The following is a 144,179-nucleotide window of genomic DNA, read 5'->3' as shown; positions in this document are numbered from 1 at the left end:
GAATCGTGTAACCATCTCTCAGAACAACAAATGTTCAGATTTAAATACATGCAAATACATAGTTGGTGTCAAGATCAAGGTACAGAAATAGGAAGTTCAAACGAACTGAAGGACAGTCTTCTGAATGAGGCTGCACTTTAAAAGGAGGTTGCAACAATATATTGGCTGATGGTGGAACTGGCAGATGGGGCATTCACATTGCCAACGGAACTGTGGGAAAGATGCTTGCCAGAGTCTTCGCTGGAAAACAAGTGGCAAGTATCAATGGCTTTGTTATTTAAAATTGTAAAACCAGCACACCTAAGAAGAAACCACCTTTGCTCCATCCATAGAGCCTACTGGACACCCCAGAGGTTGTCAAACTTTGTGAGCAGAGAAGATGTGGTCTGTCCTAGGTGCGGTAGTCAAAGTGAGGATGACATACACATGTTTGTGAAGCGTCCGGAGATCCAGCCTTTCTGGAATGATGTGAGTAGGGTTCTGTCTACTGTGCTATGGACATTAAGGTAAGCGTCTTGTTGGTTATGTTCGGATGCGTAGACTCCCCTGCAAGTATAACAGATAACAAAGCAAGGCTGCTTTTTTATTCTATTCTAATGGCACGCAGAGAAATGTATCAACAGTGGATAGCTGCATCCCCTCCTAAGCTCACTGATTGGCTAATCTCTATTAAATATGTTGCTATCCTGGATATGAAGGCCTTTAAAAAGCATGATTTTTGGTCTCCCTGCATAGAGTGGTGTGAGCAATAAATGAATAACGAAGTCCGATAATTACACCTTCCCTGCCTCGTCTAGCCATTTGGTCCCCCCTTGCTTCCATTCTACGTTTCGGCGCATGAGGGAGAGCAGGGGAGAGACAACAAGGGAATATAGGATGGTAGACGGTGCTACAAATAAATGAGGGCGCAAAGGGTTGAAGCCAGTATCCTCCCTTTTCTATTTCGGTCTCCCTGTTTCCAGCACAAATGGGCACGATACTCTCTTCACAGTGCAAATGGAATGAAGTTGCTGTTAGAGAGGCAAATGAGGACAAAAAAAAGAAGGTGTCACTTCCTGCACAAAAACAAACCTGCCTACAAATCGGGCAATGTGCTAGTGCAGGCAGAGAGCAATGATGCACCATATATTAGTAAAGATGGTGCATTTCTGCCTGTCCCTTTCACACAGGTCAGCAAGTTGTCTTGCGTCTTGCTTCATTGCGTGAAACATTAATAGATCTGGCCCTTAGTGTTTAATAATATATTAGACATTACTAAGATTTTCATTATTTCCAATTGTTCTCTGTTCAAGTTGCTAAACTGAGCAAACAACTTTACTGCGCCTATTAATGTCATTTTTTTTTACTTAGGAAGGAGACAGCAATAACAGTTTCTCTCCCCAGATCAATCCAAAATTAATTCATTTATTTAAACCAGAGCATTTTCAAAAACCCGTTAAGACTCATGCAATTGTCCAAATAGAAAACCTTAGCAGTAGAGTGGTAATTTTGATACGATCTTCTAAATACCTTAAACATAACTTCGTCTAGCAAGTAAAGCCAAAACTTGAATGGGGATTGATAAATGTTCCTGCAAAAGCTCAACAACGTATAAGGTATTTAAGCAGTACCAAAACAATAATGAAGTCCCTAAATTGATAATGCTGCCAAAAATGACTGTCAAATATTTTAAGCACTTGTATCAATAGACAACATGTAACATTTTACGATGTGCACAGTGCACGTAAAAGGCATTCTTGTTGATCTACTTCTAAATTAAATATGTTATAAAACCACATGTTTCCAGTTAAATTTCGAAAAATAAAGGAGGCAGACATTTTCTTTTTATGGCATACCCATAGAAGGATACTTATATGTCAGCTTTTTTGGATTCATTTTGATCTGCAAAAGTATATTTTTGTTTCGTGTTTAAAAGAAGCAGTGACATTTAATTTATGGTAAATGTGTTACGAATAAGGAACTGAAACAAGGGACTGTAAAAATGTCATTTTCGAAATTTGCCTAATTTTTCTTTATTTTTACAGTTTTAGCTTTATTTAATATCACTCATTATTTCTCACCAAACCCCAGCCTAATATTAACTGCAGTAAAATATGTGGTGCCCCAAAGATCTGCTAACAATGTACACATTAGACTAAAATGTTTCCATTAAGGTTTCTCCAGCCACTATTTTACTGTTGGTAGAACTCTCGGTAACATACTTACTTTTAAATACCTTACCCACGGTTACAAATCAAGATGCACGTGTTAGGCATAATTTGGGTACAATCCTAGTTTTTATTGGTGCAGGGGAACAAGTTCAGCAATTCGGAACCCTTACAATGGTCATCGATAACTCCAGTATGCGGGATTACTGTAGTATTACAATTAATCTCTAGATAAACAGAAGATTCAGTGAAAATCTATGTACTCTCACCCAATGCATTTTATCAAGTCTGGTTCGTCTCCATCCTCTCATTTCACAATATGTTCGATGGTTTCTGTGGGGACGCATTGGGAATGCTCTTTTATTAAGAAACAGGTTATCTGCGTTTGGCTGGTAACTCCGTGTCAGTGCTTCTTGGAAGGCAACGCACCTTCTCTCAGTTGTGATCATGAAGCTTGCGAATGTTAACAGGACCGGATTAAGGGCAGTGTGACTGGTGCGGCCGCACTGGGTGCTGACCTGGGGGGGGGGCTCTGTGTTGAGCAGTAAATTATGATTTAAAGACACCTACCATAATGTAATGCAGAGGGCTAATATGCCTGCTGGAAGGAACTCTTACCATGCAGCTCACTGGTATGTATTTTATGTGGATAGCTGAGTGGATCACTGTTTTTGCCACAGATATCCTTTTGTCACCGCTATTCATACAATACAACCGTAATATGGAACAGTGATACTTACGAACTGTAATCAAAGAGCTGCATGCATAAAATAGATTAGGACGTTAAGCTTTTTCCCCCCAGCCTTTTATTATCTATTTGTAATGTTGCTGAAACATGCTTGTTTGGGTAGATATATATTCTTATTAGCAAAGTCAGCCTTTATCAGTACTTTCAAACAAATTAAATGTATGGGAGAGAGTGTCCATGGAGACCTAATGGTAAGCCAAAAATGATTGTAGCACCAGACACCAACAGTGCTAAAGCTGACCCTAAATGTTAAAATCCATGTGCTAGCATTCCTAATGGTCCTGGTGTATGTATAATGTTTTGCTTTCAAGCCAAAGTGGGATATAACAGTACCAGCAGAAATGTGAAAATTTGAAGTTTAGCTTCTTAACCCCTTCTACGCTGATGACGAGCTCAGCTCGTCATGAGGTACACCTCTCGTACGCTCATGACGAGCTGAGCTCGTCATGAACCGCGGTATTTACAAAACTTCAGCGCACAGCTGGAAAAGCCGCCGCGCGCATGAGGCTAACTCTATTTTTCACTGCTATGCAGTGTAGAAAGCTTCTAGCTGACCTGGTACATTTTGTTTTCTTTCCATTTCTCTACATCAAATAGATAGGTCGCCTTGCATGAAGGGAATTCGGGCCACATGCCTCATGCATTTTATTGGTCGCACACAGTCCGATTCGCAGAATCAGGCCATTTACGACAGATGAATGCATTTTGGTATGTAATTATTCCAATTTGCTATTTGGTATCATGTTACTGAATCACAATTTGGAATTACAAATACATACCAATTTCATATTAGAAAGGGGCATGTTCAGGGTGTCCCTTCCTAATAACAAATCCCCATGGACCACTGCCTGCTCTTAAGAAATGAAAGAAATATTTTTCATTTTTCTTTTTTTAAATACAAACCATTTCCTTTAAGGACCTCAGCAGGCATCCACCCCTATTATTTTAGTGATTCCAAATGGGTCACAAATTACGACCTACCTCTTTAATATTCATGCAGTAGATAGATTTGTGACCCTCTTGAAGTTGCTAAATGAATCTCATGGAGTTTCATACATTAGGAATAACAATTACCTATTTGGGATTAGCAGAAATTTGCAAGCAGGTAATTGCTATTTTCAACATTTATACCAGTGTAATATGGATTGAAATTCGACATAATAGTCAGTCAATCCAAAATGTTTATTTTTGTTGTTTCGTTCCCAAAAACATGCAGTTTATAATAAAATATAGTACTATAATGAGAAAAAAAACTTAAAGATTACATTAAAATACAGTACATATTCATTTGATGTAAACGGTAAGTCATAAGAGTCTGGAATGTTACAGTTTTGGATTTAAATGCACATGGTCAATGTATGTTTGGATTCTTTACTGTGTACCCCTTCAATACATGTATATCATAGAAATAGTTTCTCATGATTTGATCATTGTGTACAAATGTTTTATTTACACTTAAAAATATGATAATTTGATGTATTTTTGTTCAATTGGTTTAATTCTCTTTGTCACTATTCGGACAAGCTGTTAATTACCAATGTAAAAACAATGATTTTTTAAAATGACTCCTTTGTTGGCCATTTCTCCTTACTTAGGCAGTCTTCCCAAGCATGTTTGTCTCTGTTTCAAATGTAGATATAGTCACTCATTTCGAGGACTACGAGCCTTGCACAGCATTCTTATATGCTATCAACTTCCCTTCACAAAGTGGAAGGAGGTGGCTTTAGCACAGTTAGTGCACTAAACATTCATGAAATACACCTTTTATTGATCATCATGTGGCTGTCATAGGTGCTGTTAGTAGAAGTTCAATAGGCATGCTTTGGTATTTCCCAGAATGTTGAAGGAGGTGGTTACTTCACAGGTAGGAAAAACGTATTAAACTTTATTTTCATTTGTGAAGGTGTGGTGACAGCTTCAAGAAACAGGCGCAGCCGTCACTTATAAGAACAGAAGTATTTATTCAGTTCAAGAATCACACCTGCGACCTCAGCCACAGCCTTTCCGTAGTGCTCTCTCAGTCAGAGTCCCCGGCGCTCGCCTTGGAACGCTGGTCGCGGTGACATTCCAAATGATGTCACCGCGAGCAGCACCATCGCACGCGGAGCAGCCGGGGGGGCAAAAGAGGGAGATACCACACATCCCCCTCCCCTGCGGAAATAAAAAAAAAAGATAAAACAAAGTGTAGAAACCAGAGGGAGATTAAGACCTAAACATTAGGTAGAATGGCAACAGTTACATCATCACATATTGATCAAAGCGCTTGGGAGGTTTGGTCACTCTCCTGTCGGGCCTGTGGCCTGGATGAGAAACATCTGACGGTCTCCTGACAGTGAAACCGCTAACCTTCCTAGGGCCACACTCCCCCCCCCTTGCACCTTCTGGGACCTCTGCAGGAGGGTGGTACTTTACAACTCTCCCTAGGTTCCATATTTTCCCTTCTTGGGTTTTGACTGCATTCTTGAAGAGCTTAGTGATTTTCGTGGGGCTGCTGTACTCTGACCAGCTTGCCTTCCCTGTGGGAGCTTTGATCTTGATATTGTCACCTACTTTGAACTCAACCTCCCGTGTGGACTTGCGTTGGTCGTAACCTTCCTTCCTCGCCTTCATGGCTTGTTCATGTTTCTTCAAGCTTTCCTTTTCTTTGGTTTGATCCGACCACCCCTTATGCCATTCCATCCACCCCGGGGCAAGCTTAGTGTTGGGTGTCCTTGCGCGGAGCAATTCGAACGGGGTGACGCCGGTCGTCTGATGCGGTGTGAATCTGTATGCTTCCAGACGCCTCCACAACTCTTCTTTCCAACTTATTCCACTTGCTTTGGCCAGCTGGATGCTCTCCTTGATGGTTTTGTTAAAGCGTTCGACCATGCCGTTGGTTTCTGGGTGGTATAACGCGCATCGCTTGTGCCTGATGCCTCTTTCTTCCAGGAAGTCTTCCATCTCTTTTGAGCATAGCTGCACACCGTTGTCGGTGAGGATGTTGCTTGGGAGCCCCTCTCGGATGAATACCTCCTGTAGGAATCCGATGACAGTTTTGGTCGTGACTTCACTGACGAGTTTTATCTCTGGCCACCGGGAATACAGATCTACGAGCACAAGAATGTAAGGCGTTCGCAGCTCCCCGGTCATGGGGCCCACGATGTCCAAAGCCAGCTCGTCCCAAGGTCCTGACGGGGGCGGCCTACATACCATGGGTGGTGACTGTTGCTTCAAAACCTTGTCACTGTTACAGCACGGTATGCACTCTCTGATTCTCCTTTCGGTGACCAGGTCCATGTTCGGCCACCAATAGCTTTCCCTGAGCCTTTGCTTGGTTTTAGTGATACCTAAGTGCCCTTCGTGAGCTATCTCGACCAGGTTGTCTCTCACCGTTGCTGGTGGTACGAGTCTTGTTCCCCTGAACAGGCATCCGTCAACAATGGTTAACTCGTCCTTAACAGCCTGGAAAGGCCGCAGGTCTTCATCACGTTTGTCCCCGTGCTTCCATCCATCTCTCACTCTTCTGCAAACTTCTTCCATGGTCTTGTCCTCTTCTTGTGCCTTTCTCCACGTTTCTTCACCCAACGCCTTCTGGATGGTGCAGACATTCTCACCCATGAATCCTTCTTCATCTTCATCTGTCCTGTCTCGCATTTCACTTGCTTCTACTTCGCTGACAAGCCTGGACAGGCAGTCAGCTGCAAGGTTTTGTGTTCCCGGGACATACTCGACATTGAATGTGTACTCCTGGAGACTGACCACCCAACGCCTTATCCTGCTGGAGATGGCATCTAAACCCTTCTTGCTGAACACTTCTACCAGCGGTTTGTGGTCGGTTCGGAGGGTGAACTGCGTACCCCACAGGAAGTCTCTGAATTTGCCTACTGCCCAGGACACCGCCAATGCCTCCTTTTCAATGACTGAGTAGTTGTTCTCAGATTTTTGGAGTGACCTTGAGGCGAAGGCCACGGTTTCTTCTCCTTCCACACCTTTCTGGGTAAGGACCGCTCCCAACCCCTTTGCACTAGCATCAGTGGTGAGGACGGTTGCCCGGCCGGGCATGTAAGACTTCAAACTAGGGGCTTCCGAAAGAGCTCTCCTTACATCCTCGAACTCGCTCTGGCATTCATGGCTCCATCTGAATTCGCTTTCTTTCTTCAGCAACAGCCTGATGGCATACGTCCTGCCTGCCAAGTTTCTGATGAACTTTCCATAAAACTCCAGCATCCCCATGAATGATTTGATCTCGTCTTTGTTCTTGGGGGGTGGCAGATTCACAATGGTGTCCTGGAGCTCGACCTTGGGACGTATGCCTTCTGCTGTAATCTTGTGTCCCAGGAAATCCAACTCGGCACAGCTAAAGACACATTTGTTCTTCTTCACGGTGAGACCCTGGGACAAAAACCTCCTCAGTACACATCTCAGTCTCTGATCATGCTCAACTTGGTTCTTTGCAAACACCAGCACGTCATCCTGGTAACACAAGACGCCAGGGATGCCTTTCAGGAGGTTGCCCATGATTCTTTGGAAAACGGCTGCCGCCGAGACTAGGCCGAAAGGCATCCTTTTGAACTTGTAAGCACCCATGGGTGTCACAAAAGCGGTGAGTTCTTGAGACTCCTCGTGAAGTTTTATCTGGAAATAGGCCGAGGTGAGATCGAGGGTGGAAAACACCTTGGCACCCTCTAACATGCTCATCATTTGGGTGATGTTCGGCAAGGGGTATCGGTCAACGACGACCTCTTTGTTGAGTGCCCTCAAATCAATGCAGAGCCGGACTGACCCGTCCTTTTTCTTCGCTGCCACAATGGGCGCCAACCATTCGGTCGCCTCCACTGGTTCGATGACTCCAGCCTCGCACAGTTTCTCCAGTTCCGTTCTGACCTCCTCCTGAATGGCTATGGGTAGTCTTCTGACTTTCGCCACAACGGGCTTGGCATCCTTCTTCAATTTGATTTTGTGACAGTAGTTTTTCAAACATCCAAGCCCTTCCCTAAACACTTCCTCAAATTCTCTTGTGATGTCAGCTTCACCATCCTGTATCTCTTGTATCAAAATCTGTGGATTGCTGTTGGGATTGAGGTACACTCCTAACCCCTTTTGAGCACGCCACCCCAAAATGTTGTCCCCCACAGTGGATACATATACTTTGGAGACAGTAGACCTGTTTCTGTACTCAATTTTACTCAGGAAGTACCCTTTCATGGAGATGGGGCGCCCCGCATACCCTCCTGGTCTCAGGTCTAACCTCCTCAAGATTATCTTGCCTTTGGATACACGTGAGAACTCTTTGGCATTAATGATGGTTATTCGAGAACAAGAGTCAAACAATGCATCTAGATCAACATTCCCAACTTTTATGGTGTCTTTAGGACTATCAACTTGTTCCTCATCAACCTGTGCTGTAACTTCCTTACCCAAAAGGTTTCTGGGACCTGGTGCCTTCAACTCCTTAACTTGCACAACAAATTCGTCACTCACCACATTCGTTCTGTCTCTACTCTGTCTACTGGCCCCCTGCCCACTCTTGCAAAATTGCCTGAAGTGGCCCCTCTTGCCACACTTATTACATGTGAACCTGAGGGCGGGACACTCCTTGTCGTTGGCTAGGTGCCCTTGTTTCCCACACCTGTAGCAGGCACCTTTGTATGACCCACCCGGTCTGCTTTCCTTCTGCTCCTTGCTCACCGCCTTCTGACCCTTAACTACAGACACCGTCTCACTCTCGGTTATCACCTCACTGACATTAGTCTTGTCATCGTTCTTCTTTTCCCCTGCGTCCTGCTTAATCTCCTTGACGCACTGTAACATGTGCTCTACCTGCTTGGCTATGATGAGAACCTCCCTCAATGGCGGGTCATCTTTAAGCCAAAGCTCCTCACGCACTCGCTCCATCCTGCAGGTCAACACAAATTGGTCCCTAATTCTCTCCTCGCTCGCTCCCCCAAACTTGCACGTTGCAGCTAACTTCCTCAACTCAGACACAAAATCTTCTATGGATTCCCCATCTTTTTGAGCCCTCTTACCAAAATGGTACCTCTCCATAATTGTGCTAGTCTTCGGTAGGTAGTGCAAATCCAATTTCTTTAGACTAATTTCAAACTCATTCAGCCCTCTTGCCTCCTGTGCCCCTAAATCCGGGAGATGGTCTAGAACTTCCTCTCCTTCTGCGCCCAAGTAATAGGCCAGCAGTGCAACTTTTCTTTCAAGCCCCAGGTTAGGCCCACACACAGTAGCATAATTTAAAAAGACTTTTTTCCATTTTTTCCATAGGATGGTGGGGTCACCTGGGTTGGTTAGGAAGAAGGGTGGAGGGGTTACACTTTGCATGTTAAAACCACAATGGTCTAAGAGAGAGCTTAGGACCAGGCAGCCCGCACCAACCCTCTTGTAAGGCTAACGGGGAGCAAGGTGACCACAACGAGCCTGTGCTAAAGAGGTGTGTAAAGGGATACCACTAAAGGCCACTAACTAGCTAAGGCAAAGTATCCCTCAGGGTCGAGGATACAGAACTTACAATTGGTGAATAATCAAGTTGCAGCAGTATTCAAGAGTCTACATCCACGTGAGTAGTTGGAAAGGACATAGAATGTGTACTGATAACTTATTCAACCAGTAATATAATGGCACAATTGTTTAAACTTTCTTGCACGGCCCGTGCACCAAGGAGCTGAGACCAACTGTAGGCAGAGGCAACGAGAGTCACCACCAGTTCAAACGCGAAGATTTCTCCTACTGCCAGCACAGTTCCAAAAGAGGTGGCAAAAACTCCTTCATTCACAACCACTGCCTAGTGCTGTAACCACCAACCAGTTCTTGATGAAACCTTAAGAAGACTCAGTCCAGTCGCATGTATTGCAACAATAACGTGTGGTGGAAATTCGTCTCGCCTGCCGTGCTGGTTCTAACACTCATTAAGAGGTGATCGAGGAGCTGCCACACATCCCCTCGCCTGCTACGTGGGCTCCCTCTGCAGAAGAGACTTCCCTGAAGGAGAGGTGGGGCACACGGGTCTCTTGCCAGCAAACGTTTCTTGAGCCTCAAAGCTTGCCGATGAATGACCATAAACTAGGCAGCTAATTATGCGCCATATCCCTTCGCGCGTTGCTTGCGCTGAGCGTGCCCTCTCCAGGTGAAATGCCTACTCCTCGGCTAACTTTCACACATTTCCTGAGGTGGTGAAGTGAGTCACTTGCTTTGATTTCGCCTTCCTTCGCTACAATGCGGCGCTTCCACAGAAGGTTCTTGTAGAACCAACCTGTTTGGCAATATATGTGTAGAGGATTCCTTGTTGTGAGTTTGTATGCATGTTGGTTGATAACTGGGTGAGAGTTGAAGGCAATCGGTCCTTGAATGGTGATGGTATTTTGATGCAAGTGAACTCAAGTGTTGATTTGGGCCTGTGACTGGTGGAATGACCATGTTGTGTGTGGTGCATGGATGATGTGTGAATGGCCTATAAGGTTTTTGGTGCCTTGCTGTGGTTTTATAGCTCTCCTTCAGTGAGTTTGGTTTTAATGTTCCAATACTGTAATTAATCAACCAACGCTCCTATCAGGAGTGGAATCTGGTGCGTCCACGCCACGGGCATCGAGAATAAGTCCATCTACAGCAGCATGGCCAGAGCAGGCCAATCCGAGGCTGCAGGGTGTGGAGCGAGATGACTCGCCACGCCCAGCACTTGGTGTAGATGAATTCAGGGCCAGGGAGAGAGTGTGATGCAGCGGTAAGTAGGTGGATGAAGCCAGGCAACTACGCTACCAAGGTGCTACACTGGGAAGCTTTCAAGGAAAGCAAATGTAAACCCCAGCAAAGGAAAAAAGGTCTACTGAGGGAGGCAGGCACCTCCCAGAAATAAGTGCTTACAAGGAGATATAGAGTAATACAGTAGTCCAGTCTAGACATGATAAGAGACATGTTGTTCTGGTTACTTCTAACAGATAAGGAAGAATTTTTTTCAGGGATGTTAAGGTACCGATGCACTGTCCTGCCAAGCTTGTAATTTTGCTTTCAAATTACATTTTAGAATTTAACCCTATGCCTAGATTCTTCACTTTAGGCTTAGGCGTAGGAAAAAGTTGTTTACCTGGGACCAGTACCTTGGTTTTACCTTTATTTAATCTGAGGCAGCTGAGACTCATCCAATCTCCTACCTCAGTAAAACATGGCCAGAATTGTACTGCCGGTTTGACAGAGTTTTGGGACAATTCTATTGTTTCACAGCTGTTCTAATAGGAGGCAGTGGGTATCAGTATCAAATGCTGTGCTGAGGTCCAGTAGAAGCAATGCAATTGTCCCCAGCTTGACATGTAGATTCAGAAGCAAGCAGAAGAGCTCATTCTGTTCTGTACAGAGGACAAAATCCTGATTGAGTCCCATGCAGGATATCGTTTGGGTCTAAGCCTGACAGTGGTGTTCAGTCAATCAATCAATCAGTGGGTTAAGAGAGCGCGCTACTTACCCGCAAGGGTCTCAAGGCGCTGGGAGGGGAAGCGGCTCTGGGTCAGTTGAAGAGCCAGGTCTTGAGGTCCTTCCTGAATGTGTGGAGGGTTTGGGAGCGTCTAATGTTGACCGGGAGCTCGTTCCAGGATTTGGCTGCTAAGTAGGAGAAAGCTCTCCTCCTGGTTCTGTTTCTGTGGATGCGGGGGACCTCTGCCAGATAGGTCAGCAGAGCCGAGGTTCCGCTTGGGTGCGTGGAAACAAACTCAGTTTTTGAGGTATTTGGGTCTGATATTGTTGAAGGAATTGTAGGCGTGAGTGAGGAGCTTGAAAGTGATTCTTTTCTCAACGGTGAGCCAGTAGAGGTTTCGGAGGTGTTGGGTTATATGTTCGTGGCATAGAGTTACCTAGAATGAGCCTGGCTGAAGCCTTCGGGATGGTTTGGAGTTTGTGTATGAGAGTTTTGTTGATTCCGTCATTGAGGGCGTTGCCGTAGTCTAGTCTGCTGGTTATGAGGGTGTAGCTGATGGTTTTTCTGCAGTATGGTGGGACCTATCTATTGGAAGGTCTTGCAGAGGATCCGGAGGCAGTTGAAACTGATGGACGCGACGGTGTTGATCTGGCAGTTCATAGAGAGGGAGGAGTCGAGGACTATGCCGAGGTTCAGAGCGTGGTCTGTAGGGGTGGATGTGCTCCTGAGGGTGGAAGGCCACCAGGTATAGTCCCAGGCGGAGGTGCAGGGTCCCAGGATGAGAGCCTCTGTCTTCTCAGAGTTCAGCTTTAGGCAGCTGTCCTTCATCCAGGCGGCTACATGTCTCATTCCTTCCTGGAAGCTGAGTCTTGTGATTTCTGGGTTCTTGGTGAGGGAGAGAATGAGCTGTGTGTCATAAAGAGCGTCGGGCTTAGTGAAGATCCCTGAGGTACTGTGCAGATGATGTCTGTGGGGTCGGAGAGGAAGGGGGGAGTCTGATCCTCAGTGTTCTGCTGGAGAGGAAGGATTGCATCCAGTCGAGGGCGGATCCCTATATTCCTACGTTGTGGAGCCTGGGGGCTAGTGTGCGATGTGAAATGGTGTCAAAGTCTGCTGAGAGTTCTAAGAGGATGAGGGCAGTGGTTTGCCTCTGGTCAAGCAGCATGCAGATGTCGTCGGTGGTGGCAAGGATGGCGGTCTCGGTGCTGTGGTTGCTGCAGAAGCCAGACTAGGAGGCATCTAGGATGGAGTTTTCTTCGATGAGGGCAGTCAGTTGGGTGTTCACGAGTCTTTCAGTTACTTTGGCTGTGAAGAGGAGGAGAGCGATGGGCTGGTAGTTCTTCAGGCCAGTTAAGTTGGCCGTTTTTTACTTGAGGAGGGGTTTGACCTCTGCGCGCTTCCAGTTGTCTGGGCAGATGCCGGATAAGAGGGAAGAATTGATTGCTTGTCCTAGTTCTGGTACGATGACTGTGATATCCCTGTGGAAGATGTGAGGGGGCTGGGTTCCGTTGGGGCTCCTGAGTGCGTCTTCATTATGGTACAGGAGATGAGTTCAATGTACGCAGGCGCCCAGGAGGAGAGGATTGGATTCTCTGCAGTGGTGGGTGGTGTGGTGTTGTTTTCTGCTGGTTCGCTGAAGTTGTCATAAAGGGCTTTGATCTTCAGGTGGAAGTAGGAGCTGATTTTGTCGCAGAGTTCCCGGGAGGGTGTGACGTCATGTGGCATTTGCGAAATGCTGAATGACGCTTATCAGTTCCTTGACGTTGGATGAGTTGGTCATGACTTTGTCTCTGATGAAGGTCGTTTTAGTGTCCCTTTTTCGCTGGTGTTAGTCTTTCAAGGTGTTTTTGTAGCTGTTCCATGCTTCCGTGGTATTCTGGCTCCTCCAGGTTTTCTCCAGGCGTATGCAGGTGTGTCTGGCTTCTTGGGTCCAGTGGTGAACCAGGCGGCCCTCCAAGGGTGTTGATTGGTTTTGCAGTGGGGAGGTGCCAGCTTGTCGGTGCATCCAACGATCCAGTGGTGGAATTCCCTGGCTGCGGAGTTGGTGTTGGTGGATGCCTGGGGGGGGGGGGTCTTGGAGGAGGGCGGCATTCAGGTTCTCCTCAGTGACCTTACTCCAGTTCCATCACGGGGGACGTGGGGCCGGCTTGGGTGTGGTGGTGGTGTTGAAAGTGAAATTCACGTAGTGGTGGTCCGTTCAGAGGGGCTGGGTAGTGTGGCTGAAGCTGATGTTTGATCCTCCCACGAAGATGGGGTCGAGGGTGTGGCCTGCTGTGTGGGTGGGAGTACTGACAAGCTCTTTTAGTCCAAGGATGGCGAGGTTCTCGAGAAGTGTGGTGGAGTCAGGGTCCTGGCTGTTTTCGAGCTGGAAGTTCAGGTCCCCGAGTAGGATGTAGTCTGTAGAGGTGATAGCGTGGGGTGCAGAAAGCCCGGCCATGGTGGTTGTGGGCTAAGCACGGGGCACTGGTGGTCTGTAGATGAGGGTGCCGCATAGCATGGTGCTGGGGCTGGATCTGGAAGTGGAGGTGTCCCATGTTGGAGTTGGGATCACTCATGCTGGATGTGGAAAGTCAGAGGGGGGTCTTGTGCGCGATGGCGATTCCTCCTCCCGGGTGGTAGAGTTCCCTGGGTGTCCACTTCTCATAATTGGCTACAAGTAGGAACAGTCTCAGCTCTTAGGTCTCCATAGAGGTCGCAGAAAGCAGGTCCTGTCCTCTTCTGTTCTGCTACTGGCCCCTAACTTGTGATGATGTCTTCAGTAATAGATAGTAGATTAACTTGACTTCTTGAACACTCCCTCAGCAATTGGTAAAAAGGTTTCCAAGGGCTAACCTTCTTACTTTTGAAGCATATCATTTTTGACTTTCTTCAAAGTATCCCACTGTGCACCATTCTGAGTAAAATTCAACAAGACAGAATTATTCTGTCCCTGGAGGGAGCTGTTCAAGTCCCCCCTGAGGATGTGTCTAAGGTAATATGCATTTACCTCCAGCTTAGAGACCCCAAACTTATCCAGAAGTGAGCTCCATCCCCCACTGAGACAGACATCAGGACTGCTAAAGTGTTGTCTTGGATCAAAACACATTTCTCCTCCAGGCTTCCCTTATTGGTAAACTGCAAATGGTAAGGAAGTCCACAATACCTGTGCACTTTTGGGGTCGCAGTCGCTCCAGGAAGATGCCAACTTTAAAAAATATATATTTTTATTAGATTTTAAACAAAAAAAGACAAGACGACTTAACACATATAACAACAGCCCCCCCCCCCCCCCCCGGTCGGACAGGTTGTATATGGAACAAAAGGAAACCATAACACATATATGTAATAAAAGTAAAATGTAAACTAAAGTATTATCAGATAATCATTCAAAAACGGATGAACTTCAGGTTACAAAGGTACACGTGACAGTTAAATCATTACAACCAGGTTGTTACTATATATGTAATTGAGATTGAGACCATTCTGTTAAAGGTGACTAGATTCTTAACCGTTTGGTCCTACGCTTTCTACCTTTTGTTTTATATATTACCATTTCTAGATTAAAGATGGCTAACATTCTTGAAAACCACTGTTGATACGAGGGGGCCAAGGGATCTAGCCAGGCTGATGCTATGCAAATTCTTAGTACTGCCATCGAGATAAAAATCAATTCCTGGCCAAAATTCTGGTTGGTACGATTTGTTACGCCCAGAACAACTGTTTGATCAGATAGGGTAACCACTATTTTGAGAATTGATGAGAGGAAATGTTAAATTTTTGACTTAAGAGGAGTTAAACCGGGACAGGATGAGAAGATGTGTACACAGTCCGCATTTGGTAAATTACATCAAAAACAACATGTACCTCTCCCACTGCCCCATTTAGCAATTTTGTCCGGAGTATAATACATAAAGAAACATATTTTATAAAATTGTGTTTGTAGTTTCGTTGACATAAGAACAGTTTGCGAAAGGCATATGCATAATGAAATTCTTCTGTGGAAATAGTGATTTTAGTTTGCCATTTCTGAGTGATTTTCTGCATATCATCCGTAACATGCATCAATAACAGCTGATATAACCCCCCAATCCTGAGTTTTTTCTGAGATTTGCTTAGAATGTCGGCTATAGCGTTTTTAATCAGTGTGCCCTCTCCCTCTATACGTCGTGACAGAAAATCTCTTATTTGGAGATATTTGAAGAAGTCTCTCCATTCCAAATGATACTTATCTTTCAAAAATTCAAAAGAATGTAGCCCCTCTGAGGAAAAAAAACACCCTATATGAGTAATTCTGGCTGTATTCCACCTATTGATGTAGGTATCTTTAAATATTTCTGGTAAGGAGGGGTCCCAAACCTATCATTTTCCTCACAGATTTCCAAACCTTGAAGGTTCCTATGAGTGTTTTTAATCTCACTTTTTTATGGTAGCTATCGAAGAGATATCTCCACAGATAGCCAGTGCTTCTATCGCCCAGTATTATTTGGTGGATAGAAGGGGCATCATTATTGGCTTCTGTCCCTGTCCCATCAAGATGAAAGAGTTCATGACTATATAACAAAACTGTTTCCCAGTAATATAACTTAAGATTTGGAAGGGCTAATCCTCCTCTTTCTTTGGGAAGTGTCAGCAGTTTATAGGCGCGGCGAGCTGTGTGTACGACCAGACAAAGTTCGTGATTTTTTTAAACCACTGGTCTGAAATTTCTAGATTAATGGCTCTAAATATGTACAAGATTTTGGGAAAGTAGACCATTTTTAATGCATTCACCCGTCCTATCAAAGAGAGATGTAAATTATTAATACGGCGGAGATCTTTTTGTATTTTATTTAGTGAGTGTTTAAGGTTCAGGTCGACTAACTTCCCTAATTCAGATGTAATAGTGACCCCTAGATAAGTTGCTGATACTGTTATGCGTGGATCTGCCATATCACATTTGTTATTGATAATTATTTGGGTTTTCCCTTGATTCAGGGCATATCCTGAAACTTTCCCGAATCTTAAAGCCTCCAGCTCAATAGTAGGCATAGCCAAGTTTGGATTAGCAGTGACACTGGCGATATCATCGGCATATGCAAGAGTCTTTGTTGAATATCCATGTGTCGAGATAGCAGTTATATTCCTATTATCTTCCTATTATATTCCAATCTCCAATCTCCTAATAAATGGATCAATGTAAATATCGAACAGCAACGAGGAACACGGGCATCCCTGCCTAGTTCCTCTCGAGATTTTTAGTTCTTTAGAGATACAGCCATTGACCATCGCCATAGCCCGAGGACTAATGTAGAGTTTTTGAATTGCCTGTATGAAAACATGCTTGAATCCGACCCGGGACATAGCCTGCCTGAGGAATGACCAGGAGACCCTGTCAAAAGCCTTCTCGGCGTCGAGTAGTATTAACGCCATTGGGTCTCCTGTCACCTGGGTATTGTCAAATAAGCTGATTACCCTCCGTGTGTGATTGGTAGTGTCTCTCGCGGAGATAAAGCCATGCTGAAATTTAGATATAATCTTATGTATAATTAATGAGATACGATTAGCGAGCAGTTTAGAGTAGATTTTGGAGTCTACGTTTATTAACGTAATGGGACGATAAGAGCCCAACTGGTCCGGGGGTTTGTTTTTCTTAGGGAATATAACAATTTTTGCCCTTGACCAGGAGTAAGGGGGTTGCCCTCCTCTAAATAAATGTAGGCATAAGTTTAACAATATTTCTTGAAGCTGATCCATGAATACTATATAAAATTCCAATGGAATAGCATCTAATCCAGTTGCCTTCCCACGAGAGAGATCTTTTACTGTTTTTACTACTTCCTCTATGTCCGGGGCCTTTTCCAAGCTTTCCTGGTCTTCTGTGTTAAGTTTGCTGCAAGTATCTGTATCTAAATATTCAGTATTTTTCTCTTGATCTATTTCTCCCTATCCGGTATATAAAGCACTATAAAAGCGCCAAAAAGCTTCCCTTATCTTCGGATACTCTGCCATCTATAGGGTCCTGGATTTCCTGTATAATATTATGTGAGGTCTGCTGTCTCATCCTGATGGCTAATTGCTGACCAACTGATTTGCTAACCTCATATATTTTTTCACGGTGAACAGTAGCGTTTTTAACTGCTTTGATGGTATATACATTTGTGATTGCTGCTTTAGCTATAGCAACCTGAATTTGAGGATTAGTTATCTCTTCTGTGGTAAAAGAGCCTCTTGTTACCCTTATAAGATCTTCTTCCACCCCCTTTAAAGGTTCTTGTAACAATCTTAATGATTCTCTTGCACATTTGTTAGTCCTGAGTGAGTATTGTATTTTTTCTCCCCTAATTATTGCTTTTAGGGCATCCCAAACGAAATCTACCGTTGTGCTCCCGCTAAGAAGTTAGGTATCCAGCTGAGAAGGACGATGCCAAACCTAATGTTGTAAATGTTCCACTTTTAAATAAGAATCCTACCTCATGAGCATTTTACTTTTCATGCCTTTCATGTATTTCCTGTATTAAATACAATACACTAAGAAACTGGGCTGTTGGTGGAGGGGGATAGAAGCCCAACTCAGGCAACAAACACAAACCTTCTCAAGGGGAACCACAAAAGTCATACAATTAACCTGTGATTAACCTTTTGGTAGCTTGACACAAAACAGTTAAGCTTAACTAAGAGGCAAAACAAACATACAGAAACAAGAGAAATACCAAACCAATTTAAGGAAATAGAGTACATTGTATTGAATAAAATGATACCAGAACAACACAACTTCAAACAGTAGAACTGGAGGCATTACATTTTAAAGTTTTAAGTGGATATAATGCCTAAAAGAACTTAGCATCACATGAGTGAATCTGGACCTGCTAGACCTGGGGTAAAGTCCCAAAATCATGCTTAATGCGATGGCGCCTGGGCAGGATGCATAGATTAGATTAGTTCCACATAATAGGTTACTTTTTCAAAGTCTGCTGCAAAGAGTTCCATTCATGGTGGGGGAGTCTAAGGAGTAAAGAGAGAGTTGTAGATGACCATCACTGTAGTGCAAAGAGCAAACTGTGCAAATGGTCCTTGCTGGAGCTTTTCATTAGCAGTCACAGCTGGCTGCCTTGGTTGTAGTGTGAAGTGTAGATCTCGCATTGCTGGTGATCACTGGTGGTCGCTGTAGTGCAAAGAGCAGTGTTGGCAGTCATCTTGGGCAGCAGAGTAATAGCAAGGATGGCCGGTTCTCTGTCACAAAGACTCCAAAACTTCAATATTTCATATTTCACCAGCTGAAACCAACCAAGGGTCCAAGACCTGTGGAGACTCCTCATGAGGATCAGAAACACACTCTAGCAGATGACAGCAAGACTCAAGCAGGACCAGTTTCTGATCCAGGCATGTCCAGCGAAGTAGATCAGCTACATAGTTGCAGGGAGGTCTCTGGAGCTTGTTGTTCTGTATAGCTTGGGCATAGGTCAGCTGACTGACCGTTGGTGTCAATCACAATAGCCTAGTATGATGGGTCAGGTCTAGTCTTTCTTCTCAAAGCGCACACCATCCTCATGCACCAGGGTAGCTTCTGGGGGACAGGGCAGTCCTCAAGCAGCAGAACAGTCCTCTGGTAGAAGCAGGGGAATCCTCTGGTGAGCAAGACAGGCCTCAAGCAGCAGGGCAGTCTGTTGGGGACAAGGCAGTACTTTTTTCTGTAATGTCAAAAGGACCAGGAGAGAACTGAATAGTGGCTCTGGAAGTCCAACATTTAAACCTGGTGTCAGCCTTTGAAGTGGGGGATTCCCTATTATACCCTCACAAGGGGAGCCTGGAACGTTCTTCCCTTCCTCTGTCAAAGCTCCAAAACGTCTGGGGAGGCAAAATAGCCTATAGGGCCTCCTCTAGGGGAGACTGATAAGTATTTAAAAGGGAGATGTAGTAGGGAGAGGTCTTGCTTGTCTATTGCTTGTGCTTTCGTGTATTCATGAGTTCTTATGTTATTGAGTTTACAATAGCACCACATTCCTTCCAGTCGAAAACAATAATTAACGCTGTATATTTATTTTGAACCAATCATTCTAATAATACATAACAAAATATTCCTTGAAAAAAAACCCTAAGCAGACATTTTGTGAACCAACCCAGATGTGTCGACCTGGGCCAATATGGAGGCAATTATTTCATAGGGTGCTTATTTGAGAATTCTGTAATTCAGCAAAGCAGACGCCGTATTGTCCCATTGAATGTCTGTAACATTTTCGTACCACACTATGATTTACAGACTTATACTACAATAAAAAGAGGGGATACACGTTAATATTTAATGTTTTATATTCCTACATATGTTGTTGTTAAATGGGCTATACAAATCAAACAAATAATAAGAGAAAATTCATTTTATAAATGCATTTACAGCAATACGTTTAAATTGAACCTCACACTATTTTGATTCCATCAACCAGGAAACCTATAAAAAGTAATTATTTCCTCCTCTCATTTTATACTGACTGCCTTACAATGCCTCAGGAAATTCATCCAGGGGACATATACACATATTTCTTGCATTGCTACAATTTGTAAACGAAAAGGTTTCAGCACATAAATTAACACTAATTTAAAATTATTCGGTTTTAAAGTATTTCCAACGTTTGAATATTGAGATGCCCAGGGCTCAGTTAAATTCCAGAAAGAAGTTCTGAACATTTTTAAGTGCACCTAAATCCTTCCTCCCACATGTGTATTGATGTTATATTTTCATTTTTTTTAGCAATTAAACAAACAAGCCTAAGTATAAACAATTATTATTTTAATGGTTGAATTATTCCAACATTGCCTAATAATATTCAAAGAATATTTTTACTGAACAAGAATTGATTGTGGTTTGCTAATTACCCAAAAATATTTGATGAAAATAAATGTGTTAATGTGAAGTGAAATGGTTCTGAGCACTAAAACCTCAGATAGCCTTCGGGGCTTCACGAACAGGCTAATAGATTTTCAACCTAAATTTAATTAGAAGGTAATCCTTCTTGTGCAAATTAACTTGGTGCTTTCAATGGCAGAGTTGCCACCGGATCTGCCATCAGCGACACTTTTTCAACGGGCCCATACCAGTAACAATAGTGCTTCAGCAGCTGCTCAATTTAACACCGGATCTCTGATTACATTTTCAGTGTTGTTCTTTTGTATGATACCATCATGTGATGCATTGGGGAAAAACTCCCATCCTATGTCTCACATTAGTACTATTATTCATGACGATCAACCTTTGTGAATGTATTGTCAGTTACAATGGAGGTACAACAGGTCCTTTAGGCACCACCACAAGACTGTTCCGCTGGCACAACTTCACCACAAATGTGAATGAGCTGTTTTGGGAGAAATGTGTGTTCTTGCCAAAGTTGCTTGGTGGCAAACCTATGGATGAGAACTAATGGGCATATTACCAAGCAATAGCGATAATTATCGCTATTGCTTGGTTAGAGACAAAAATTTACCGCTGAGCTGCGGCGATTTGTAATTGGTATTACCAAGGTTTATCGCAAATGTGATAAAAATCGCCGCAATGCATGAATATCGCTGAAAAGTCAGCGATCTTCATGCATTACCGAGCTAATGCTCTTTGCCATGTTATCCACCTACCATTGGATAACATGGCTAAGAACTGCTCAGGGCAGGTGTTAGCTTTTGGAGATATTCGCGCTTAGCGCGAATATCTCCAAAAGTTGGTAATAGGAGATAGCGATGTTAACGACTGTTTTCAGTCGCTAACATCTTGGCACGCCCACTTTGCATATCATTAGTGATAAATATCACTGACATGCAAAGTGGGGCCCAAGATGGTCGCTATCTCCTACTAGCTGTCGCTAACTGGTGTTAGCGACAGCTAGGTAATAGGGAGATAATTTTATCTCCGCTTTCTTGGCTTTTAAAGACAAAAAAGCGGAGATAAACCCCCTTGATAATATGCCCCTAAATGCTTAACACTTTTAGATGGATTTGAGGGTGCAGAAATTGTACTTCCCAAAATATTACTTCACAGACACCCAGAGGTGGATGAATCAGGGACAGTGTTAAACCTTAAATTCACGAAGCAGCATGACTCCGAGATAAGGCATCTCTCAGCACATTGAAATTACAATCAGGTATTCAATTAAGGAGGGCCAGACTGATTCTAAATCTACCTCCAATGTCCCCCTCATGCCCCAGTTTAAGGCTCCTCCACTGGCTTCCAGTCAGGAAAAGAGGTAATTTTAAAATCCTGTGCCTAACACATAGAAGTATCTATGGCACTGGACCTGGCTACCTAGTAAAACACTCAAAAGATATGAGCTTATAAGAACATTGAGGTCCAGTTCTAAGTTCCTTCTTACCCCACTACGAGTCTGGACCATACGAAATAGGGTTGATCTTTTTCTATTCTTGCCCCTCATCTCTGGCACAAGCTGCCATTCCATCTTTCGTCTGTTTCAGATAACCAGCGCTTCAGTAAAGAATTGAAAACATGGCTGTTCTAAACGGAACTAGATATGACCCCAGTCGGTGGAGTCTTCCGCAAGCACCATGAGACCTACCGGTGATATGTACGCTATATAAGATTCTTTGACTTGAGTATAGTTGAGTTCTATAGCAGGAATAGACATTTCAAAAGATTTATTCTAAAAAATGTAAAAGGTGCATTACAGAAATTGTAAATGCAAATTCATTAATTATTAGGAAGGAAGACTCTCAGTAAATAGGGCAATATAGATTAATGTGCAAAGTCAGACAGATTATAGGTCCCAAATGTGTAGCAACATCAATATTAAATCAGGCAGAATCCCTGGTAGCACCCAAGGGAATCAGAAAAGTCTTCTATCTTAGACCCAGAATCTTGGGTTCATATTCAGGTTTTTTTTTGCATATAAAAGCATTAATTTCTGCAAAATCATTGTGGTGTGATCAAAAGACATACAGTTCTAGCACATAATAGCATGATTCTATTTCATTGCCTTACCATCTAAGCTATCTAAGCTCTATCACACAATGTGAATGTTTATTCTGCCCATTCTTTAATAGTATCACCCAGAGATGGCAGGACAAACTAGTTGTAAGAACAGCATACACACTATTGTGAATGAATGCAGTACAGTGATGTTAGACCAGCCAGCCTTAAGGTGGTCTTCCCCCAACCTTTTGCCTTCTGCCTCCAATTTTCTGACCTTAGCACCCTTAAAAAGTACTGCCAAAGGTTTGGGGACAGTTAGACGCTCCTCAACCCGTCCTGGGTGAATTTTGTAAACTACTCCAGCAAGGCACTGAATGGTTGTGTATGAGGCAGCAAAGTTAATGATTACCCTGCGTTGTACCAATTTATTTCGGATGCACATTTTCAGCATCTGTTTTCCAGACGTGTGCTAACACCTAGTTGACAGTAAGCTGACTAACCTAAAAAAGCTTACAGAAGAGGCAGACCTCTGCAGCTGCACCAGCACCAGCATGTGGTTTCACAAGAGGACCCCCACAAGGGTGGTCAGGGATCCCACCAGAAGAAAGTGGTGGGAGAAAAAGATAAAAATAAAGAGTTCTCAAGGGAACAGTGGTAACCAGTCCCAGTCTGAGCTTAAAATGAAAGGGTGCTTTGAAAGCAGACAGGGGTGTTTGCACCCCAATGCACCTAGTACTATACATGTGGGCACTCCAAGGGTGACTCCAAATGCTCCAGCCCCCACTGCTGGGCAGACACTTGGTTTGTTGAGTTTAGCGCTTGGGAAGGAAATTGTACCAGTTAGCTTTGGAGAGCGGACAGCCGTGTCCTATGCAGATGACACCAATATCATTTTGTAACTCTCCAATGACATCTACAATACCTTTGAGACTTTTCGGACCTGTATGGTCGCAGTCAGCAATTGTATAAATGACAACTGTCTTACATTAAATTCAACCAAAATGGTAGTCATACTTTTCTGAAACAATGTTTCCTTTTAGTCCTCCTCTTGGTGGCTTCAAGATGTAGGAACACTCACCATGCCAAACAAAAAAATAAAAAAATCTAGGTATTCTCATAGATGATAAGCTCACCTATAAAAAACAAGTCAATGCCATCATCGCCACTCTAGAACCCTGGGCACTTTACTACTGCTAGCCAGTGCTAATGTGCATGTGCTCTCCACTCTAAACAAGATAAAATGTGTTCATAATTTTAGGGGTGGGCGGAAAATCCGTTCCGCTCGCGGATTTTGCGGATTTTCGGGAAATCCGCAATCCGCGAGATTTGCGAATTTCCTGCAAAATCCGCAAATCCGCGAGCAGCGGATTTTGCTCGCACTGCTCGCACTGTTCGCGTGAGTTCGCGCCCCGCGAATAAGTGCGAAATTGCAGAAATACGATCTAAGCAAAACTGAAAGTAACTACTTACCAGGTTCAAAAGTTCAGGCACATCATTAGTAGCCATTTCCTGTAGTGCTTCCTGAGGGGCCCCTCCAGAGTTCAGTTGCCAGTTGAAACTATTATGTGACCCTGCTCTGAACCTCAGAATAGTTACACCTATGCCACAAAGGTCATGAATTACAGCTAAGGGAGACAAGCAGGAGCCAGGCTGGAAGTTAAAATCCATTAATCAGCCCCTAATTCATTATTGTCAGTTGGGGCAGGGCAGGTGTTGTAACTAATTTTGCAACAATGAAAGCACTTAGCAAGTGCAAAAGATCACTAATCAGGGCGCACTAAGGAAGCAGGTGCCAGCTAAAAAAATATTCTGTGACACATTAATCAGCCCCAAATTAATTCAGGTCACTTGAGGCAGGGAAGGTGTGCTTTGCTTTACCGAAAATAATGTACACTGGACAACCAGAGGGTGTGGTGATGAAACAGAGGGTGGCATGGGTGGGCCAGAGGGTGGCATGAGTAGTCAGAGAGTGGCAGTGGTGACAGAGAGTGGCAGTGATGAAGAAGAGTGTCCCAAACAGGTTGGACACGTAGAAACAACAAGTTCGCAAAACTTGCGACCCGACAGGTAAGTTCGCAAATTGCGAAATTGTAAAAACCCTCGCGAACTGGCAGAAACACGGGCGAACACAAAAAAAAAAAAATCCGCAAATTCGCGGGAATTCGCGGATTTTGCGGATTGCGAGTTCGCAAATCCGCAAATTCGCGGATTGCCAATCCGCAAAATCCGCTCATGCCTTGGCATATTTAATGTACTGAGTAAATTGGAACTCAGGGCCTGCAAATAGGTGTGCAGGGCCTGTAAATTAAATGGTTTTAGTGGGCATGCAGCACTAATTGCAGCACGCAATAGCCCTTTACACATATCTCAGGCCTGCTATTGTAGAGCTTGCATGTGCAGTTTAAACTGCCATTTCGACCTGACCAAATAAACGTATTGCCAGGCCGAAACCTTCCTTTTTAATACCTATAAACCGAGAGCTAGGTGCATGGATTTAAAAAGTTGGAAATGTATGTATGCTTTACAGGTCCTGGTAGTGAAAAACTCTTAAATCTGTTTTCACTATTTAACGCCCATCTCTCCCATAGGATAACATTGGCATTACCTTATTATATTTCAAAAGCGTAACTTCCAAATGGTAAGAGATAACTGGTTCCCATTTAGTGTCTCCGGAATCTTAATTTAAAATCCTAACCAATGGTGAAATTGGAATTTAAATTAAAGATCTGAAAATGTTCCTTTCAGAGAATTGCCTGGGTCTTGCCATAGCTATTTTGCTTCTAGTTACAAGACTGAGTGTGTTTGACAGTTGAACTTTTGTGTATTCCTCCTACACAGCCACACACGATGGACGCTTAGGTGTGACTGGGTGTGCCATCACTAGCAGGATGGGATGCATGGCAAAGGTCCGAATTGCCATCACTGCACGGAGCATCTACAGCCCAGGTCATGGCATTTCTGGTCGACAGCAGCCAACACGTTGCTCGCTGTGCACAGCATTCCAGATGCCAGACTTCACATCAAAAAGCCCTGTGGATGGGATTGTCGACTAAAATGCAACAGGACCCCGCACTGCAGCTGCAACGTATCTTGGAGCAGACGCATTGCTTTGGCTGCAAGGTGTATCTTCAATGCCAATCCATGCAATGCTCTGCAACTAGGATTTAAGGTATTCTGCTCAGCAAGCTTACTGGGCCCCTGTACCTGGCCTGTGCTCCATCAGGGTGACCTGAACCTGAGACTTTCGCCCAGTCCGGCGCAACCAAATACACCCATTTGGAGATGTGTTTTTTGCCACTATTTTTCAATTTTATTAATGATCATTTAATTTTTCTAGATCAGCTGTGGTCTCTTTTTGAGGAGGGTTTTTTTCACAGTTTTACTGTTTGAGGTGTTGCAGAAATGCTTTGCACATTGCCTATGCGTTATGCCTGACTGCTCTGTCCGAAGCTACCAAGTGGGTGAGCAGAGGTTAATTTGGGGTTGCTTTTGCTTCACGCTGACAAGGACTGTTGTTGCTGCTTCAACAGGGGTTACATCCCAGTCAACCAACAACCCAGTTTCTTCCAAATGACTTAGCAGAAGGTCTCATGGGAAATTGTAACATTACTGCAGCCATGCTGTAATTTTTTCTTTTTGAGAACAGCTTCAGTGGAAATAATCAAAGTTCAACTTTGCTTACAATGCACTGCATAAATGATGAATAGTGAAAATGCAGGACACATGCATTTTTAAAAAGATGGCAAGCGATGCCTCACTGAGACCCAGTAAGAAATGCCAGAAAAAATAAGTCACAGCAAATGTGTTCCAAAAGCCGTTGCACCATATTGAAGTATTTCGGGGTTCCCAAGGCCTACACGCTCCGGAGATAACCCACTCACACTCAAGAACTGTTGGCACGGAAACTGTAAAAGGCAAAGAACAAGTTTATTAAGACCCCATGGGGTGGTGGTACACTCAAACAGCACCCTTCGGCAATGCAAGAGGTATCACACCGAACACCGGTGTGACCCCGTTTATATACAATTTTTGGGGCAATAAAAGATAGGCCGCACAAGTTAAGACACAGTTTTAGGGACATATATGGTCATGTTTTGGAATACTGCCAGCTCATTGGAGGGTTTCAAACCCACTGGTCAGTTAGCGGCACATTCCTGAAGGTTTACGGGTCAGTGGGAACTGCGCATGTGTGGCTTGACCAGTACTAAAAATAGCCTGTTGCTGGGCAGACAAGAGTGGTCAGAGGAACGGACAAAGGACTAAAGGGCACGTCGGCCACGAGGCCGCTCATGGTCTAAGATGGCCGCTGCAACATTCAAAATGGCGTTATCGTATATAGCCAAGTTAAGGAGGACAACGTGTAGGTTCAGCTAATCGCTAAGGCGGCCGGGCCAATTACGACAGACGACCCTTTTAGCGTTTAGCTGAATCTACCTCATAATAAACATAGTCAGGATGTTCGTCCTCGATGTCTATTAACATAATTTGTGTCACCTCTTTGTGTAGCATCATTTTGTCGTAGGCAAGAGCTCGTCGTGATGGTAGGCAAGCTGATAGACACATTGAACATAAGGCTGGGCCACATTGAATACATAAGCATATAAAGAACATTGCTCCCACAAGTATACAGAGAATTGTCAACAGTTTCCAGCCCCAAGTTGCAATCATGGACCAGAACCATCCTGAAAGTGTCCAAGTTCCATTGTCCGGGTGTATTTCAGCAGCTATTTTATGCAGCTTGGAAATAGCATCATACACAGATGGAGAGTTGTCTGGGACGTATACGCAACAGCTGCTTCCGATAATTCTACATGCCCCCCCACGATCAGCCAAAACAACGTCCAAAACCATTCGGTTTTGGAGGGTGACAATTCTGGAAATCTGTAGTTCCTCGGTAATATTCCCCAGGGCAACGGCAGTGTCATTCGCAACAGCCTCGACAACGCGTGTCAATTGTCTTATTTTCCGGCTGTTCAATGCCGCCCCCACAAAGGAGAATAGTCCCAGATTGAAATCCACATACTGTTGCAATGCAGTGTCCGTTTGATCAATATCCTCTAGGGCAACAGTTCGTTTAACTCTGTTCAAAACGAAATCGTGGTACAATGTGTAATCATTGTGGTACATTGGAGGGGCAATGAATACAGGAGGTAGCACAAACGATACGTAGCACGTGCCCAACCACCCCACTGGAAGCTGATGGTACCCCTTCGTTCCACAGATAAAATATGTATTTCGAGATGCAACAAATGAAATGCCATTCGGGCTATCAAACGTGAGAGTAATGTTACATTCACTTTTCCCCACTGTGATCGTGCCCTTGTTTCTAATACATAGATCGGCTTTTGTAGCAATGACATTTATGACATGAGCACTAGATACATTCACATTTCGCTGATTGCTATATACACGTGGGGCAGATACATTGTCAGGCCTGTACTCTTCCCATTCGAAACGTGTGCCCTCAGCCCGGGGAAACCCATCCTTGTCATGGGAACATACTTTATTCAAACGGAAAAGCACCCCCCCTTTAGTTGGCCATCTCAGAGTAAAGAGGAGGGTGTACCAGGCGTTGCATGACCCATTGTGTGAAAACGGGAGTGGAATAAGTGGGGTGCCCCCTCTCTTCTGGTGCCCAGGCAACATTCCACACACCCAGCAGTTAGAGGTATTGGTCATATTATGCGTGTGGTGAAGAATCTGAATGAAGCTGTTATTTAAATACGTTTGGCGGTGGCGCTCTTCATGGAAAGGCAATGTAAAATGAAAATGTTCAGACGGTGCCGGGGTAGTCGGCAGCAAATGTTCACGTACAGGCACCACAAGTTCGACTACCCAGGCCATAACAGCTATCACCACAATGGTTAAAACAAAGAGAAAGGCGCCCAATATTTTCTTATCACGAGATGCCGTTGATGCCATAGTTCAAGAAAGTTTGTGCAAAGTCTCAAGTGGCGCAAATTGTTCACAAATTGTCCCAGATACACGTGCGTGTATACCTAAAAAAAAAAGAAAAATGCGGTGCTGAACTCCGAGGTAGCCGTTGTTTTCTTCTCCGGGCCAAGACGGGTGTCGCTACTCTGGCAGAACTGATGCCCCCCCCTTGGAATTCCCGGTTTCCGTTTCACAAACCTGGAGCGGTAACCAACCAGTCATTAAAAGGAACAAAAAAAATCTTCTTATCGTGGACGTAGATCGTAGCGCTCTCTTCCGGTAGCAGATTGGTCCGGGAAGGCTCCCTCCACTTCGGCCGACGTCACAGCTGGGCTCTTTTCTTTCTCCAAGATCTCCTTATAATCAGTCAACACAGCAGGAGTCACCAGATCCGGAGAGACACGGCGACAATGTGTCGAATGCACCCACCGCTTCCTGTTTGTCACTCGTACTGCGGTGCGGGTCGCCAGGAGGACCTGCTCGGGGCCCTTCCACCTGGGCTCCAGACTGCTTGCTCTCTCAAACGAGAGGACTGTTACATGGTCACCAGGACGAAGATCGTGGCCCTCTCCAGTAGAGTTATCAGGGAGCGCTTCTCGAACCTGTTGATGAATAGAGAGCAAATCATTTGTTAATCGTGCCAAATAATCATTCATCATAACACAAGGCACATCATGTATCAATCGCGGCTTGGGCACCCCCCAGATATTCATAGGGCGGCCAAACACCACCTCATAGGGCGTAAGGCCAGTTCGTGAGTGGGGTACTGATCTAAGAGATAGTAGTGCTAGCGGCAACGCATCTGGCCACTTCAACGATGTAGACGCCACAATTTTGGCCAGCTTAAGCTTCAACGTGGCATTGTACCGCTCGACCAAACCTGCTGACTGAGGGTGGAATACAGCGTGGAACTTTTGCTGAATCCCTAACCCCTTCAGTACATATTCCACAATCTTTCCAACAAAATGGGGCCCATTATCGCTCCACAAAAATTTGCAAACTCCAAAGCGAGGAAAGAATTCCTTAAGCAACACCTTAGCTGTTGTCAAAGCCGTATTGTCTTTCGTGGGGTAGGCCTCAACCCATTTGCTAAAAGCACACACCACCACTAGGACGTACTTCAGGTTATTGCAGCGCTCGAGTTGGATGTAATCCATTTGAAGCACTTCAAACGGTGCAGAAGGTGGAACAAACCCTCCTTTCGGAGTATGGGTCCCCTTTCCAGGATTGTGTTGCAAGCATACCAGGCAGGTCTGCACTACTCTCTTTGCAGTATTCGCAATCTCGGGATGTTCCCAAACTCGTGTTAAAAGCCGAGTGATTGCAAGAGCTCCGACATGGGCCAGTCCATGTGTCATCTGGACCATCGCCTGTAAGTAAGCCGCAGGCAATTTCCACTTCTCCATGTCTTTGCTTCTCCAACAACCCTCGTCATCTAGTACCCCATCTGCTGCCCAAGCCGCAAGTTCAGATTCTGTGGCTGATTTTTGAATATCCCATATCTCTGCTCTAGCATCACTCCATCTCTCAGCCTGTGATTGTACCACGTACATAGGGGAGCTAGTTCGGGACATAGCCGTCTGCCTTGCTATGCTGTCTGCAAAGGCATTTCCTTGACCCACTTTATCCGTAATCTTCTTATGGGCACTGCACTTCACTATCGCTACTTTTTTAGGGCTAAGCAACGCATTTAGGAGATCACGCACTAGCTCTCCGTGCATAATGTGCTCCCCGTGTGATGTCAGAAACCCGCGTTCCCTCCAAAGAAGCCCGAAGTCATGGGCCACTCCAAAGGCATACCGGCAGTCCGTGTATATGTTCACACATAATCCGGCACTCAATTCGCAGGCTCTTGTTAAGGCTATCAGCTCTGCTGCCTGAGCCGATTTTTGTGGTATTCTAGCTGTTTCTACCACCGTCTTAAGAGTCGTGATCGCATATGCTGCGGAAGTCGTACCATCTGGCAGCCTTAAACACGATCCATCAACCCACAGTTCCCCATCCACATCAGGAAGTGGCACATCCTGTAAGTCAACACGACCCTTTGTCTGTTCCTCAGTCAGGAAAACACAGTTGTGATGTTTTTCTTCCTGACCCTCCTCGGCCGGATAGGGCAATAAAGTGGCAGGGTTCAAAGTAGCGCATCTTTTCAATGTTATGTGTGGCGCTAAGAGTGTCAGCTCGTATCCTGTAAGTCGTGCACTTGTGAGGTATTGGGTCTTTGTTTGATTTAACAGGGCATCTACTGCGTGAGGGACTAACACCAACAATTTGTGTGATAACACTATGCCCTCACTCTGTCGTATGGCTACTGCTGTTGCCGCTACCGCTCGAAAACACCCAGGCAACCCTCGTGCTACAGGATCCAAAATGGCAGAGAAGTATGCACATGGTCTCTGCTTATCCCCGTGTAACTGCAATAACACTGACAACGCGCACCCATCATTCTCGTGCACGTACAATGTGAAAAGTTTCGTGTAGTCTGGTGTTCCTAACACGGGTGCAGAACAAAGGGCCTGTCTCAACTGTTCAAAAGCTTTCTGACATTCTTCTGTCCACTCAAGAGGCATCGGTGTAGCTTTGGACAGTAATGCTAGCAAAGGTTTTATGATATGTGAAAAACCCATGATCCATTGCCTACAAAAGGACGTCAACCCTATGAAGGCACGCACATCTCTCTGCGTGCGGGGGACTGGTGTATCTAAAATTGCTTGAATTCGATCAGATGTTAATGCCCGCCCCTCCTTAGACAACAGATGATCGAGGTAGGTCACCTGGGGTCTACAGTATTGAAGCTTTTTCTTGGAAACCTTGTGATTGTGTTGTGCCAAAAAGGAAAGTAATGCAAGTGTACTCTGTTCACATTGTGCATAGGAGTCGGCGGCAAGCAGAAGGTCATCCACATACTGAATGAGCGCAACTCCAGACTGCAATTTAAAAGAATCTAGTTGTCGTTTCAAAGCCTGGCTGTAGATGCTAGGGCTTTCAGTATATCCTTGGGGAACACGACAAAATCTATACGATTTATTATTGAGCGTAAAACCAAACAGATATCTGCTATCTGGGTGCACAGGGATGGAAAAGAACGCATTCTTTAAGTCAATAACGCTAAAGGTGGTGGCCGTCGGTGGAACCAAAGTAAGCAAAGTCGTGATATCAGACACCACCGGGTATTGGGGAATGACAATTTTGTTTATCTCACGCAAATCAATAATAAATCGGTAGATTTTGCCATCTGAGTCTCTCTTAAGAATCGGTAGAATAGGGCTGTTGCAAACATTATAAGGGACCTCCTCCACCACCCCTGCGGAAATCAAGTCCTGAACAATATGTGTCAGTGCAATTTCACCCTCTTTCGAAATCTTATACTGTGGCACTCGGGGTAGAGGGGCCCCCTCCTTAACAGTAATGCGTATTGGTGGAATGCGCATCTCTCCCACGTCCGTATCTGATGTCGCCCACAACGTGTGCGGCAGGGAAGCCAAAGCAGGGATGTCTAAAATGGCATAAAATCTGTCAGGATCAGGGCAATTATCAGGGTCAGGGTAATTGTCGTTCAGAATAACCCGCACTCCCTCTGGAGCGCAGCGTATTGTTGCTCGGAAATATTTAAGTAAATCAATGCCCAGGATATTGTCTGGGGTATGGGGTGATAACAAAAATTGGCCAAAACTAAAGTATTTGTCAATGCATAGTGCAAGGGGCTTGGACAATGGGCTGGGGGAGGGTGTGCCATCAAACCCTACACACGTAATCATTTCGCCAGACAGGGGAGCCCTCGGAACCAAGTTTTTTGACAGAGCGCTACGAGTAGCTCCTGTGTCGACTAGAAATTGATCAGAAGAACCCAAAATACCCGCTGTTACATATGGACCTTGCTGATCTACCGGCACTTCAACTGATTCCTTACCCCATCCTACGCAATCCTATGCATGCACATAATCCTGATGTTCCACATTCTCTCCTTCCGAAATCTGATATTGATTCCGTCTATCAAACGTATTTCGTTCGTCCTGGCCACGGCCCCTCTCCTCAACCTGTCTACGATCATCTCCGCCACCTCTCATTCCAGTATAACCTCCTCTTGACCTTCCACCTCCTCGACCACGCTGACTACGCTGTTCACGAAGTACCGGACAATCTTCGGCCCAATGCCCAAACTCCTTACAATAAGCACACTGATCCTCCACAATGTCCGTACGACCATACGATGCGTTTCCTCCACCTCGTCTACCTCTATCATTCCCTCTACCCTGTGTTCCCTGAACCTGCGCCAACATCACCTTCGTTTTCACTTCCTTCGCCTTTTTCTCTACACCTTCTTTAGCCTCCACTTCCTGCCGCTCATAATACTGAGCCATAGTTAACAAGGACGCAGGGGTCGCCGTGGCCCAGGAACTCTCACTCGACTTCAATCGCTTTGCAATCTCCGGTAGGAGATTAGCTACATACTTATCTACAAACAAATGCCGACCCGTATCGTCTGTTAAAGATTGACCACTGTAATCATGGAAGGCCTCCTCGAAGCGCGTAAAGAAATCTGAAACCGTTTCATCGGGTTTCTGTTTGCACGACGTTAACATGGTCCAATCAATCTTTTTGGAGGGAACAAGCGTTTTTAATTCATGCAGGATAGCTGCCGGGAGATCTAGTATTAGCTGACAAGGCTTACATGCTGGTTCCCTATCTAAATCTGCAGCATTTATTTCTTTCCATGTCCCCCCCAATATCGTTTCATCATTATTTTTACGAATCTGCCGCCACATATCAGGTGGTAATATCAACCCAAAAAACAAATCTATGTCCACGAGAGTCATCACACAAGATGATATAGCCCCCTCCACCCCTTCATAAAATGCCGCTGGATTCTTACGAAGATCAGGTAAAGAATTTTTCAATGCCATGACATCTGCTCTATTCCATGGAGTGTAAACCCAGTTATACACAAAATACCCTTTCGCATCCTTTGACAATTTATCCTCATCCGTACCTTCCCCCCTCGGTGGAACATACAAAGGCGCAGCTTCACGCATAGGCATAACATGCAACGCAGAACTCTTATCTGAACCACGGAGAGAACACTCCTTAGCCTGCCCGCTATTGTCCGGCTCGGACTCCTTCTGCCTCCGTTTTCGTTCCTGTCGTAATTGGGTTGTCTCATCCCGCAGCTTGATCAATTGCTTGAACAGGTCGTCAACATCTGAAAGATCAAAATCACCTTTAGCTAAATTCTCACGATACACCGACAACACTTTGGGCTCTAACATATCAGAAAGATCACGATATGCGCCTACAACCTCATCTGCCAAGGAAGACAGAAAATACATCAATTCAAGATCCGTCCACCCTGTTTTTTCTGATATCAATTGATCCTGGGTAACACTACGCTTATTCACTTTGCGAGCCCAACTACGTAGATGAGAGGACCTCTCCGCAGTAAACCTGAGAGCGGATACACCCTTCTTGCCCGACTTATCCTGTCCGTCATCATCAGAATCCACAGCTGGAGCCGTCGGCGTAACGTACGGAGGCGGTGACCGATCTAACAAAGAAAAATCATCAATTTCATTATTAAGGACAGGATAAAGTGGTCGGCGAATAGGAAACTGACCAGTCGTTTGCAAATTACGTTCCCGTTCCTCCCTTTCTTTCTTCTCCTGAGCCTCCTTTTCCTCAAGCTGTAAAGCCTTATCCCGAGCAGCCTTGCGCTGCTCTTTGTCCGCCAAGGCAACCTCACGCTTCATTTGCTCACGCGCCGCTTTCTCCCACATTCGCACACAATCAAACATGTTCTGTCTAGACCTGCGTTGGAACATACATTGCTCTACAAATTGTATTTTACTCAAATCATACGACCCGTGTAGAGGCCATTGCAATTCAGGATCGGCCTTGGTGTATTTATGCCATAATTTACTGTACATAATAGGGGGTAGGCCAAATTTTATGTACATGTCCCTATTTGGAGTTCCCTCTGGGGGAGCCGGCTGTGATTCCGCTAACCTAACTGAGGTACCTTCTCCAAAACAACACATTCCTCGGAGTGTGCTGAAAACAGGCATGTTCGAAAAGTATCACGAAAGCGTGACACCAGACCAAATGGCACTTACAGTTCTCCACACGATTGTGCCGCTCAAAGGAAAAAAACAAAGTTAGAGAAACATCTCTACATGCCTGCCTATGTGAAGTGCACTACACATATAAGTTCAAAAATCACAAATTCACAATGTTAGCTAACTCAAATCAAAGTTCATAGAACTCGGCAAGCGTCCGAAGACTACCTCACCGATCACAAAGCACAGATTTTCAGTAAGCGTCCGAAGACTACCTTACCGAACACAAATCGCAGACCTTCAGTAAGCGTCCGAAGACTACCTTACCGAACACAAATCTTACCAAATTCCCAAATGTCCAGATTCCAACTGCCAAGGTCTTGTAAGCCAAATCAGCCAAACGGCACTTTCTCAACGATGCAGACACTTTGAAGACTCAGTCGGAGACCGGCGCCACCTGGAAGGTCAGATCGGAAGGAAAGGAAAAACACCGTGGCAGCCAAGACTCGGGTCACTCGTGGCAGCGCGCGCCCATGGCGGGTTTCCAAGCCTTCGTCACGACCTCTCCTTCGGGCATCCGAGTCGCCGATGAGTCCCACCAGAGTCGCCAATTGAAGTATTTCGGGGTTCCCAAGGCCTACACGCTCCGGAGATAACCCACTCACACTCAAGAACTGTTGGCACGGAAACTGTAAAAGGCAAAGAACAAGTTTATTAAGACCCCATGGGGTGGTGGTACACTCAAACAGCACCCTTCGGCAATGCAAGAGGTATCACACCGAACACCGGTGTGACCCCGTTTATATACAATTTTTGGGGCAATAAAAGATAGGCCGCACAAGTTAAGACACAGTTTTAGGGACATATATGGTCATGTTTTGGAATACTGCCAGCTCATTGGAGGGTTTCAAACCCACTGGTCAGTTAGCGGCACATTCCTGAAGGTTTACGGGTCAGTGGGAACTGCGCATGTGTGGCTTGACCAGTACTAAAAATAGCCTGTTGCTGGGCAGACAAGAGTGGTCAGAGGAACGGACAAAGGACTAAAGGGCACGTCGGCCACGAGGCCGCTCATGGTCTAAGATGGCCGCTGCAACATTCAAAATGGCGTTATCGTATATAGCCAAGTTAAGGAGGACAACGTGTAGGTTCAGCTAATCGCTAAGGCGGCCGGGCCAATTACGACAATGTGAGTGTAAATTCAAGAGTAAATCTGCATTCTCCACATTGTCAATAATGTGCTGGTATATGAACTGCACAAACATTCTAACAAAATACCCCTCTGATTATTTTATAATCAGTAAAACCCACAGAAATATAATATGTATAACATATTCTGCATCACATTTTGATTCTTGCTATTTGATTCTTAACCCCTTGCATGCTGATGACGGCCCCCAGCCATTATGCATTACAGTGCTCGTGTGATGATGACGGCTGGGGTCCGTCATGAGCCCGCCCACTCAATAAAAGTGCTGCACAGGCGCAGAATCGCGGCAGCATGCAAGGGGTTAAAACAGCTTAAGTTAAATATATGTACACTTCTGAGATTAGGTGTAGACAAGGTTTACAGGCGCTCATCTGGAAATAACATAATTTATAGTGATCTTGGTGTGAGGCTGCGGTACATTCAATAATGGAGAGATACACCCTACTCCCCTGGTACCAATCAAACGATAGGTGAATTTACTTTATAGGTTCGAAGCACACTCATTCAAGGTAATTACAATGTCGTGCAAATACATTCAGAGTATATAAAACGCAGATGATTTAGATATCTTGTTTCAGGCATATTTTATTTTCTTCTTCTTTTAGCCTTAACCAACACATGTTTTTCGTATTTTATGGGATGTAACGCCACAACTTCAACAGGGCTGTTGTTTTAGGGCGGTCCTGTGATTAAACCTTCTATCTTGATACTGTATAAGAGGTCAGAATTATAATGCTTCTAGGAGCGTAGCTGACGAAAATAAGGCACGTCATAGAATAAATGGTTGCACAGTCCGGGATAGTATTCTCTCTCGAATTATGCTGTTCAGTATATATCCCTGCTCATATGTTAGACACAAATGCACATTATATGCTGCCGAATATGGTAGGGCTCAATATAAAAGAACACTGTTTCCTGGAGTAGTCCAACCCGATTGCAGGTCATTATATACTTCATCTCTAGCATCCTCTATTTCAGTCCCACTTCCTCTTAGATGATCTTCTTTTCTCTTTACATCTACAATTCAGAAGTTTAAAGAAGTGAAACGACTAGCGCCCAAACCAACACTATAATATCAGGGGTTATTATTGTCTAAAAATGCCACCTCACAGGCTATAAATCCATTCACCAACCTACTAAATCAATTTCCTATCCAACTAACGCAGGAAACTACAGTTTTCCACAAGTCAGGCTCTTCCAAAGCTTGAATTTCACAAGAAACATTAGTAACATTACAGATATAAGCATCAATAACCCTACTCTTATCAGAAATGAAGGTACAAAACTAATATGCAAGGCTCCTGATTTCTCTAAGGAGTTCATAATGCAGACGGATGCTTCAGAAAATTGCATGGGGTGGCATTAGCCTTTAAAACCTTCAATGTTGTGCAAACATTGCCTTCTGTCGCAAGAAGGATATCTAGCACTAGCTGATTATGCTTTATTATTGCTTGCATTACAATTAATTATGTATTAATCTGCGCTATCCCTTCTGCAGTATTAGAAGCAAGCTGATCAACAAGCATGGATAATCTTGTCATTTTGACATCATTCATAGTCACTCCTATAGATGGAATCATAACTCCTAATACATCTTATACTATTAACCCTACTGCACATACTTCACTCCCTTCAAACAGACAGCATCATTAAATCCATCCACATGATAGACTCTAGGAAATACTCTAACCAAAATGCAAGAACTCACCCAATTATGAGGCAGGTTGACATAATCCACCACTAACAACGTAATCCTCCCAATCTCTAAAATTCTTCCTTCTTCTCTCATATTCTTTAACAAATTCTTGCTCTACTGTACTCAAACTACACACATACCCCATTTTTGTCTATTTAGTGTTATGGTTAGTTTGTGCAGCTGTATTCAAATATTGAAACATGAAATTCGACTGATATGGTGATAAATACCACCTAATAAATATACTTACAAACAACATATTTGACAAACCACATGAAATAGTTGTGCTTTCACCCGCAGAAGGAAGAAAAGTACACCAACATTTATCCATAAACCCACTAAATAAATGTTACATATGAATCAGTTCATTAGACCTGACTTTGGTATGTAATATAGTTAGTGCAACATCTGTAAAGACATATCCTACCATACAAATATGGCAATACAACAGACCAACTAACATTATGATATCATTATCAATGACCATGCTTAGAATTTTGCATCATGTACAGCCTACCACTTCTATTGAGATCAAAAATTGAAAGAATGTGGAACTTCAAGAATCAGTGAGCAAGAAAACTTTCTTTTTTTCAAACCAATATTACATCTGTTTTTAAAAAAAACAATAATTAAACATCAAAATCCAACTTTAAATTTAAACATTAATCTCAAAATTTTATTTCTACATCTTTTTGTTCATTTGAAAGGTTCAAAACTGTTCATCACTGTTAGCATTTGCAAAAGTTCAAAGTAGTTTCTTCTTCCAACTTGTTTTCAAAGATGAATTGGTATAGTGTATTGGTCTGCAGATCTCTATTTATGGCAAATCTTATTATTAAACAGACACAGATGCAAGATATGCCCATTCAGTTGAAGTGTACTTTTTGTTTGGAACTCTCTTTCTCATTGATATTTGAGCAACAGGCGTTTTACTCTCACTGTTCTCTGAATCAATTTCAACTACATTTCGGTCTTCCTTTATTGATTCTAATCTTTAATTCTTCCACTGTTTTCTCTTGAAACTTATTTGAACTCTCATGGGCGTTGTGACTCTTGGGGCTTCATTTGTGACTACTGCTGAGTCTTCTACACTCAATGGCAAATGTGTGCATCAGCAACTCTACACACTGTGAACCACTTTCTTCCTCTGGGTTTTTTCTAGACTCGAATTTTTAACTGGAACTGTTTATTAGTCAAATGAGAGACTTTGGGCCTGATTTAAATCTAGGCAAACAAGTAACTCCATCACAACGGTGATGGATATCTTGTCCGACAAACATAAATCCCATTATATCCCATCGGATTTATATTTCAGCAGAAAGCATGTCCATCACTGCTGTCACGGAGTAACCAGTTTACCAAGATCTAAACCAGTCCATATGCCTTCTTGCTGCTGCTTGTGACTTTGCAGTAGCTCTTCACTCTGATCCTTATTTTCAAACTGGATACTAGTAACCTCACCTGTATATTCACCTTCATCTGTAATTTCACCAGTTAAAAAAATGTCTTCACTCCCCTTTGGATTCACACTGCAAACCTGAGCTGGATTCACAGGTTTTTGTCGCCACTTCTTCATCTGCCGGCTTCCCTTTCCTTGTGTGAGCGGCATGGATCCACTGCAAAACTCTGGAAAACATCACAACAGTGTTAGTCATAAGCATAATTTGATATGGGTTCTTCTAATGCTTTTCATGGCAGCTCTTGGGGACATACATTTTCATTAGCATCCAATTACCCAGTTGCAGGGGATGACAATGAAATTCTTTTTGCAGTGTTGATGCCATGTTCACCTGATGAGAGGCAGGTTTTACCACGTGAGTCAGACCTTTGCAGGTTTTTAATACAATGTCATCATTTTTTGGGGGCAAGTGAAGTGCAGTTCCTTTTTGTGTCCTTAAATATGTTTCAGTTTCCTGACTTTGGTCTTCAAAAAGATATTGATTCAGGCTATTGCATATCATCAGTAGACATGCATCAAAGTTTTCTTGACTTACCTTGCAAAAACTAACAGCACACATTAGGATAATTGATTTACTTCAACTCTTGTTATGTGTTACCATCTTTGTCCAGATGAAGACCCAAAAAATTGTATTGCAGAAACTAAAACACAGATAGATTTACTTGAGGGCTGACTTTCTTCGTAATATTGAGCACATTGTACTCTAAATCTGAATCATGTTGAAAAAAGTATATCATTAACTTGTCTATAGTGTTGATTATTTTTCCTTTGTACCTCCTCACCACTATTCACTTCTGTCACTACTCACTTCAATTACACCATTTGTTGGAGCACCTATAAAATAGCTGTCCTTCTATTTAAGGACTATACAGTTAATACTGTAACAGTATATCTATATGTCTGGATGTTGGTGAAATGTTGTAAGCCAAGGGAGTTTAGGCTCAACTTATCCTGAGAGATCGATTGTTGTTTCATATTATTAGTTCCCCAGGTCCCATGAATACAGGTTTACCTCCTAATATATTGCTACAGAGAGGACATAGGGCATCTGCCTGGATCATATTTGGAGGTATACAATTGTTGCAACATTTAGAAGAATTATGGTTCTCCTATTACTTTCTTAGTTGAGTGAGTGAGTAGAAATATGTATGAAAATATAATATCTGGAATAATAAGCACTGTTGGAGAGAATTGCTGATGTTATTGGAGAGGGAAGCAGTGTATCAATCCATTTCTTGTTGCTGATGATTTTGTGAAAGAAGTATTCTGAAAATGTATTACATGTTCACTCTCTTAGCTGGATTTGCAAATGTTTAGTTCACTGCCATCTTAGAATTTTGAAAAGCTGTTTGATATGATTCTGGCAATGTCAAGTACTTTTCAAAAAGAGACTTTACCTTTTTAAAGACATGAATTATACATTTTGCTTTCTGCCATGATGAAAGCGAGTATTTAGAGAAGCCTTTCATCCAGTTTCTCTCAGGAGCCATTATGTAGAATCTTTCTAACTGTCCACTGTTAAAAAGGAGCAGTTTTCTTGTTAGATTTGCGTCAGTTTTAAGCGTTACAATATCTTTGTCCTGGCGTTCTGAAGAGACAACCGTAGTAGCCAATGTCTCTTCCACCGTAACAACCCTCTGTTGAATTTCGACTATCTCCTCTGTGACATTATGTAGTTTACCGGTAACTTCCTGCAGACAGCTCTGCATTTTACAATTGTCTTCCCTTAGCTGAGAGAAGTTTTGCAGAACCTCTTGACGGTGCTCCAGAAGAGTCTGCAGAATCAAATCCAATGAAGTACCCGTGGCAGCTGCTGCAGATTCTGGGTGTAATTTTTGGGGGAGAGTGAGTATCGCAGAGGGGCTAGGTGTCATAATGATAGCTTGGGTTGAATCATCACATATTGAGGTTTGAGGAGAAGGTGACTCCACTGTCTCACTTTCTGTTATATCTAGGATAGAATCCTCATCTTCTATCACTCTAGGCACTGCTGCTGAAGAGACAAGGGGGGTCTTAGTATTGCTCGTGTCCCCAGTGAGGTTATTCCCAGAAAGACGCTTAGCCAAGGTTTTAACACCCCCCTTGGCTTGTATCCACTTGCGTAGTGGGCTCTGATCTTTCAAGAGTTTCTCCCTGGCGCTTGTAGATGCTAGTGTCGATGAAATGGTGTTAAAGTTCAAACTTCTGCTTTTTTTGGTCTTAGCTTTTGCTTTCCCTCCTCTTTTAAGTAGGCTATTTATCTTGCCACTCATGATTGTAACAGAGTCATCCTCGTTTTCATCACCCTCCGCCCCTTCCTCAGTGACCAGATCCTCATATTCATCCTCATTAGACTCCACACCAAAAGCTCCAGGGACGTCAATTTTCACAGAGTCCTCCGTTTTCTTAGATAAGGATCCAAGTAGGACATTTCCTGCGGTTACAATAGTCACATTCATTGTATCTGTATTTATAGAGCCTAAGTTTCGGTTACTTGACTGATCTTTTAAATTAGAGACAGCGTCTTCATTAATATCCATGTCCTGAGTTGGTGCTGCCTTAATTGACCCCTCACTAGCTCGATGTATCTCTACAGGTTTTGGAGTTAGACCCCCATTATCATCTCCTTGTTGGGTTGAATTAGCTTCGGCTGTAGCAGCTGTAGTAGTAGTAGTCTTAACTATAGGAACAGTGGGGGGTACTATAATGTCATTATCAGTATGAGAACTGGTTAAATTTATATTCTTGTGCCCCCCTGAGCTGGAGAGGGCCAGAGAGTTAATCAACACTTTGTTGTTTACGCTTTCATTTTTCCCTGTCGCTGTCAATGTCCCGTTTTTGACTACATTTACTACTGGTTCATCCACTCTAGAACCCTCAGCTACTGGTAGACAAATGGTCACTTGCTTACCGCTTTGCTTGCCTTGCACGTTGAAGGGAGATCCAGTGATGGGTTTAGCGGCTGCTGTTGGAGTTTTCGCTGTTGCTGCTTGCGTTGCTGCTGCTGCTATTTCTTTTGTAAGTATAGCCGGCTCTGTAGTCTCTTTTCCTTCAGTGTTCTCCTTGTGTAGTTTGTTCTGTCGAGGAGGATTCTTAGGTATATTTTTAGGAGCCATTGTAGCAGTGCCTTCCAGTTTTGTTTTACTCCTTGTTCTCGCCACTTTCGTAAATTCTGCTGGCGTATTTCACGTCTGCTAAAGTCTCTGCCTCTTTCTCAAATAATTACTGCTTGGCTGCACAAATTCACCAGTGTTCAAGCCTTTCACCTATCCACTTTCATAAATCCTGCAACAGCTAGGCACCCCCCTGCAAGCAGTCAGTATGTTTTCTTTTAGTTATATGTTTTCTTTGGTTGTCTTTCACCCCTTTATTCCAGTTAATTGGCTTTACTCAGCCTCCACCTCCAGCAATTTTGCCTCCGTTTGCTGATTAGGGTGGTGTTGGCTCCAATACTTTTCACTGGCTCCGTGGCTATAGAAGTTTTCTTGAGATCAGCTTCGCTCCGCTCTGCTCCCCAAGTATTGCTCTGAAATGGCAAACTTTGTCTCTTTTTTTTTTTTTTATCAGCTCCGCTGAATTCTGTCAGGTCTGTCAGGTGAAAACGCCTTCATCGGTGTCCGCCGCCCGCCTAAGCGAACAGAATTGCTCCGGCAGCCAGCTCCGCCCTCCGCCCCCTGCTCGGCGAGTCCTGACCTGCCAGTCAGTCGATTCTGCAGTTTTGCGTGATTCAACCGTTTCAGCAAAGAAGCAAGCTAGCGAGCAAGGCAAGGGAAGGTATAGAATCACTGCCTCTCTTCTCCCGCTATGTTTAACAGCGCTTTGCTCTGCTCCGTTCGGTATACCACTCCTACTGAGCTATTCTCACGGAGGTAAGGGAGGTCCCATGGAAGCGTCCTCACTGCAGCGGCTTCAATCCGCCATCTAATTCAAATAAAGTTGAAGATTTGGAAAATCGTCAACGGCGCCAAAATCTGCGCATTTTTGGAATTCCCGAGGGATCTGAAGGGGCCGACGCTCGGGCGTATATGGTCAAACTACTGCATAAAGCTTTCCCAGATCTCTCTGACTGGGATTGGGACTCCCAAGTACAGAGAGCTCACAGATTGCCCATGTTCACTAAAAACAAGGATAGTAGATATCCAAGGCCCATCTTGATCTACCTGGGGAATTTTTTACTGAGACAAGCAATATCCATCAAGGCCAGACCGAATACTCCAGTGACAGTAGATAATACCACGTTTTTCACGAAGTCTGACTTGAGCAAGGCCACAATGGACAAACGATGGGAGCTGAGAAAACTGATAGATCCTTTGAAATCGAAGGGGGTGGTGGTCTATCTACAAGAACCTGCTAGGCTCAAAATCATAAAATCAGGCCACACCCGCATTTTTAATGATTTCAAAGAGGCCGAACAATTTCTTGCATCATTAACAAACGATTGCTAATAATTCTAGAAGTACTGTACTTTATTATTTAGGAGACTTGATTAGTTTCTCTGCTTCCTTTTTTCCTCTATCTATGTTAATTTGATACTACTAAATGAAATAATTTCTTTTCTTTTTTTGCTCTCTACTCCGATAATACGATATTTAAGTTTGTATGAATGAATGCGGAGGGGGAGGATCCTGGGAGGGTCCACACTGTCTCGCTGCCCTATCAGCGGCAGCAGAAGATAGGGTTAGGCTTCCGGGTAGGTACAGGGTGGGGGGTGGGAAACAGGCTTAGACCTAGGGGTGGTGGCGGGAGGGGAGGGGGGTCAATTAAAAAAATTATCACAGGCAGGTACGATTCATGCTACAAATGTATAATTTTAGAGGGGGTATATATGTTACTAGAAGCGGTTATTTTGAATATTTTTGATTTAAGAAATGTGTCAAGTTAATTGCCTTGCATGGAACGTATCAGGGTTAAATAATAGGAGTAAAAGACAGCTTGTATTTGAAGAGTTAAGGATGTACAACCCTCACTTGGCACTGCTAAATGAAACACATATAAGATACCGAGATAGGAAAATGCTGGTTCAAGGGGGGTATGAGTTGATAGCTAGTACATCTTTAAATACCTCGATACGTGGGGTAGCTATACTAAAGAAAAAAACATTTAAGGTTGAGGTTAATAGGGTGGCATCTGATAAAGCGGGTAGATGGGTCATCGTTCAAATCACGTTATCAGCTGTTAAATACACCATATGTGCAGTATATGGGTCCAATCATGATGACGCTGCAGTCTTTGACCATTTAAATATAGAACTACTAGGGTGGGAGGGAGAGATACTAATCATGGGGGATTTCAACTGTGTTATAAACTATGCAATAGACACAACTAAGAGTACCCCCTCGCAGCGAATGTGCAAGACTAGAGCATCCATCTTAGAACTGGCCCGTATACATAAATTAAAAGATATTTGGAGACAGCTACACCCTACACTGCCGGGATACACTTACCATTCTATACCTCATAAAATGTATTCCCGTATAGACATGGCCTGGGCAACGAGTCAAATTATTACTGGCAGTAAAATGGAGATCTGCCCAAAGGTAACGTCGGACCATAACCCTATAATGGTAATTTTTGAGGTACTCTCTCCCAAGAAAATACCCAGGCTTTTTTCTTTACCCAGACATCTCTTATCTGATAACAAGTTCATTTCCTTATTGAAAGTTCATATTGAGGAATTTTTAGAGTTTAACATTGATTCAACTAAGATAACTACAGTTTGGGATTGTTGTAAGGCTAGTATCAGAGGATTTGCACAGCAATATATTATCCAGCAGAATTCTAATCAGAAAGCAGATATTCTGTGCTTAATCTCAGGAATTAGAGGGTTAGAAGAACACCTGGCCGAGATTACTAGAAAGGAAAGCGCAGGAGCCCCTAACAATTTAAATAAAGACAGACTTGAACTTAAAATAAATACGCTGCGCTGCGAGACTAAAAAATTCTTAAGAGATAAAGTTACCGCTAAGTTACACAAATATAAAATTACACAGTATGAAAGTGGCGACAGAATAGGAAAAATACTTGCCTATAAAATAGCCGACGAACGAGCTACTTCTCTAATTAAGAGTATAAAAGGGACAGACGGTACTATTTATACTCAACCCGATAAGATACTGCAACAATTTGCTGATTATTATACTAAGTTGTATACCCCCGAGAATGTGCCTTCAACTGACTTGGTGGAGAACTATATAAGAAATAACTGGCAATCGGAGAATGACCCGAACTGTATGGAAGAGTTAGAAAAAGATTTTACTGAAGAAGAATTAAAATTAGCTATTTTTTCCCCTCCATCTGGAAAGGCCGCCGGAGATGACACTCTTCCGATTGAAATTTATAAATTATGCTGGGAAGAGCTTGTGCCTATACTTTGTTTAGTTATTAATCAGATTGCTACAGAAGAAGGGGCCCCGTCATCCTGGAACACCGCTAAAATTATATTTTTTTTAAAAAAGAATAAAAATCCCATGGAATGTGGATCTTATCGCCCAATCTCTTTGATCAATGCGGATGCCAAGCTCTTTGCCAAATTATTAGCTTTGAGACTGTCCCCCGTTATGCCGAGAATGGTTAGCAAACATCAGCATGGTTTCGTATCAGGTAGAGATACGACGCAGCATGCAAATACGGCCATCACAGTGCTTGACATGGCCGCAGTTGACTCCACCCCACTCGGTATTATACTACTTGATGCTGAAAAAGCATTTGACCGAGTGGGGTGGGACTACCTGTGGTCAGTTTTGAAAGCAATGGGGTTTAAAAGTAAGTTTATTACCAAGATAAAAGCACTTTATTATTTACCTAGTGCATTAATTGGATACGACTGCCTACTTTCTACTAAATTCCCCATTAGAAGAGGAACTCGGCAGGGTTGCCCTTTATCACCCCTTTTATTTGCCCTCTCTATGGAACCTTTTATCAATGCCATACAGCTTCAAATGATGATAAAACCATTTAAATTCGGGGCAAATTCTCTTAAAATAACAGCATACGCCGATGATTTGGCAATTTATACAAGCGACGTGACCGAATCCATGTTAGGTATAGTAAAAGAGGCAGATGCCTTCGGAAAAGTTTCAGGTTATAAGCTAAACCTAGATAAGACACAAATAATAGCTAATTATAAACCGATAATACCTGTGGTAGGAGTAAGTTATTCTGCTACTTACCTGGGCATCAAGCTAACATCCAATATAAGGGAAATTAATATACTGAACTACGATGCTTTATTAAAAGAAACTGAGGCCCTCCTTAAAAAATGGCATAAGGTACCTTTAAATCTTATTGGGAGAATCAACCTTATTAAAATGAATATCTTGCCCAAATTCCTATACTTATTCAGATGTATACCCTTGAAAATAAACACAGTCTTTTTCAGAAAACTAGATGGTATACTGGGCAGCTTCATTTGGGGCTATAAAAAGAACCGAAGAGCACTTTCCTCTCTGAAACTTCCGTTTATAAAAGGAGGGCTTAATTTCCCAGATTTCCGATCGTATTATATCGCATCATTTTTGGGGCGGATACAGAGCTTATTTAATTCCAATAACCCATACTTTTTTCATCAATTCATGCTGGGGCCAGAATGCTTGCAGTTTTTGGCTAGAAGTAATGATCCAAATTACTTCAAAAGAGTGAGGTTTAAGACTGCAAAGGACATAATTAACATCTGGAGGATACTTATGAATCAGAATAAGCTATCATTTTACCACCCACTCTTAAGTCTTTGGAACAACCCAGGCTTACCTAGTATTTTTTCTGATTCCGGGTGTAAAATATGGGAGAGTCAAGGTATATCGAAACTTGGGGATCTTTATGGTTCCTCAGGCTTTTTGGAGTTTGAAACATTAAGGTTATTGTACAAATTACCAGAACATACTTACTTTAAATACACACAAATTCATGATTTTTTGGTAAGAAAATTAAAAATGAAAGAGATTCTGGATTCGGATTTTTGGCAATGTTTGTACAAGGGAGAAGAAAACCAAACAGTAACCATTAGTGAGGGATACAAATACCTTACCGAAACTAAACCAGACGAGTGTCCAAAAATAGCAGAGAAATGGGCCCTTTGCTTTCCAACAGGTATCACTTCAAAAGAAATATCTTACTCCTTAAAGAAAATTGATACGCTGGTTCATTCTTCGAGCTTAAAACTGCAAGCATATAAAACAATCTGCCAACTTTACTACACTCCTCTGCAAATAAGCAAATGGTCCTTGAATAATGGCTCTAACGATCGAACCAAATGCCCCAAATGCCATTTACAAGCGGCTGATCTAGAACACATGTTGGCTCTATGCCCAGCGCTAGCTTCATTTTGGAATAGTATAGGGAAGATATTGAGATTGAAATTGCTAATTGATGCACCTTTAACTTCTGAAATGATACTGCTAGGTATACAGACTAACCCTACACCTTTTCAAGATCTAATTTTTATTGTGTTGGCATGCGCAAGGCTGGTTTTGGCTAGAGCTTGGATAGCTGAACAAGCACCTAATGTGAATGAATGGTGGTGCTTGGTTAAAGAGATACATCATATGGAGCTATCGTTAGCCAGGAAAAGAGGAGTGAAAGCAATGACTAAAGTAAAGAGAATATGGGGAGACATGTTTTATATACCCGACATTAACTAACCTGATTCGAAGTTGTGTTTAACTCAAAATCAGACAAGATTGTATTTACTTGTGTAAACCCCCTTTATATTTCTTTTGTCTGCCTGAGGATTGATTATCATCTACTAGCAATGGTAAACCGCTTTTTGTAATAATCTTTAAAAATTATTGGAAATTATGTACAACAAAATTATGATTGTTCTGTTTAATCCTGCCTGTGATATCCATTAATAAAAAGGATTTAAAAAAAAAAAAAGATTTGCGTCAGTTTTTAAAGGGGGTGGGGTGGGTGGGTGACTTAATACGGGTAATACTTTATTGTTATAATCATGCAGGAGAGATGAAGTTCTGCAAATCTTGTATTTTTACTAATTATAGGAGACAATTAGGTTTAGAGAAACATCCTCCATGAGGTTCTCAGGATTTTTGGTGGTTCATACAGTCTCTTTGATGGGTGATGTAGAGCTGGGAGGAATCATGCTGATATGGAAGGGGTGTAAGTGATGATTACACCAGTCTATCAAGAGTGGGCTTTGGATTTAAGCAATATGTTTTCTCGCAGTGTATGATGGCAGCAGACATTACCCAAAAGCTCTGCCGTTAGTGCAATTCCTTAGCCCCTACCCTAGAAGCACATGCAGTGGAGTCACAGACGCTGAGTTTATTGGAGGAGACTGGAGGAGTCTCCTCCAATATACTAAAGGAGCCCTTTCCTTCTGCAAGATGCAACGTGACATGTCTTCTGGATCTCAAAGGTGAGGGCTAGCCACCACGAAGACTCAGGGCACCTCGTTGCTCACCACCCGGGAGGGACTACTGCTCAAGGACATAACAGGGGCTTTCAGTCAAATACAGTCCACTGGAATTTAGCCTGAAAAGGGTCTCCAATTTGAAAAGATAACTTAGGGGTACCAGAGATTTCGCCACTGGAGGTCTGAGTAAGCTGCTGCTCATCTCTTTGCTGCCGCCAGATGAAGTTTTTTTTATTTATAATTTAGTCCTTCACATTAAACAGATTGAATATCTTTAGGACAGGCATTCTCATATTAGGATCTTGTGAAAAGGGAACAACTTGCAGTAGCATGCAAACACTCCAAAGTTAGAGAGATCCTGGAGGCAGAGAAGATTGAGGCCCTAGCAGTCAAGCTGAAAGTGAAAAAGGGTCAGAAATTGAGAGCGGGGGGAGATTTCAGATCTCCAATTGATGGACTCTCCTTCAGGTCTGGAGGGTGCAGATAATAATATTCTTAAACAACCTTTACATCGCAGTCATTACACCACAATGCCCTTACAATGTGGTTGTTACAACAACCGCTTTGCTACCATGCAATGCCATTACTACGCAAGTAGATGGCTACTTACATAAGGAATAGTATAGTTTACTATTCCAACACCTTCCCTACTGTTGCGTAGGCTGGATTTAGAATAGTAAATTATACATTTTTAATGTTAGCGGACCAACTTCTGCAAGTCAATGTAATGCCATGCGTAGTAATCGCATTGCATGGTAATAACGCGGTTGTTGTAACGACCACGTTGGGAAGGCATGTGATGTAATGACTTGCATAGTAACAAGTCATATTCATCATATTGTACTGGGGAATAGTACCACTGCAAGCATAATGGAAGCTGCTTCAAGCCCAATAGGTCCTAAGCAATACCCTTTGTTCTCAGGACATGTGAAAGCCATTGTGCAGGGGGAGACTCTGGCAGCTGTCCTGAGTACCTTAAAATAATGGACAACATGTTCTTTCCCCACAACAGGCATCCTCTGGGCAAGTTACATACCAGACTACTAATGTTAATGATGGAATAATGCTGGTGGTTTCAGAGCATCAAGTTATCACAAGGAATCAGAAATTACAGCAAGAGCATGGAAAGACCAGGATCGGTCGGAACAATCAATCAAAAGTAGTTTGAAATTATTTTATCCAAGACCGGAGAGCTGAAAATAGCACAAGGACAGGAAATGATGGCTCTCCATGAGTGATTGGCAATGACTGAGGAGGGTATGACTAAAGTACTGAAAAGATGGAAGGAGGACGAATCTATAAAACTCAGATCTGCAGGATATGGTCCTGTCTATGCAGCAGGAAGTCAGTCAGCTGGAAACTAATGAAGGCCTTTTTGAAAATGAATTGCAAGATTTAGAGAACTATAATAACTAGTCAAATCTCCAAACAGTAGGAATACCAAAGGTGAGCACAGGCCCACAAGTGCTTGAATGGGTGGATGCTCTGATGAAGAAGGCAATGTCTGAGTTAGTAGACAGTTTGACTATCACTAGGGCACACAGGGTGCCAGCTCAACATTCTGCTAATAGCAAGCATGTCTGTACAGTACTGGTATGCTTTGTAGAGTATCGAGTCAAGGATCGCATCCTATTTAAATTATGCAATTGAACAGGGACCCCCTGAATAGAATACATTTCCTGGGTCAGGGCAAAGCAGTTTATGGCAAAGGTAAATACCCAGGCAAAAACAATATAAATATCTGGCAAGAAAGTGTAACATCATACAATAAAGCATACACAAGAAGAAATTAGAGCAACCACATACTATGATAACATAGAAAATTTAATTATAATGATAAAAATTGATATGGACATGTTCAATCATACAAAGAATTATGTTTAAAATGAGATAAAAGTAAAACAGTTATTCGATCATGACAATATATGATGTCCGGGGAGAAAAAAGTTTTATCAAAACATTGATGATTCCCAGAACTTATTGAGGGAGCTGTTGTCTGCCGACGCGTTTCGACACAAACACTGTGTCTTCATCAGGACAATTTCAGCATGATTCTAAAATTCAAGAATATATTCTATAAGGTTACTCATTCTTATGTTATGATGATACTTGTGTTTTAATCATAAACATTTGTAGTAGTTTGTAATCAATCTACATAGCTTCTTACCAGATAAATAATACAACAGTTTGATATACCGCAGAATAAGGACATCTAACAAAGATAAACAAACCACGACAATACTGGCAATCATTTTTGCAAACGGAAACATATGAGGTACAGTGGAAATTTATATCAAGGATAATATAAATCAGATAAGAGATATGAAATAAGGAGACCCATACCTAACTAGAACATTTTGTCAAGAACAAAGATAGGAGACAGGTAAATCCTGGTGCCAATACTCTAATACATTTTAGATGTAAAAAGGAGGGAGGGGATTTTTGTTTTTCTAGGGAGGGGAGACATGAGTAATTTATGTGTCTCTACAACCATTAATAGAGATTCAACATGAGGATTTTTTAGTTTGCATGTTATACTGAGATCATAGTTAACCTAAACCTTTTAGTAAAGAAGACCTATTTATATACTAAACCTTTTCATAAAGAACACCTATTTATATACTAAGATTCAACTTCGATTGCATCTATTGCACTCAGCAAACATTTACTCATTTTTCTAGAATTATGCTAAACATCGGGGAAGTCTTCGGGGAAGTCTTAGATTTAAAAGCTTCTATTAACTATAGAGCTCCTTAATTGAAACAAAACCCTATAGGATCTTTAACGTGGGTGTATATTAGCTCTCACCTTTAGAGTGCTTCATATATCATTCGTTTTTCAGACTGTAAAAAGGTCAAACACGGTCTACCATCCCCGGGTGAAAGTAGGAAATGTTTCTGTGCATCATTATTGGGAAATCCTCGCCCCATATGTTATGCAAGCAGAACGATTTTTTCTCGATGGGGATTTTAAGCATCACCTAGACACTGTCTCCAACACTGACACGGCAGACTTGTTAGTAGCGATGGAAGCGCTAGATCTCCGTCCAAGAATTTGTAGTCTGACAAATACAGCGGGACATACACTTGACAACATCTTCACGAATATGCATAATCTTATAACAGAATCACCTCAAGCAAGTTAGTCTGACCACCTAGCCTTGGGTTTTTCTTTCACCACCCGAAACACACCACCCCAGCCTCAAGGTCATACGAGTGCCTGCAGACTATGGAGGAAAGTAACACCAAAAGTATTTGGTGCGGTATTTTCTCCTCCGTCACACAGTGACTGCAATGACAGCAATACAGCCCTGAATGTGTTGGAGAGAGCGATAAGAGCAGCCTTTGACATCATCTTCCCGATCAACGTAGCTACCGTCCACAACAGGATCGCCCCAGCTCCATGGTACTCAGAAAGTCTGAAGACGGAGAAAGCCTCTTGTAAAGTCAGAGAAAGTAAATAGAGGAAATCAAAATCAGATGTAGACAGGCGGGCCTATAACGTTGCACATAGGACGTACCTAAAGAATTTAAACAAGGCCAGGAGAACATATTTAGGCACTCGAATAGATGAGGCAAAGTGCTCCTTCAAAGAGCTGTTTAGGATCCTTAAAGACTTTATTGATCCCAGAGCTAACAACTCTTCCTGTCCTCCCATGCAGGGGCTATGTGATGAGCTAGCCACACAATTTAAACAGAAGATCAGCATAATCTACGACTCCTCTGACCAGGAAATGGAGATTAGGGAAGTAACTGCAGTACTGGACAATCCTTTCTCACCTAGACTAGAAACCTTTTCAGCTATTACTGCTGAGCAAGTCCTACCACTGCTGGTACACACTAAGTCAGGATCCCCGTTATATGTGATTCCCCCCCACATTGTCTCAATCTGGAATCGGAGTTGGTAAATCCAATCAGGGAAATCTTGAATTTGTCACTAGAGACCTCCTCCTTTCCATCGAAATGGAAGTAGGCCTATATTAAGCCACTGCCGAAGAAAGCATCAGCGGACCCCACTGATTTACAAAACAATAGACCCATCTCTCTTCTCCCTGAAACCTTGCTCAACCGACAACCTTCAGACTACTTGGACCATCATAGTCTACTCAATCCCTTGCAGTCAGCCTTCTGCCCTGGTTATAGCACAGAGTCTGCATTGCCGGAGGTAACAGATTCAAATAGGTTACTGTTAGATGAGGAAACGCCTACAATGTTAGTCCTCTTAGATCTGCCGGCAGCCTTTAACACAATCTCTCATAGAATCCTTTCGGATAAGCTGTGAGAGATTGGCGTCAGAGGGATGGCACTGGAGAGGATGCACAATTTACTGTAAGACATGCCTCAATGTATACAATTGGTTACCTTTGTGTCCCAGACTTCAATTGTGGACAAGGGGGTACGGCAGGGCTCCATCCTAAGCCCCACTCTGTTCAATATCTATGTGTCTGCCCTGGCCACCATTATTAGATATTGTGTGTTCCAAACCATTTCTTATGCGGACAATACTCAGGTGATAGTTCCCATAGAGAAGGACCCCGGGGTGACCAGAGAAAGATTTAAGATCTGCATGCTAAAAATAGCCACATGTATGAGCAATAACTTTCTACAGTTTAACTCCAACAAAACGAGAACTTACTATTTTGGGAAAGCTGAGTATTTATGGTCTGGGGAGTGGTGCCCAGAGGAAATAGGAGAAGCACCTACCCTAAAAAAACTTGGGCATAGCAATTGATAACAACCTCTCTATGGAGGAGCATGTTAATGCCTTATCAGGCAAGTGCTTTGGATTGATGTGCATGCTAAGAAAGATCTTCCCTTAGATCCCTTTTTCTACCAGAAGGGTCCTGATACAGGCGCTTCTAGTCAGTAGACTAGATTACGGAAATGCTCTTCTGGTTGGGATTAGGGAAGATCTGCTTCCCAGGCTACAATTGGTCCAAAACACAGCTGCAGGTTTGGCACTGAATAAGCCAGCACAAACTCCATCTCTATCTCTGCTGAGAGAGTTGCATTGGCTCCCCATCAGGAAAATAGCAGTTTTCAAACTCCTATGCCTGGTGTTTAAATCTCTCAATAGGCTAGGGCCAATATACCTGACTAAGAAACTAGAATGGTATATCCCGCCTCGTCAGTTAAGATTTAGTGGCCATAAGCTCCTCCTCACTCGGAGAATCAATAAAGTTAAAATGGGAGGCCATGCCTTTTCTTACCTAGCCCCCAAGTACTGAAACAGTCTACCAGAGGATCTGCAGGCATGTCCCAATCTGTTTTTCTTCAAGAAACATCTTAAAACCTGGCTATTTTAATGAGCATTTCCCAAACTAGGTTGCCCACTACCCTGGCGCTGAGAGATCCCCTAGGGGATGATTTGTGCGCCCTACAAATAATAATAAAATGAAAAAGCCCTAGATTATTTTCTATACAAATTAGTCCATGTGCAGGTTCTTTTATTAGAAGCAGAAAAAGAGTTTGACCTAGTATGCTGGGAAAGTCTCCTTGTTATTCTTAGGGAGTTCAGATTCCCTACTAGATTTATTCAGATTATATACCAACTAGATAAAGGGGCTACAGCTCAAATAATTATCAACTCTCATTATGTTGGTGTTTGTTAGGTGAACAGGGAAACGAGGCAATGCTATGCCCTGTCCCCTATAATTGTTTCCCTTTTTATAGAGCCTTTAGCTATAGCTGTGCAGACTAATACAAGCAAAGTGCTTCCAAAAAGTGGGATGACTAATATCAACTTATATGCCAATGATACAGCTTTTTTTATTGACAATCTAAAGAGGGTTTTTAAAATTTTTAAAGAGTACCAAACACTGGGTGGGTATAAGATCAATAAGCAGAAAACTGATATTTTATTATGCAACTGCACTCTCAACAATCTCATCCCCTAGTCAATCAGAGCCCTAAGCAATATTTAGGAGTATATGTTACAGAAAATATCAAGGATTTCTATGAATTGAATTACTCCCTGATTATTAAAATCAAGGCGCTTTTTGCAAAATGGACTAAACTCCATCAATAATAGGTTAAGTTGCTTACTTCTGAATGCCTATCTTACCTTTTTACAATTTTGTGGTTGCAGCTATTTCTACAAATTCTGTGGTATATAGTACTTAGTGACGGAGTGCAGCATTAGCCTTCCTGGCTTAACATTGTACTCTGCCACTTCAGAAACACAAGGCTGCACCATATTTACAACAATATGTTGCAGCCCTGCATTTCCCGGGTGAAGGCATTAAACTTGGCAGCCTTGTGCCAATGCAGGCACCCTTGCTCCATAGTGCAAGGGTGTCTGCGTTGAGGGAAAGGGTTACATATTCTGCTTATAGGAGATTGCATATTATTCAAGCTTGGTGCGCTCTCTGATTCAAAATGGGAGGGGTGTCCTCCTGATGCTATGTAATACACCAAGTCATTTTTACTACACTGTAAAGTGTCAGCAATGTATGGAAAAAACCTCAAAACTTTAGATTTTGTCAGGTTAGGTACTATACCACTTTCAGTATGCTTTTTGTACAGTTGTTTATCAGTTGTGTTTTTTATTTGATATTTTTAGGGATGAGTATATTTAGGCACTTTGCACTTTTATATCTAAGGATGCCTGGGAGGTGCTGTGGTAGGTATTTTTGCACTTCACGTATGAGGCAGTGCAATAGTGAGGTGACTCAACTCAAATGTATATATTCCTCTACACTGCACTCTAATTCACAGAATCAATGCTTACCAGTACTGTCTAGGTTTCTACTGCACTGCAATATAGGCCACAAGGGAAACATCCTTTACAACGCAACTTTTACCACGCAGTGCCTATACAACGCAACTTTTACAACGCAAACCATTACAACGCATTGCGCTGGGGGGCGCTTTAGGATAGGGAATACGTTTAATTTACTATCCAACACCTCCCTAGTGTCCACAGGGACTGGAGTTGGAATAGTAAATTAAACTATTCACTATCCAGCACCCCAAAGCGCTATACGTTGTAAAGGTTTTCGTTGTAAAAACCGCTTTGTAAAGGCATGCGTGTTAAAAGCATGCGTTGTGATGTAATACATCCAGGCCACAACATCAATTAACAATAGTTTAAAGGTTACAGATGAAGGTATATAAAGATTATTTGCAAATTGTCAAATTAAATGCCAATGGCTTAAACATCAAATGTAGTGCTCAGCAGTCGATGACTGGGTGAGAGGGCACTCATCAGATATACTGCTTATCCAAAAGACACATTTTGTGTATAAAAGGGATCCAAAATATAAAATGTTTAATCAATGAGCAAGTCATCATTGCACTTGCTCCATACTCTGTTGTGTTGCTTAAATCCTAATGTAAATTTGACTTTGTGCAATTTTTTGTTCTCCGCCTTTATATTAAGCCTACATATTAAGCCTGGGTGATGAACTCTGCTTCGTTCATGGAGAATTTTGGATTTTTCTGCAATCTGTGCTCTGTGGAATATGCAGAGTTGGCAGGGGTGAGCCTGAGAAAACCTCTGCAGTCCTCGGTCCCCCTTCTCCTCTGCCCAATCCTGCCTGCCCGGCTCCTGCCGGCCTCAGCCCGCTCCACATCCTGCCCCTCGCCAGCAGCCCCAGTCGTCGTTTGTTTCTCCCGCTTTTATTTTAATTTTAACCTGATCTGCTCCCACTTTAGTATTCTTCAACATTATTTTCATTTTGCACAGTTCCCGCCACTGCTGCCCCTGCAGCCCATCCTCCCGGAGAGCCCCTGCTCCCAACTTCCTTGTCTCTTGCCCTGATTCCCTCCTCTTTTTCATGATAGTCGTGCAGCGGAAACGGGCAGTTGGCGCGCCACTGGCGTGCCAAAGGCAAGCCGGTCTGCGCCCATCCACAACCCAACAGCGACCAGTGCCAGGGACCCTGGATGCCCCACCATACACCGCTACATCCCAGCTACCCTCCTCGCACTCAACCCTGGAAGAAACAACAACTCCCAGCAAGCCATGCCTAACACAGCCCATTGCCAGTTCTCCTGCCACCACTGCCGCAAGTCTTTCACCACCACCCCAGCCGCCGACACCCCAGATTCCCTAAGATGCATCCTCCTCAATGTGCGCTCCATGTACTGACATGCCGTGGAAATCTGGAACCTCCTGGACTCGCTTTTACCCAGCATAGCCTTCTTCACTGAAACCCAGACCTGTGACTCATTGACCCCTGACATCGCCATTGCCATTCCGCATATGTAGAAGATCCAGAGGAAGGACCATCCCAACCACCCAGGAGAAGGCATTGCCCATCGCACATAAAAGCTCCCCCCGCCTCACCACATCCAGCGAAAATCTTTCCACCACCAAACACCTGCACTTCCAGGTTTAGACCAGACCTAACTCCACACTCTGTGGCACCCTCATCTACAGACCCACCGGCCCCCAAGCACCCTTCACAGACACCATCATCAACGTCATTGCACCCCATGCCATCGCCCCCACAGAATACATACTCATTGGAGACCTAAACTTGCACCTCGACAACCTCAGCGACCCCAACTCGGCCACCCTCCGGGACAACCTTGCCAACATTAGACAGAAACAACTCATCACCAGGGGGCCTACAATGCAGGACACACTCTTGATCCCATCTTCGCTGGAGATAGCGTTGTCCACTTCAGCCACACCACGCAGCCCCCATGGACAGACCACCATTGTGTACACTTGATAGTCAAAAATCCCAAGCCACCCTAACCAGCTCCATGTCTCAAGTGTAGGAACTTGAGCAGAGTCACTGAAGAACAGCTCAACTCCACCCTCAATGGCAATACCCCCTCTGCTGTATCCAATCCTAACCTCTCAGTAATGGATTTTCACACTTGGATCGTCAACTGTGCCGACAAGCTTGCCCCGCTGTGTAACCCCAACAAGCAACACCCCAGAAAAGCTGCCTGGTTTACTACCAATCTCCAAGAAGCCAGACACACCTGTAGACATCTGGAAAAAAACTGGAGAAACAGCAAGACACCCGACAACCACACCACCTACAAGAATGCTATGATGGAATCCTGTCAACGCATCAGAACCACCAAAAGAACCTTTATCCACATCAGTATCCCTGCCAAATCCGACAAACCCAAGGAACTTTTCAGCGTTGTCCAGGAAACCCGAAGCCCTGCAGCAAAGCCACTAACATCACCCCCTCCCAGGACCTATGCGACAAACTCGACTTTTACTTCCACCTGAAGCTAAAGAACCTCTACGACAACTTTAACAACCACAAGCCTGAACCCGCAGTCAGCCTGCCCAACGACAATGCCAGCCAGACCACCATCTCTGCCTGGACACCGATCACCACCGAGGAGACCGCTGCGACCGTGTAAGGCATCCACTCTGGGGCCCACACAGGCCCCTGCCCATCCCACATATACCACAGAGCCGCCACCACTATCGCGCCCTTATTACAACACGCCATGAACACCACTTTCAAGACCGCAACCTTCCCTGTCTACTGGAAACACGCAGAATTCAGGCCCCTGATCATGAAACCCTCACCTGACCCGACGGACCTCAAGAACTACTGCCCATCTCCCTCCTCCCTTTTGCAGCTAAAGTCACCAAGAAGACCAGCAACACAGAACTGGCAAGGTTCATCCAAGACAAAGCCATCCTCGAATCCGAATCCGGAATCAATCACAGCACCGAGACCACCCTACTCACCGCTACTGATTACATCTGCACCCTCCTTGACCAAGGCCACACTGCAGCCCTCATCCTAATCAACCAGTAGGCAGCCTTCAACACACTCTCCCACCGCACACTCTCAGACAGACTACACAAACCTGGCATAAAAGGCACCATCTAAGTATCGCACGAAAGCGAGTTTCAGTGGTTTAAATACCCCACACACACACCCGATGGGGAGCAGCAGTTCGGGGATGATGGGATTCCGCGACGGCCGTATTTTAAGTAAGTGAGGATTCCATTCACAGACAGGGGCTCCGGCACATAGTTATTTCCTGAGATGCCGTAGGTCCCTTAGCCGATGGTTTACATAATTGCACACTCAGATATGAGTGGCGATCATCATGCCATTATTGAGCACGCCAGCAATATTTGTAAGCTCCAAGTCTTTTATGGTGACCGCTTACATGTTAGACAGATAGGATGGCATCAGTATCATTGTCAGCAGTCTATTTGTGTGGCATAGTTTTAGAATTATTTTTTACTTTCTCCATGAGGATAGTATTAGAATGCCACTTTTGTTTAAGACACGGTTACCTGCAACAGTCGTAGATTATTACGGTAACTATTTCCAGGAACTATTGAGTTCTTACACCTTGCTTATCTTGGTTTTTTTACGCAGCATTGGTTTCAGTGCACCCTGTAAGGACATAAAGTCATCCATCATAGCTGGTATATCCTTATACATCAACTACAAGTAGGTACCATCGATTTATCTGCCTTACTTTCAATGGATAGTATCCCTAGATATCCAGTAAGTTTTATTTTCTTTTTATATCTTGGCAGACAGTTGTACAACACGGCAGAACCCTATATCAGGGGAACACCGCAAACTATACCTCTACATGTGGCGTTTAATCATAGGACTTTATTTCTATCAAAATAAATCTCCTCACAGGTACTTATTTTTAAATTAAAGGTTTTGTTCTTAACAGATTATTAGACTGACCCTGATGACCCTGAACTTTATTATACATATTTGCTTTAGATTCTAAATCTGTCCAGGATCTTCCCAGTTGTCGCCATCCAGAAACTGCTTCCCTTTATCTCGCATAGAATCCTCATTATTATATTCAAGGTAGGATACATTGCGATTCAAAGTCATTTACAGTCAGTCGCTAGTATTGTATTGGGCATCAAACTGCAGACATTTAAAATGATCTCTAAATGTGCGCCTAGTTTGGAATTTTCTAAATGAACATGAAATAAGATAAACACAGAGAATGTTGAATGTAAGGATCAAACAAACAAGTTGTGTATATAGATAAAGAATGTATATATGTAAATATTACATGTATAGGTTTAATGTAAATATGTAGATACTGATGTATATAGATAGAGCTTGTAATTATCTAGGGTGAGGGTTTTCGGCACCGGGAGAGGGTGCTCTTGAACCAATTACAGAATAAAGAGAACTAGTGTAATATAGGTATAACTACTGTCACATGTTGTCTATTATAGATTGTTTCATTTTTGAGAAAAATTAATTGAGTGTTTTCTACTATTTTAGTATCAACTGCAAAGAATACAAAACTCCTGATGAAGGCGATTCGCCGAAACGCGTTGGATCTAGTTTTGTATTGGTTATGAATAATCAGTTGTTGACTTATGTATCAATATATGTATATAAATCATTGTAATCAGATATATATCTATATTTAGAATTTTGTATGAATTGTGAAAAAGTATATCAATGTTTATTTATGTATATATATAAAAAAAAGTGTGAAAAGGAAAAAAGTCACATAATCACTTGTGAGAAGTTTAAAAAAAATAATAATTAAAAAGAAGTTTTATAAATACATATATCTTGTTACTCCAATCTATTTAATACCAATGTGTGATAGAGTTTAAGAAACACACACATAACCTGGTGTATAGGTTAGTTTTCATAAAAACCGCCCTCAACTGAATCAGACTGTTCCTCCCTGGCAGAAGCCAAGGATGAGACTTCCATCCTTCCTCTCCTAAGCCACTGGAATCAACCGTGGAGTCCCACATGGATCATCACTCAGCTCAACCCTCTTCAATGTCTACATGGCCCCCCTCGCCACCATCATCCGATGGCATGCCCTCAGCATAGTCTTTTACACTGACGACACCCAGCTCATCCTCTCCCTCACAAGGGATCCCACCATCACAAGGCTCAACTTTCAGGAAGGAATGCAGGGCGTTGCAGCCTGGATGAAAAACAGCTGTCTAAAACTCGACTTGGAGAAGATAGAAGTCCTCGTCATCGAACCTGGTGGCTCACCACCCTCAGCAGCACTCCTAACCCCCATATATGTTGGCAAGAACCTCGGCATCATACTCGACTCCTCCCTGTCCATGAATCTACAGGTCAGTGCCATGACCTCCAGCTGCTTCAACACCCTCTGCATCCTGCCTAAGACCTTCAAATGGATTCCCCCAATGCACCCACGCACTCATCACCAGCAGGCTGGTCTACAGAAAGGCTCTCTACACCGGCATCGACAAGTCCCTACTCTGCAAGGTCTCGACAGTACAGAACTCCGCCACCAGACTCGTTCTCGGGGGTCCCTCAAAGCGAACACATCGCCAACACCGACACAAGCTCCACTGGCTCCCTGTTGAAAAAAGAGTCACCTTCAAGATACTCACCTACACCTACAAATGACTACACAACACCAGGCCCCAATACCTCAATTACAGAATCTCCCTCCACGTGCCCAAATGCAACCTCTGCTCCACACCCCTCCTCCTCTCAAAAACTCTGCACATCCACCGAGCAAGAGTAGGGGGAAGATCCTTCTCCTACATTGTGGCCAAGACCTGGAATGATCTCGCCTTCAACATCAGACGTGCCCCCTCCCTGAACACCTTCAGGAAGGCGCTGAAGATGGCTCTTCGGCTGATGCGGAGCTGTTAATCCCCCCTCAGAGCCTTGAGACCTCACGGGCGAGTAGTGTGCGTATAATTCCCCTGATTGATTGATTCATAATTTTATCCTCACTCATGTTTGCAAACGTTGGCTTGGTGAGCGCGAGTTAGGAAAGTCCAATGCTAGACCACCTCCCAGTGAGATTTCTCAACATGAGCATTGTGCTGAGAAACCATCTGTTCGTTGTAAGTTAGCTGCCGCTCAAGTAGAAAATCTACTAAAGAGGCAGAAAGAAGATACACCCTCTTGTGCTGCACATAGTGCATTGTGATTTTCCAGCTCTAGACCAGCACCTGGTACTAAAGATCAGTGAAAACGATGCCACCTATTGTACTCCGCTGCTTACGGAACTCAGCGTGGAGCAGGAGTTTTGTTTGGTCACTTTGCGGAGTTCCTCATTGGGAAACTCTGTGAACTCCGTCCAGGTATACTTTATATGGGCCAATACAACACCTAGATTGGCATTAGTTACAATATGCAGGGCAGTGAAAGAAGGAGGCCTCACCCTGCTTGATATGAAAGAATATTATTTTGGAAATGTTGCACATAGTATGTATACGTTTTGTAAGTCGCCATGAATAAATTGGATGGTTGATTTTTCAGGAATATGAGATTGTTGTCTCTTTTTTCCTCAAGAGGACACCTAAAAAGGTTATATATATATGACTTTACAGTGGTCCCTAAAGCGCAGAGAGCAAATGTTTAGGCTTCACTATATTCCTGTCATCAATCAAGTCACTTACCTGGCAGACATTAATATTGGGGATCGACACCTATTAGACAAAAATCCTGTCTCTAGATTTGAGAATACTGGATATTTTCAAAACAATGGTACACTGGTCCTTTATTATGATAAAACATTTTTTAACCGTTTAGATCCCAGTTGCATTTTGACAAGTCTGGATCTGATGGAGGACATGATAGAAAATGCATTAGTTGCTGGGTTTCTATCATTAGACAAAATAAGGTCAATGAGGCATCCCAGAAGGTCTGGGATAAGTGGCAGTCTAAGTAAGACCTCCAGCTGTCATTAGAGACCTGGATTAAGATAAACAAGTTTGATTTAACTCTGATGAATGAAGTGCATTTTAGATAAATGGAATTTTACACCAAATGGCTATTGCATAGAACCCCAGCTTTTCTTGCATAGACTGAACCCCCAGATATCAGAGGTGCTCAATGGAGGAGTAGGGGGGGGGGGGGGGGTAGGGGTTCCCACATTATTTTGGGCCGCTAAAAATAAAGCAATCCTAGGCAGAAATTGAGAAGTATTTATTCACTCCATATATTAGGGTTGGAACAGACAATAGATGCCCTGATAGCAGGATATTCTCCAGAAGTCAACATTGGACTCCTGCAGAATAAATGATTATATAATATTGTTTTAATGGCAACATCAATAATACTAAAAAAATGGCACTCTGAAGTCATCCTGACATCTTAATAATGGCGGTTTAAACTGTTAAGAATTTTAGGAGTTAGATTTTCGATTTAAATTACAGTCAGGATCTCATAACAAATTCCGAAGACTTTGGGAGACGCTTGGATCAAAAGTTGATCATATAATGAACAATTAGGGGAATTTAGAAAATGTGAAATATAAGATTATTTATTTGCTGTATCATTCTGAGGTTCATAAATGTGTGTTTTGGCATTTAAATTTTGCTTTTTACCATGAAGCATTGTTTTAATTAATTTATAATTTGATGATTGCATGCACTCTTCCAATGAGAATATATATATTTTTTAAAATAATATTTATGCTCTCACACTTGAGGAATGCATGCATTTGGATAAATTACAATAAATGTATCAAGAGTTGGATAAGTCTACTGTACGTGTTAAAATGTTGATTTAGCTGTACAAGATACACACACAGTTGTGAACTATTACATACATTATACAACTTACTCTTGTGTGTTTTGCTGGTAAATTTATATGCTAGTGTAAAATCAGTCCTTCCAAGTACAATCTGTGAAATAATTCTAGTAGGAGACAGGTTAATGTTTGAAATCTGATATCATATAATATTAAATGAAGTCACCTGTCAGCAAAAAAAAAAAAGACTATCCAGCAGCAATAAGACAATGTATTGATCCTTTGACATGAGTGGGACACTGGCAATTTTATAGAAGCTTGTAAATATGTGAAATGGATTGTAGTTGGTATGGGGCCATGCCCTTAGCAATAGACAATTGCAGGTTGAAGTCCCCAATGAATGTCTGTTTTAGTGGACATAATACTTGAGTAGTGATGAAATGAGTGAACTCTTCAATACATTTTTTCCATAAAAGCGTTCACTGTTAAATTGCATGTACCCTTGGGGTCTTGTATTAGTGAGTTGTGAACACATTCAAAGAAGGAGAAGGTCTGTGTTAGAATCATTTTGCAATTCGAAAGACCTGTTCCATAGAATGATTCATTCTTGAATCCTATTATATCCTGTGGGATTTATATTTCGATGGACAGAATATGCAATAACTTTGTGACGGAGTAACCTGTCCGCAAAGATCTAAATCAGGCGCAGGGTGTTTTTGAGTGATTCAAAGTTAATTTGTTTCTGCTGCACCTCGTGTCACAGAGAAAAATATTATTATTCAGATGTCATCTGGGTTTTAGGTGTTTTAAGGATCTGCATAAACCTCCAGGCAAAGCATACGTGGTATATGGCAAGAGTATGGTGTGAGTGAGATTTGTCCCTTGGGGTTATTTGATGAGTTGTATGATAGGGAGGTAAGCAAGAAGTCGAGTGTGCAATTAATATGACGAAGATTTCCTCTAACTTCAACTGCTTGTTGGACTGTGTGTCTAAGTCATTCATTTTGTTTTTGGACTCTTTTTTGTGGTCTGGATTATGATGTTGCTGGTTCTCAGATGTGTGATAATGAATTATTATCCAGGGAGAGAATTGATGAAATGGTGATGAGAATGTCTTTTTCGGGGGAGTCACCAAGACCAATGTGTGATGTCATATGTGAGGCGATCCTGAGGAGAGTGGCATTTAGAATGTGATTATCAGAGAAAGGAAATGTAACAATATTGAACACGTTCTATAAAGTCAGGGACACAGTGATACTACACAAGATCCAGAGGGCATAAGAACCCAATTTTTTGCTGAATTTAAAATATCATAAATAAGATTGCACAAAGGTTTTCTCCTGAAATACTGCTGGGTAAATGGAACTGGGGTGAATGTTTGATTTGTTTAGCATTCTGTCCATCATCTGTTCTATTTGTCCACCTAATTGGGAAGTGCATGCCCAAAAGTGGGTCACATGCTTGCTATGCCACCAGATTCAAGCTAGCCTGGCTGATAATGGGCTAAACCCCAAAACCGGTGACAGAATGCTTGTTTCTGATCCAGGTGGGACCTGGCATAGCAGTTTGTGCTGGCCTGTTCCCTTTGGGGAGCAGAGTTAAGACTGATTCGCATATGGCTGGTCTAAACTGGAATGGTGTGGCATGCAAGAAAACTATTGATTCAACCCAGATGTGTGACTGGGAGTAAATGCCTGATTTTTCAACATTCTGTCCATCGTCTGTTCTTTTTGGTTAAATGGGAAGAGCAGAGTATAGGATGGTAGAGTTGGTTTAATTGAAATGGTAATTTCAAGTCTGGTGTAGTGGGTTAAAGATAGTGCCATTGTTCTTGTGGAGAAGCATTGGTCATGATAATCTCCCCAACAAGAATGGACTTCTCCAAACAGATGTCAGTAAGGTCAAAAAGCTGAATTTCCCAAGGGAACTAATAACAATCTTATTCTATGGAATAACCAATAAAATGTCCAATTTCCACAGGGTTCACGAAGGTCTGTTATGCTAACTTATGTGAAGATCACTACCACTTTGAGCTATGAGTTCCCATTTCATAGCCAGGAACAGTGAGCCACATACTGGAATAGGAGGGATCAAATTCATTGGGAGAAGTTAAACGGTCTTGTAGTGTCTTAAGATCATCAGCAGGAAGATAAACAGCGGAGGGTGAGCAGAAAGAAGTACCCAGTTGTATTCAGAATTCCAGAAATATAAGTTAAGTTAAGAAGATCCTAAACACCTAATGCAATATCAGGCAACACAATCAAGAGGAAAAATCTATGGAATTCAGTTGTATCATGAAAATAGGTGAGGAAAGAAAATTCGAGCAAGGAAAAAGTTACATAGATGTTCTCTTATCCCTCTTTCTGATTACTTCTCCATGTCCTTTGCCTGACCGAGTGGCCAATAGAATGCATTGACAAGCCACTTGGGTTGGGACTCCCATCAGGGACTGAAATACTAGCTTTGCCGCTGTGCTGCAACAAAGCTGTATATATTTTTGTCTTTAGCTGTTGTGTCTCCTTCTTGCCTACCGACCCCCAAAAGGCAATTTCCTTCACATTTATCACTCCCTCAGACCCTGCTATGCACTGAGCTGCTCCTACCACCTGGTATCTGCATCTGGCAGCATCTGCCTTGCCCTACCCACGGATCATATCATGCACAGTAAGGGAGTTGGTGTACTCACAGAAATACAGAATTCAAAACAATGACTATCACTATCTCATCACTATCTCATCAAGATATAGAGTTAAGCATATATCCTTAACTCCACATCACTGTACCTTCACTAAAAATACTGTCAATGTAGGTATGCATAGAATTAAACATATCAACTATTTCCAGTTGTCAAATGTTTTCCTGGCCATGGTACCCCATTAAAATGGGGATATTTATCTATAGTTTATAAAGCAGTTTCTCTCTGGCAAAGAGCTGTGACTCTTGACTAGAGTCTGCAAACGCTAACAGCATTAATGATGTCCTGTGCCACAGCTTCAGGGGATTCTCCATGCCCACTCAAGAGATTTGGCAAGGTGTTTGCAATCTGTCAGGCATGTCTACTTGACACCAATTGACAGTACGCTGGGAATACTTGAACTGCTTGCCATGATTCTGACAAGTCAGCCTTCATCTTGCCCCACCTTTGGTACAAGCCACACTCAGTGAGCATGGTGGCACAGCTAATACAGAGTCTATCTCAAGCCACCAACTGCCCTGCAGTTCCACGTCCCTAACAGCCAGTGGAAGATTTCCTCACTAGAAATAGATGAATAGTTATGTAAGCATGTCTTTCTGACAGCAGGATTTTAGAAAGTATTATTAAGAGTTCATTTTTTAAAAATCTTCCCAATGATTATCTCAAACAAGCAACCTATTAGCCCTATATCAAGCTCTAGCTTTGAAATGAAGGCAAGTTCTGGGTATAATTGAGGCAGTAGAGGATGTGGCATTTACTGCACCAACGCTGGTGCGCTTAGTTTTCGGTGAAATAAGTAATTACATAATGAAATCAGTGCTTTCTGTACAAACGTCTGCATGTATTAGAATGGACTGCATGTTTTGATCTGACAGATTGTGCCATTTTTTTTAGGTGAAATGTGGCTGGGAAAATTTACAGGGGATGTGAAATTACTTAAAATGTTGATCCCTGCACGAGTAGTAATTTGCACAAGAAGGGGAATTTACCATTCACCACAAAAGCTTAAAAGTATGTAACATGACTTGTATTTCTCCTTGCCCAGAAACTATGGACCCTATTCACAAGGGTGAATTTACATGTGTACATTTAGCTACATTTTTTGCAATTTCCATTCTTGATTGCAAACTTACTTCTAAGTGCAGACTTAAATGTCTCCAGCCCATCCAAACCGGGAAGGGGGTGGAGGTTGAATTCCACTAGAACCAAGATTTATGGGTGTAATTACATTTCTAGTAACTTTTCACATGCAGGTGGAGAACTCCCTATGGTAAAGTGTAGGGGAAATAATAAAGTTTATACATTCTTTAAAAAAATAAACACAAAACATATTTTAATATAAATAAAAATGTAAATTGACTTAAAATAAATATTGTTAATCGAGAAATAAAACAATATCGTTACAGCCCATTAACTCATCAAATTAAATGTTTAATTCATAATATAATAATTATAATCTGTAAATTAAATTGATCATTATTATAAATAGCAACATTTTAAAACAAGATCACCCACCCTATTATTTTTATATGTAATTATTATTTACTATATTTTATGAAAGCATATCTATTTACTTACTATACTTTACTATATATTTTTGTTAAAAGTTGTATTTGATTATTTTTTTTAATAATTTATGTATTATTTGCTAAACATTTTAAAATGTACTATAAGGCTTGCTATATACACATGTATTTATATAAATAGATATTTTGTGAGTAGCCATCTGTGAAACTGGACTATCTTCATGACTACAAGACATTTACAACTGTTTTGGTTCCCTTTTGGCTGTAGTCATTTTAGAAGTGCATTTGTAAGTAGCAATGTCCTATTCCTTTTGTAGGTGAGCTTTTGTATTTGCATGTCCCTTCCTAAAGCCCTCCTTAACCCTTCCTAAAGCCCTCTTTATTCCTCCCTAACACCTTCTAATTTAGCAGTAAGTATACTCCATTTCCCAGATGCTCTCCCAGGTTCTAGGCACATTTACTAAAACATATACCTACGTTTGGAACACCTCTGCAAATAGAAAGGAGAACTCAGAATGAAAATGATAGGAAAGGTGAGGGTCTCCACACATCAGTTTGTGAATAGCATTTGGTAGGACAGGAAATGCGTTGTACTATTGTGGTACTACTCAACTTACTACAAAGTGCAATTTGTAATTAGCCACTTGAGTTTGCCACTTATTTCCTAAAGAACTTTGAGGTTTTGGCTTATAGCTTGAATAAGGTATTTAATGCCATCCCCTAGGAGGGAGCTTAGAACTTCACCATTAAACATATGAGTGCTTTGCCTTTACTAAAAAAACACAAATCTACAAAATTTGAGATCTATATCTACTTTAATTTTCACTGTTAACATTCTAGAGACAGAGATTAGTAATCGATTGCAAGATTCAAACTTGGATTCTGAGACCACAGCAACTTATGTGAAGGAGTTAATGCTTGAGCACCGAAGCACTGATTTAATTTGATTTATCTCTATGGCTTTACAGCATGAAGAACACATGGGTCAGATGAAGGAAATGTGGGGAACAAACTTGAAATTATGTAAATATAACATCCAGGTAAGACTCAACATAAACATTTAAGACATTTATTTACTACTTTGTCTTCATGAGGGTTTGGCCTTTTCTCCATTTTATTTAATAATTATATGTTCTCCATTGCCCAAACGATCTAGGTATATTATCTTTTTTGTCACCTCTATGCTAATAGCACTCAGATCCTGCATGATTATTATGGGAGTTAACCAAATTAGTGGAGGTGTAGGATTGCTTAGGGATTGTGCAGAGGTTGTTTCAGGACAATTTGTGTTGCCTAAATGGTGTTAGGACTTAATTCTTACCTATTGGCTGTGCACACATACAACTGTCTTTCATCTGGCCTAAATGTCTAATGTTGGATTTATATCCCTATTTTCCATGACAGGAATCTGTGTGTAATATTTAATAGTGATGTCTCCTTTTCACCCCAGGCCAAGGCAATGTTAGTAAGCACCTTTCATTTTTACTCTACCCCTAAATTTGGCACAACTGTACAATTTGAGCAAAAGGAAATATTCACCCAGGCCACTCTACTTTAAGCAATGAATTTTCCCTTATCTATTTGCACAAGAAGTAACATCACTGGATTTTCCATTATCCATCTGCACCAACAGCTCTGAACACCCCACTTTCTCACACAGCCCTGCCTTCAACTATACAATGCTCCGCACGTATATGCATGCTCCTAAACACCAACTCAGGCATAAAACATGCCCAGAGATCTAGAATGTTCTGCATGACAACACCCCAGACTTACATTTCCTCACAGAAAACTGGCTGGACCCTGCATTGACACCAGACATCAGCAGAGATTACCAAGTAAGACAGACTTCACAAGCCTAGAGGCAGAATCACCATTGTCCACATATACACTGTCAGCTGATGTTGATGTTGAGGTATTTGTAAAGCGCGCTGTCACTCCAAGGAGCATCTTGGCGCTGCGACTTCATTACTAGTGAGTTGATAGGTTTTGACCGGTTGTGAAACATTTTATATAATCAAACAAGTGATTTGCACACTGATTCGGCTAATCCGTAGCTCCATGTTTTTAGGGATTTTTTAAAGATCTGTTCTGATGTAATTGAGCGAAGATGGGCGGGGAGTGTGTTCCAGGCTTTCGCTCCTAAAACTGCCAATGATTTTCCTCCCTTGGTGGCAAGTCTAAACTTAGGGACAGTCATCAAATTGGCAGTAGCTGACCTGAGTTCTCTGGTGGGATGGTATCTGTGAAACTTGTTGGACAGATATTTTGGACCACGCTTGTGAAAAGCTCTAAAAGTGATCACAAGGATTTTAAACAATATGCGCTTCTGAATAGGAAGCCAGTGCAACATGTCTAAGGCGGCCGATGCTGATGATTTTCTGGGCCACCTTAGAACCAGCTGCGCCACCGAATTCTGTACCATCTGTTTTTGTGCAGGGTGGATTTTGCCACCCCTGCATACAGACTGTTACAGTAGTCAATTCGTGATGTGACTAAAGCAATTGCTACTGTGCGGCGGGCTGATAAAGGCAGCAAATCAAAACATTTTCGGAGACCTTTTATGATATTAAAACAAAAGGCTGCCACTTCTCTAGATTGTTGCTTAAAAGAGAGCATCTCGTCAAATTTTATTCCCAGGTTTCGAGTTGCACTAATGGTGTTTGGTGGGGCTTCCGCATCAGATGGCCAGCAGGTGTGTGGGGAGAAGAGGTTGTTTTTCCCAAATTGTAAAATCTCTGTTTTAGCAGAGTTGCATTTAAGATGGGTATTATGCATCCAGTTGAAAGTGGCAGTCAGACACTTTTTCAGAACCTGTTCTGCTTTATCTGTATTGTCATCCAGAACCAGGACCAATTGAGTGTCGTCTGCATATGCTATAGTGCTTACATCATAGGAAGCAATGAGGTTGATCAGGGGCGCCATATAAAGATTAAACAGAGTAGGGCTCAGGCTTGAGCCCTGTGGCACCTCTGAACCAATCTCCTTCTCCTCCGAGTGGAACTGTCCGAGCATAGTTATCTGTTTTCTATGCAACAGAAAGTTTTTAAACCATTTTAACACGGTGCCCCTATGCCAGCCCCGACAAGGCGATGTAATAGCATGGCATGGGACTCCGTGTCAAATGCTGCAGATAGATCAAGGAGGATTAAAACTGCCCTCCTACCTTGATCTAGTGCAGCTCTTATGGTTTCTGTTGTTGACAGAAGTGCTGATTCTGTAGAGTGGTTTGCTCTGAACCCTGCCTGATTTGGATGTAAGATATTGTTTGCTTCCAGGAATGTTGAGAGCTGTTTATTAACAAGGGTTTCAGCACATTTACATATAGCGAGGAGTTGTGAGATGGGCCGCAGATTTGATAGGACAGAGGGATCATGTAAGTTCTTTTTTGCAGTGGTTTTACTATTGCAGTCTTCCAGGTACTGGGAATATTTCCGGATTGGAGTGATGCATTGATAATGGCGTTGATCACGGGATTTACCTCGTCTTTAATTGCGTGGATCAATGAAGGGGGGCAGGGGTCAAGTGGCGAACCAGATTTAATTTTTGAGATGATTTGTGAGGAGTCTGCAAGATCAATCATAGCGAAGGTGTTCCAGCTGATTGACTCGAGGTTATTATCTTGTACAGTGTTTTCGTCGTTTAGAGGGGTTAAGGGAAAATCTTTGGTAAGATTAATAATTTTTTGTTCGAAATAATTTGCAATCTCGTTACAAAAGATCTGTGAGGGTGGAATTTCCTGGGATAGGAATTTAGGATTTCGAAAACTTTTAACAATTCGGAAAATTTCCTTTTGATTGTTCTGTGAAGCTTCTATCCGATTTGTAAAATAGTTTATTTTGGTATGTTTCATTAAACCATGGTATTTCCGTCTAGCTGTTTTAAAAATTTCCTGGTCGTCGTTGTTGTAGTGCCTACGCCATTTTCGTTCTAATCTTCAAACTGTTTGCAGTGTATCTTTTAATTCACTGGTGAACCAAGGGGAAGAGATTTTCCCTTGTTTAGATTTTACTTTTCTGGTTCCACCCGACGTCAGTTTCTCCCCTATAGATCTCATTCATCTCTCATAGCTAAGATTGTCAGTGACAACTTCTCCATGTATCGATGGTTTGTTCTCTTTTACCCAGTTCGGTAGATCTGGGTGATCAATAATCTTTGCCCAGCATGGGATCGGTTTCTCGTTTCTCATTATATCTGGTTTTACGACCTTAGTTACTTCAGTTTTGAGGTTGAATGCAATAAATTTGTGGTCAGTCCAGGTCAGGGGCAAAGGGGTGGAAACCTTAATAGTTTTGAGATTGGAACAAATACAATCCAGCACATGGCCAGCTGTATGTGAAGGATCAGTCGTCAGTATTGTCAGCCCTAACACATGCATAATGTCTTTAAAACACAACACATTTGGGTCACTAGCGCTGTCAAGGTGAAGGTTTAAGTCCCCCAGTAAGGTGAAATTGGCAGCCTTTAACGTCAGGCTGGTAAGAACTTCACCCATAGTTTCCAGGAAGTGGCTCGCTTGTCCTGGTGGGTGATATATTAATGCTCCGGAGAACATAAAGGAGTCATGGGCCTGTAGGTTGAATGCTAGACATTTGGCTCCTTTGAAGCTGCAACACCTTCATGGACTCTTCTTAGTTCCATGTCACAGACAACTTCTCCCTGAGTGGCACTGATCTACAGATCACCAGGACCATGCAACAAGTTCACCAACACTATCAAGAACTTTGTCACACCACTCATCTTTGAAGCTAGCAATTACATTCTACTTGGCGCCCTGAAATTCCAAATGGAAGACAACGTTAACCCTATTTCAAAAGCCCTTATTGAAAACCTTGGAAGTGAAGAGACCTTCTGATGTCACCAAACATTGTCTGGACCCTGCTTTCACCAGCTACAACAACATCTGAGTTGCGAAACCCACACCAGTCCCCTTGACTAACCACGCCCTTGTCAAGCTTAGCAACCCCGCCCCACTTCAACAGCCACACATAACCGTCATACCATCTAGTCAAAACTGGAATGGCATTACTGATAAGGACTGGAACACAGCTCTCAACATCCACTGAGAAGCACAGCAACAGCCTCCTCAAAGCCATCAAGAATGTCAACAATTGGATCCCCTCCTGGGCCAACTCCCTTGCTCCACCCAAATACAGCAATACAACAATATCTTGACCCATTGGCCAGTTGATACATGGAAGAACTCAGACTGATAAAACTCCACTTCAAACAACTAGAGCGCAAATCTAGAATGAGCCAGGACAATACAGACAGGAGCACATTTAAATCTACCCTGAGAATCTACCACCAAATAATCCGGACAACGAAATGCACCACTTAGGTGGACCACATTGATGTCAGCACCAACAGAAGCAAAGACATGTTCTCCATTGGGAAGGATTTCACCTCACCAGTGGCTACTTCACCCTCACTCCGTACCCATGCAATAAACCATCTCCATTCTTGAGCAACAAAATCACAGCCATTTACAACCCAACCAAATGCCTCCTAATCTAATACGAAGATCCAATGCTAACCACATGGTCTTTCATCAGTCCAGAAGAAACTTCTGCCACCATGATGCCCATTCAGTTGGGTCCCTTAGGACCCCTGTCCCCGCCATGCATACTCCAGAGGACAGCAACCCATCAGTACAATTCTGACAAAGATTTTGAATACCTGCACCTCTTACGCAACTTTCCCAATTGCTTGGAAATATGAAATGGTCCTCCCATTGCGAAGTAAACACTCCATGTACCCTTCAAAACTCACTAACTGCAGACTGATCTCCCTTCTGCTATTTATTCCTTGACAACAGATGCCTCACTGAATGCCTCAATGAACACTATGTCCTCAACACCACTCAGTCTGGTATCATACCTAACCACTGCACCAAAACGGCACTCATCCCCATCACAGATGACAAATGCATGACTCTGGATAGATGATACACATTGGCAATTATGCTACTGAACCTCTTTGTAGTATTTGACACAGCCTCTCACCCCATCCTCATCCAATGCCTACACTACATTGAATCCAAACACATGCCCTCCAATGCATCTTCGTCTTCCTGACTGGAAGGTTCCCGCAAGTCAGCCTGGTATTTATACCTTGGGCACCCGTGACCTCTTCTGTAGAGTTCTGCAAGGATCATCTCTGAATCTGACTCTCTACAATGCATTCATGATCCCCCTAGCCTGCATCATCCATTCTCACTGCATTAATGTCCTCTCCTATGCTGGCAACATGCAACTCCCTTTTCTCCTCTAGAAACAAGACAACCAGTATTTTAATTGTGTTAATGGCCTGCATGACTAAAATCATTTACTGAATAAAGAACAACTGTCTAAAACTGAATACTGACAAGACTGAAATCATGATCTCTGAGAAGAGCAGTTCACTGTGGGACTCAATCTTGTGGCGAATAGAGCTATGACCCACACCGACTTGTACCACCCACATCAAAAACCTTGGGATCGCCATCAGCAGCAAATTCGACATGGCAGCTCAAGTCAACTACATCACTGCCTCATGCTACTATACCCTGAAGATGATGAGGAATATTTTTAAGTGACTTCTAATCTGCACTTGGTAAATAGTCGCACACGTTCTGGTCAAAAGCAAACTGTACTATTGGACCACCCTCTTCGACGGGATTTACAACAACTCACTAAACGGCTGTAGACCATTTACAACATGACAGCTTGAATTTTCCCCATCCTGCCCCACTGCATTTACATAAAAAAACTCTTAAGGGATCACTAGCTCCCCTTGTGCAAACAAGAACAAGTCAAACTCCCCACCCTAACTTTCAAGGCACTGCTTAACACTGCCCCAGCGAATCTTAACAATTACATCTGCTTTCATACACCTTACAGATACCTCTGTTTGTCAAGACTCCTACTTGCACACATCCCTTGTATATGGAAAACCAGATCTGATATCGAGTCTTTTCGTCCATCACTCCTAATGAGAGGAATGAACTATCACTACACATAAGAACCTCCTCCTCATATGTTGAATTCTGCAAGAATCTGCAGAACTGACTTTTCAAGTAGTCCCAATCAGCCCTGGATTTGGGTAGGCACACATCAGCTCAGCACCCCCACACACCCCTATCCACCCCAGGAGATAGTGTGCTCTACAAATCTGCTAACATGAGAGAAAATAACAATTTGCTTTGAATTGTTGCATGTATATTCCTGGTAAGACATTGTCACATTTTGAGGCAGTTCATCATTGATTTATGTTTTTTTTGTCTAATCAGTAACATCATCTGACGAAAAGGTGGCACCAACTACATTCCTTAACAGTGTTGTGCTTAAAGCACACCTCACTTTGGCACACAACCGTTTTGCAGACCTCATCACATTTCAAATTTGAACAAGACTGTTCATCTTAATAATGATCCTAAACTGTTAGTAGAGACAAATATCCAAGAACAACTGTGTCTTAGATCTGTTACATTTGCTGGAAGTAAGATGTGGGTTTCTTCATTAAAACCCCTAAGATATCCCCATTCGATCACTTCTTAAAGGTAGACTGAAGTCTAACTTTTGGCTTGAAAGAAACTGAGATTCATATTTTCTCTACACATGTATATAGGATGTCTATTTTGGGCAGAATTTAATTGGTATTTATTAGAACGGTGGTTGAATATGACAAGGCACTATGTATGTGTTTTAATATTGTTTTTAATGAGGAGAGGGGCTATTTTATTTAAATTTAACATTTACCATATTTAGAATTGTATTGAATTGCAGATAGCTGGGAATTATTTTTGTTTCTTTTTGTCCCCCATTTCCCGCAAGGTTAAAAAGCGGATTTATTTAGCAATTTTGTGGACCAAAGCTCTTGTGGGTTGTCAGCTAAAAAGCAATTCTGTTTTTTGAGCATTGTTTTTGTTGTGTTGCCGATGTGGGAAACATTGGGTATCATTTGTGAGGGGCATAAATGTGCCCCAATCATTTCATAGAAAATATGTGATTATGCTTAAGCATGAAATTAAGCAGAGAGTTTTAAGATAGAGAGCTGTATTTTCAGACATGCACCATCTTCTTGGTGGTTGTGATTGAGTGATAGGTTGTGGGTTGATAGTGTGGCCTATAAAAAAGTATTCAGTATCACATATTGAAGTGTCTGACAGCAATCTTGAAAGGGCTCATATGTACTGTGGCAGAAAAGTATAAGATAGATGAAGTCAACCTTATGGATATGTACCATCATTCTCTAAACTGATCTATGTATGATCGTCTTTCTGGGATCAACAAGGAAAGTTTCTCCAGTAACAAATACAGCTACAAAATGCAATAGTCCAGATTTCTGTAATGTAGAGCATAGAACAGCGACCCTACCACAATGGAAATCTGGCTGACCAATAAAACCTTCACATGACTTAGACTCAAAATAGACATACAAATCATGTGATGGGAGGTAAATAGCCTGGTCCTAATCCAATTACAATGCTTATGTATGTCAAAGTGACTGACTCAGCTTTTGCCCCAGTTACGTTTTCTTTAATATGGCAGTCAATATTGGGAAAACAAAACATTGAAACTGCTTTCTAGAAAAGGTTGAAACTATTATGAGTGCTCTCTTGGTGTAAACCTATTTGTGCAGCATATTCTACTTGACTTTTTGGGCCAGGACTTTGAAAGTATCAAAATAGTTGATGGGGCATTCATATATCCAGCTATATCATCACCTATTCTTGAACAAAAGAAGAAACTCAGATTTTCTTAAATATTAAACTTTTATTGTGAGTCAGAATATGGTAATTACCAACACATTGGATGTACACAGCTCATAGGAATATAAAGAAAACATATTCATCAGGAACTATTAACCATTACCTGTAGTCAGAACCGACACAGAGCTATTTCAGCTTTGGGAACACCCACTAACAACTCACCATTTAAAAAACGTGTATGAAAAATTCTATCACTGACAAGGGCAAAGCTTCCGTATCAAGAAGGGCCCATGGCTGGATGACCCTGAGCACCTACTCACACCTTGTCAATCAAAAGTACTTTGTCTTGGGCTACACCAAAACCATCAAAATCCAATTATTGAAGTACCAACTAGAGCTGTTACTCTGCACATAACCCGCCCCACATTGGCTTAAAGATGATCTTGTTTTTTTAAATTTTTGTTTTTAAAAAACGTTTTATATATATATATATATATATATATATATATATATATATATATATATATATATATATATATATATATATATATATATATATATATATATATATATATATATATATATATATATATATAAACATACATATCTATATATATATATAAATATATATAAATACATTTTAGCTGTTTGAGTGTTAATAGTATTTTTTTTTTCTTCGCTATCCAACACTTTCCCTAATGTTGCACTCACTGAAGTGGGAATAGTAATTTTTACCCCTCCATTATGCAGCACTTTCTTTACTGTTGCACTCACTGGAGTGAGAATAGTAATGTTTAACCCTCCATTATCCAGCACTTTCCCTACTGTTGCCCTCATCAGAGTGGGAATGAAACATTTGACCCCTCCACTATGCAACACGTATCCTGTTGTTGCATTCAGTCAAGTCGTAATAGTAATTTTTCCCACTCCGCTATCCAACACTTTCCCAACTGTTGCCCTTTTTGGAGTGAGAATATACATTTTTGCCCCTTCGCTATCCAACACTTTCCCGACTGTTGCTCTTACTAGAGTGTAGGGGTGGGCGGAAGTCGCGAATGGGACTTACGCTGAGAGGCACGGAGATTTAACCAATCTCCGTGCCTCTCCGCATATTTCCATTATGCAACGCCCGCCCGCCGCTCACCTCCCGCCCGCAATATTAATTGTAATTAAATAGCCTTAGGAAGAGATTTAAAATGAAACTTACCTTATCGCTGGGTCATCCTGGCATTCCTGGGCCATCTAACCGCCTTCTTCGGAACTGCGCATGCGGGTGGGCAGCGGGAGGGCGGCCACTTCCATTACGCCCCCGAGTGGGCAGAGATTTGCCCCGTTTCGCCGCCTTCATTGCGAAAAGCGGAAGGGGCAAATCTCTGCACATTACGTGGGCAGATCAGAGATGTCTGACCACCACTACTGGTGTGGCGAAAAGTCATTTTTATACTTTTGATATCCATCACTTTCCCTGCTGTTGCACTCACTGCAGTTGAAATAGTAAATGTAGTTCCTCAGCTGTCCAACACTTACCCCACCTTTTCACTCACTGAAGAGGGAATAGTTATTTTTACCCCTTTGTTTGCAACACTTTCCCTACTGTTGCACTGATTGGAATATTTTTCTAATAGTTTAATTTTTTAATTTAATATAGACTTTTCTTATATTTTAAAAACATTAATATATATTTGCAGTTCTTATATTATTTTAAACCTTTAACATAAGTTACAATTAATAGTGTATTAATTGTTTCAAAATAAGTATATATGTATAAATATTATGCGTGTGTGGTTATTTTTTTATTACGTTCGTTATATTTTATTTTGTTAATAAATATAAGATTGGATTAATATTATATTTATTATTTATTATATTTCAGGTATATACATTATTTTGTTTTATATTTATATAAAAGTTGATATTTTATACATCTATATTTTTAACATCAATATTTTTGTACTTACCTGTTTAAGTATAGGAGCCAATATTTTTGTTGTTCATATTTTTTTCAACTCGATAATTTTAACATCAATATTTTTTACATCGATGTTGTGTCAGTAAACCTCTCGATTCAGGTCAATAGAACTGTTCTGGGACACTGAAAAACCTCAATCAATCACAGTATTTGTAAAGCTCACTATATACCCGTGAGGGTCTCAAGGCGCAGGGGGTGAGGGGGTGCTGCTGCTGCTCGACGAACCAGGTCTTGAGAAGCCATCTGAATGTGAGCAGGTCTTGGGTCTGCCGTAGGTGGGTGGGGAGGGTGTTACAGGTCTTGGCGGCGAGGAAAGAGAACGATCTGCAGCCGCAGGTCGCTCGTTGGATGCAGGGGACCGCGTTGAGGGTGAGGCCGGCAGAGCGGAGCTGGCGGCTGTAGAAGGTGAGTCGTCTGTTGAGGTATGCTGGTCCGGTGTTGTGGAGTGCCTTGTGTGCGTGGGTAAGGAGTTTGAAGGTGATCCTCTTGCTGATGAGGAGCCAGTGCAGGTGTCTCAGATGGGGGGGTGATGTCACTGTGGTGGGGAGTGTTGAGAATCAAACGTGCCAAGGTGTCCTGGATGCGTTGAAGTGGCTTCAGGAGTTTGGCAGTGATTCCTACGTAGAGTGTGTTACCGTAGACCAACCTGCTACTCATGAGGGCCTGGGTGACTGTTCTTCTCGTTTCGGTGGGGATCCACTTGTGGATCCTGCGGAGCATGTGGAGGGTGTTGAAGAAGGAGGAGGAGATGGCGTTGACCTGCTTAGTCATGGAGAGGGTGGAGTTGAGGATGATTCCTAGGCTGCGTGTGTGGTCGGTAGGTGTTGGTGCTGTTCCCAGTCTGGCCGGCCACCATGTGTCATCCCAGGCTTCCTGGGTGTTTTCCGCCATAGAAACATGCTGGGCTGGTCCCCCTGGATACTCTCTCCTTCTGCAAGACCAGGAAGTCTCATTCAGATACCAGCCCTGGTCAAATCACACCTTTCTATCATTCTGCAGAGCCCTCCTTTCCTTGGTCATCAAAAACCTGGAATTTGAATAAAGTAGAGGTGTTTGAGCCACTCTGGCAAGTGTACTGAGCGACAGGAGCATTACCTGGTAAAGGCAAAACTGTGGCGAGATAAAGTACATAGAAACCAGTGTTACAGTTTTTTGGGTAAAACCCAGAGAGAGGTTTTTATGGTGAACAGCAGTAGGCAGGACAAAAGTGTCTGAAGGATAGAGAGGAAGTCAGCCATGACTCTGATACAGGACATATAAGGGATGTCATATTGCATTATGATACTCCTCCAGTAAACAGCTTTTCCTTTAGTCCTTCACCGGTGATGGCAGGACCAAAAACAGGTAGAAGCCATGCTTTTATAGGGTGGGATTTGGAGCAGCTCTTACTGCAGATTGCCTAATCAGAGTCATGGGGATGTTAGGGCCATTCCCTCTAGCTGGAACACCACTAGTAGACAGTCGGAAGCTTTGGGCACTTCCTGATCCTCTTTGAACTCAACCCTATGAAAATCAGAGAGAGATTGAGGATTGAAAAACATAAAGTTTACTTGCCAGAGATAATCACTGCCTCTTGTACTCTCAAGTATGAATCACCAAATAAATAAAAGGAAGCTATTCTTAAGATGGGGAGGGTGAGCATTTAGGCTACAAATCAGAACTGGCCATTACTTCTTCTTAATTTCAGGACACGGAAGACATTCCTTTTTAAGGTTATAGAGGAAAGGACCTGGAGGAGTGAACAAACCCCCACCGCACAGTCAACTCATGGATAATGTTTTCTTTTCTAGATAAGGAAAGGAAATATGATTTATTGAATTGACTAACATTGGAATATGAAGGAATTTTCTCACTAAATATGAAAAAGACCTTATAGGCATTCAAGACACAAAAGAAAAGAACCTGACAGAAAAATGTAATTCATTAACTTTATTACAACTATCAAAGGAGATAAGCCACTGTGAATAAACGGAAACATTTTGTTACCTGAATGTATCTGTAAGGATTGATTTGTTATTTTGTTATGATGAGAAAATGTTGATGTACACAAACACAAGGAGATGATGGACAGAGCGCTGAAACTTTTCTGACACTCGCCCCAGTCACAGATCTGGGTTGAATCCATCATCGTTCTTCAGCTCACTTCGCCACTTCAGTTCAGACCCAGCTAAATGCAAATTAGTCTTGACCCTGTGCCTCATGAGAACAGTCCAGCCCAAACTGCCAAGCCAGGTCTTCCCTGAACCAGAAACAAGCATCCTGGGACTGGTTTAGGAGTAGCACCCCTCATCAGCCAGGCTAGCTTGAATCCAGTGGCAAAGTAAGCAAGCGTCTGGGCATACCCAGCCAACTTAGGGTGAACAAAGCAAACACAAGGAAATGATGGACGGAGCTCTGAAACTTTTCAGACACTCACCCCCAGTCACAGATCTGGGTTGAATCCATCATCGTTCCTTAGCTTAATTTGCTACTTCAGTTCAGAACCAGTTATATGCAAATCAGTCCATCCCAATTTGCCAAGCCAGGTCTCCCCTGAACCGGAAACAAGCATCCTGGGACTGGTTTCAGTATAACACCACTCATCAGCCAGGCTAGCTTGAATCCAGCGGCAAAGTGAGTAGGGACCCAGGTCTGGGCGTACCCAGCCAATTTTTGCCTACAAAGCAAACACAAGGAGATGATTTTGCTGTATGTCATGATACTTTGCATACCCGAGTGGGACGGGTATGCTTGGGTATGCTCAGACGTGAATCCTGTGCTCTCCATGCCACTAGAAACAAGCTATCCTGGCTGAAGAGGGGTAAAACCCCGAAACCGGTCCTAGGATGCTTGTTTCCAGTCCAGGGAGAACCTGGCCTGGCAGTTCGGGCTGGACTGTTTCCATTGGGCGCAGGATCAAGATTGATTTGCATATGACTGGGTCCAAACTGAAATGGCATGATGAGCAAAAAAACAATGGGCCTTATTTATGAAGGCCTTGCGTCAGTTTTGTGCCGCCGGTGCGTCACTTTTTGCGACGCACCAGCGGTGTAAATAATGCGCCCTGTTGCGCCATATTTAAAAAGTGACGCATCTAGGTACATGCGTCACTTTTTAAACCCCTGCGCCACATTATACTTGCTTCAGGTATAATGTATGCAGAGGGGGCGTTCCCCCGCAAAAAGCCTTGTTATAGTGACGCAGTGAAATCTATGAGATTTCACTGCGTCACTTTTAGGACGCTGTTGCGTCAAAATCTTGTGCCTGCCTCACAGCAGGCGTAAGACTGACGCAAGCCCTTTCACATGGGGCTTTCACCATGTGAAAGGACGCATTGCTGGAGTTGCGTCACTTTTGTGACACACTCTAGCAATGCGTCACTTTTACGCTTACAGATACATCAGAAATACTGACGTATCTGTAAGTACTTGCGACATGATGCGTCATACATTAAATATGACGCATCATTGGTGTCGCAAGGAGTGCGCAGTGAAAAGTGACGCATCGCTGATTTCACACAGCGATGCGTCAGTTTTCATAAATGAGGCCCAATGGATTTAGGCCCTGATCTCTGTACTGGGGTGAATGTATGACATTGTTCTGCATTCTGTCCATCAATAGTTATTTTTTCACAATATTGTATATGCCAGTTTCTTTAGGTTAATTAGTTTGTCAGTTTCAGTTTAGAAAGTTTTTTTCGGTTTGCATGACACAACCATAAAAGCAACAATGAATCCGAGAAAAAAATATATATTCAATGACATTTAACATAAAATCGACGTAATTCAAGTATTTCAGTTACCCTATTAAATTGAAAAGGTTTGACTACACGTTCCGTATATTAACCCACATTGTGATACACCGACGAGACAATATTATTTAATAAATACTCAAATAACTCAGATTTTCACGTACAAACTAGTATCAATAGTTAAAAAAGAATATTACACTAAAATGCATAGTACTAAAAAATGTTTAAACTAATGCTTTGGCCATTATACATTATTCATTATTCATTAAAGTGACATGTGCCTAAGTAAGCGTCCGAGTTCTTAAAAATACACAGTAAACATTTCCACCCCAAAATAAAGTGTCTTGTGCTTTATTAGAAAACCGTTATAATAATTGGGTTTACCCAACAGTACTGGGTCCTGGGTCGTCAATAGTGCATAGAAAGGGGTCCCAGTTGGTACAGTGTCAGGGACACAATATCACAATTCATAGAATTTAAACAATAAGGGACTTCTTAAGAACAGAAATACTTTGAGAAATGTTATTTAATACACATCCTCATTTTGTAAATTAATTGCCAATGCTTCATATAAACGCAAAATTAGGCATTTTCTAATTGCCCAAGAAAAGGAGGGGCGAGGGAAGGAAGGAAAGGTGAGAGGGGGGAGTGTGTTCAGGTTAGTGCAGAAATCAGAATTAGTTGCAAAAGAAATAATAAGTGGTCTCCTATACATTCAAAGTTAAGTACCACATAGACGTATATACATTGTCAATCACGTATTTTATAAACTAAATTCCTATCCCATTTTCAGCTAACACAGCGAAACCAGATCCGTTGTTGATGGGTAGGGGCAAGCAAGGGTGTGTCGACGTTTCGACCCTAGAAGTGCAGGCTCAGTTGTTGCCCTACAGTGGGGTCTTCCTCAGGACAGGTGGTAGTGGGGTGTCGGGGTAGTGAAGAAGTGCACCTATAAGGAGAGACTTTTTAGTCTGGGGAATCATACTTAATTATTCAAAAAAGGGGCTATAAGAGCTGCACCATGTTACCTACAAAAGCACGCTGAATCACGTGACTCCGTCTAGGATTGGTAGTGGGCCCAAAGGCTCCAAGTTCCAAGAGATCATGAACCTAAAAAGAAATTAGGCTTCAATCAGATTGTGGGCATTCGTAACATAAGTCCCACAACAGGAAAATGTATTACTATTTACAAAATGTGCTTGAATCCTAAGCATCAAACACAACCCAGCCGGGTTAAAAACAACAAAGACATTACCACACAATTGGAGGATGAACCTCACCAACCGACGGCGGGATAAGCACGGATCATTATGACATTCAGAGTATGAACGGCTGTGAGAGACCGCTCTTGTCTAGCCCAAAAATCGGCTCCAGTTACATGTCAAGTAAACACATATTTACCCAAGGTTCACAAGTTAAAGTTGATCCTTGTTCGTTCTGAGTGCCTGCTCGAATACTCTGTATTTCAAAAAGCGAAGTTCACTAACATTCCTTGGCTGGATGTCATGAGGTCATTAATAATTAGCCTAAAATGAGATAGAAGTTGATTGAATAATTAATCTACGCACACCGTACTTCCTTTGTGCCCCAAAATGTCACACATACAGTGTGTCTGAGACTCACCAAAGAAGCCCTCGCTAGTTTCCAACATACAATCAAGGACGGCACGGCTGTGTGGTCTCGCAGGCGTCTCAGCATGAGACACAGCCGAAATAGCTCGTACACGGAAAACACGCTTCCAAGCAGCAGCTAAATGCCTGCTCCACTCCTCAGCCAATGGGAACACGCTAGGAAGGGAAAACAGACTGGAGACCGGGTGAAGTTAAGCTAGGGGACCGGGGCACGCATTCCAAATAACATACCCAACGGTTCCTCTAGTGGCCTGATGCAATTACAGTAAATAAAACAGTTGGGTTTGCAGTCAATAGAACATCTTTGATTTATGAATATATCCCCACGCTAAAAAACGACAATAACAAATCCCTGGTATTATATTATGGTCAATGGGTCATATTCAACATGGATTATCTTCAGGTAGAGACTACCATCATATTGTGATCTTGTTCCAGAAAATAGAATCAATTATTGGTATACATTTTGATGGAGATTTGGGGGGTCTTTACGTTGAATAACAAATCACAGCGAGTGTAATGTATCACAGTTAGACTCATATAAGTGTGAAAGTGCTATGCATGCATACAATTTCATAAAAATTACTTAGGTCTCTGAAAATCAAATGTTATATACAATGGAGAGGAGATGAACCAACACAATTCATAGGTTGAATTCTCATAGATGTATGCACCTATGTTACAATTAGTCATTCGCATGAGAAACCAATACATGTAAACATCCTACTGAAGACATGCTCGTTGAGCATAACTATTATCCTGCTCATTGAGCCCATGATGTACAGTATCCAAGCGACTCATCCATTTGCTTTCCCTTAAATTCAGGATAGAAACAATGCTGCTTCCCCGTGGTCCCAATGAAACTTTTTCCACCCATTGTAGCTCTTCTACTGTGTGCCCGACCCTTCTGTAGTGGTATACTAAGGGTGCCCCAAAGACCTCACATCTAATCCTACTCTGATGCTGGAGGATACGCGCTTTTACTTTTTGCTGCGTTTGGCCTATATAGGCAAGGCCACATGGGCATGTAATGCAGTAGATCACACAGTTCGTATTACAGTCGGTGAAGGTTTTAAGATCTATACTGTGGTGTTTGTAATTAAACTGTTTCGTTTGTACACATATTGGACAGGCCTTACAATGTCCACATCTGTAATTGCCAGTCACATTTGGTAGATTCCATAGAGTCTGCAGGGACGGAGGTTCGGGAGTAGACAGGTAGGAGCTTACCACCTGATCCTTTACACTCCTTGATTTTTTAAAGGAGTGCATGGATAACTGTGTTTGTCCAATCTCCTCGGATACAAGAGGCCAATATTTGTTGACTATTTTTCTTATGTTGTTACTTTGTGTGCAATACGTGGTAACACAAATCATCCTCTCATTACTGTCATCTTTTTTATGGCTGTGGGATGAGTAGTTCATCTCGAGGGCTATACCATGCCCGTTTTCCGGGCTCTCTTGAAGAGTCTTTGCGGATACCCCTTTCTATTAATCCGGAAATGAGAACTTCTGATTCAGAAAAATCGTTGTCTCTTTTGGAACAATTACGCCTTATACGAAGGAATTGCCCCACCGGTAGGTTGTCTCTCAAGCCCCTGGGGTGATGGCTGTTATATAGCAATAATGAATTGCGTTCCGCAGGTTTCCGATACAATGTGGTCGCCAACTTGCTGTCCTCATGGAAGATTGTGATATCCAGAAAATCTACTTTTTCATGGTGTGACTGCATAGTAAACTGAATATCCACACTTTGTTGATTCAGCCATAGATGAAATAGATTCAGGGCTTCTTCTGTGCCATGCCATATCATCAGGACGTCATCGATGTAGCGACACCACACCGTGATGTGTGCTTGATAGGGAGTATTGGGGCTTAGTACAAATTTCTGTTCGTAATCTGTCATATATATAATGGCTAGGTCCGGCGCAAAAGCTGCCCCCATTGCGACGCCCTTGGTTTGAAGGTAAAAATTTCCTTGAAACATGAAGAAATTCTTCCTCATAGCAATACTTAACAGTTGGATGATAAACTCAGTTGGCACCGCCACAGGTGCTATCCGGCCATCTAATGCAACACGCATAACCTCCAACGCCTCTATTTGTGGAATGCTCGTATAGAGCGATACTATGTCGCATGTCACCAACCTTTGTTCATCAATATGGAATTCGGTGGATGGCATGGAATTCCATATTGATGAACAAAGGTCTCAGACACACTGTATGTGTGACATTTTGGGGCACAAAGGAAGTACGGTGTGCGTAGATTAATTATTCCGTCAACTTCTATCTCATTTTAGGCTAATTATTAATAACCTCATGACATCCTGCCAGGGAATGTTAGCGAACTTCGCTTTTTGAAATACAGAGTATTCGAACAGGCACTCAGAACGAACAAGAATCAACTTTAACTTGTGAACCATTGGGTAAATATGTGTTTAATTGACATGTAACTGGAGCCGATTTTTGGGCTAGACAAGAGCGGTCTCTCACAGCCGTTCATACTCTGAATGTCATAATGATCCATGCTTATCCCGCCGTCGGTTGGTGTGGTTCATCCTCCAATTGTGTGGTAAAGTCTTTGTTGTTTTTAACCCGGCTGGGTTGTGTTTGATGCTTTGGATTCAAGCACATTTTGTAAATAGTAATACATTTTCCTGTTGTGGGACTTATGTTACGAATGCCCACAATCTGATTGAAGCCTAATTTCTTTTTAGGTTCACGCTCTCTTGGAACTTGGAGCCTTTGGGCCCACTACCAATCCTAGACGGAGTCACGTGATTCAGCGTGCTTTTGTAGGTAATATGGTGCGGCTCTTATAGCCCCTTTTTTGAATAATTAAGTATGATTCCCCAGACTAAAAAGTCTCTCCTTATAGGTGCCCTTCTTCACTACCCCGACACCCCACTACCACCTGTCCTGAGGAAGACCCCGCTGTAGGGCAACAACTGAGCCTGCACTTCTGGGGTCAAAAGGTCGACACACCCTTGCTTGCCCCTACCCATCAACAACGGATCATGTTTGGCTGTGTTAGCTGAAAATGGGATAGGAATTTAGTTTATAAAATACGTGATTGACAATGTATATACGTCTATGTGATACTTAACTTTGAATGTATAGGAGACCACTTATTATTTCTTTTGCAACTAATTCTCATTTCTGCACTAACCTGAACACACTCCCCCCTCTCACCTTTCCTTCCTTCCCTCGCCCCTCCGTTTCTTGGGCAATTAGAAAATGTCTAATTTTGCGTTTATATGAAGCATTGGCAATTAATTTACAAAATGAGGATGTGTATTAAATAACATTTCTCAAAGTATTTCTGTTCTTAAGAAGTCCCTTATTGTTTAAATTCTATGAATTGTGATATTGTGTCCCTGACACTGTACCAACTGGGACCCCTTTCTATGCATTATTAGAAAACCGGCAAGACTTCTTGTTGTAATGGTTATAGTATTATCGATTTCCTTGTTGTTCTACATTTCAATATATATAATGCAACCGGAAAACAGATATGTGGACTTTCAAGGGCACATAATAAATTCATTGCATCCATTGTTGTACGAACATTATATTTTAAAAGGATAGGCTTCAAATAAAATTTCTTTAAAAATTTATAAAATTTACAAAAGAGTAAAAAATGGCGGCAACTCTGGCTAGAGGTGTTGTCACATGGGCATAACATAGTAGATCTCTCTCCTACTTCAGGGAAGGATACCAAGTGGTATACGATCCCCAGCCTCAGGCGTGTTAAAACAAAGCGATGTGAAGGTCTAGATACATCGGAAAAATAACCCTGAAAACCACTTTTGAGTTCAAGTTGCCTATAAAACACAACAGTTTTATGAGTCCTAGTTGATTTTAGACGCTCTTCCCTTTTATATGACAAGAAGGAATCCGTATTTTCCTTCTTTGTAAAGGGGATTATATTTTCGGTTACCTATAAAATATTAAAATCAAACAATGTGCTGTACCAATGTATAATATAACTAAGCCATGGTATGCGAGAGGCATGCTCTAATTTAAGACAATCTTTAAATATTTTCTGAGTAAACTCTGTCTCGCTCTTATACCAGATCGAACGCCACAAAAGCAATGGGTGTAAGGCCGCCAGATCTGATATATAGTTCAGGCGGGTTTCTTGATGGATCAAGTAAATAGAAGCCGAGACCGGGACTCACAGTAGTCTATTTAAAAAACGATTTTCATTTTTTTAAAGTTGGGCTGTGGATGAATGGCCCCATATACCGGCTCCATACAAAGCTGAGGAAACACATCTGGCATTGTATATGGTTACCATATCTTGTAGTCTTCGTTCCCCTAGTTTGCTAGCAAAACGGAAAATACCCTTTGTATTCCTTATCATTTTGTACCTGATATTTTCTTGTTCACAAACCCATTTGCTATTATGTTCAAAGGTAACACCGAGGTAACAAAAAGAAGTAACGGCTTCTATTTTTGAACCCTCAAGAAAAAATGGCCTTAATATCTTCTTCTTCTTCCCACATGCCATAGTGTAGGTCTTTGATTTATTCATTAAAAGTTTCCTATCCTTGATAAAATTTGTAAATTCATTAATAAGTCGCTGGAGGCCTAGGGGGTGCGGGAGATTACAACAGCGTTGTCAGCATATAGCAGGACAGATACGACTGTATCATCAATTTTTAGAGCATCTGCCTGAATATTATTTAAAATTGTAGCTATTTGATTATTTAAAGAGGGAAAATAACAGGGGTGCCAGTACACAGCCCTGCCTTATGCCTCTTTTTACTAGAAAAAAGGGAGTTCGCTCGCCTGTGGGCCCATAGCGCACGCTGCATGTAAGTCTCTTGTATACTTGCGCCAGGAATAAAAACTATCTCCTCAGGGGCTCCGGATTCAAGCAATACTTTCCATAACAGGGCATGGTCCACCAAATCGAATGCACTACTCAAATCAACAAAGCACAAAAACAAGTTGCCCTCCTTGGCGACTGTGTACTTGCTGATGAGTTGAGCCAGATTTACGCATTGTTCGACTGTCCCCATGCCCTTCCGGAATCCAAATTGGACTGGGGTTAAGACACTACGATCTGTGGCCCAAGTTTCTAATCTTTTTAGGAGTACCCGGCTCATCACCTTTATAGAGGAGTCCAGTAGTGAAATTGGCCGGTAATTACAGGCCTCTGAGCGTGATCCCTTTTTGTGTAGTGGGACAATAATTGACTGTGCCCATGTTACAGGGAAATTCCCCAGGACCGATATATTAAAAATTATTGTAAGGAGTGGCGCCCACAGATCCATCAAATCCTTATAAAGATCTATTGGGACGCCGTCCGGTCCCGGTGCTTTTCCCCCTTTGCTATTTATCAAAACCTCTCGCACCTCCTCCACATCAATTATCAGTGGTAGTCTTGGCCACGTATAATCGTTATCTAAAAATGGATTTGGCCCCAGCCTATGAGGGTTAAAAATATTAGAAAAATGTTGAATCCATTCAGTGCAATTCACGTGGGATATTAATTCGGGTGTACAGTTCTCCTTTAGAAAGGAGCTGTTAACAGTTTCCCAGAAAAGTTTGCTGTTTTTCGTGTCAGCGTCTATGTTTAATTTGTCCCAGGCTTCAGTTCTCAAATCTTTTTTGTGTGCCAGCAGGATTATTTTGTAATTATTTCTAAGTTCCTGGATTAACAGTTGATTACGAGGTTCAGACCCTAGTGCCTTTTTTAGTTTCTGTAGAGCCAGGGTTCATTTTGAGTCGAACCACCTCGTGCCGCCCTGTTTTTCCACTCTGGGAGTTTTGATCAATATTTTCTTAATTTCAATATTTATTTCTGTAAAATTAATTAATAAAATTCCAGGTGTAACATCATTCTTTAAGCAACAATAAATAGCATCCCTACATCTGGTAACCACCTCTGCTTGGTTCTCTGGTGGGTCCACTCCAGACCATTTTATTCTCATCCCATTTGGCCGGACAGGGGCAATATCTACGAGTCGATACTCATTGTTAAGTATTTTTCTGCCCAATCTAATAATATTATAGAGATACTATTGTGCTCACTGATAAGGGTGGGCGTAGTTCACGGAGTAGCACTACGCGAAGCTACGCGAAGTGCACTTCGCACTACGCAAACTTCACAAAGCACTACGCGAGCTGCGTAGTAGCATGTTTGCACTGTGCAAGATGTGTTTTCAATGATTGCACAGTGCGGACAAGCATCTGGCACTGTGCAATCATTGAAAACGGCATCTTGCACAGTGCGAGCAGTAGTTTTCTGCTGCTCGAGTAGATTATTACTCGAGCTGCAGCTTTCTCAATGCGAACTGGTAGTTTCTCATTGAGAGCGGTCGCGAGCATGCGCAACCACTCAGAATGAGAAACCTTACCTCCCCGTGTTCAGAATCTCGCCGGGATGTCATTTTGCTTGCTCATGGTCGCGAACATGATGTTCAGGACCGCGAACAAGCAAAAAATGAGCGCTGCACTATGCTACGCTGCACTACGCGTGTTCGCACTGTGCTACGTGCAGCTCGCGTAGTGCAAAGTTGCGCAAACTTCGCCCACCCCTAGTCACTGACCATCTGCTCTGTTATCCATAGATCAATAAAACAACTATATTCAGATAATATAATGTGGTCTATATTACTGTTTCCATTCCTGCCAGTGAATGTTGGGCATTTAATATGGTCTTCAGTCATGGAGCAATCCAAAAGCCCAAGGTCAAATATCGCCATAAGCGTATTAATAGCCATGCCGTAATCACAAATGACAGTTTGTCATTTATACATATGTGAATATTGAGTTCAATTTGATTTGTCAATATTCGGACAATTAATTGTTTATCTTAACAAATGATAACTCCAAATGACTCCCTTATCCGCCATTCACCTTTTCTTTAGTTCATAACCAAGCTTGCAAAGGATTTCTGGCTTGCCCTTTTCTTACAGACAATGCTAATTCAGGGACCATTCAAAATGAATCTCACTGGTTCTAGCCCTCTGACTTTCACCAAACAGGTAGCTATACTATTAAACACTTGATATACATCCACCACAAATTTACATACTTGACACACACATGGAGCATCAGCGCAAAGGTCTGAGAGTCACTCAGACTGCTGATGTGTGCATGCTGGCTTTCCAAACACTTCTGCCACATATGTACCTCCACCATCCATCATCTACCCTACAGTGTTACAGAGACTACTTGTCTGATGCTGAAGCTACCACTATTGGCCTTGGATCTCAGTGCTATAACTGCTTGTAATTTGAGCACTTTTCCTACTCAGATCCCTCTGTGCATCATCTCAAACAATCTGTTTGGATCCCCCCATGCCCCTTCTTATGATCCTGAGCTCCCATCTGCTAATTTCTAGCTCTTTGTCCCCCTTTGTTAACCATGCATCATTTCTACAGAGATTAACCCTCTGTTTCTCAAACCCTTTTTACCCATCCACTTTTAGCTCCTCTATCATGTTTCAGTCCCCCTGCCCTCTGATACACCCTCAGAATACTGATCCTACATCAAACAGTGTCAGCTATCACTCAGAGCTCAAAGCGTAACAGTCCTGACTTTTGTACACTTTGCATGCTCTGATTTTACAACAGACACTTACCAGGTCCATAAGTGGTTTGAAAAAAGGATTGGCAGTATAAGACAAATGAATAATAACTGTTTATAATAGGGATATCCTAATACATGTGGCCTATAATTACATGGGCATTCTCTTGCTCCCAGTCTTATACCCTTTTATCCAGGTTCCCTTGATTATGGTCCTGCTCCTGGTCCTGTTCCAAGTCCTTCTTTCTTTTTGGGTTGTTTTGCTCTTCCTGGAACCCATTCTGGCACTGATGCAAATACATCTGCCCACCTGAATTTGCTATTCCTATTTCTTTTCATTCCTGACCCAGCTCTTTCCCGGCACTTCACTGTTCTGGTCCTTCCTTGGCCTCCTTATCCCCCCCACCCTGATTCTACTGATCTGCTGTATATTTCTCCACCTGGTACCCTTGCCTCTTGCCCTTGTTCTCACACTCCTAATTAGGCTTGTTTGGGTCATCTCCTAATTAGGCTTGTTTGAGTCATCTTGAGTCTTTGCACCCTACTCTGTCTGGTCTCTGACCTCTTCAAGCACCTGGTACTGTGTTCACAGTTCCTGGTAATCTCATTAGGTCCTCTTGATCTGAGCTTGGTCATGTTGATCCATGTCCGGTCTGAATAGACCTCATAGCTCTGGTTGTCTTGGCCCCACTGTAACTCATCAACCTGGTATTCCTACTCCAGTTCCTAATCCTCTTGCTCCACTTAGTACTCCAGGTCTTGGTCCCCTTGTTTCTGTTCTCCAGGCCACAGGCACCAACTAGTCAGACCCTCTTCCTGTTCCAGCTTATCCTAACCCTTCTATAACACATACTTCTCCTCCATCTGACCCCTGGTCCTCATTGCACTAGTTTACTCACTCCTGATCCAACAAGTTTTCTTGGTCCTCTTCCTTATTATAATGATACTCCTAGCCCTACTCCTTCTGTTCCTTTTCCTCCTCATTCAGCACTATCCTGTCCGTTTAGTCCTGTCCCTCTTTGGCTATCTCATCCTATTCTTAGCCACCAGGCTTGGCCATCCTGGCTCCCCATGTCCCAGTCCTTCTTTTTCTCTTTGCCCTAATCTTCCTTGTCAATGTATGCCAAGTCTTGATCCTCCTGGGATTGTGACTTGAGATTCTTTCCCTCTGGGTTGTAGTCCCACTGTTCTTCCTAGCCTTAGTCTTCTTAGTTCTTGTTCTGCTGGCTCGTGTTGCCCAACGATTGGTTCCTGATCCTCTAGGATCAGTTCCATTAGTTGTCATCACTTTCTTGGCAGTCACAGTTTGTCCTCTCTTCCTGGTTCTGTGCCCACTAGACTTCATCCCCCTGTTTCTGGCCCTCCTTGCTTTGGTCTTTAAATGCTTAGTCTTCCTGGTCCTGGTCCTCCAGGCCCTCTGAGATCCTCTTATCTTAGCTCCACCTGTTCTTTTCTTGTCCTCTTGATCCTCACCCCCTTGGCTTGGACTTTCTCATCCTCCTCACCCTGGTCACCTGTTCATCTGATTACTTGTACAAGAACTCCTGGTCCTGCTGGTCCCCCAAGTTCACCTGGTCTGTCATGTCGTGGTGGTCTTAGACCCTGCTCTCCTAGCACTTATCTTCCTGGCTCTGTGCCTTGTCTTTTCAGTACTACTGGCACTGTGCCCAATTGTTTGAGTTATCTTGATTCTGACTCTCTTTGATTGAGTCCATCTGACTCTGGTCGTCTTGGCCATTCATGTCCAGTCATTTTGTTCTTCCTGGCTCCTGCTGTCCTGGTCCTCCTAATGTTTCTCACATAAGGTCCTGCTACTCTTAGGTCCAGGTCCTGGTCTTTCCGTTCCACCTGGTACTCTGGGCTCTGGTACAATCAACATGGCCCCCATGTACTCCTTCGCCTGTTTCAGGTCCTCTTGTTCCTGATCATTATAGACCTCCTTCTTCTAGTACTGGGCCTTCTGGCTCCCCTTCTCCTGATATCCTTGGTACTGATCCCCTCATCTTTGTTCATTCTGGTCATTTGGTCCCACTGGCCATAGTTCTCATGCTCCAGATCTTCCAAGTCATCTTGGATTTCTTCCCGATAATCCTGGGCCTGGTCATCCTGCTCTTTGTCCCCATGATTCTACATCAACTGTCTATGGATCTCTTTTTTCTGGTTCGCCTGTGCTGTTTGTTCCTCTTCCACTGGACCTTCCTGTTTTCAGTCCTCCAACTGGGTACTCCTGGCTATGATCATCCTTTTCCTTATGACACTGGACCTGATCCTCCACCCTGCTCTACCTGGCCCTGGTACTCAAGATCATGGTCATCTTTGCCATAATGGCTAAGCATTGGCGGGAAATCCGTTCCGCTCGCGGATTTCGCGGATTTACGGTAAATTCGCAATCCGCGAGATTCTCTAATTTCCCGCAAAATCCGCGAATGGAACGGATTGGGTCAAAAGTTCAAGCTGACTTTTGTAACTCTTTTAGAATGGCGCGGGCAAGCTGCCAGAGCCATTCTAAATTAGTTACAAAAGTCAGCTTCAACAGGAAGCTCTAATAGATAAAGTAAAGCAGGTGCTGCTCAAATTTAGTTACACAATCATTAATCACCCAAAACTTGGGGTGATTAATGATTGTGTAATTTAATTTGACCTTCAACTGGAGCACCTGCTTTACTTTATCTATTAGGGACTTACCTTACTCTACCGCCACCGCCGAGAGTCACTCGTTGCCAGCAAGGAAGGAGTTGGGACACCTGCAAACCGCGCCGTAGACCATAGTATTGCTGCAGCCGCGCTGGGACTACAGTTCCCAGCAGTCCTAGCGGCGCGGCGCAATGGACTGACGCCTGCAGATCGCGCCAGGAGGCGCATTTAACAGGGGCAGCCCGTTAAGGAGCGGGGGACTTACCTTACTCTGCCGCCACCGCCGAGAGTCACTCGTTGCCAGCAAGGAAGGAGTGGGGACACCTGCAAACCGCGCCGCAGACCATAGTATCGCCGCAGCCGCGCTGGGACTACACTTCCCAGCAGTCCTAGCGGCACGGTGCAACAGACTGATGCCTGCACATCGCGCCAGGAGGCGCATTTAACAGGGGCAGCCCGCTAAGGAGCGGGGGAGTTACCTTACTCTGCCGCCACCGCCGAGAGTCACTCGTTGACAGCAAGGAAGGAGTGGGGACACCTGCAAACTGCGCAGCAGACCATAGTATCGCTGCAGCCGCGCTGGGACTACACTTCCCAGCAGTCCTAGCAACGCGGCGCAACGGACTGACGCCTGCACATCGCGCCAGGAGGCGCATTTAACAGGGGCAGCCCCCGCGTCAGGGACGCGAGCGAGACGCCGGGCCAAGCCTGGGCCAAGGGCGGGCCCGTTTAAGCCCGTTCAAGACCTGAGAGGCCGGGCTGGGCCACCCCCCTTTAATTTATTACCAAGCCCATCTGCGTGAGTACTTTGTGAAAATATATATGTACACTTAACCTGGAGATTTGCTATGCCTCCCAAAGAGGCAAAGGGGAGAGCTGGTGCTGCTATTTTTACTGGAGCAATGGACCAACTTATAACTAAGATGAACAATGTTATAGATGAGGGGATTACCATAATGGAGCGACGCGTCTCACACGAACTGGCTATCGCAAGAAGATCTTCTATGGGACTAATTGCGAACACTCGTACTCCTGATAATTTGATTTCCAATAGTGGCTTAAGCGCTTCCCCTATCTTAGAACTCCCGAACTCACAGCTTTCCGTTTGTAATTTGTCGCAGACTACTCTTAGTAGTCAGTCCACAGCCTCAGAATCACTGTTGCTATCCCCTCAAATGTTTCCAACTAAGACTAGTGTAGCAAAGGTGTACAATACCAGGCAGCAGTGCGGGAAAGACCAGGGTGCAATTCCAAAAAACCCACAACATACAGCAATTAATAATGGTGGGAGGAAAAATAAAGGTCGTAAAGCAAGGAAAGGAAATCCACCCACTGTGGAACAACCAGTTGTAAACCCTCCTCATGGTTTGACAAACTCTTCCCTGCCCAGCAGGGTGACCCAGGTTATATATGGGTCACCAAGTCAAGGAACGCGACAGGGGGGCCGGAGGTTGAGTCTAATGCCATCTATGACACTATCAAACTCCTATTAGCCCCTTTGGAAAAAAGACTAAGCAAGATTGAGGTCCATTTAAAGAGGATTGAACCTAATGTAAAGGGCCTCATGGATCCAACACTAAGAGTAATTTCGCCCCCGGCTCCTAAAATATCTAAAGCCCGTAAGGGAAAGGTTCCAGTTCCTGCTACTAATAAAGAGCTGGTAAGCGTAAATACAGCCCAGCCTGTTCTACCTGTTTCTGTAGTAATTCCTACTGACAAAGAAATAGCTTGTCCCAATGTCAATAATTCATGTCTTCATAAGAAGACCTCAGAGCAAGATATGGGGCACCAAATACATATTCTAACACTGGTAAAAGAGCCTTAAACCTACCCCCGGAGGTTCACCCATTTGTGGTAGTCCTAGCAGGGGCTCCAGAACTGGGCAGAATGAGAGGGAAAGCCCTACAAAATTATGGAATAGAGTCGTACATTGGCTCAACACGAATAGACCTTTGCCCCCGCATTTAGTTGGTAAAATACTCATGATTCGAAGGACACCATGGGTGGGACACCTGCCTAAAAACATAAGGAGTTATTGTATTCTGATTAACTTTAACAGCCCGAGAATTGTTGATTATACCTGTTACTGGAGATATCCTAGCACAGGCACGACTGTACGCCCCCTCTCCCTGACTTACTTTTATCCCCCCGGCCATTTTGCCCCCCAACTCGATGGATGGTCAATGGTTCCCCGTCGCGGTAGGGTCCCAGCCCAGGGAGAATGGCCAATGACCCCTTTTAACATTGATAGCTTCTTCCATCATAATCGTTATGACTGCCTGGAGGCAGTCGATTGACTTAGTGAAGTAGCAAGAGATTCAAGCATTCCCTCTTCCCCTCGGGGTGGTTATTCCCTGGACCCACCTGTATTGCAACAATCAGGGGGTTTAAAGCCAACTGATACAATTTTGGACTTCGGGGATACTAGTAATTCCGACACCAACCAGGCCTCAATAGAAACCACAAGTGTCCAGGTCCCCGGTAAGGCTCAGGTTGGCAGCCTTAAAATTGTTTCGTGGAATGTGGCGGGTCTGCGAAACAAGCTTCTGCTATCAGATTGGAACAGCTTTATTGATGGGTATGACATTTGTATGTTCCAGGAGACATGGAGTCTAGAACCCCTGTATAACCAGGGATTTTCTTGTTTCCATGTACCTGCTACTTCGGCTGGACGTGGCCGTCCCTCTGGTGGGCTTATGGTTTGGGTAAGGGTTGACCTTAACCTCAAGATCACTCATCACACCTCCACTGGTCCGGATATTTTGACATTCCATATTGAGGGTACAAAAGGTGCCCCCGCTTGGGAATTTTTTAATGTATATGCTAGGGGCACGCAGGGGGGGGCAAAATCTACTACCATTGATATTATAACTGACCTGTTGTGGCTGTGTGCTCCTGACTCCCTAGTACTGGTGGCTGGGGACTTCAACTGCTCGTTTGAACCTTTGGCAGCGGATGATATTCTCAGAATATACGAGGATGACGCTCACTGGGGCATTCCGTCTCTCTCTCTTAAGCCTGTAAGGAGATGGTCTCCTGTAGTCACTCAGTTGAATGCTCTATTAGTGCTTCCTGTTGAAGCTATTTCTAGCTATTTTAGAATGGCGCTGGCAGCTTGCCGGCACCATTCTAAGTGGGGCTGAGGGCAGAAGGGCAAAAAAGTGGGACAGAGGGCAGAAGGGGACAAAAATGAGTGGGGCAGAGGGCAGAAGGGCACAGAAATGAGTGGTACAGAGGGCAGATGGGCATAAAAAACGAGAGGGTGTCAGTGATTAAGCAGGCAAAAAAAAAACCCGCGATATTGCAAAGCGCCACGCGAACACCCACGAACACGCAAAGCGCCTCGCGAACACCCGCGAACACGCAAAAACAAAAAATCCGCAAATTTGCGCGAATTTTGCGGATTGCCAATTCGCAAATCCGCAAATTCGCGAATTGCCAATTCGCAAAATTCGCCCATGTTTTAAGCATGAGCGAATTTTGCGGATCTCACGTTCGCGAATTTTGCGGATTTGCGGATTCGCAATCCGCAAAATCCGCGAATTCCCGCGAATTTGCGGATTTTTTTTTTTTTGTGTTCGCCCGTGTTTCTGCCAGTTCGCGAGGGTTTTGTACACTTTCGCAAATTGCGAACTTACCTGTCGGGTCGCAAGTTTCGCGAACTTGTTGTTTCTACGTGTCCAGCCTGTTTGGGACACTCTTCTTCATCACTGCCACTCTCTGTCACCACTGCCACTCTCTGACTACTCATGCCACCCTCTGGCCCACCCATGCCACCCTCTGTTTCATCACCACACCCTCTGGTTGTCCAGTGTACATTATTTTCGGCAAAGCAAAGCACACCTTCCCTGCCTCAAGTGACCTGAATTAATTTGGGGCTGATTCATGTGTCACAGAATATTTTTTTAGCTGGCACCTGCTTCCTTAGTGCGCCCTGATTAGTGATCTTTTGCACTTGCTAAGTGCTTTCATTGTTGCAAAATTAGTTACAACACCTGCCCTGCCCCAACTGACAATAATGAATTAGGGGCTGATTAATGGATTTTAACTTCCAGCCTGGCTCCTGCTTGTCTCCCTTAGCTGTAATTCAGGACCTTTGTGGCATATGTGTAACTATTCTGAGGTTCAGAGCAGGGTCACATAATAGTTTCAACTGGCAACTGAACTCTGGAGGGGCCCCTCAGGAAGCACTCCAGGAAATGGCTACTAATGATGAGCCTGAACTTTTGAACCTGGTAAGTAGTTACTTTCAGTTTTGCTAAGATCGTATTTCTGCAATTTTGCACTTATTCGCGGGGCGCGAACTCACGCGAACAGTGCGAGCAGTGCGAGCAAAATCCGCTGCTCGCGGATTTGCGGATTTTGCGGGAAATTCGCAAATCTCGCGGATTGCGGATTTCCCGAAAATCCGCAAAATCCGCGAGCGGAACGGATTTTCCGCCCACGCCTACCATGTTTAATAATGGCCCTTGGTCTCTTGCTCCTGGGCTCCCTGGTCCTTTGTTTCCAGGCCTGCTTAAGGATTATCCTGTTCCTCCTGGCGTTAGTTTTTTTTATTCTTTGTTTTCAAAGTTGTTTTGTTTCTAGTGATTCTGTGCCCACTGGCCCTGATCTTTTTGTACATCTCTTTATAGTTTGGGTTCTCCTGAGCATATTATTTTCCTGGACCTGGTCCACCAGCAATCCTAGTTCTGGTCTTCTTGGCCCTCATCATCCTAGTCTTTCTTGTTCTTGTACAATTGTCCTGGTCATCATAGACCTTGGTTATGTAAAAAAAGTGGTACCCTAAATTAGTTTCCTAAATTAGGTAGTATAACTATGTGTAAATAAATCATTTAGGAAATTAATAACCTACTGGACCTCAACATAAATGGACACACTGAGAGACCACAAAAAAATCAAAGATATATATTTTTATTCTTTTTATAAATTATTTTGTAAAAGGTTTTGTAGTATATTTTCACAATTACATAAAAACGGAGATAAAAGACATACAATGTTTAATCATGATATGGAAACATCTGTTTGTTTATAAATGTCCTATACATCATGAAACCAATGTTCCTATGAATTGTTTGAAAGGCTAATCATACACACATATCCATTCACACAACGTCTAGATTAATTTTACATACGTGGCCATCTCTCACCCATGGAAACCGTATACTGGCTCACCTGTATACGGCGTACATTGGTGAGAGGCGGCAACAGCACTCGTTCGGCGGTATCCTTGAGGAGAGTACATTCTAGCTTCAGGACACGTTCAATAATTTTTAAACTTCTGAAGTTGGAGCTTGTCGTCACGTGAACTCAGATATTGATCCCAGCCGTTAGTCGGGACCTAGTCGAGGAAGGTGGTTGTCCGTCGATGATTTTATCAGAGAGCGTCACGGGGACAGCCTCCTTTAAACCCGGTGTGATATCCTGAGTCTTCAGAGGGCTGCGTTTGGCATTTTTAGACGAGTACGGGCCGATATATATAACATATTTGTCAAAGTAAACCGATTCATCGCATTATTCGAGCAAGTGTCTGATCTAAATATTTTAGTGACTTGATCTACTCAATGGTTAATATTATTTTTCCTGACCATCATGGCTGCCGAAAAGTGCATAGACATGAATTATGATAGCCATGACCATGTCTGTTTATTTCTTTTATGTCTCATTTAATTCATTCTGTTGTTATAGGTCATCTACTGTGCGCACACACATGCAAGCTCTATATCAAAAATAACATGTTTTAATATATTTAAAATGAATCTAGGCCATGTGTGAATGGATACGTGTGTATGATTAACCTTTCAAACAACTCATGGGAACATTGGTTTCATGATGTCTAGGACATTTAGGAACAAACATATGTTTCCATATCAAGGAACATTAGGAATGTGTGATAAATGGTAGAGGGAGTCATGAAAATCAGTTTGGGCAGGGAGAAGGATGTGGCCAGACACTGCATAATATCCCAGAAAGGTCTGCTTCTTTGCATCATGGTACATGCAGTCCACAATTAGCGTTGACTGTAGTGTTAACCCTGAGGGGACCGCAAATTGGAGAGATGACGATTCACACATTTTTCCAATAGCGCAACTATAGGTGCAGCATACAATATGGTTCTTCCAAATTACAGCCAAACCAAAGTCGAACCAATCTCCACAACTCAGCTGGAACTATATTGTTTTATTGACTCACTGTATATGTTGTTGCACTAGTCACCTTGCGCCGAACTTTGCTGATCACATTGTCACTTGCGTTGCCATCCTGCACACCACTTGCACATCTTGAGCACCAAGTACAAATACGGGTTGTATTATTTGTTTATTTACAGTGCTAATACAACTGTACTACTTGTGAATCCCTGTTTTGGGACAAACTTAATGCCATGAGCACATTTGAAACAAATATAGAGTCTCCTTACTTCTTTTCTGATAAGGTCTAAGACATATCCTTTCTAATTGTCCACCAATAATACCAGTTAGGATATTTCATGTTTTTCTAGATTACTTACCCCAATCCCAAAGTGGTTGATGGGTTTTCGCTACTGTGCTTTATACAACACCCACATGGGTGGCATTCATAACCTATTGAGGGAGGCCTAGTGGGTACATAATATCATTTAAGGTATGGGTGTCTTTATTGGACGAAAGGCCTCAATGAATATTACAATCTGTAAGAATAATAACCTGGGAGAAATGCTAAAGATTATGCAAGCTAGCTTCATTAGGAGAGCACAGGTAACAGATGTTATGACTGCTACATACAGAATGTCCTGTTATTTTCCACAGGATTTCTTTTTTTGGACTTGTATACAAGATGATCTTGAGCATTTAAATTCAAAGAGAAGTCTCAGTATTGGGAGGGTTCCAGTATTTAGGAATTTCCAATTCTTAGTTATGATTTTTTTAATTCTCATTTTAAGCCTGTGTGAAAGTAGTGATACAGGATAGTTTTTTAATTTATTTGATTCCTGCCATTGTCTAATTATCTATAGGTTGTGTTGGAAAGGCTGGGGGCATGTTTCTCTGATGGACACTGTGCTACTGCAATGGTGGATATAATACTACCGACCTATGCCTGCTACTATTTCATGTACTAATTATTTGTCATTTTGGATCTCTGTTCTTTAATTGTTGCCTTAATTTTTCATTGAATTTTGCATATATTATATTGTGTCTTCAGGGGGCCAGTTAGTGGTAATAGCCTTGTGGGACCAACAGACATTTTGCACATCTGTTCTACAATTTTTCAATGTGGTGTTCTCTCATCCTTGGTGTATTGTGGGTGCTGGTTTGCCAACAGGTATATTATGCAAATTATATGCATTGTGAACAGCGTACTTGCGAGAATTCTGTCTGTATCAGGGGGACTAAAACTCCTGCCCTCATCCTAAATTTTTGAAGTGTGTATTCCTCTAAATAATGTGTTAACAGAAAGAAAGTAATCAGCCTCTTTGTCAAAACTTGGTTTTATCAACTTAAAAATGTTAATGTACTCAATGTTGCCACATACATCAGGGCATGCTCACTACACAATGATAAATCATTATGAGGAGTAACTGATTTGCTGTCTCTGGGTATCACGTATTTTTGTCCACCAATAAACAATCCAAGCGAAACAAAAGGGGATGACGGACAGAGCGCTTGAGCAAATCAAACACTCACCCCCAGTCAACTGATCTGGGTTTAATCCATCACCATTCTTTAGCTCACTCAGACACCCCAGTTCAGACATGGCCATATGCAAATCAGTCGGACCCTGTGCCTCATGCGAACAGTCCAGCCCGAACTGCCAAGCCATGTCTTCCCTGGACTGAAAACAAGCATCCTGGGACCGGTTTCGGATTCATAATCCTCATCAGCCAGGCTATCTTGAATCCAGTGGCCAAGTGAGCAAGGGACTCACGTCTGAGCATACCCTGCCAACTTAGGGCGATCAAAGCGAAACAAAAGGGGACGATGGACGGAGAGCTTGAGCAAATCAAACACTCACCCCCAGTCAACTGATCTGGGTTTAATCCATCACCATTCTTTAGCTCACTCAGCCACCCCAGTTCAGACATGGCCATATGCAAATCAGTCTGACCCTGTGCCTCATGGGAACAGTCCAGCCCAAACTGCCAAGCCATGTCTTCCCTGGACTGGAAACAAGCATCCTGGGACCGGTTTCGGATTCATAATCCTCATCAGCCAGGCTATCTTGAATCCAGTGGTCAAGTGAGCAAGGGACTCACGTCTGAGCATACCCTGCCAACTTAGGGCGATCAAAGCGAAACAAAAGGGGATGATGGACCGAGCGCTTGAGCAAATCAAACACTCACCCCCAGTCAACTGATCTGGGTTTAATCCATCACCATTCTTTAGCTCACTCAGCCACCCCAGTTCAGACATTGCCATATGCAAATCAGTCTGACCCTGTGCCTCATGGGAACAGTCCAGCCCGAACTGCCAAGCCATGTCTTCCCTGGACTGGAAACAAGCATCCTGGGACCGGTTTCATATTCATAATCCTCATCAGCTAGGCTATCTTGAATCCAGTGGCCAAGTGAGCAATGGACTCACGTCTGAGCATACCCTGCCAACTTAGGACGATCAAAGCAAAACAAAAGGGGATGATAGACGGAGCGCTTGAGCAAATCAAACACTCACCCCCAGTCAACTGATCTGGGTTTAATCCATCACCATTCTTTAGCTCACTCAGCCACCCCAGGGCACAGGGTCAGACTGATTTGCAATATGGCCATGTCTGAAATGGGGTGGGGTGGAGTGCAGAAAAACAATGGATTTAGGCCCAGATCTCTGTACTGGGCTGAATGTATGACATTGTTCTGCATATGTCCTTCAACTGTGGTTTTTGCATTTGTCACCCCGAGTGGGATGGGTATGCTCAGACGTGAGTCCCATGCTCTCCACACCACTGGATTCAAGCAAGCCGGGCTGAAGACGGCTGGAATGCCAGAAACCGGTCCTCGGAAGCTTGTTTCCGGTCCAGGGAAGGCATGGGTTGGCAGTTAAGGCTGGATTGTTCCCATGAGGCACAGGGTCAGACTGATTTGCATATGGGCATGTCTGAACTGGGGTGGTGTGGAGTGCAAAAAAACGATGGATTTAGGCCCAGATCTCTGTACTGGGGTGAATGTATGACATTGTTCTGCATTCTGTCCATCAACTGTGGTTTTTGCACCAATGAACAATCCAGCAGAAGCAGTCTGACAGATGTAATGGAATAGTACTTTTGCAAATCAATCATTGTAAAAAATATCATTGGAAATAGAGTGGGGTGTATTGGAGCGGGGTGGAGTGGATTGGGGTGGATTGGAGTAGGGTAAATTGGATTGGAGTAAATTGGAAGATAGGGGAATGGAGTGGGGCGTGGTAGAATGAAGTGATGTAAGGTGGAATGGATTTGGTCTGAAGGGGCTGGAGCGGAGTGGGGCGGGGTAGATTGGATTTGTGTGGGGTGGGATGGATTTAGAGGGGTAGATTGAATTGCAGTGAGGTGGTTTGGATTGAGTGGGGTGGATTCTAAAGAGGTAGATTCGGTTGAGGTGGATTGGATTGGGGTGGGTTGGGGTGAACTGGATTGGGGTGGGGTAGATTGGGTTGAGATGGATTGGATTGGGGTGGGTTGGGGTGAACTGGATTGGGGTGGGGTAGATTGGATTGAGGTTTATTGGATTGGGGTGGGTTGGATTGGATTGGGATGTGGTAGGGTGGATTGGAGTGGGGTAGATTGGATTTGGTTGGATTGGATTGGTGTGGGGAGAATTTGGATTGAAGTGGGGTGGATTGGATTGGAGTGAAGTGGATTGGATTGGGGTGAAGTGGATTGAATTGGATTGGATTGGAGTGGGACAGATGGTGTTGGGTCAGAGTGGGCCAGATTGTTATGCATTGAAGTGGGCCTGATTGGAGTGGGGTAGATTGTTTTGGATTGGAGTGGGGCAGATTGGATAGAGCTGATTGTTTTGGATTTGAGTGGGGCAGAATGTTTTGGATTGGAGAGGGGCAGAAATGAGTGTGGAGGATTGTTTTGGATTGAAGTGGGCAGATTGCTTTGGATTGGATGGAGGCAGATTGTTTTGGAATGAAGTGGGACAGATACGTGTCAGGCAGATTGCTTTAGATTGGGGTGGGGTGGCTTGTGGTAGACTGGATTGGATTGGGGTGGATGAGGGAGTGGGTTGGACTGGATTGGAGTAAAGTGAGGTAGATTGGAGGGGGTAGATTGGATTGCGCTAGATTGGGGTGGATTGGCTGGGATTGACGTGGAGTGGATTGAGATAGAGTGGTGTGGATTGTTGCAGATTGATTGGGGTGAATTGGGATGGAGTGAGTGGATTGGGATGAGGTTGACTGTATTGGAGAATGCAAAGTGGAGTGGAGTGAATTGGAGGTGGGGTAGATTGTTTTGAATTGGAGTGGAGAGGATTGGGGTGAGGCAGATTGGGGTGGGGCAGATTGGAGTTAGGCAGATTGGAGTGGAGCAGGTAGGAGGGCATAGTTTAGAGTGGAGCTAAATGTTTTGAATTGGAGTGGGTCAGATTGGGGTGAGGCAGATTGGGGTGGGGCAGAATGGAGTTGGGCAGATTGGAATGAGGAAGATTGGAGGGTATAGTTTGGAGTGGGGTGAAATGTTTTGGATTTGAGTGGGTCAGATTGGAGTGAGGCAGATTGGAGTAGGTGAATTGGAGTTTGAAGATTGTTTTGGATTGGAATGGGGCAGATCTGAGTGGGCTAGATTGTGGTGGGCTCGAGTGGGATGGATTGGGGGAGTGAAGTGGATTGGATTAGGGTGGGGTGGGGTACATTGGATTGGAGTGGGGTCAGTTGTGGTGGATTGGGTTAAATTGGGACAAGTCGGTGGATAGGGAAGAGGTGGACTGGACTTGGGCAGATTGGAGAGTGGCAAATTGAAGTAAGGCAGACAGGAGTGGGGTAGATTGGTTTGGATTGAGTAGGGTAGCTTGGAGTGGGATGGATTGAAGTAGGACCAGTTGCTTTGGATTGGAGTGAGGCATTTTGGAGTGTGTGGATTGGAGTGTCCAGATTGTTTTTGTTAGAGGAACCAGAGCTAGAGCTAGTATCAATTAAGTGTCACAGATCTGTATTGCAATTACATTGCCCAGTGCCAGTTAAGAGTCATAGATAGTGCAGCAATTGAAACTACCAGTGCTTGTTGACCATTGATCATTGTAATGTTGTATTCAGTATTTGCTGTTGCCAATGCTTGTATGGTCTCTTTAAAGAAGATCTTCTCCTGGGTTCTGGGAAGCACAAACACGTGCTCGGCGCTCCGCGTGAGCAATATGTAAATAACCAAACTGTGAGCCAACCGAGCGTATATAAAGAGGAACGCTCCTCGAGACGGTGCTTCGTCTCTTTGCAAGTTGTGTCAAGCGCTCCTGCCGGCTGCCTACCTATCGGTAAATCTAATCCCTCCAAGCCCCTTCCTCCCAAGAAACCTCTCCTCTGTTCCTACCTCCCGGTTCCCGTCTCCTCACCTGGGGGCTCTTCTGAGCTCTTCCTCTTGTCTCTGCGGATCGCCCTGACATCGGAACACTGCAAGGTCTTCTGGACTTCCTGGTCATGCGTCATCGGTCTTCAGGGCTGCCGGAGGACACGTCATCGGATCGCCACAGAAAGCAAGAAAGGACAGTAAGATTTTAAGTTGCTATGCAACTAGAAACAATTTAGGAACATGCATTTCCAGCTTATTTAAAGACTCAATTTTACTCGTTTTTGAAAGCAGAACTATTTCTTGAGAGTTCAAAGTGTCAAGACAATTCCCACGTGTGCTAAAGGTGTTGAGGAAAATCCAAGACTTGAAATCCACAGTGGATTTAAGGACACGGTGTAATTTGAAGAATATCTTGCAATAAACAAGCCTATGCCAATCCAAATTCGGAGAACATTGTAAACATAGGTTTTGTGAATATCAAAACAACTAGAGTGCATAACCAACTTATGAGGTTAATAAGTTGATTTGTAAGAACTGTTACAATTGTAAGATCAGACCAGCTTGTTTGGTTGTTTCTTTCTTTTACTTATTTTACAGAATCCACCTTCCTGCTTAGCAACTGGGTTTTCACAGGTATGTGCATGGTGTGCAAGTGTGACCCCCAAACACTAACCTCATTAACCAAGTTGTTGACCTTTGGTAAAGAATAAGTTTCTTAGGAATTCTAGTTCACGTTCACAACTGCTTCTTTTAAAGGTTATCAAGAGAAAAGAGAATCGTAACCTCAAACCCAGTGAAGTGTATACAAGGGCTGGTTTCTTAAGCGGTTAGTTAATTTCTTGAATATTCACATATACCTAGATCTGATTTTTTTAGAAGGGTCTAGAAACTGATAGTATGCTTGTTTAACTCCAGAGTCAGATTAAGGTGTCAACTCGTTACCAGCCCTGAACACTTGAATGACAAACTGCGACTGGAAGAAGACAGACCAGCGTTGTTTTCTTTTTGTTGTTTGTCAATCCACTTCCCCTTTCCCTTGGTGACTAGAGATTTGGCAAGTGTTTTACAATCCTTGCTGAGTAGCTAGTTCACAGGGGAGTTGGGAATTAGCGGCATCAAGAAGGAAACACAACAGGAGCGTCTGGCGTGATTACGCAACAGTTTTGGACTGGAGTGTGGACATTGAAGTGGGGTGGATTCGAGTGGGGCATACTGTTTTGGATTGGAGTGTGGCAAGTTGGAGTGGAGCACACTGGAGTGGGGCAGAGTGGAGTGGGCTGAATTGGAGTGAGGCAGATTAGAGTGGAGCAGATAGGTTTAGACTGGACTGGGGCACACTGGAGTGTGGCAGATTGGAGGGGACAGATTGGAATGGGGCAGATTTTTAGGAATCTGAGCGTGTCAGATTGGAGTGGGGTGGATGGGAGAGAGCAGATTGTTTTGGTTTGGAGTGGGTCAGATTGGAGAAGGGTGGATTCGATTGGGGCAAATTGGAGTGAGGAATATCGTTTTGGATTGAAATGGGGCAGATTGGAGTGGGGCAGATTCGAATTGCACAGATTAGAGTGGTGCAGATTGGAGAGGGGCAGTTTGGATTGTGGCAGAATGTTTTGTATTGGAGTGGAGTAGATTGGAGTGGGATCAATTGTTTTGGATTGAGTGGGGCAGATTAGAGCAGGGCAGGTTGTTTAGGATTAGATTGGGGCAGATAATTTTGGATTGGAGTGGAACAGATAGGAGTGGGGCAGAATGTTTTGGATTGGAGTAGGGCATATTGAAATCAATTGGTTGGATAGCATTTGGTTGGCTAGCCTATTGCAGTGGGGTATATTTGGGTAGGGCATATTGGAGTGGGGGAGATTTGTTTTGGATTGGAGTTGTGCATGTTATTTTGGATCTATGTGGGGTATATTGTAGTGGGGCAGATTGAAGTGTGGAAGTTTGGAGTGGGGCACTTTATTTTGGAGTGGAGTGGGGCAAATATTTTGGATTTGCGTGGTGTGAATTGGAGTGGGGCAGATTGGATTGGGATGGGTTGGGAGGATCCGAAATGGCTTGGGAGTATTTGAGGGGTGAATTGGGCATCTTGGATTGGGATTAATGGTTTGTGTTGGAGTGGGATGGGATGGGATGGATTGAATTGGTCTTGGGTGGAATGGAATGGGCTGAATGAAGCAAATTGGTGTGGGGTGTGGTGGGGTGGATTTGCATGGATTAGAGTGGGGTGGATTGGGGTGTCCTGCATAATTATGTGTTAAAGCATAATTTCAGATATTATGCCTAAGAAAGAAACAATGTTGTTTTGCAAACACATATTCATCAACTTACGAGAACAGAACCCATGAGAAAAACCAAAAAGAAAACATGATTGCAAAGTGAGAAAAGAAGATTTGGCAAAATAATGGAGAGCTAAGTATAGAAAACACATGTTTGCAATTTTGTTTGGCCTGCAGGGCACATTTTTGCCAATCACATTCCTTCTTTTTTCCCAGCACCAAAAGTGAAGCAGAACAAAGTAGTACCTCAATTGTAAGCAGCGAACAAGAAATGATTATGTTGAATCAATCAGTGCTTGGTACATGCTCCATAGAGAGGAACGGAAATAATGTTATGCCTGCAGTGACAAATTACAAGGCTTTAAAGGAGAGTGCTATGCTAGCCAACAATTCATAAATAACAAGCAGGCTTCAACCCCATTTTGTTAACAACAGTGTCTCACAAGGTATTTTCATGTACTATTACATACTCTTACAAGATTGACCCAAAAAAATGACAGAAGAAATGCGCTGTTTGTGGGACCTCTTGCCTGCACACCAACCTTGCATAGGGGGACTTCTAGTCCCAGGATTCTTTGCTCCCTGGAGGGAGGAGACTGCTGCTGTAGTGCTTAAAAAGCATTGTCTTCTACCGCATCGCGGGACGCGCTGTTAGTGGGACACCTTGCCTGCTCACCAATCTTGCCAATGGGGACTTCTAGTCCAAGGATCATTTGCTCCCTTGAGGGAGGAGACTGCTGCTGTAGGGCTTGAAAAGCGCTGTCATCGACCGCAGCGCGGGACGCACTGTTTGTGGGACACCTTGCCTGCTCACCAACCTTGACAAGGGGGACTTCTAGTCTCAGGGTCCTTTGCTCCATGGAGGTAGGAGATTGCTGCTCTAGCTTGAAAAGTGCTGTCATCTACTACAGCGCAGGCCGTGCTGTTTGTGGGATGCCCTGTCTGCGCACCAACCTTGCCAAGGGGGACTTCTAGTCCCAGGATCCTTTGCTCCCTGGAGGGAGGAGACTGCTGAAGTAGCGCTTCAAAACTGCTGTCATCTACCGCAGCATGGGACGCGCCATTTGTGGGATGCCTTACCTGCTCATCAACCTTGCCAAGGGGGACTTCTAGTCCCAGGATCCTTTGCTTTCTGGAGGGAGGAGATTGCTGCTGTAGCTCTTGAAATGATTAAAAAAAGGGGGTGGTGATGAACAGAGTGTCTGAGTTAAGCAGACCACTCTTACCCAGTCAAGAGATCAGGGCTTGATCCATCACCGTTATTTAGCTCACTGCATCACCCCAGTTCAGAACCTGGCTATATGCAAATTAGTCTGACCCAGTGCCTCATGGGAACAGGGCAGACCAAACTACCAAGCCAATTCTTCACCGGAAAGGAGTCAAGCTTCCGGGGACCGGTTTCTGGCATTTCAGCCGTCGTCGGCCCGGCTTGCTTGAATCCTGGTGGTGCAGTGAGCAAGGGACTCATGTCTGAGTATACCCTGCCACACTTGTGGTGGCCAAAAACGATTAAAAAATAGGGGGTGGTGATGAACAGAGTGTCTGAATTAAGCAGACCACTCTTACCCAGTCAAGAGATCAGGGCTTGATCCATCACCGTTATTTAGCTCACTGCATCACCCCAGTATAGAACCTGGCTATATGCAAATTAGTCTGACCCAGTGCCTCATGGGAACAGGGCAGACCAAACTACCAAGCCAATTCTTCAGCAGAGTCCCTTGCTCACTGCAACATCAGGATTCAAGCAAGCGGGGCCGAAGACGGCTGTATTGCCAGAAACCGGTCCCCGGAAGCTTGTTTTCTTCCCAGTAAAAGAATTGGCTTGGTAGTTTGGTCTGCCCTGTTCCCATGATGCACTGGGCCAGGGACAGACTAATTTGCATGTAGCCAGGTTCTGAGCTGGGATGGTGCAGTGAGCTAAAAAACGGTGATGGATCAAGCCCTGATCTGTTGACTGGGTACGAGTATTCTGTTTAATTCAGATGCTCTGTCCATCACCACCCCCCTTTTCTGAATCATTTTGTCCACCACAAGCGTGGAAGGGTATGCTCAGATGTGAGTCCCTTGCTCACTGCACCATCAGGATTCAAGCAAGCCGGGCCGAAGACGGCTGTAATGCCAGAAACCGGTCCCCGGAAGCTTGTTTCCTTTCCAGTAAAAGAATTGGCTTGGTATATTGGTCTGCCCTGTTCCCATGACGCACTGGGCCAGGGACAGACTAATTTGCATGTAGCCAAGTTCTGAGCTGGGATGGTGCAGTGAGCTAAAAAACGGTGATGGATCGAGCCCTGATCTGTTGACTGGGTACGAGTTTTCTGTTTAATTCAGATGCTCTGTCCATCACCACCCCCCTTTTCTGAATCGTTTTGTCCACCACAAGCGTGGAAGGGTATGCTCAGATGTGAGTCCCTTGCTCACTGCACCATCAGGATTCAAGCAAGCCGGGCCGAAGACGGCTGTAATGCCAGAAACCGGTCCCCGAAAGCTTGTTTCCTTTCCAGTAAAAGAATTGGCTTGGTAGTTTGGTGTGCCCTGTTCCCATGATGCACTGGGCCAGGGACAGACTAATTTGCATGTAGCCAAGTTCTGAGCTGGGATGGTGCAGTGAGCTAAAAAACGGTGATGTATCAAGCCCTGATCTGTTGACTGGGTATGAGTTTTCTGTTTAATTCAGATGCTCTGTTCATCATTACCCCCCTTTTCTGAATCGTAGCTCTTGAAAAGCGCCATCATCTACCGCAGCGTGGGACGTGCTGTTTGTGGGATGCCTTGCCTTCTCAACAACCCTGCCAAGGGGTACTTCTGGTCCCAGGATCATTTGCTCCCTGGAGGGAGGAGACTGCTGCTGGAGCGCTTGAAAAGCGCTGTCATCTACCGCAGCACGGGACGCGCTGTATGAGGGACGCTTTGCTTGCTCACCAATCTTGCCAAGGGGGACTTCTAGTCCCAGGAAACTTTGCTCCCTGGAGGGAGGAGACTGATGCAGTAGCGCTTGAAAAGTGCTGTCATCTACCGGAGTGTGGGATGCGCTGTTTGTGGATGCCTTGCCTGCTCAACAATCTTGCCAAGGGGGACTTCTAGTCCCAGGATCATTTGCACCCTGGAGGGAGGAGACCGCTGCTGTAGCGCTTGCAAAGTGTTGTAATCTACCGCAGCATGGGACGTGCTGTTTGTGGGATGCCTTGCCTGCTCACCAATCTTACCAAGGGGTACTTCTTGTCACAGGATCCTTTGCTCCCTGGAGGGAGGAGACTGCTGCTGCAGTGCTTGAAAAGCGCTGTCATCTACCACAGCACGGGACGCGCCATTTGTGGGATGCCTTGCCTGCTTACCAACCTTGCCAAGGGGGACTTCTAGTCCCAGCATCCTTTGCTCCCTGGAGGGAGAAGACTGCTGCTGTAGCACTTCAAAAGCGCCATCATCTACCACAGTGCGGGACGCGCCGTTTGTGGGATGCCTTGCCTGCTCACCAACCTTGCCAAGGGGGACTTCTAGTCCCAGGATCCTTTGCTCCCTGGAGGGAGAAGACTGCTGTTGTAGCGCTTAAAAAGCACCGTCATCTACAGCAGCGCGGCACGCGCTCTTCGTGGGACACCTTACCTGCTCACCAATCTTGCCAAGGGGGACTTCTAGTACCAGGATCCTTTGCTCCCTGGAGGGAGGAGACTGCTACTGTAGTGCTTGATAAGTGCCGTCATCTACCTCAGCATGGGATGCGCTGTTTGGGAGACGCCTTGCCTGCTCACCAATCTTGCCAAGTGGGACTTCTAGTCCGAGGATCCTTTGCTCCCTGGAGAGAGTAGACTGCTGCTATAGCGCTTAAAAAGCACAGTAATCTACTGTAGCACGGGACGCGCTGTTCATGGGATGCCTTGCCTGCTCAACAACCTTGTTAAGGGGTACTTCTAGTCCCAGGATTCTGTGCTCCTTGGAGGGAAAAGACTGCTGCTGTAGCATCTGAAAAGCTCCGTCTTCTACCGCAGTGCGGGACATGCCGTTTGTGGGATACCTTGCCTGCTCACCAACCTTGCCAAGGGGGAATCTAGTCCCGGGATCCTTGCTCCCTGGAGGGAGGAGACTGCTGCTGTAGCGCATGAAAAGCGCTGTCATCTACCCCAGTGCGGAACGCGCTGTTTGTGGGATGCCTTGCCTGCTTACCAATCTTGCCAAGTGGTACTTCTAGTCCCAGGATCCTTTGCTCTCTGGAGGGAGAAGACTGCTGCTGTAGCACTTGAAAAGCTCCGTCATCTACCCCAGCGTTGGACGCGCTGTTTGTGGGATGCCTTGCCTGCTTACCAATCTTGCCAAGGTGGATGTCTAGTCCCAGGATCCTTGGCTCCCTGGAGGGAGGAGACTGCTGCTGTAGCGCTTGAAAAGCACTGTCATCTACCGCAGCGCAGGAGGTGCTGTTTGTGGTACACCTTGCCTGCTCACCAATCTTGCAAAGGGGGACTTTTAGAATCAGAATCCTTTGCTCCCTGGAGGGAGGAGACTGCTGCTGTAGCATTTGAAATCCACCGTTATCAATCGCAGCGCGGGACACACTGTTTGTGGCACGCCTTGCATGCTCACCAACCTTGCCAAGGGGGACGTCTAGTCCCAGGATCCTTTGCTCCCTGGAAGGAGGAGACTGCTGCTGCAGCACTTGAAAAGCTCAGTCATCTACCGCAGCTTGGGATGTGCTGTTTGTGGGACACCGTGCCTGCTCACCAACCTTGCCAAGGGGGACTTCTAGTCCCAGGATCCTTTACTCCCTGGAGGGAGAAGACTGCTGCTGTAGCACTTGAAAAGCGCTGTCATCTATCGCAGCGCGGAACGCGCTGTTTGTGGGACACCTTGCCTGCTCACCAACCTTGCCATTGGGGACTTCTAGTCCCAGGATCCTTTGCTCCCTGGAGGGAGGAGACTGCTGCTGTAGCGCTTGAAAAGCACCGTCATCTACTGCAGCGAGTGACGCCGGTGGGCAGCACCCGGCGTAGGCCGGGCAAAGAGCAGGCCTGTTTTTGCCAATGATTGCCTGAAAGAGGCAGGGCCTCCACCCTTGTCTTTTCTATTTTCGAGGATATAATGGAACCTTTTGGGACTCATGGACGCTACAAAGCTACAAAACTTTGACTTATATATGCATTTACATTGTATATGTGGTATTATTGTATTTTTGCTCACAGAAAATTGGATAAATTGGCCAATCAAAAACCCATCTCAGTTTCTGACTATTTGTTTTTTTGTCATTATGGGGAAAAGGAAATTAACTTTGAGTGTTAACCAAGAGGGTTGGTCACCCGAGAAGGGGCACAGAAAAATTGTGCGCAAATCTGCAGTCCAAAATTGTGTTTTAGATCATATAAATGACTTATTGGTAGAATGTCAAGATATCCTAGCTCCACCTTCTAGCACCCCTGTTATTACATATATCACAAGGGAACAGCATTCCACCATTGAACCAGACACAGAGTCTAGTCCTGTTACCAAAACAAAGCAAATTCCATCTATATTCACTAAGCGCACTACACGAAGCACTGCACCCAAGGTCCCTAAGGTTCTCGAGCATAACATCGATATGCAGCGCGCATCTGAGGAGCATGGAAGGGTGTCAGGATCTTTCCCTCCTTCCACTCTTGAGTCAGATATTAACATCAATAACAGTAGGAATTACATCTACACAACCGGCAATATTCCCTTATCTAACCGATTTTCGCTACTTCAAGCCCAGACAGAATTAATGACGGATCGGTATAAACCAGTGTTGGGAGATAGTACACAGCTCAGCCATGGTGCTACAGGTACGAATAGTCTGAATAAGATCCCTGGGGACAGGGGGGAGGTTTCCCGAGTACAGCACCCAATGGAAGAGAATCTCACTTGTAAGCTCATTGCCGAACTAAGGGATGAAGTCAATTAATTGAAATCACTAATGTTAGTGCTCTCGAATCAAGTGAAACGCCTGGTAACAAACGAACAACTGACTGTAAAACCCAATGATCTGCTCACTAGTTCTTTAATTGATAAATCCAGTTCCCTCAATGCCCATTCAAACATGTCACCCATTATCATATAGAAGTACAAGTCCTCTCAGATTAATGCAGACAGTGAATAGAGGTTATAGTACTCTAATGCAGACTCAGGATCATGGTCTCATTAAGAGCTCTAAGAGTATTTTTATGACTAATGTCCCGAAAGTTCTATCGGTAGGCAGACAAGAGGGCCAACATTCACTACTCAATAAATCAATCCATTGGATTCGAAAAATAAGGGGTTGTAGATCTATAATTATAGACGATATTCTCAGGGCAAAACACATTTGAAATGTTGCCCCCCCCCTACAGATTATATTGAACTCCATTTAAGAGACGAAAATTGTGTTCACTGCTTAATTGCTCTAGAAGCAACAACTTGTTCCCCAACAACCACAAACATCCAGATGAAATACAGTCCTTCTGGTTTAGCACAGCCACAAATAAATGGAAAAGTTAGTGCCTTAATGTGGTCCGATTCATCCCTAGCTCAGAATGACTGACTGAGGTGCTACGACATCACACCCTGCAAAAACTCTAGTTTTTACGATAAAAACAACAATAAGGCTCCGAAGATATTCCAACTAGGAGGCCCTACAACTGTTTTTTTGGCCATAATGCCGCCTCACTGTTCTGGATTTACAAAAGGGGGTGGTGATGAACAGAGTGTCTGAATTGAGCAGACCACTCTTACCCAGTCCAAAGATCAGGGCTTGATCCATCACCGTTATTTATCTCACTGCCCCATCCCAGCTCAGAACCTGGCTATATGCAAATCAGTCTGTCCCTGGCCCAGTGCATCATGGGAACAGGGCAGACTAAACTACCAAGCCAATTCTTTACCAGAAAGGAGACAAGCTACCGGGGACCGGTTTCTGGCATTTCAGCCTCTTCGGCCCGGCTTGCTTGAATCCTGATGGAGCAGTGAGAAAGGGACTCATGTCTGAGTATACCCTGCCACACCTATAGTGGCCAAAATCGATTTACAAAAGGGGGTGGTGATGAACAGAGTGTCTGAATTGAGCAGACCACTCTTACCCAGTCCAAAGATCAGGGCTTGATCCATCACCGTTATTTATCTCACTGCCCCATCCCAGCTCAGAACCTGGCTATATGCAAATCAGTCTGTCCCTGGCCCAGTGCATCATGGGAACAGGGCAGACTAAACTACCAAGCCAATTCTTTACCAGAAAGGAGACAAGCTACCGGGGACCGGTTTCTGGCATTTCAGCCTCTTCGGCCCGGCTTGCTTGAATCCTGATGGAGCAGTGAGAAAGGGACTCATGTCTGAGTATACCCTGCCACACCTATAGTGGCCAAAACCGATTTACAAAAGGGGGTGGTGATGAACAGAGTGTCTGAATTGAGCAGACCACTCTTACCCAGTCCAAAGATCAGGGCTTGATCCATCACCGTTATTTATCTCACTGCCCCATCCCAGCTCAGAACCTGGCTATATGCAAATCAGTCTGTCCCTGGCCCAGTGCATCATGGGAACAGGGCAGACTAAACTACCAAGCCAATTCTTTACCAGAAAGGAGACAAGCTACCGGGGACCGGTTTCTGGCATTTCAGCCTCTTCGGCCCGGCTTGCTTGAATCCTGATGGAGCAGTGAGAAAGGGACTCATGTCTGAGTATACCCTGCCACACCTATAGTGGCCAAAATCGATTTACAAAAGGGGGTGGTGATGAACAGAGTGTCTGAATTGAGCAGACCACTCTTACCCAGTCCAAAGATCAGGGCTTGATCCATCACCATTATTTATCTCACTGCCCCATCCCAGCTCAGAACCTGGCTATATGCAAATCAGTCTGTCCCTGGCCCAGTGCATCATGGGAACAGGGCAGACTAAACTACCAAGCCAATTCTTTACCAGAAAGGAGACAAGCTACCGGGGACCGGTTTCTGGCATTTCAGCCTCTTCGGCCCGGCTTGCTTGAATCCTGATGGAGCAGTGAGAAAGGGACTCATGTCTGAGTATACCCTGCCACACCTATAGTGGCCAAAATCGATTTACAAAAGGGGGTGGTGATGAACAGAGTGTCTGAATTGAGCAGACCACTCTTACCCAGTCCAAAGATCAGGGCTTGATCCATCACCGTTATTTATCTCACTGCCCCATCCCAGCTCAGAACCTGGCTATATGCAAATCAGTCTGTCCCTGGCCCAGTGCATCATGGGAACAGGGCAGACTAAACTACCAAGCCAATTCTTTACCAGAAAGGAGACAAGCTACCGGGGACCGGTTTCTGGCATTTCAGCCTCTTCGGCCCGGCTTGCTTGAATCCTGATGGAGCAGTGAGAAAGGGACTCATGTCTGAGTATACCCTGCCACACCTATAGTGGCCAAAATCGATTTACAAAAGGGGGTGGTGATGAACAGAGTGTCTGAATTGAGCAGACCACTCTTACCCAGTCCAAAGATCAGGGCTTGATCCATCACCGTTATTTATCTCACTGCCCCATCCCAGCTCAGAACCTGGCTATATGCAAATCAGTCTGTCCCTGGCCCAGTGCATCATGGGAACAGGGCAGACTAAACTACCAAGCCAATTCTTTACCAGAAAGGAGACAAGCTACCGGGGACCGGTTTCTGGCATTTCAGCCTCTTCGGCCCGGCTTGCTTGAATCCTGATGGAGCAGTGAGAAAGGGACTCATGTCTGAGTATACCCTGCCACACCTATAGTGGCCAAAATCGATTTACAAAAGGGGGTGGTGATGAACAGAGTGTCTGACTGTTCTGAGCCTTTTGATCCATTGCATTCTAGTGTGGGTCAAGGTCTGATCAGCAAACCATTTCCCAAGTTCCATAGATGTGCAGGGCATTAGATTAGAGAGATGTCACCATATTATTCCCCAAGAATTAGAAGAAACTAACACAACACTCTGTATATTGATGTGGAATGTGGCCATTGGATTGAATATATTGTACAATTTGATGTCTGTATTTTACAAGAAACCTAAGTATCTACACCAGTTTACATTCCTGAGTATGTTACTTTAGACCGACCGGTTATTACTGACAGACCAGGAAGACCAGCAGGGGGGCTATTTATCTGGATTAGGATTTATATGCTATGCACAATCATAGAGATTAAAACTAATAATCCTAATATACTTGGAACCAGCCTCAGAGATAGAAATGGTAGAATTCTGGACATTTTTTGTGTTTACGCTCGTGAGACCAAGGCTGGCATATGCTTACAACCCCCCATGTGTTAGAAAACACCCTTGAAGAGAGGGAGATATCAACACCCCTGATCGTTGCAGGAGATTTTAATCGTACGTATGAACCATTATGCACAATAGATGTATCTAATAGCAACCAGGTATAGGCGTATTGGCATGTTCCCCCCCTCGATTTACTCCCAATCTCAAAATGGGAACATACTGCCCTGCAGCTTCAAGCCATAACCCTCAGTTATGGGCTTAGGGCAGCAAATGGCCGTAAAAACTCTGATAGGATGGGAGCCAATACCTTTAATAGGACATCTAATATGAGCCGAGTTGATTATGAGTATTTAGCTAGAAGAGCATATAAGAAAACTCAGAGGGAAGCCAAAATGGAGTATGTTGAAGATCACTGGCTACAGATCAATGCCACTTGTAAACTGAAAGATCAAAAACAATTCTGGCTTCTTGTAACAAGGGGAGATGCTGAGAGACCTAGTTCACCCACCAATAATATCACAGCGGCCGCCTGGTTTGACCACGTTTTCCGGAATTTATTCTGGAACAGGAGTGTCCACTCCTGGAGGTACTTCCCCAGACCAAATTAATTTGCAGGCTAATGTTAACTTTTTTTCTGCAGCAGATATTACGGAAAGTATTAGCTCTATACTTAAAAACAAAGCATCAGGCCGAGATGGAATACCTGGTGATGTATTTCTAGCTGAAATTAGAAATGATTCAACTATATGTGGTTACTAGCCGATGGTATAGTTTCCGGGGCCCCCATACCATATTCTTGGCAAGGAGCAGGCAGGGGGATAAAACTACAGACCTATAAGTTTGATAGATAGGGCGCAGAAAGTTTTTTCTCGTGCCCGTCATACCAAAATTACTGATTGGATGGAAGAGAACAACATATTATTCTGCTTCCAAGCAGGGTTCAGGAGAAAAGTTAGTACTATCGATCAAGTCTTTCGCTTTACCCTATTGGCCTGGATGTCTGTGATATTGGAACAGGGCAGTCTTTACACTGCTTTTATTGACTTGAAGTCCACTTTTGATCTTATTCCAAGGGCTACACTATGGCAAATCCTACAAGACCAGGGGATCCCTCATAACATTCTGGCACTTCCAATACGCCTCCATGAGGGAAAATATGCTAAAGTACTATGGGGAGATCAAATGCAACTGACAGACCCAATAAAGGTTGTAAGAGGGGTGAGGCAGGGCTGCGTTCTAGCCCCCACCTTATTTTTACTTTTTGTAAATGGGGTGGGGAATAACCTAGTGGAAATCGATGCAGATGCCTCCTCATTATGGAGTGTAAAAATAAGCACATTTCTCTTTGTGGATGATACGCTATTCGTTTCTAAAACCCCAAGTGGCCTTCAAAGGCTGCTAGATCGCTTCATGTCTTTCTGTGAGATGTGCGGATTAGAAGTAAACACCACCAAGACAAAACTTTTGTTAATGATTCCCCACACATTGTTTAAAGGGAAACTATCATTTGGGGGGATTCAGCTGGAAAGGGTGAATTCCATTGCATATCTGGGTGTAAAATCGCATGGAAACAAAATATTTCGAAGCGAATTCTACAGCAGAGGAAGACTTCGGGGGCTATATTCTTAGAACATAGGTCATCACAAACTAGACCGATTGCAGCCCCGCTTCAGATATATGACCAAAAGATGGTTGGCTCGGCTCTCTATTGGACTGAAATCTGGGGATATGTTAATTTGGAGGGCCTACTTCTTACAGAAAATAATTTCTAAGATCACTTTGCTCTCTCCCCCAGAGTACCCCCCTCACTCCTTTAAGTCTAGATCTGGGTAGAACTACAATATTGGATAAAGCAAGGCTTTGCCCGCTTCTATTTTGGCTCTGCATTAAAAAAACACCTGAGCTTGTCCTCTATCAGATTGCTACTGAAGAGGTTTTTAAGCTGGATTGTTTTAAAAAATGGGCTGGTTCTGTAACATCAACACATTGCTTTTTGAAATAGGTCTGGGAAACCTTTGGGAAGAAAAGGACTCTAGCTTACTGCCATTACAGAGTTTGTTAAGTCCTATTATTGGAAATGGGTAGCAGAGAGAACAGACACAGAAGCAAAAGGAGGTCGACTCGCTATAGCATTTATGGAGTTTAAGATGCTTGGAGTGTACAAACCCTTTATGGACTTCATCACTGTCCCGCAAGAAAGGAAGTTATTGATGCAATTTAGATTTGGATGTCTCCTCTTAAATTCCTTTACTGCATCATGGAATAGGGACTCCCTAGACAAACCTACCAACTGTCCATGTTGCATCGAGATAGAGGAGATGACTAAGCACATTCTCTTTGCATGCCCTCTGTTGAAAAACCAAGATTTAAATCGTTAGCCCCTGCTTGTAGACAACTAGGAACCCACAGTCATTTAGAGACACTATGTATCCTTAGGACAGATACAAGGCCACAAATAGTATGTGCAATGGCCAAATTCCTGGGGACAATGTGGTTCATTAGGAGGCAGATGAAAAAATGTACTAAGCATACCGTTAGATTAAGTATCATTCTTTTCTTAGCAATTAGTCCGCATTCTATATCTTTTGATCGTGTCAATATATGACTCATGTTTAAATTACAGAGAACTTGTGAAATATTGTATTCCTGCTAATTATGCACTACCACTTTATGTATTTCCAAGACTACATATATTTTTATGTGTTTTTAGCTTTCTATGGTTTTATTATCTTGGAGCTGGTTTTTTAACTTGTTCTTCAGTTTTGAATGGCTCTGTTTTAACTATGTTTCCTCGTTGTATAAATAATATCATCTATCTTGGCTTACAATACCTACTATGAAAATGTTGTTTTATCTATTACACTGTATTTCACGCCTATGCACTTTGATGGTCTTAACGACCGAATAAAGTTTGATGATGATGGTGATGGCAGAGGAAAACTTCAGCTATTTTAATATTTTTTCATCCTTTTTTACATTATTTTACATTATTTTAAATATCAATTAATAGTTTATTTAGGAAACCCCATAAATGATGTGTGTAAATGACTGATCAATAAATTCTAAATGTTGTCTCCTTTTTCAGAAATACATAGATTTCTAGGGTCACACCTTGGTTTCACCCATGTTCCAACCACAAACTGCAAGTAATCAAAAACCAACAAAAATACAAAAAAATTCACTCTGTATGAAAAGAAATCAAGAACTGTGATAACAATGTTTTTATACAACTTTGATTGTTCCTGATTGCTGGGAAGATGCTATCGTTTGCACAGTAAACCTTTTAATCATGCCTTTTTTCAAAAGCATGACAATCTTTTCTCATTTAAAAAATAAAAACAATGTTGTTATATTTTTTGCTAATCTCTTGGTTCCTTTTCATGGGAATCTACAAACGGTCTGCATGCCTTCTGTGGAAAAAGTAAACCTTACAAGATGAAGTAATGTCATGGAGCTGGAGCTAGAGGCCAGCCATTTTGAGGGTAGGGTAGCCTCTAAATTACTTTTCACCTGATGTGGATGGCCATCTTACAGTGATGTAGACATTCAAACACTGACCGAACAAAGGAAAAAGTATAAAGGAAAAAATCTGATGTGGATAGCAGACACCATCACACAACACACATTGATAAATATAAAGAGGGATTGAAGATCATAACACAGGTTCCTACAGTCCTTGCAGTAAAGGGGGGCCCTGCCCTTCAGGGGTCCCTATTCAGTCTAAAGACTATAAATATCTCCAGCATATGGGACGTTCAGCGGTCCTTGCTCACATTTTCTGTATTATTCCATAGCAAGAATTAACTTTCTTGAAAGAAAGGAAATCACCCCAGAAAGTCTCAAGGCCGGTGCTGAATGTGTACCCTGGCCAAAAGGTTTGGCTGTGTTAGCATGGGAATGCCCCCCAGCCAGGTCTATTGGCCATGGTGCACATTTAATACTGACCTGGGGACTTGAACAGTGTTTTTTTCTTTGATGCCATGGTCCTTAGGGAGGTGCTTAGGGCACAGGTGAAGGGAACAGGGGTGGCTCCTCTATTAAGGTGACAGAGTGCCTCCCCACTACCAGTTTATGTTTCTGCTTCTCGCACTGTGAGAAAGCAGAAGGGTTTGGTTAGGGGTGGGCAGGTGGGGTGTTGGCTCTAGGGCAGGGGAGGAGTGGTTTGCCCACTGCTATGTGCGCTGACTGTTTGGTCGGCCCTCTGGGGCCAGCCAAACCAGTCATGTACACGCACGCAGCCTACATGGAGAAAATGGCATCCCCATAGGCCCCTGGTTGGTCGACGTCCTGACCAATCACAACACTTCCATTGCAGCATTGTGATTGTTAGGGGATGGGGTAGGAGAGCAGGAGAGCAGGAGTGCAGGAAAACGTGTGACCCGACCGGCTGGCAGACAGGTAAGTTTTTAAAATGTATTAACCTCCCTCCCTGCGCAATTCTCCCACCCGACCTCCCCGCCACTGCGATTAATGCTGCCCGCGACTGGTAGGGAAATGGTCAGAAGTGAAGGAATGTGCACTCAGCATAACAAAGCAACAGTCAGGAAAAACACACCTTTATGAATTTGTGTGATTAATGAGACAGTAAAAGTACAGGCATTGCTATTTTTTGCACGTGTATTTAATTGCATATTTATAACCATTCCCCCGTTTGTATGTACCAATATAACATTGATCTCCGTACATTATATTTGTAAAATATTTAAACTAAATCATGTGTTCCATTGAAACATCTTTGCTGATATTTTTCCGCAATTTCATTTTTGCTTTTGAGTAGAGCTATAAAAATAGATTTCAGTTGCATACCAATTTATCAATAAACATTGTGAAGAACGTTATATGGCTGAGATACCCGCCACCCCCTCTCAACACAATCCCCAAAGGAGGGAAACCGGAAACAGTTCTTGAAGTTTTTGGAAGAGGGAGGGAGTGACCCTCCCGGCCGTATTTATTAAAACAAAAATTAAAACATTATATTAATGTACAATTTCATTACCACATTGCGATGTTTGGCTAACCTTAACAGATTCTCTAATACAGAGGTTCTCCTAGCCGAACTAACATCCTACAAAACATTGACTTGAAATTTTGAAATTGTACATCCTAACGTTTAAGGGCCAACGGCAAGGTCGTAACCGGTGTCAAGATCCCTAACAAGAAATACCCCCCCCCCACTTGGGAGGGGCGACAGGACTGAGGCGTACCTCAAGTGCAACTACCCAATTTCCCTTGACTTGACGGGGGCACCAATAAACTCGACGCCATTTAAAGGTCGTTCGAGGACTCGTGTGAGGTATCTAGAAGGTAGCGTAGACCTCCCCCCAAACCCCACACAACTTACCACATCTGCCGTCGCAGACGTCACTGGCCCCGGGAAATTCCCCAGGAGGGGGCTGTAACCCCTCCTACACAGGAAGGGGCCTTGACCGCCTTTCCTTTTCTTCCGGCGACCCATCCTTAGAAGGGACCGCCTCCCCGTTGAGGGGCCAATGGCCACCTCTCCCGAGCGCTCCCATCCGTGTTGGGTGACGCCCACTCATAGGGATCTTCCAATTAGTGCTCACCGATCATGACCTTACCGCCCGACCAAAATAAATACGACAATGCTAACTAAATTACTAAATGACTAACTATGAAAAGACAATAGCAACAACCACTTTATTAAAAGCATGCCTACTGCTAAACACTACAGCAGAAATACTTTATTTGCACAACATAACACAAATTGACCAGACTTTATTGCATACTCAAAGTCATCACGATAATCACCATAACCTGTAAACGAAAATCAGAGTTTATCCATCAAATTTTATTCAGACATTATTAAAACCACTTGCTGTCTTCAGGGGCTGGTGGGTGGGTCAAAATTGGCTCTTCGTTCCGTCTCGAGCTCACGTGCAGCGAGGAGGTGCAGCTTCAGAGCACAGGAACAAGAGGATGCCTTCGGGTCTTGCGTCCCCTTTTATCCGTCTTCAGGGCGGGCGTAAACCCGCCCCTGCCTGCCCCGAGGGCGTGGCCAGCCGCGTCAGTGTCTAGGCCAGCCCACTCTAGGGCGGGAAAAAGCGCGCCCCGGCTACGCCGCTTCGGGCATACCAGCCGAGACACGCCTCCCGCCCAAGATGGCTTCCCGGGGGGATCGTGGTACTCTGCCATACGTGCGGGGGGACCGAGTGGTCGCCCCTTTCCATATGGCTGAGATACCCGCCACCCCCTCTCAACACAATCCCCAAAGGAGGGAAACCGGAAACAGTTCTTGAAGTTTTTGGAAGAGGGAGGGAGTGACCCTCCCGGCCGTATTTATTAAAACAAAAATTAAAACATTATATTAATGTACAATTTCATTACCACATTGCGATGTTTGGCTAACCTTAACAGATTCTCTAATACAGAGGTTCTCCTAGCCGAACTAACATCCTACAAAACATTGACTTGAAATTTTGAAATTGTACATCCTAACGTTTAAGGGCCAACGGCAAGGTCGTAACCGGTGTCAAGATCCCTAACAAGAAATACCCCCCCCACTTGGGAGGGGCGACAGGACTGAGGCGTACCTCAAGTGCAACTACCCAATTTCCCTTGACTTGACGGGGGCACCAATAAACTCGACGCCATTTAAAGGTCGTTCGAGGACTCGTGTGAGGTATCTAGAAGGTAGCGTAGACCTCCCCCCAAACCCCACACAACTTACCACATCTGCCGTCGCAGACGTCACTGGCCCCGGGAAATTCCCCAGGAGGGGGCTGTAACCCCTCCTACACAGGAAGGGGCCTTGACCGCCTTTCCTTTTCTTCCGGCGACCCATCCTTAGAAGGGACTGCCTCCCCGTTGAGGGGCCAATGGCCACCTCTCCCGAGCGCTCCCATCCGTGTTGGGTGACGCCCACTCATAGGGATCTTCCAATTAGTGCTCACCGATCATGACCTTACCGCCACAGGCCGGATAGTTGACCGGCTATCCGGACCCCCCACAAAGCTCCTACCTAAAGGTCATGTTTTAACGTTTTTAACCATGCTAAGAAGTCTCCTATGAGTAACTCATTCCCCACCCGAGACAAATGCACACCATCCCCCAAATACATACTGTCATCACTAATACAGCCATGTGAAATAGAATGCAATGTCCTGGAACGGAACAACCTACTCACTTTGTTATTAAGCTTTCTAACAGAATGATTCAAAGCAGGAATAGAAATAGCCCCCCGCCACACCTTTCGTGGGATCATATGGGACCACGCAATTATGCACCCCGGAACTCTCCTCGCCAACCAACTTACAGTGGAAAGCATTGCCTCCAGGAGAAGTCGTCTACCGGTGGTGACTAAATCATTGCCCCCTAGATGTACTATGACTATAGACGGCGGTGACCTCGTCCGCCCTAACAAACCCTCGAAAAATGTTTGAAACTGGTCAATACAGAGACCGCCTCTTCCGTAGAAGGACACCCTGTACCCGTATTCCCCAGCTACGTGAATCATGTCACCTGCTTTGAATACGTCCGCGGCACGCCTCACGTGTGAGTGGCCCACGACCCACACCTCCTTTTTCACAGCCGGTGATGTCTGACCGCTGGCCCGGTGTTGGGTCGACTGCATAGTCCGCCCCGCCTCGTAGGCTTGCGCAACTGAAAACCAAACAAAAACAAGAGGCGTGAGTACATCATTACAGCTTCACAACATGTGTAACCGCACATACCTCTTATAACAATTGGAGGACCAACGCCCCACTCGTTTCACTTGTTCAACATTAAGACCCCTAGCTGTAGCTTCTGTAGCAGCCCCTATCCGAAAGGAATGGGTCCCAAACTCGCCCGGGTTCAAGCCCGCAGCGGCAATTGACATCGCAAGTACCCGCTGAAACTGAAATTTCGTCAGTGGGGTGGCGTCCGCGTGTCTCAACAAGGTCCCCCCCCATGATGCCACCCTTCGTGCTAGGTAGTCTTCTAAACACTTTACTGGACACATGGAGGACCCGGGAATCCTGCGTATGATTATGCAGTCACCCATCCCACCTTGATCGGTCGTGGACCTGACAAAGGAGACAGTCATTGTCTCTCCTCTGATCTGAACATGTTCCTGGCACAAACCCCCTGTCACATCTCGTTTGTTATTTGCCACCAGTTCGCTTACCCGCATCGCCCCATGAAATGCCAGCGTAAAAGCGGCTCGGAACACACTGTCTCAAACTGAGATGAACATGTGGAAGGGAGTGTGGCCAACAACTGGGCCAACCTATCCAAACCTATCGGGCGCCTCTCATCTACTCTGCGACCTTCAAGGCGTTGCCATCCACGCAGCGCTTTCTGTACAACGAAAGACGCTGTCGGGTCCTGGATACCATTAGCCCTGGAAACAAAGGAAATGGCAGCACGATTCCTCTGGGCCGTAGCCACCGATTTCCCAGCCCTACGTAAGGACATCAGAAAATTCACTACCCATTCCTCGTAGCCCCAAAGCCTCTCTCTATCGGGCCCCAAAAAGGCTAAATAGGATCGAAACGCCCCTTCATATGCCTTCCTCGTCCTTGGTGCTAGACTCTCTCCCACGAGGTGACGAAGTTCGGGGCACCGAGAGACCAAAGAGCTTCGGGAAAGGGTGCCGGCTCTGGGTCCGCTGTGGGAAGGAAACCCGAGAAAGCCTGCATATGAAAACGAGACAGTGCATCAGCCACCTGATTCATTACCCCCGGGACATGTTTTGCTCTGAATAGCACATTCAGTTGCATACACAGTAAAACAATTTCTTTGAGCAGTTTTAAAATCAGTTTACATCGTGCAGCCTGGCTATTGATGCACTCGACCACGGTCATATTGTCAGACCAAAATATCACAGAGTGATCTTTGAACCCTTCTGGCCAGGTTCTCAGGGCCACAAGAATGGGAAAAAGTTCAAGGAAAGCAATATTACTTGTCAGACCATTGTCATGCCACCATGTCGGCCACCTTTGTGCCGACCATTTTGTGCCGAAGATGGCACCAAAACCTATGCTACCTGCTGAATCTGTCCATAGCCCCAGCTCTTCCGAGGACACGGCTGGTTTGTTCCAGACGACTCGACCATTAAAGTCCGCCAGGAATGCTAACCAAATGCGCATGTCCTGGCGGACCTCCGCCGATAGTCTCGTGCGATGATGGCCCTCCTTTAGGCCGACCATAGCCTGGGCAATGGAACGGGAGAAGGGGCGGGCCATTGGTATAACCCTCAGGGCAAAATTCAACTGACCCACCAACTGCTGTAATTGATGCAGAGTGACTTTAGATCCATTTATACACATTCGCAGGGCTGCTCTGAACTTCAACACTTTGTCAGCTGGCAAACGAAAACAACCCTCACTGGAGTCTAACTCGATCCCCAGAAACTCGAGGCAAGTCGTAGGACCCACAGTCTTACCTGGTGCCAATGGCACACCAAACTGCTTCATTAACATACAAAATTCGGCCAAGGCCCGGCCACATTCGAGATCCCCGGCTGCCCCAAGGAACAGAAAATCATCAAGGTAATGCATTACATGGTGGAAACCCGTCTTCTTTGTGAAGACCCATTGTAGAAAACTACTGAATTTCTCGAAATAGGCACAAGATATAGAGCACCCCATCGGCATACACTTATCCATGTAATAGCAACCCTGAAACATGAAACCCAGGAGACGCTGGTCGTCTGGGTGTACCTGGAGCAATCGGAACGCTGACTCGATATCTGACTTCGCCATCAGCGCCCCGGGCCCCAGGCGATTCAAAATGGCTACGGCCTCATCGAAGGATGCGTACCGCACCGAACATACTTCCGGATCTATTGCATCGTTAACAGAAAGACCACGTGGAGCTGATAAATTATGAATCAATCGGAACTCACCCGGGTCCTTCTTGGGGACCACCCCTAAAGGGGAACAAACAAAATCCTGCACCGGGGGTACACTAAACGGGCCAGCGACCCGACCTCGAGTAACCTCTTTCCGGATCTTGTCCTGTACTACGGTCGTATGCTGCAGGACCGAAAGTTGATTTTTACACCTCTCCACACCCTGAAAGTCCCCTACCGGGATGCGGAAACCATACGAAAATCCGTTCCGCAGCACCCCAGCAGAAGTACGATCCGGGTATTCACTGAGCCAGGGAATCATCGCCAAGGTATCAATCGGGGTAGGTAAAGGCGCCCCTCGGACTATGTTAGACCTGTTTGGCGCCTCCTCTTCCCCCGTTATCACCCGTTTTGGCTCTGCACGTGGACTCAGGATGGGGCGACCCGCACCCACTACACTCATGTTTAAATTTACACGATCCTTGGGGCCTAGTACATTTACCTCTGTTGAAATTAAAGCACAACCCCCTTTTTCCTGTATTGCCGGCAGGTCTCGAGTGATCGTCGGTACCCGTACCTGAACGAAAGGGCGTCCCCCCATATTGGCGGGAGGATTCGCCAACATTACTTCCAACCAATGGCATTTTCAACATACCTGTCTCCTTCATTTTATCCCATGTCAAAGAATCATAACAATCCCAGGTTAAGCTTTTATTATGCTCTTTAGCCTTTCTAAAAAGATTATCGTAGCAGAACCAATGGTTACCCTGGTATGATGTCGAGTACCCCATGATTCGCAACTGATAGGTCGGCAACTCGGAAAGCAACTCAGGCCTACGTTCCCCCAATATCGACGTAAAGATTCCCCATGCATTGCCCCAATTGCCAATATTTTCATTCACTTTAAAGGCGGCCATTTTTGCGCGCCAAACACTCGGATGCATGAGGTCTTTCTGACCCTTAACATGCTCCACCTCATAATGATCAACAAGCAACGAGAAGATGTTCACATATTCCCCCGCCCAAATCTTCTCTTTAATTGCCAAAGGGACATGTTGACCCAAACTTTCTCTACGAGAGGGTGCTGACTCATCCCTCGCAATCGGCAATGGCCGCTTACCTGCACCGGACGCTGCCTCTGCGGTCGCAATCGTCCCTTGTGGCTTGTCAACTACTGCAGCCGGCGCGGACACCTTGGCTGCTTCCCGTTTCTCGCGCAATTGTTTCATCAGCGCCTGCGCCTCGGCAGCCATGGCGCCCTCACTACTTTCGCCCAACCACGCTGCAAGCTGTGCTGCCAGCTCGGGCGGCATATCTTCCTTGGACACCGGGGTGACCACCACAGGAATCGGATTCCCCTCCGCCGGTACTGGGGTTGGCGCTTCGAGCGGGGTACAGGGAACCGGGACGTCTCCTCCAGCTGGTCCCCTCCTTGGCCTCTTGGCTCTCCCTCCTGGAGCTGCTCCAGCCGACGGACGTTCCAGCCCCCCTTCCCCGTCTCTCTCCGCCACCCGCTTCTTCAGCTCGGTCATCTCCTTCATGAGGACCCGAACCATCTGCTCGGTCGTCATTCTCTTCCCGCCTTTCTTAGGCATTTCTCCGACAGAGTATCTGTAAAACAAAAGAAAGATTACAACGCTCAAAATTGGCTCTTCGTTCCGTCTCGAGCTCACGTGCAGCGAGGAGGTGCAGCTTCAGAGCACAGGAACAAGAGGATGCCTTCGGGTCTTGCGTCCCCTTTTATCCGTCTTCAGGGCGGGCGTAAACCCGCCCCTGCCTGCCCCGAGGGCGTGGCCAGCCGCGTCAGTGTCTAGGCCAGCCCACTCTAGGGCGGGAAAAAGCGCGCCCCGGCTACGCCGCTTCGGGCATACCAGCCGAGACACGCCTCCCGCCCAAGATGGCTTCCCGGGGGGATCGTGGTACTCTGCCATACGTGCGGGGGGACCGAGTGGTCGCCCCTTTCCATATGCTCAGTACAATGACAAAATGTAGGTCAAGTCCTTTAGGCTGTTTTAAGCTGTAATACCTTTAGGCTGTGTTAAGCTGTAATTTGTAGTGTTTAAAAATTGCAACTCTTAATAAAATGTTAAGCATATGGACTAACTGTATACGCTTCCGAAATAGCCTCAAACAATGATAGAGAATGAAGTCTGCCACACTGGGCTGGATGTTTTGCGATAGTGTATGTTCTGAGCGTTTAGATGTCTTCATACTATGTCCACTTTTGTATGAGGATAAGGAGACATACATCAATTTGTATTATACGAAATAAGGAGTGTCGGTGATATTCTGTGGTTTGCGCATATTAAGAAGAACATGATTGTGAGTTTGGAACATTCAGGCAACAACTTAGAATGTTGTTGTAAAGTCAAAGAATCTCTGGTGACAGTTTCCCTTTTGCGAGGAGAACATTTCTCCTTCCATATGTGGTAGCGTTTCAGTTTGCTCACTGATTTCAATTCACTTTGCAATTAGTAAAAATGCTCTGCTGTCTACCTGGGTTTACCATAATCTCTATATTATTCATAGGCTCTGATTAATCAGTGAATGGCTACATATCTATTAGTCACTGCCCTTCGGACTGGGCCAGTTAGGAGCCACATGCCCCAGCAAATGCCCCCGCACGGGCCTTCAAGGGTGCATTTAGTGGTGATGTAACTGCAAGCCCAAAAGACGGTAGGACATAAAATACTATATACCAACACTCATTCTATGCATTTTATTTATTTATTTGTTTGCATTTATATGGCGCACAGCTACCCAACAAAGGGTTTCCCGGCGCGACAGATCCCAGTGTCAATGCGGTTACAGGAATTAGATGTTGAATAGCCATGTTTTTAGGGCTTTCCTGAATTTGATGTAGCTTGGTTCAGACCGCAATGTGTGTGGCATGGGTATAATTGCCTGCCGTCCTACAGTGCTGGGTGTAGCGTTTTTGTCACCTGTGTTCATTGTGTCCTATTATCAGTAAGTACTGCACCAGATATCACAAAAAATGTGTGTCTGTGTAAAAGCTGTTTACAAGCTTCATTTAGCACTGGCACAGTTCAATTTCTGTGATTTATTTGTCATTGCATTGTTTGATAATTTGTACACATTTTAAGGCCCTGCCATTTTTTCCATATTCACTTTTAAGAACAACTGCTTATAATGCACACGTAGGACCTGCTTTAGAGCTTGGGGAATTGGGTAATTATCAAAGCAAGCTTTGGGAATAGCTCTATTAGGTTATTAAACAGTATGTCAATGAGCATTATATAATGATACTGTAAGTTGTGAATATGAAAGTTTCAGCAGACGTTCTGAAAATAAGCACATCTCATTAAAACATAATAAGTTGCAAATTGGATATCATTAGTGTGAGAACCAAGAGAAGAGAAGTATGAAAAATGCAAAAACAGTATCTATCTAATGAGAGTGAGGAGAATGAGAAAATAAGTGTAGAAATATAGAATTGGTAGTAACATACCATCAGTAAAATTATAAATACAGCATACATAAAAGAGTATATATTACAATTCATGGAAGCTGAGGCAGGTGAATGAAAACATTTTGATTGAAAGTGTTAAAAAAGTTAGCAACTGGTGACCAAATAATATCTCTTTTAATAACAAGTGAAATGGGGTGACAAATGCCAGCAAAGTGGGCAGAGCCTTTTCTGCAGTGATCCCCCAGCTCTGGAACAGGCTGCCAGAAAGTCTTCTCAGGGAACCCACACTTCTTCCTTTGAGGAGAAAACTTAAAACGCTTCTTTTTACTGAAGCGTGGAGCACAACCTAGGCCAGGTTGTTGCATGTACATGCGGATGTGGTGAGGTTAGGCTCTCTGTCGTAGCGCTAAGAGACCTGAAGGTTATTATGCGCTCTAGAAGTTCCAGCTAACATAACTTATGCTCTGTCATGTCTGTGGTTAAAGCAAACGCTTTACCACCAGGCCTGAAAAGAGAGTTGCGAGGAATGTTTCCAGTGCTTAACTATTTGCTGAAAAGCAACTGCAATTAATAAATCAAGAATAACCATTTTACAAGTTCCAAACATCTGAAAGGCTTCCAAAGAAAAATAGTTGATAATGAAAATGGAATATATGTGCAAAATGTAGGCCCATAACATCAATTGATGAGTAGGTGGGCAGGAGAAGAGAGTGTGGTATATATCTTCAGGGGTGGTTTTACATGACCCGCAGTTCGGGAAGGGTTCCGAATTAATCTGGCTTAATGTAGTTGGAGTAATCACAAATTGGTTATAAATAATAAATAGGGTTGTGTTGACAGATCATGATGTTTTGCGTAATTACAACCATATTTTATCCCATATTTCGAGAGACCATAACATGTGAGAGTCTTGTTCCCATTGTAACTCAACTTCTGATTTATCTCAGTTGTCTGGAGTCCTAGTATGTAGTTCGTATATCGATGAAGCCGCGGGAGATGTAGAAAGGAGGAGGGTGATTTATGTGTCACAAATTGGGGTAAGAGTGTTTGATGTCAGTGAGGCTAAAGTGAGGGTAATGGCTTGTATTAAAATATGCAAAAACAACAATTGATGGACGGAATGTTGCACAATGGCAAAACATTCATCCCCCACTCACAGATCTGGGTTTAATCCATTGTTATTTTGCTCACCACACAAACCCCAGTTCAAACATGTCCATATGCAAATCCGTCTTGACCCTGTGCCTCATGGGAAGAGTCCAACCCGAACTGCCAAGCCATGTTGTCACTGGCCCGGAATCAAGCATCCTAGGACTGGTTTCGGGCTATCAGCCATCATCAGCCAGGATAACTTGATTCCATTGGCATGGAGAGCATAGGACTCACGTCTGAGCATACCCATCCCACTCTGGGTGACAAATGCAAAAACAACAATTGGTGGACGGAATGTTGCACAATGGCAAAACATTCACACCCAGTCACAGATCTGGGTTTAATCCATCGTTATTCTGCGCACCACACCACCCCAGTTCAGACATGGTCATATGCAAATCAATGTTGACCCTGTGCCTCATGGGAACAGTCCAGCCCGAACTGCCAAGCCATGTCTTCCCTGGACCCGAATCAAGCATCCTAGTACCGGTTTCACATGAACTGAAAATGAGAACGCTAGACTTGGCAAACCAGCACAGTTGGTGGGAGCGAAAGTACCATCTCCAGTACACAAGAAAAGGTCCACATACTCAGAGATTTGGTGCCTGACTTCAAGGAGGGGGATGACAAACACCAGGGGGTTCCGGCATAAAGGTAGCTTCAGAGGTGTGCAGGGTCCCTGAAGAGCATTGGGGAACTGGCACGGGAAGTCATATTCCTAGTGGTGGGAGGGACACTCTACTAAATCTGGAAATGACTGACAGGGATAGGTGTGTCCCCGTAGAAGAAGCTCTTGTAGAGATGTATCGAGCCAGCCTAGAAGAGCGTGGGTTGAGTTTCAGAGACAGTCAGGTACCAGGGGGTGATGTGTGGGATTTTTCCAAGGCACTGTATGGTTGGGTGAACAGTAGTATTGTGAACATATGTGAGGGGCTGTACAATTTGCTTGCTGGAGAGCATATGTTCAGTCATGGTTTTCCAGGGTGCTGCCGACACCTGGTAGAATGTGAGTTTGCTGTACCCAAGGAACTTGCACTGGACGCAGACCTCTTGACAATGGCTAGAAGGTCTGAGATGGCATTGGAGTGTGATCTCAAGGAGGATGCAGAAGTTTTTCCAATGAGAGTGAGGGGGGTTCCAGTGACCCAGGCATGTCCCAGTGCTGTAGGGGAGAGAAGGGTCCTACATCCATTGCAAGAGTAGCAAAAAGGCTGAAGATGGGCAGAGGCCCAGGGTACCATATTTCCAGACCCAGTGCTTGGGTTGCTCAAAGAGGCTGCACTGGTAGGGTGATCTCGTCTGTACCAGGCAAACATCCACTGATGGGATTCCCATAGTTTGAGGAGAACCTGGTGGGGCAGGTACCACAAGCGCACCACCAGTTCTGGTTTTTAGCAGCCCAGATAGAGGGACAAGAGGGAAGACAGTTCCCAGTGGGAGGACCACTGATTCAGGGGTTTCCAGCTCTGAGATCAGAGTTCCCCAGGACTGACTCTGCCGATTCTGGCTTTTGTAGGGCTTCATGCTCTGTCGGAAGGACAGGGGGTAGGAAACCATTGTCAGGCAGACTCTTGCACAACACTTACAGTAGGTGTTTCCCTTGGAGGGCTAGATGTACTTCCATTGAAGTCCTTGCTTGCCAGGCACATGCTCGGGCTGAGGGTAGAGACCCTGGGACGATGGACCAGTTGCAAGTTAGCACCCATGAATTGGTGTGAGAATTCTGCAGGACTACTGACACAAGCGCCCTGACAGTTACGGAGTCTGGGGGTACATCTCTACAGTGGAAGGTACAGGACCCCAAATGGGAGGACAGGGTGTGGGAGAGCCCACACCAGTCTACTGTTCAGTCTCAGGGTACAGACCTTGTGCTTAGTGACCAGTCTTGGGATATAATCCCTGAACTGGAGGGAGGAAGAGTAGACAAAGGGTGGGCTGGGGCTACCGCACCCAACTCTAAGAAACCACAGAGGTTAGAGAGCCTTGGATGGTCTGAAGCATGGCTCTTGACATTGACAGCTGTCAATGGCGACATTGGGTTGCTGAGCTTAGGAACAGAGTTGCCCTTGGGTTGTGTTTGAGTGCAGTTTTAAACTACCATTTAGACCTGACAGATGCACCCACTTGCCAGGTCCAAACCTTCCTGTTTGCTACATGTAAGTCACCTCTAAGGTAGGCCCAAGGCAGCCCCATGGCCATGGTGCAGTACATTTAAGAGTATATTTAAGAGGTAGGACATGCACTGGTGTGCTTTACATGTCCTAATAGTGCAATACTGATTTTTTTTTGACTATTGAAAGGCATATCTCTCCCATATAGTAAACATGGGGCTTGCCTTGAAATATCTTTTAAGTGAAATTTTCAATTTGATGCATTTTGCGATTTGGAGTTTGGGGTCTCAGTACTAACAATTTACAAATGCATATTTTGGTGAAGTTGGTTTTTACATTGCTTGTTTGAAAATGCCTCTTTCAGAAAGTGGTCCTTCTACGCCTCTACCTGTCTGTAGAATACATGTCTGGGTTGGCTGACAGTTGGGCTCTTGTGCTTTCACTCTAGACAGTCACACAAAGGGTTCTGAGGTGTGCTTTGCATAACCTGATTGGCAATCACCAGGCTGAGTTAGAGTGGTGGAAGGAGTTGACACTGTTACCTGAACAGGGCTATGTCTGTCCTCACAAAAAGCTTTTTCCATTCCCCTATAGTGTGTCAGGAGCCAGGTCAGAGAAAGACAGGTTTTTGTGCACCACAAGTACTGGACCACTGACACCCAAAAATCATAACCCTTCTGGACTAAAGGCATTCTGCCAGGAAGAAGAGATGTATGCTGTGGGAAGGACTGCCACTCTGCCTGTTGCTTTTTTACTGGCCTGCTGCTTGCTTTGTCTTTCCTGGGAGTGAAAGGACTGGACCTTTAGTTTTTACATCCGGCTTTCAAGGTTTCCCAAGGGCTTGTGTGTGCTTGCCTCCTGTTAACAAGTCTCAGGGGCCATCAACTACTTCACGTACCAGTACCTGACCTCTCTGCTGAGAGTCCTGACTTGCCAGGTGATATCAAATTCGGTACATAGTCAAAATATCGAGTTGTAAATATCGACCTACCATAATATCGAGTCTGAAATATCGAAGGTGCATAATATCGAAGGCAAGAATATCGTAGGACAGAATATCGACCCAAGGTAAGTAATATCAAAATACTTAATATCGATGTAAGTAATATCGAAGTAAGTAATATCGATAGCATATATATCGATGTTACTAATTTCGATGACACTAATATCGATATTTGTATTATTGTATACTTTTTTATTATGTATGTGTTATATGTTTAATTTAAGTATTTAAAATAATTACTATTATATGTGTATAAATTGTATATAATAATAAATAATTGTATAAGTAAATTTTATGTTTTTGTACCGGAGCGGGTTGTGGGTTTATAGGGGAATAGGGTGGGAAGTAATTTAATTATGGTAAATTGTTTAGTAATTAGTAGGATTTATTAATAAATTATAATTAATTGGTAATTATGTGAAAATAATAGGAAAATAATTTTAATTAATTTATTAATTGATATATATATGTTCTGTAGCGGGTTGTGGGTTTATAGGGGAATAGGGTGGGAAGAAATTTAATTATGGTAAGTTGATTAATAATTAGTAGGATTAATTAATTAATTATAATTAATTGGTAATTAATATTGATTAATTGGGAAACAAATTAATTGATTAATTGATATATATTTTCTGTAGCGGGATGTGGGTTTATAGGGGAATGGGGTGGGGAGTAAGTTAATAATAATTAATTAATTAATATATGTTTTTATAAATTTCTATTTAATTTATTGGGAAATAATTAATATTAATTCGTTAATTAATTATTATTATTTTGTACATATTTAACATTATTAATTAATTGGTAATTAAATAATATTAATTTGTTACATTAATTAGAGTAATTTATTGATATAAAATTGTTAATTACTGTTAATTATTTAATTGGGAAAAAATAATATTAATTATTAAATCATAATAATTACAGCTAATGTGCTAATATATTTACTTTATTTGTTATTGTTCATTAATAATTAATTGCTAATTAAATAATATTAATTAATTTTGGGTAAAGGAGTATTTTTAGTGTTTAGGGTCAGTTTTGAGTTTTTGGGTAAAGGGGGTTTTTTAGGGTTTAGGGCCAGTTTTCAGTTCTTGGGTAAAGGAGTATTTTTTGGGTTCAGGGTCAGTTTTCAGTTTATGGGTAAAGGGGTATTTTTAGGGTTCAGGGTCAGTTTTCAGTTTTTGGGTAAGGGGGTATTTTTTGGTTCAGGGTCAGTTTTCAGTTCTTGGGTAAAGGGGTATTTTTTGTGTTCAGGGTCAGTTTTCAGTTTTTGGGTAAAGGGGTATTTTTAGGGTTCAGGGTCAGTTTTCAGTTTTTGGGTAAGGGGGTATTTTTTGGTTCAGGGTCAGTTTTCAGTTCTTGGGTAAAGGGGTATTTTTTGTGTTCAGGGTCAGTTTTCAGTTCTTGGTTGAAGGGGTATTTTTAGGGTTCAGGGTCAGTTTTCAGTTTTTGGGTAAGGGGGTATTTTTTGGGTTCAGGGTCAGTTTTCAGTTCTTGGGTAAAGGGGTATTTTTTGGGTTCAGGGTCAGTTTTCAGTTCTTGGGTAAAGGGGTATTTTTAGGGTCGAGGGTCAGTTTTCAGCTTTTGGGTAAGGGGGTATTTTTTGGGTTCAGGGTCAGTTTTCAGTTCTTGGGTAAAGGGGTATTTTTTGGGTTCAGGGTCAGTTTTCAGTTTTTGGATAAAGGGGTATTTTAGGGTTCAGGGTCAGTTTCAGTTCTTGGGTAAAGGGGTGTTTTTTGAGTTCAGGGTCAGTTTTCCCTACTGTTGTACTCTCTGAAGTAGGAATATAAATTTTTACCCTTACGCTATCCAACGTTTTATTTAATTAATTGTTAAAATATCAAATATTTCTTTTATTTTTTTATATTACTTACATTTTATTTATGTTAGTCTTTTATGTTTGTAAATGTGTTAGTAAATTAGAATATATTTCATTAATTTATAAAATCGTAAAATAATTATTAATACTTATTGTTCAGTGTATATATATTACATATTTACTGTATATATTTAATTAATGTATTCTTAATATATGTATTATTTATTACTTTTAAATATTATTAGATACTTTTAAATATGTTTATTTTATTTATTAGTATTATAGACTTAATTTTACATTTATATATTAAAAAAAAAAAAACGATATTTTTAACATCGATATTTTTCACATCGATATTTTTTTTTCGATATTTTTGTACTTACCATGTTGTAGATAGGATGTCGATATTTTTGCCATCGATATTGTTGACTCGATATTCTTGTAGGTCGATATTTTTGTAGTCGAAATTCTGTCAGTGATTCATCAAATTCAGTTCCTGGGCTCCTGTGTAACCTGGTGATCTGAAGAAAAAACTCCATGCATTGACTCCGAGCACCTGTTTTCTCGATGCATTGTTGCACAAGGTCAATGCATCGCCTCTGCCTGCCCTTAAGCATGGTTCCCGATCAGCACATCAACCACAGCTTTCACTACTGACCCCACTCACTGTTGCAATTCGTCAGTAAAAGCACTGCAGCGTTAGTCCCAAGCACCAGTCACTGACATCTGTGACACCCACTTCAACACAGTACCAGGTTGGCGGCTATGGAATCGACCCCGCGCCTGCTTTGCAGCTGGAAAATTGCCACAGCATCTGCTTCTCCACTGTCACATCTACGCAGCACATCTGGAGTTTTAACACATCATCCCTCAATGCCGATTCTTCATAAACACCAAACGCAGGAATGAACTGAGGCCTTGTGTCTAGCAATCAATACATCACCTTCCATTCCAGTAAGGAACCAGTGAATCACTTCCCATGACAGTAAGGAACCCATGCATCACCTCCTCTGCCTAGCAGGATGGAAATTACATATCACCTCCCCTGGTAGTAAGGAACCAATACATCACCTCTCCTGTGTAGAAAGGAACTGACACATCACTTTGGTTGTCTGGCAAACAAATGCATCCATTGATTTCTATGGACTAAACTTGCTTTTAAAAGTGATATTTTGACTTGTGTTGTAGTGTAGTTCCTATATCCCTGATAGGCTCTGCGCATTGGAATAATATACACTATAGCTTTGACATAGGACTGAGGTCAGTATGTCTCTATTGAGTACATTAAAGTTAATTACTTGTGTGTGCCAGCCAACTCAGAGGTCACTAGAAACTTCTCGAACGAACAAGAAGAGATTCGTTTCTGACAACTGCATAAACTTGACAACTTTGTTTCCTTTAGAGTCGGAACAATATCTTCAGAGTTGTGGAAACAATAGATAACCGTTTCACTCAGTCAATCATGCATGCTTAGTTTCTGCAGAGTTGCACAGAAATAGAGAGACGGCCAATTCAATAAAATGGTTTATTGAAGTCTTATTTCTCATGCAAGAGATATGAACTGCTACAATCCTAAGTCAGAATGCGAAGTATAATACGTACAGCGTTATCAATAATATAAAATAAAACTGCAATAACATGGTCTGTAGCTATGACATTTATAAACACACATACATAAATAACACCGGCTAAAATAATCCACTGGTGCTTCTAAAATATTCCTACCCCAGTGTACCTAACCTAAATATAGCATGAGGGAAGAAGTAGATGTTGGTTTAGCTTTAGTTTTACTTTAGTTGTGCCAAGAATTGCTAAACGTTTCTCTAGGTTCTAATCAGCTCCATACCTGAGAATGAGAGAGGTTGGTATCTCTTTCCTGGGACTCAATCTCTAACACCCCGCAAGGGAAGTCAGAAACACTGGAGATGGTTTCTTAGTGAGGAGGATGGCAGCGTCTGGTCAGTGCATCAGTTGGGGACTTGACTTCCTTCGGGACTTTCTGTGGCGAGCCGTGATGTGCAAGTATGTAGCTGAACCAAACCGTGCCTTGCCATAGCAAGTGAAGGTATATTTATACCTTGAAGGTGTTTAGGAATGCTAGTATTGACGTGCCAGTCAGGCATAAGAATGTCAGGAATTAACCCCTAAGGAATAGATGTTCATGCATAATAAATGATTTCTTGGAGAAATCAATATCCAGGCAAGGGAAGTCCTAAAGGCTAAAGAGTCTAGGGGCATATTACCAACAACTAGCAATAATTATCGCTATGTGGGCTTAGCGGCAATATTTTTAACGCTGAGCTGCAGCGATTTTTATCGAAGATAAACCTTGGTATTACCAAGGTTTATCGCAAATGCGATAAAAATCGGCCGCTATGCATGAATATCGCTGAAAAGTCAGCGATATTCATGCATTACCGAGCTAATGCTCTTAGCCATGTTATCCACCTCCCAATGGATAACATGGCTAAGAACTGCTCAGGGCAGGTGTTAGCTTTTGGAGATATTCGCTTTTAGCGCAAATATCTCCAAAAGTTGGTAATAGGAGATAGCGATGTTAGCGACTGTTTCCAGTCGCTAACATCTTGGCACGCCCACTTTGCATGTCATTAGTGATAAATATCACTGACATGCAAAGTGGGGCCCAAGATGGTCGCTATCTCCTACTAGCTGTTGCTAACTGGTGTTAGCGACAGCTAGGTAATAGGGAGATAATTTTATCTCGCTTTCTGGGCTTTTAAAGCCAAAAAAGCGGAGATAAACCCCCTTGATAATATGCCCCCTGGTTTTCCAAGAACTCGTTCTGATGATGATGAGCGGATGTAGTTGATCATGCCTGTATTTGGTTAGCATGAGCAATGCCTAAATAAGGGCTGGCTGGATTTCTATGCCTAAATAAGGGCACTGTGAATTGTAACTATATAAGAGCATAAATCGAGAAATCTATATATGGTATCTAAATTGACAAACAACAGTGTATGTAGGATGTATGTCTTGTTTTATTGAGATAAATAGTGTTTTCACTGTGTTACCGTGTGTGTGTGTACAAATGCTTTACACATTGTTTCTGAGATAAGCCTGACTGCTCCTGCCAACCTACCATTCGGTTGAGCGGGTTTTAACTAAGCCGTGTGACTCCCCTACCCCGACTATAGTGAGGGGACCTACTTAGACAGTGTGCAAACCACTGACAACTAGAGACCCCATTCTTAACAGATAGGTTATAGATTTTTTGATTCCAGAACTTTCCCTCTCACAAATTTGACAAACATATGGTATTTTAGCCAGGTGTTATGTTTGCAAGGCATTCTAAATAAGACAAAGTGGAGAAATGCACATATACCTGACAGACCCTGGATTCTCCTGTGTGTCTAAGATTTTCCTGGGTGCTTGATGACTCTAGGCCCAAATATCACAGCTACCCCATCCCTAAAAATATATGGTGCACTGCTTGTACATGTGTCTGCTAACCTTAGGATGATTACACATTGCAGATGCATTCATTGTGGAATGTGCAGGAAAGTTGCTGGTCTAAATTACTTTAAATATACCGTAGTTTGTCTAGCTTTGGAAGAGGAACACCAGTTGTGGGGCATAAATTCCATCTAAAACAAATGATGAGAAGTGATCTAAGTAGAGAACTACATTAGAGTAACAGTAAATAGTGCTTCTGGGCCTCAAACCTTTTGTAGAACCCAGCTGTGAGTTTGCACAGGAAGATTTGCTGTATAAATTATCTGGATACAAGACTAAAACCTGAATATGAATGATGGGTATACTGGTCAAATATGTTAAAATACATGAAATAACTGAGATTTGAAACAAAAAAAGACATTGAAAAGTAAAATGTCTAACAAATGGTGGAAATTCTACAAAAGCCATGAACATGCCATTTTGCCCAGATATCTGTTTTAAATATACTATCACTAGGATGGATCTGATCAAATATGCTGGGAATCTCAAACTGTATACCTCGAAATGCACACCTTATCCAGCAAGAAATCAAATATTTCTATTAAGGACACTTTGTTCAGTGATATTTGGATGGGGGAGTTCAAACTAATATTGGTACAATAAATTAACAAAGTGCTCAGTAAGGTGGTAGGCAAGAATGATAGTAAGTTTTTTTAACATTTGGATTTGATACTTGCAACCAAGATAGAAGTGTTCTAAACCCTGTATCTAAATTTAACTCTAATATGGCTTGTAATAGCACTGACACTTTTCAGGAAATGGGTATTAAGGACCTAATAACACTCAGGAATTCAAATAAGACATCCCACCATCCCAGTTTTAACAAAAAGAAACAATTGGCCACACTGACACTGAGTAATGATACCAACACTGTCATTAAACTGCCAGATAAGATAAGGGTAGTGTTAGACATGGCATGATTGGCGTGGGTCTCACTTCCCCTTTTACTCTTCCTGTCTTGTATGTTGATTGTATGTAGATGTTCTGGGTGTCGTGCCACTGCTAATCAGTGACACAGCGCAAATGCTCCCTGTATATGAATGACTGTGTGAATAAGGATAACTTTAATTCTTACATCTGTGTAGCCTGTTTGTTGAGGATTACTTTCTATCACCCTATCCGGCACTAGGAACCCAATAGGAACTTCGAGTTTGATATGTTTATGCTCAGGCCAGTGTGGGCCACCTTATAGTAAAGAATAGTTAGGTATCACATGTTGTGAAATGTTTTTTGCGGAACACTCAGTAGTTTCTTGCCTAAAGCTTTACTGCAGATTGTTGCGATTATGCGTATTAGCCATCTGGTTTTGGAGCAGCAGGGCCAGCTGGGTCAGACCTGGCTGGAGAGAGAGATCGGTATTCCGAGCGTGAGAAGGAGAGACTCTTTGATCTGAGCAGGGTCGCGCCTGGCAAGGTGAATGATGGCTCAACCTCCCACTGGGTGTCTGATAGCAGACCCCGTCATTGTGAAAGGGCAGGATGCTGCCTCGTAAACCAAGTGATTCCTGACCCCACCAAACTGGTTCTGACTGGAGTCAGTGATTTGCAACCTTAGAGAACAAAGACCTTTTAGATATAAAATGCTGTACTGGAACTTTGGCCAAGTGCGTTCCTTGTGGATATCAAGACGAGACTCTGTCCATGTGAACAGAGGAAAGGACTTTCCAACTTTCATCAAGCTTGCCGAAGAAACTACTAAAGGGGCCTAAATCGAGAATGCCTCCCGCAGAAGTCTCAGGGACATTAGACTTCACCCTGTCAGCCAGCAGAATTTCTGTGCGAGGTGTTATGCTTGCAGGTGAGGCCTCCATCGAGTAATCTGGAGCCTCTAGTTCTACTGTGAGGACTACGGACTAGGCACGACTGAACTTTTGCTAATCCTATGCAGGCCGCTGCAGCTAAGAGAGAGCTGCTCTAGAGGAAAAACGGGGACCCCCTCTGAAACAAATAATTTCTAGGTCAGGGAGAAGAGGGGACAACAACAAACAAAACTATAGGAGCTATCCCTCATGACCCATTTACTTTTTAAGGATCCGTATTACAGATTCCACCAAGGGCACTGACAAATACCAAAAACCATTTGTGTCTTTAAATTTCTTCTTACACTTTATTTAGTCATATTTAGTCATTAATGATGATTTCTTTTCTCTTTTTTACTATTTCTATTTTTCACTTCTTTCTTTTTGTGAATAAAAAGTTCTATGATAAACACAGTTCTATTACAAAGTTACAATATTACAAGAGATATTTACACAATAAATTACAACTGAATTTCATACATGCCTAGGTAGAGAAACCATGCCACCGACATCATACATACACATTACATACACCCTTTTCACACAACACACTCCATCTGCACGAGTCAACACGTTTCAGTTGTTTGTCTATCGATCACAATTTAGTCACTACCTTCCGTAGGATTAAGTAATAGACTTGGTCAACTCGTTTCGGTGGGATAAACAATAGTAGAAACCACCTTCTTCAGAACTCATCAGAGTATTGCATAAGAGTCTCTACACCCAGGAGTATCTACAAGAAAAATATATATAAGTAAAACCTTTAATAGGTACAGTGCCCATATTCTAACATAAAAAGCAGTGACATCCATGTTCTCCTAAACTATATACATGTTCTGTGCCAGTTCTATCAATAGCCCCGTGTTTATAGCCACACCCATGAAGAGTTTATTTATATCTACAGTCTAGTTATGCAGTACTATCCTGCATGTTGGCCCTACTTACTTAGGTCAAGGCAGGTATGTTATATCTCCATCAGATTCACTTTACATCAGATTTATAATCTATACAGTGGTTAGCCGCAGCCCAAACCAACTCTGGGCAAGTGCACTGATACTTCTTCTCACGAGTACACTCTATATACTTGCCCACACATATTGTCTCCAGTTGAAACATAGGCATATGCAAATGAGAGTTGCAATTAATCCTTTTGTTCTATGCCTTTCTGTTCTCACATCCAAGCGATCTGTTTGGGGGTTTTCGTATTCTATTCACGACAAAATGATATTACTGACTAGTGGTGAGAGGGAGACTGGTTTGCCAATATTAGAATAATTGCAATGCTGTTATATTACACTATAAAGGAGAGCACTCAAACCACCATCTTACCTTTTTACAGACGTGTCAAAATTAAGACACGGGGTGGACACAAGTTATATTTCTTTTTTTTAAGAAAGGTTTCCACTAGCTGTTCTCTCTGTATGGACAAATGGAAATTGCAGTAAAAATAGGTAAGACTATAAACTTGTTATATATTCAAATCCCAATATAACTGTATATGTAATATTAGATTACCTTTTTCAAATGTATCCTCATTTACTTTTATGTTTATTCTTCCTTCTAGCGTTTTTCTTGGGTTGCTCTTCCTTATTTTTCTTTTATTTATGTATCCAATGCTTCTTGAAGACTGTTAATTAATCCCTAGAAAGTATATATGGTTGATATTAATCATTTATCCCTTTCACTGCAAACTCCTATATAGTCTAATCACTAATGCACAAGGCATCAGTGAGTTCCCCAAATAATACTGGCAGCTCAGTTTATCTCAATGAGCTATGTAAGTTCATAACTCCCCATCTACTCTCCTTAAAAATTCTTTCCCCAAAAGGAACCTCTAGCATGGATTCTAGCCTCTACTTACTTTCCACGCTTCTGGCTTAATTCCATCACAAAGTCCCGAGTTGCAGCATGCGTCCACACCATCAGGACGCTACTTGCTAAGTGCTGATATTTATACCTCTACTGACTGATCTCAACAAGCTCCTAATTACTTAAGTTAAACCACATGTTTACACTGGGCGGACGGTTCCACATTACGTCCTAGTCACATGTCTCATTCCTGCCAATCCGATTTACGGACGGATAGAATTCTTAGTTCAAGCACTTGTTAGGATTTGGAGGGATCATATGTTGTTATACCCTTGACATTTTTAAATTCCTCCCCCATCGTCATGCAGTCTAATTATGGCATGGTCTCTTTCACTTTTATTTCGATTTTGAGGACATATTGTCCATTATCATTTTAGAATTTCACTCATTGTTCGATTTAAAAAACGGCGAAAATTGTCTCTAAACCGGAAAGGATATTCGTTGGTCATTCTAAAATGACCGTACGCCCATGGTTCTATTCCATTTCTTAATTTGACAATGTGGAAATATTTTCCTTCCTAATCTTGTAATCCATCAGATGTTCAGTTATATAAACGGCAGTCAGGAGAAGTTACGGAAGGACTAATATTCGTCAGCCATCTTAGAGTTTCTTACATGGCATATTTATCATTTTTTCTAATTACAATGTGCAACCATTATTTATAATTAGAGTTGTTTCTTATCTTCATAGTCAGCCAGATGTTAAAGGGACCTGTTCTACCATCTTGCTACTCCTAGGGTTCGCACTGCAACAATACAAGTGTCTAGCATATTCCTTTCTATCATATATGAATTTTACACCATTCAAAATTCTGAAGCAGTAATCCCAAATCCCCCCAACTAGTGTATATTGCCCATTTCAATCAGTATAGCTTTATTCGATTTTGGTTCAAAAATCATAAAAGCGTACAATATAAATCAGTTATACATAAAAACATACATAAAATAACACATAATATCTACAAGTTATAAACTTTTGCCCGACCTGTGGGGATAAATATCTTAATTATAACGTACTTTTCACAGATTAAGACAGTAATTAATAGGGGTTCCAATACTTAGGACTATAAAACAATGATTCCTGTTGGGTATAAGTGGGAAAACTACGGCCGCTCAATACATGGAGTCCTCTGCCCATTAACATGTTGCACCCTACCTTTAAACTGGGTGAGGGGATGCACGGCATTCTAGGGTAAAAATCATGCAAATCCCAGACGGAGATTGGGCCGTCTCCCACTTGGGGTGCACAGGTACACAGGTACGGAACAATGTGTTTCTGCCTAAATCTAAAGAGTACTAGATCACCAGCGATATCTTTTTGGAGGGAGCCTAGCCAACCCGCCCTTCTAGCACTCATTATTGTACCCTCGAGATTAGGTGGCAGGGGTCTGTTTTTTGTCAGCCAAAATGCAACCTTGTTCAGCAGGTCATGTTGTCTTTCGGTTTTCCCAGGTGAAAGTACTGGTACTCCCGCAAGGACACACACAAAAGGAGCTGCCTCCGGTGGGAGTTGGATAGGAGTAACTTTATTATACTGTGCACTAGGAGCAGCAAGCTGCGGCAAAACAGGTGTAAGAGAGGTTTTGCGAGCTATTGGGGCTGGTGCGTTAGAGACTATTGGTTGGGTTGAAACCCTTTTGTCTTGCATGATTGGCTTAGGGTCTTTGGGAGTAAAAGGTGGATGGGAACAATTAGGTGTTACAAAACTTTTTTGGGCTATCCGGTTAGACTTGATGGTTTCCTCCATTCCCGTCAGCCTGTCCCCTAGTTTGTTTATTTTTTCTATCAGTGGTGATATAATAGAGCTGACCAGTAGTTCAATAAGGGATAATAAATCCAGCTGTAGAGGAGATGCTAGAGCGACTAATTTCTCGACTGCCTCAGGGGTCGTGGAAGAATTGCTGACTGGAACTGTGGGGCTTAAGCACAATTTTTGAAGTTTTGATTGGTTCCCAATGTTATTAACCCCATTACGTTTCCTTTTAGCAGATAAGAACTGGGGAAATGCAATACTTTGGGAGTTTTCAGTGTTGGCTTTTTTGGATGATGGGAGGGGTTGGCAGGGACTGTCGGTATCGGGTGATACACAGAAGCTTTTGGCGGGAAGCAGTGATTGTACTAAAACATGTGTA

This window comes from Lissotriton vulgaris, chromosome 4_1 (genome assembly GCF_964263255.1).
Source record: "Lissotriton vulgaris chromosome 4_1, aLisVul1.2, whole genome shotgun sequence".
Taxonomy (NCBI): Eukaryota; Metazoa; Chordata; class Amphibia; order Caudata; family Salamandridae; genus Lissotriton; species Lissotriton vulgaris.
The sequence above is the reverse complement of the archived record's forward strand: the minus strand, read 5'-3'. Positions refer to the sequence as shown.